General features: G+C 43.0%; 6 protein-coding genes across 7 annotated transcripts; 3 read left to right on the plus strand and 3 right to left on the minus strand.

Moving 5' to 3' along the window:
• Nucleotides 1-21,633: 21,633 nt before the first annotated feature.
• On the plus strand, nt 21,634-59,460 carry exoc2 (exocyst complex component 2). 2 transcript variants are annotated; one of them, XM_079266915.1, is made up of 28 exons: nt 21,634-21,677; nt 30,859-31,016; nt 33,016-33,192; nt 34,540-34,666; nt 36,645-36,758; nt 38,054-38,178; nt 42,837-42,917; nt 44,464-44,609; nt 45,358-45,439; nt 45,557-45,659; nt 46,574-46,692; nt 51,052-51,165; nt 51,525-51,649; nt 52,205-52,273; nt 52,460-52,617; nt 52,771-52,892; nt 53,266-53,327; nt 53,460-53,540; nt 53,897-53,956; nt 54,393-54,448; nt 54,542-54,611; nt 55,556-55,672; nt 56,378-56,519; nt 57,830-57,885; nt 58,014-58,136; nt 58,367-58,428; nt 58,780-58,839; nt 58,935-59,460. In XM_079266915.1, the coding sequence occupies exons 2-28, from the start codon at nt 30,899-30,901 to the stop codon at nt 59,026-59,028; spliced, it is 2,763 nt and encodes a 920-aa protein (XP_079123041.1). In that variant the 5' UTR covers nt 21,634-21,677; nt 30,859-30,898; the 3' UTR covers nt 59,029-59,460. The 2 variants fall into 2 exon arrangements, with proteins under 2 accessions (XP_079123041.1, XP_079123042.1); XM_079266916.1 differs by having other exon boundaries at nt 21,652-21,677; nt 30,853-31,016.
• A 4,420-nt stretch (nt 59,461-63,880) lies between these two features.
• LOC306776276 (interferon regulatory factor 4-like) lies at nt 63,881-69,826 on the minus strand (the record flags this gene model as incomplete). Its single annotated transcript, XM_079266917.1, has 8 exons — nt 63,881-64,045; nt 65,420-65,532; nt 66,713-67,090; nt 67,221-67,322; nt 67,421-67,553; nt 68,279-68,355; nt 68,717-68,903; nt 69,629-69,826. The coding sequence occupies 8 exons, from the start codon at nt 69,824-69,826 to the stop codon at nt 63,881-63,883; spliced, it is 1,353 nt and encodes a 450-aa protein (XP_079123043.1).
• A 2,367-nt stretch (nt 69,827-72,193) lies between these two features.
• On the minus strand, nt 72,194-80,884 carry LOC306776278 (dual specificity protein phosphatase 22-B-like). Its single transcript, XM_079266919.1, has 7 exons — nt 80,721-80,884; nt 80,558-80,591; nt 78,328-78,410; nt 75,901-75,950; nt 75,317-75,391; nt 74,552-74,723; nt 72,194-72,415 (listed from the first exon to the last, which is right to left on the minus strand). The coding sequence occupies exons 1-7, from the start codon at nt 80,739-80,741 to the stop codon at nt 72,266-72,268; spliced, it is 585 nt and encodes a 194-aa protein (XP_079123045.1). The 5' UTR covers nt 80,742-80,884; the 3' UTR covers nt 72,194-72,265.
• Nucleotides 80,885-83,864: 2,980 nt separating this feature from the next.
• On the plus strand, nt 83,865-88,853 carry bphl (biphenyl hydrolase like). The gene is made up of 7 exons (XM_079266918.1): nt 83,865-84,056; nt 85,461-85,564; nt 85,708-85,874; nt 87,646-87,799; nt 87,901-88,032; nt 88,398-88,521; nt 88,645-88,853. Exons 1-7 carry the CDS (start codon nt 83,974-83,976, stop codon nt 88,736-88,738), a joined length of 858 nt encoding a protein of 285 aa, XP_079123044.1. The 5' UTR covers nt 83,865-83,973; the 3' UTR covers nt 88,739-88,853.
• An 8,206-nt stretch (nt 88,854-97,059) lies between these two features.
• On the plus strand, nt 97,060-99,067 carry psmg4 (proteasome (prosome, macropain) assembly chaperone 4). Its single transcript, XM_079266989.1, has 3 exons — nt 97,060-97,328; nt 98,346-98,421; nt 98,715-99,067. The coding sequence occupies exons 1-3, from the start codon at nt 97,152-97,154 to the stop codon at nt 98,834-98,836; spliced, it is 375 nt and encodes a 124-aa protein (XP_079123115.1). The 5' UTR covers nt 97,060-97,151; the 3' UTR covers nt 98,837-99,067.
• Nucleotides 99,068-100,085: 1,018 nt separating this feature from the next.
• On the minus strand, nt 100,086-116,709 carry slc22a23 (solute carrier family 22 member 23). The gene is made up of 10 exons (XM_079266988.1): nt 115,618-116,709; nt 113,831-113,934; nt 112,533-112,687; nt 104,326-104,512; nt 103,922-104,049; nt 102,994-103,096; nt 102,545-102,771; nt 101,962-101,994; nt 101,495-101,618; nt 100,086-100,918 (listed from the first exon to the last, which is right to left on the minus strand). The coding sequence occupies exons 1-10, from the start codon at nt 116,044-116,046 to the stop codon at nt 100,498-100,500; spliced, it is 1,911 nt and encodes a 636-aa protein (XP_079123114.1). The 5' UTR covers nt 116,047-116,709; the 3' UTR covers nt 100,086-100,497.
• Nucleotides 116,710-121,896: the final 5,187 nt, after the last annotated feature.

Genomic DNA, 121,896 nt, shown 5'->3' on the forward strand with positions numbered 1-121,896 from the left:
TATATGACTGTAGAGATATTTCTAACCAAATTTATAGAAACTACATTTCATAGTTGAAAATGGCTCAAAACACCATCGACTGTTTTAAATCGGCCCTAATCTTGCAAGGCCAAATCTGAGATAGAATCAACTGTTTGGGATCTAAATCATAAAATAAAAGAATGTTAACCCCCTTCCTCGCCATTCCCCACAGCGTCTATCATTATTACTTTTTCCATAACCACTGTGTAACATTACAATCACAGCACTGAACAAGCATGTTCTCTTCTTTCTGTGGACTAGAAATGAATTCATCAGCATGAAACTAGCTCTGGTGAATCAGTGTTCATGGAAGCATTGTGCTTTCCTGCGCTGTGTGTGTGGATGAAACATTTAGTTGTTTAATTTTTCTCTTATCGTGGCTAGGTAGTTAGCTCGCTAACGTTAGCTTGCTATTTCCACCACTTTTTAATGCTAACGTTACACTGGTTACAGAAAATGAGCAGAACAGCTGTGTTGAAGCTGCATCCAGGCTTTCCTCATACTGAAGTGCTTTCTTCTCTCAGCCCCTTGCCCCACCTTTTGTTTGCATTTGTTCAGTTACAAATTAACTTCCAATGAAAATGAAAGGGTTCTGGAAAGGGTTGATGTTGTTGAGGTTTTGAAGTATGCGAGCACCAAAAATAAAATTGATTCCCTTGTTTTAGATTGGTGTGGGTGCCGAAATCATCGTGACAGATATTTCAGAACAAATTGCATAGTTAAATACACAAAAAATATATGAGAAATTATGATTTTGTAACATGGATAAACCAACTCTTTGAATCTTATTGATTACCATCCACCAAGGAGGACATCAATAAAAACAGACAAAGATGTATAAGCTTTGAAACAGGAGATTTGAATTATGTGAAATATGCTGCAACTTAATATCAACAAGAAGCTTCTAATATTTGGCACATTCAGAGTGTACACAACTGCAAATAGTAGTTTTTGTTGTTGGAGCACAATGCGCTCAGTCATTATAAGAAGGATGAAACTTTAATGATCCCCATGGGGAAATTGGGGAAATCATGTTGCAAAATGAAAGGATGTTTTTCCGAGTTCATGAGGCTGCATCACGGCAACAACATAAAGAGCAAGTTTCCAGCCTTTGTCATTTTAATATAGCTCGGCGGAGTTTCAGACCAAATTTCACTCCTTGTCATTGCTGTTGTCTGTTTCTCCTCTCGCTGCTCCTTCGCCAGTGACTTCTGTTTATGCAGAAGTGGCTGCTCGACTTCATCTCACCCCACACAAAGGAGAGCAGCTTGTACCGTTCTCTATGTTAATGGCTCTCTTTGTGTGTGCGCTGCACATGCCGATAACTCCCAGCTTTAATCCAAGCCTGTGTCTTGGGAGTAGCACATTCCCGGTGGCGTGTGCGTGCAAGGATTAGACGCAAGGGTCGCTGTAACAGCGTCTAATCTACAGCAGGCCTGTTCTTCAGTGACTCGCTGCTTTGAGTGCCTGTGTATAGCAAACACAATAAAGGTGCTAGACATCCCCGCTCTGCATGTGCACGGCTTTATTACCTCTCACAATGAGAGGCAGGTTTTTGAGTGGCATGTAGCTTGTCGTGCATTCCCAAAACCAGCAGGTATTTGTGTGTCTCTCCCACAGTTAGCTGCATGTGTTCAGGGGCTGTCTGGACTGCTGGGAGTGAGATATCAAATAAGAAGGCTGTTTATCTGCGCAAACAATCCTTTCGTGACTGGATTTGGTGATATCATGCATGAACACTTGCACGTTCTTCCACTAACAACAGCTAAGGTCAGCCCTCTTGTGTTATAGCGGCCCACAGGCCTGAGTAATGACTGCAGATACAGTTCATATAAGCTGTGGGTGTTACCTCCAGCCTTTGTTTGCCGAGTCACTCAAACACTTGCGGGTTAAGTGGAGGTACATGTTGGTTTTTGGTGTCCTGATCTCCCCCCCCCCCCTTCTTGACTGAGCGACCCAGGACTAGAAGTTCATAGCTCGCCTTGTCCTGCAGGTGAACCAGGAGAGCTGCTCTTGTATGAGGGTGTTTTACATTGTAGAGATATTAGGTGTGTCTGAGGGCATGTGGTGCGCGATAACCTCAGACTGACAGACAAAGAAACACAATATGAGAGAACACGTCATACCAACCCTTATTTAGCGCAGTAGTTCAGCAGCTTCTCCCTTTTCCCTGAGGCCCACAGTGTGTGGAAAGTATAGCGACGGAGGTCAAGAAAGGGCAGAGAATGAGAGACAGGAGGATCAGTCGATCGACGGTTTAATTGATCAACAAAACATTTGTGCTTGAATTCTGGTACTTAAGTAAAGGATCTGAAGGATCTCTTTTTCCACCACTGAATACTAGAGTGCATGTATATCAAAATATCTACTGCAAAGTAGACCTATTTATTGTGAAGGAGTAGAGTTTTGCTGTAACTCAAAAAGATTATATTTACAGTTTTGTGGGATTTGTCTCTGTTCAGATCAGCCGATGAAAGAAAGACAGAAACGACATAAGTTAGGGGGAAATAAAGATCGTATCTAATGTTGAATGTAAGACCTGAAAGTAAATCCTTCAGATAAATGGAGTGAGTAAAAGCAGAAAGTTACTCAAAATTGTTCAAAAATGTAACACGATCTTAAATGTGTACTCAAGAACAATATTCAAACAGAACAGATGTGTGTTTTGTCTCTCTCTCTGTGATGGAGGATGAAAATTGAACCGAGGAGGTAAACAGAGAAGCAGAGAAGCTGGAGGGCAGAGATGGAGTACAGTAAAAGCAAGCAAAGAGAGGTTTTCGACACCTCTATAGCAGCTGGCTCTGCCAGACACGCCATCCTGCTTGGGTTCACTGACAGGCATTACTTCACCTGCCCTGTGGTTACCCAGCCAGAGACCAAAAAAAACACACACACACACATACACACACAGTCTCGCTCTTTCCCACGTAATACTGTCACATCTACAATCGCCATGCTGATTAGAATTCCAGGAGATTCACTGGAGCCTAAAGATTCATTGTAAAGATCATGAAAAGTGTTTTTCACAAGACACTGCTTCCCGAAAACTGAATTTTATGTTTGCTCTTCATCAATCCGCCTTCACACCAGTATTTTTGATTTCAAACAGGACTCTGTGGTTGCTGTAGTTTTGATTTTCGGGCAGATTTTCTGACAAATTGAATGGCCTTCTAGGGGTAAAGTCGATTTATTGCTGGTAACATTAAAGGAAGCTTGAAAACACAAATCATGAATAAAGGCATTGACTTTCTTTAAATTCTTTATCATGCATCTAGTTGTGTCATGAAATCATTGCAAACTCATGCGGTTTGTTTATACTTTAAAAAAATCACAATGTTTTTTTGTTGCGGCTGGTAGCTCCCATGAATTTTGCTTTTTTGTCTTCTTGTCTTTACTGGACCACTCATGGTCAGTGAGAGATTGTTTTGACTGCTTTATTTTATTGTAAATCATTGAATACAAACACACTCCTGGATGTAAACTTAAACACATAACATTTTCTTTTTTTGTTTCACGATGCCTGTTGGGTTTGTGGAGAAAGGGCCAAAAATAGAAATGCTTACTTCACAGGCGGAGGCCTTGGGACATGTGGCAGCCATTTACACAATATACAGACACAGACACTCTCAGGAGACATTACAAACAATGGCAGCCTCTGGGAACAAGACGGTTACACAATCCAGCTTCTGAGTGACTACTGGGGCGTGTTTTACGTGTCGCATTGAGCGCGCGGTTAAATAAATTACCCCCATCACGTAACAAAACAACAAATGTGAGATGGGACCATTGTCATCCACATTGCCGTATCAGTAACATACTGACTTACATAAATGAGGATCACCCCACTCAAATGGACTCCCGGGGTAATCAGTGACGTAGCCTGTTCACATTTGCACCACAAACATGTCATTATACTATATGGCTTAGGTATCAGTCATGAAGATCTGCTTACATTTGCATATTAACAGCACAAACTGTGCATAACTTTTTGCTAGGCATGTTTGCATTGGATTCATTGTGCTAGGTTTCTTCATGGTTTAAGGTGGTAGGGGTTAAGTGTTTACAGAAGCACGCTTCTTGGTTTCATGACCTTTCTACCACTCATGCCACCAGATGTTGTGCATGATAGTATAAGCTGTATGACTTTAAGGAGCCTGCTCATTTACATGATATTCATATTCCTCCCTGTGCCCTTAACTTCACTTCCAGTGTGTGTACATATGGGGCATCAAGGTGTAAACCAGTAAATGGGACATGGCTTCAGCAGAAATATCTGATAATGGTTGTGTGGCCTTAGGGTTAGGCGGTGAACTTTATAGAGAGGCACGGCCGTTATTGTGTAGGCTGTCCATGCCTAAATGGTGTTGTGTATACAATGTGAGTGTTTCTGAGTCTGTCCGTGGTAGGCTGGACGCAGCAGAAGGCCCCGCTGGAGTCTGAGCTGGAGCACTTTCTGGTAAAACTATCTGATTTCATCTGATTTCGTCAGAATCTAACCCGTCGGAAGGATGATAAGAATCAAGAACAATTCGATAGAAGTCGCCAATCTTCTCGCTGTTTGTCGTGTTTACTGATGTAGGTCATATTGAGGCATCAGTATTACATTGAGACTGTTTCAAGACCAGTGGAAAACTCCTTGTTGTATTTAATAATAATATGTTACAGACATATTACAGAAATAATGTCATTACAGTCTAATAAAAATGTCAAACTGTAATTTATTCTTAAAAAGTTATTCATTGGTCCTGACCATATATACTGAAAATAAGAGGTGGACGTAGTCATCGTGACATCACCTCTTGGTTTGTGGATTGCTATGTTGCAGCCTCAAGTTCGGCGATTTCACCATCGCCATCTTGGATTACGACCGTCGCCATGTTGGTTTTTTGCAACCAATGAACAGAAGTTACCATATTTGGAACGCGGAGGAGTGACGTAGCGACGCTGTATCTGAATTTTCCTCAAGTTTACAGAAATAAAGACAAATTGAAGGCTATCTGAAACTGAAGAGCGACCGCTGAAGAATGTTATTCAGTGTTTTAGTGGATCGCGTGACTGCAGACTACACAAGTGCTCTGACTGTAAACTGAGGTCATCCCCTGCCTTGAAAGACCTGGGCCGTTCGCCAAGTAGTGGAGAATTCGGCAATACCTGTCGCCAACGGCGCTTGGGGCCATTAGCGCAGGGTGTGTCTGCATATTGTCCAATTTTCTGCTGAGTGTGAATGACTCACATTAACATAAATGAGATGACAGCTTTATGGTTGTTGAATGGAGAGTAAAATGCTGATGCAATGTGGCCAGCAGCTCTCAGGTACAGAGCGTCTGAGGTGAAATGGTCGCGAGGAGACGTTCCAAAGATCACGTTTTTGTTTGCTGTCCTGAAGAACTGAGCAAAGATTGAAGTTCCACAAAGAGTTATATTGCACAAGAGTCTGATACTGAAACTGTATATGTGTTTTGGTGAGGATTTGGTTTGAGATTACTCAAGTTTCCACCAATCTTTGACAGCACAATGCAGTAAAATAGTTTATATGCGACCATAGTTTGAGAGAACAATGACAGCTAAGCTTTGGAGCAGTGTTGTTTCTTGTCTCTAGGTGTGAACATGCCTGCCTATCAACAATCAGAACTGTTTAAACGAGATAAGGCGAGTCCATTACCAGCTCAGGTGTGTAACCATTCAAGATCGAGCCTTTCGAGTCAACATGTGTAACACCTGTACTGATAAGCAGCTCAAGAGTTTGCCCACTGAAATCTTCAGACAAAGACTGAGAGATGAATATGGCATTCTTATCAGCATGTGAAATGACAACCATCTCATGCCAGAGGCAGTTGATACAGTCTTTTCAATACAACCAGCATTCTTTAAACAACCCTGTGACCCTGACTAATTACTGCAGTTTAGTTGTATGGCTTTGTTCCTACTGTATGCTCGCACATTTAAAAGCTATTTACATTCCTTCCATTTTACTTGACGTGTTGGTACATAACAGTGTGTGTGCTATAGATGGATATACAGATTCTTCAAATACAGAATAGGAATTATGTCTGCATATTTGTCTGTTCCCCCAAGACTGAAACAGTTTTAAGTAGCTGTCAGGCCCATAACTAATTACACCCCGTGTGTCATCTCATCAATCAACAGTTGCTTTAACCCTAGCCCTATTGTTAGGCCTCTGCTCGAGAATTGCATACCCATGCTAAAAAGAGTGTATTTCTGCAACTACAAGGTATTTTTGAATAATTATGATGTTTTAATAAAGGTATCACTTGTGAGATTTGTTCAGATGTGTACATATCAGTGTATATGCTACTGGTTAAGAGTAAATGAAGATGGCACACAGCTCAAATTGAAAGGTTTCAGGTTCGCCTGAAAAAAAAACATTGAAAGCTTGATGATCTCTTTGCATCTGAAAGTTTAAACCTCTCCCAAATCATAGCACATGTGAACAGTCTCTCTGCAAATTCTGACTTTGATAAAGTGAAGCAAAACAAAATTAGAGAGGTTTTAGTACAGAGAGGTCAGGCGAGGTCACCAAAATGGTCATTTTGGAACTAGCTGTTCCATTGTAATTTCATACACTATATAACTATATATTTCACTTGATTTATCACTAATAGTGTTCAATACATCCAAATACAGCAGTTTGGCTTCATTTGGGGAGCCTGAATCCTATTTGAGCCCTGTTTTGTGTCTGTGATCTATGGAGCTGTCTCGTCTGACTGCAGTTTCTCTGTGTCTATGGAGAGCTAACTCAGCAGCCCATTGGTCGATTTCAGTCAGTGAACCCTCTTTCGATGTGTCAGAGCCTGTAGAATTGAGCTGGGACAACATGGTATTGATTGATAGAATCGTTAGCTCGTCAGAATCAAAACCGCGCCGTCCCTCACAAAGTGTAAAATCCGATACGCCGAAAGTCAAATCCCTTCCCCCAGCTCCCCTAAGTTAGATTGACCCCCCTTTCTTCAAGGAAACAGTTCAATGACAAACAGGATATACGTCGAACACATATTTGAATGGAAATAACCGGGAATTTATCCGTTCTCTTCACGAAATCAGCTCACGGTGAGAAGCATTTATGATTATTGATAAAGCGGTTTGTGGTTCTGGTGCTCGTTTGCTCATATCTCTGTAATGGTTTCACGGAGATACAATTTGAAGATATCTCTGGAATCTGTGTCGAATTATCTTGCTTTCTGATATATTTGTCCGCGTTAACTTTTATATTTGTGCTGGTAGCTTTGTCCGGAGTGCATAGCTCACGGACTCATGGCGAAAAATACATGATATTGTGGTAAATCTTCTAGTTGATTACATTAGTTGTGTAGAATTGTGTTTGGAGCATGTAAAAATGGCTTACATGATGTTGTTGCCAGACTTTTTTCTTTAACTGGGTATATAACATGTGTGTAACATTCATTGTATTCGTTCCTGAACAGTGCATTCTACAACACTCTCTTCGCTAAACTTTCTCGCTGGAACCCCAAATGGTCCTCGCAAAAGTCTGTTCCGAGGTGAACTTTTCCCGTTGCACTTGGTCGCAGAAAGTGGATGATAACTCATTTGTGTACGATGCACGCAAGCCCACTGTTGTTATTTTATCAGCACGCGACATCTCACCTGTACATTCAAATACATGTGTAACAGCTCATTTCAACATGCAACGGCTATCACCTGCTGTTCAGGAGACCATACGGACCAGACCGCCACTTTTCCTCCATTCCCATAGAGAGACCGGCGTGCGGTTATGTTTTGCGGCGTGAAGAGATGGTTCTGCATGTTCAAAGTGAGGAACAAAGGATTTCTGAAATGTGGACAAATAGCGAGAAAAACAGCGGAAGAGGAACTGTGTGCAGTGAGGAAGAAGGATTCTTTCAGAAGAGAAACGGAAAAAGAAATGCTCGGGATGAGAGTTTGGGACGTGCTGCTCAATGCTGCGGCGGGTTTTCATACATTGTATTGAGAGACAACAGCTTTGTAGAGTGTGCCCGTGCATGCTTGTATGAGCCACTGTATTGGAATGCTGGCCCCGGGCACTCAGCAGCTCACAGCTTTAACTTCTGTAAACAAACTAATAGCAGGAGACTGGAGGACCACACAGCCTCTCTGGTGAAACTCTAACTGCAGCCTGTAGTCCCAAACTGCTGCTGCTGCTGCTGCTGCTGCTGCTGCTGCTGCTGCTGCTGCTGTGGACACGGAGACTGATTTACGTTACTGAAGGAGGCCTTGAGTGCTGGCTTTGACTATTATCTACACTTCAGTTCCATACTCACAATTTAATGTCCATCGTATACACTAAAGGCAGAAAGTAGAATCCCCTCCTTACTTTATGCTCCTGTACGAGCTAATTCATGCATTCTTCTACATTTCAATCATGGATCTTTGTCAGTCACAAAGTAAGACTTTAAACAATATGTATTTATTCTTAAACCCTCGATATACTCTGTGAAAGTACGCTAGTTAAACATACTCACTGTGCTTTTTCATGTCCCTGTACAGATTATAATGTCACTATTGGGTCAATGCTTGTTAGGCACGATTGGTCTGGGAAAAAGTAAACCCAAACCATGCATGTATTGAATCCAGCCTCCTAAGATCGAAGGTTTTCGGCCTTTTTGGCCCGTAGAGCTGGAGCACCATGGTCTTGGCTCTTTTCCTGCTGACTCCCCGCTCAGGTGATCTGCTCTAAAATAATTTACTAACAGCAGAAACTTTTCAATGTTTATTAGACCTAATTTCTCAAATTGTGTTGAGAAAAGTTGATTCATCGTTTTATTGAAGATCATTTTTTAATGATTGTATTTGGGGGGGGGGAAAGTCTTCAGAGCCAGTTGGTGACCTACCGCTCTGACGGTGGCTGTTATGGCAGAATCACCTCACCGTCCGGTTCTGTTCCTGGAGGCTCGAGGTCAGCCTTGTGTTGTTGTTGGGGTTGCTCAAAGTATCTATCATCGATTTATTGTTTCTGTAGTGTATCAACGAGGTGGTTGCAGAGATAGCGTTTATTTACTTTATTCGTCCGTGATTCCTTCCGTGAGTTACTGCGCATGTGCGCTACAAAACCTATAAAAAGACTGTCAACCAAGGTCCAAAAAACATTCGTACTCATTACAACCAACAACAATTATGTGACCAATATACCACAGTTTCATTGATTATGCTAAAACCTTTAAAGGCCATTGCCCACAACTTATTCCCACCAAGTTCATTTTCAGAGGAGACAAAGCCACAAGTGGAAACTGGTACATAGAAAGCACAGCGAATGATTCAGTATATCCCTATTTTGAACCCGTCATCAGTTAAATCTCCTGGGGAAAAAAAAGTATTAAAAAGTATCAATGGAATATGTTCAATCAAATTGAAATGACACAGAAGTTTTGGTTGTTGCCATTCAACAACAAACTCCAAAACGTATACAGTTGGAGGAAACTATTGGATCAAACTAAAGATGATCCTACCAAACAACAACAAACAAAAGAAACATGGAAAATGCATCACAAAAACATTATCGCTACAGCAAGACAAAGAAAATAGAAGGAATGGTCAAAGTGTGCGCAGACTTTCGTGTCGGGTATTTTAGATAACCAATAAAAACCATGTTGAACATTTTTTAAGAGGATTTATGACTGAACTTAATGATGCAGTATTACGTTTTTTTTGTCAATTTTAGAAACAATTTCACGATGATTCTGTATGTCCAAACCATTTGGGATAGAAGGTTATGATTAGATAGGCATATATTGGTACATGCCTGTCAATCACATGTATTTAGGATTGCATGGCTGTTTCTGTTTTACGGCAGACAGTTTGGGTTTGTTGTTGCTCTTTGATGATGTGGTTGACGCCGGGCTGATCCCAGGTCAATGAGCAACCCACTGAGGTGTCAGCCCGTCTCAATCCTGCCTTTGTGTGGCTCCCTGATAACTATCCAACTGCCACCTCATTATGAGCTGAAACAGGTTGGATGACATGTTAAACGTCCAAGAACCCTCCCTGTGCGCTCGCTTTCTGCACTGCAGTCACACGCGATGGGCAACCCTTGGGTGTTGAAAGATCACAACACGGCTCTGCCTCTGCGTCACCGTGTTTGTGTGTGTGTGGGCGTGTGTGTTTGTTTGCGTAAATCAAATGACAGTTACCATGATGCAAATCTGTGGAATTCTCTGTCCCAGTGTCTTTATGCGAATATGTGTGTGTGTGTGTGTGTGTGTGTGTGTGTGTGTGTGTGTGTGTGTGTGTGTGTGTGTGTGTGTGTGTGTGTGTATGTGAGCGTGTGTGTGTGTGTGTGTGTGTGTGTGTGAGAAGCGAGATCATTGTCTGCTGGCTGTATAGACCCATGATGGATGTGCGCTGAAGGAAATCGTTATTCTTCAATGTAACTCTAATTGTTACGCTTATGAAACGCATTACCCAATGTAAATGCCTAATATTCTATTTCCTGTTGCACACAAGTGGGTTAGGAATGTGTTGCGTGGGAGCCGGATGTAATTAACTTTGGAGTGGGAGATTGATTTAGGAGTTTACTACCTTTCCTGTCCCATCCTACGGACACTGAAACAGATGTGAGTTCTCAGGGGTCTTGTTGGGCTCTGCATACATTGCAAGTCAGTAAAGAAGACGAGACTGCAAGTAACTGAGTACATTTACTGAGGGAATATACTTCTACAATCTTGAAGTACTTGTACTTTACTGTAGTAGCAGTTTTATGCTGCTTTGTACTTTGTACTTCTACATTTAAAGTTGGAATATTGTGCTTTTTAGTCCACTATTGGACAGCTATAGTAGTAATCATTATGATACCATTGATTCATATTTTGTCCAAACATAGTGACACATAAAACAGAGAACAAAACTCAACATGCCACAGAGTTGCTTTCTCAAGAGTTAATAGCAACTAATACGTCTAGTAAGATTAACTCTTAGCAAACAAAGCACATGATCAGCATATAATGACACATTGCTGTAGATGTAAATACCTAAACAGTATACATATACTGTAATGTGATTAAAATTGTGTTGTCCACCAGCTCATATGTTACTGCATATAAAATAACTCGAACGGGGCATTTCTGCATCATGAGTACTCTTGATTTTTCAGTACATTTTATTGAAAAACTCTGACTTAAACTTGTGGTACTTTTGCATTGATGTTTTTCTTGTTTAACGTGAATAAAGGACCTTAATATTCCTTACACCAAAGGATAACTTGCGACTTGCATGCACAACATCGCAAACACCTATGAATATCAACCTGTTTGCTGGTAATTTCAAACTTAAGACAACACTAATCCATCAGAGAACAACCTGTACTTCAGTTAATTGAAGAAGGTGCTTGCCTGGCTGCAGAGGAGTTGTCAGGGAAGATTAGTTTAGAGAGCCAGAGAGATCCCCAGCAGTTGGAACATGTCTCATGATGCAATGTCACCGGTGATTCCAGCAAGCTAAGAAACAAGATGGCTGAATGGAAAAAGGGTCATTCTTCAGTTGTTGTTGTGTTTCTCCTCAGGGCACGTCAGCATTTGGGTGTGAGACGTCGACCTGCCTATCAATCAAGGTTGAGTTCAAAATTAGCAACCTGGTAAACAGCTTGCTTTTGTTTGTCATAATTGAATTATTTATGCTAACGTCAGTCATGCATTATGATGGAGGCAAAATTGCATTCTTTGTGTGCAAGTTTCCATGCCGTATGAGAGTCATCCTTACCTGTCATAATTGTATTGTTATATAACCAGGTAATCTAACATCTGTTGTTTACAAAGGTATCTAAGGAGCGCAGACTCTTCTCAAAAGATCTGTCCTAAAATCGTACTGGAGGTCTTCTTTTTAGTCTGTTTGTGATGGATTAACTTCAACTGTACAAACTCTCTTTCCAGATGACTGTTTTCATTGTTTCATCATTTACAAGCCCTACTCTGACAAGAATAAATAAATGAAGAACATACAGGACATTTACCTTCTACTGGTCGAATGTCAAACACAGGAAAGTGGCCGTCTATTAATCCTCTTTGTTCCTGAGCTCTATTGTATTTGAATTTACAGTTCCATCCTGTCATTTATGTTCCTTATGTGTCTGTTCTTTCCATTACGAAGAAACCCTTTGAAGTAGTTCAGCTTCGAAGCAGAAAGGTGACGACAAAGAGAGAACGCCAAATGAGAAATGAGGACAAGCAAAATGAAGATTAGGTGAGAGCTGGACAGTTTGTCACAACTTGGTTCTTATTTTCATCCTGTGACACCCTGTGGAGTTTTTGACCACTAGGAGCACCATGTAGTGATGTTTTTATGAGTTTGTATTGATGCGCGTGCACACAAGAGGAGCCATTGGTTTGACGTTGTTGTTCTGATACAACAGTTCGGTGGCTGTGACGAGACAAAAAGTTTTGCAATGCACTCCAGAAGAAGGTGACGACTGCAAGCTAGCAAACATGGATGTAGAAAGGAGATTATGACTTCTGGTGACTAGTTGTTCTCTCGAAAACCGATGTTGAATACACTTATTGTAAGTCGCTTTGGATAAAAGTGTCTGCTAAATGATTGTAATGTAAACAATGGATGATCTAAAATAACAAAATGATTTGCAGGTGAAACAGAAAGTGATGGCACACAAAAGATAATTTGCTCTTGGGCTCGACCTTTCAGCGCCGATAATTAGCAGCCACGATGGCGACGCTGGTATTGTGTTCAGCCTGTGAGTCTGTGTGTGAGTCATCATGGCACAATGTGCTCGTGGAGACACCTACTGTAGTGGAAAGTACCACAGAGGCCTTTGCCAGGTGTTTGTCACCTTGATTTACAGGTGTGTTGTTTGGATTCAAATGACGGCAGAGTTTAGAAATGGGCCAGGTCTGAGAAAGGGGCATTGAGGTTGGCGTGATCCCACCGCCAGGTGGTCTCTAGTTTCACTCTGATTTTTTGACAGGCTTTTCTCCTCATCCAATGATCATCCTAGTCACCGGACATTGAAACCACTTTACCTGTTTTGTTTCTTTACTGTCATTGCAGTCTATGCCTCAGCTTTGCACCACCACTATTCCAACAAACGTCAAAGTCAAGGCCACGTCTATGGCTCACCAGGGCGATCTGCGATAGGCTGCTATTTAAAGGGCTCAATCCGAATAAACGTGCTATATTGGGGTGATTGCAAAAGCATTTTCATTTTGGTTTACCGTGTGTTGTCTCAGCTGATAGATCTACGGTAAGCCCGGTAGGTCAAAGTTAAAAGTGAGTCTCATTTACCACAGCCATCAAATTGTGATAAATAGTTAGCGTACTTACTCTGTGCTTTCTTTTCCAAATAAGTTCTGCTAAACTTGATTATTGTCACTGTTTCTTGCCATGTTGGTTTTTGTTGCAGTGATGCCCCCATGCTATGTTACAATGTTTTAGTAACTGGTAGAAATGATGCTTAAAACCACATGCATAACACCTAATTTGTAATAAACTGCAATTATCATTCCCAGATTTCCCTTTAAAAAAATAATAGTTCTGCTGCCTGAGTGGCAGCGGCTGCTTTGAACCATGGCATCCGCACTATGTTCACATGCATTTAAGACACGTTCGTGAGACAGTGAGTCAAGTCTAAACACCGTAATCTCATTAAGTCATTATTTTCTGATCACACGCACAGTGATTGGCATGGACTCGGATGCTTTTGCACCAGATTGCCGACACAAGGCCCCACACACACGCACACAGCGGATCGCTCCAGGCTACGGGCTGCCGTCTGACAGGTCGTGGGTGGATCAAAGTTCAGATATTGAATGCACTGTAAAGGAAAACAACAGAGGAGAAGGGAGTCAGAGAAGAATAGATCGAGAGACAAAGCATTGATAAAGCCGATCAGGATTTTTATTAGCAGGAAAAAGGGAGGGGAGGGGATTACAGAAAGGGCAAGGACGAAAGTTAGTCAGGGGAGAGGAGAGACTGATGACAAAAAGAAAGATTATCGATGTAATAGAGGAAACAGTTTGTGCTGCATCAAGCCATATTTGTCAGGTATAAAACTGAGGTCCTCCCCCTGCTCGCCTCCCTTTCCTCCCTCCTTGGCGAGGGAAGCAGGATGTCTTTCATCCAGTTCAGCCGAGGGATCAAAGCTAAAAGGCTACTCGGCTGAAACTGACCTCAATTTGCACTGCTGCGCACTCCGCACCTCTCCAGCATACACAGGCCTATAGTTCTCCTGACATCCCCTGCACCACCTCCCACTGAACTACACACATGCTATTTCCCTTCCTGTATGCCACACTACCTCATCAACTTAACACGGGAAATCTCTCGCCGCCTCCAACCCATTAATAGTACAATTTATAGCCTCCATGACATATTCACTTTAATCTGCACTATTTACACAATATTATACCATATATCACATGTTATCAGAAGTAGATGATCAGATATGTCCCAGAATAACATATAACTTGTGTTTGTGTTGGCTAAATAACCTGCGTACAATAGCATAACCCTGCTCTGTACTTCAAAGAGCAGCCTGTGTTTAGCTTCCTCTCGGTGTCTTCTTTCTCACTGTTTTCACTACAAACAGCCTCTCTGCTTCAACTCCACCACACACACACACACACACACACACACACACACACACACACACACACACACACACACACAGACACTGTAATGTATACACATACAGTATTTGTGTACACACATAAACATACTCTTAACCATGTACATTTAAGATCCCAAAATAAGTCATTAACCCTATGTGTTTTGCTGATTTAAAGGCCCGGGATTGGTTCATCACACCTGTAGTTGGTGTTTGATGTATATTCAGCTCTTTCTAAACGCCGTTTTATTCTTTTCTTCATGGATCCTGAAACCAAATTAAAGGCACCTACCTATCTTTTCCATTACACCACAAGTCACACAATGTATTAATGGAGAAAACAACACTTTTATACAATTGTTTTTTTAATCTATTTTACTTTTAGTTTATTCTTCCTTTGTTAGCCTTTTTCCTGTTTTTAAACTTTATTTTTCCAATTAAAGAAAAGCACTTGAGACACACTCTCCTCTTGATAAGTTCTTTATAAATAACATTATTATTGTTATTATTGTTGTTGTTCTTGTTATTGTAAGGGCAGAATATTAAGGCTCAAGGCTTTTGGTATCCACCAACAAAGATGTCTAATTACGGAAAGCTGTATGTCTGGTCACGCATTTTAATCTTGTTTATTTGTTCTTTCATCAGATAGGTCCTGATTTAAATAAAAATGTTGATGATGTAAGACTGTGTTTTGACAAATTCTAACATTTCAGAACGTTGACTTCTTCGATCAATGGAAAATGAAAAGGTTTAGAACAATATTTCTATATTATATTTCTATAATATCAGTGTAAGGTGTGTTTGGTGTCATGCCAAACTGAAGAATTGCTTCGGCACTAAACATTTCAAACAACTGGTGATTTTTGGGGATGTTTCTGGCGTTGTTATTACCTGCGTTATGCTGTAAGATGTTCCACATATTGTGTTGCCCCCAAGTTAACCCTGCAATCACCAATCTCTCATTCCCTTTGAACGAAAACAAAACCTTCTGTGCGTCTTTAGCTCTCCTCCTCTGCTAACAAGACCTCGGAGGAGAGGCCAAGTTCATAAATGACATTCTTGGGCGCCCCCTTCTGGTCTGAAGCCACAATGGGTTTATTCTCTTGATATGATTGGACTGCACAAAAAGAGGGGAAATCCTGAGGACACAGTGAGGCTTCCCGCCAATAAGGCCTGAATCCTTACTGTCATTGATTTAACAAAGGAAATGAAGACATATTATTAAATCATTTGCGAGCCAATATGCTGCACATTCAGTCCAGTTAATATTCACTGAGGCCAATTGAGTTCCTCCCGAGTGTGTTAAATCCTTACAGGCTGATCCATGGGATAGAAACCCCATGTGTGGCATTAGAGGGCTCATTCAACTTAAGACCCTCTCTTCCTTTCACACAGTGGAAAATTAGATCTAATTCAAGTTTGAGTCATATGCTATTTTGAATCTCTGATGTCTCTTTAATCCCCTCATTTTTGGTCCCCGATATTTTTCCAACTACACTGTACGGTTTACTTTATGTTTCTCATCTCTTCTTAGCGCTTCATAACGTTGTATTAAAAGTCCTTCATACATGTCTTTCTCCCTCTGTCAGCGTTTTATTTGAATTTAACTCAAATAAAAATGTGTTTACAAGGAAATATGCTAATTATCTTTGCAGATAGAATTTACTATAACAACACAATAAGAACATAATAACCTTTTTAAAGCATTTAAGTAAGACAATGGGGTTGGTATGAAATCTCACCTCAAAAAGTAATGTTTTTATTTTTGTGTAATAAGCTATCATTTCATGGTTAAGTGCTGTAGATATGTGGGAATGTTTAAAAATGAAAATATGACCAATATTTATATATCAGGCCAATAAAAAAAATCAAAACATCTGACGGCAGAAAACATAGCCTGAGCGTATAACATCAGCCAGGTGAGAGTATGATTTTATGCTCTCCCCTTGATTGCGATTGGCTCAGGCCCATTCAGCACATAACTAACCCTGAGCTGTAACCAAGTCCACCTGTTTATAAACACAAACAGTTATGAACACACTCCGACCTGTCACATCTCATCAAAGACAGATCACACACTGCAGCATGCATCGACGGCTTCAGCTGGCCCCTGTGGATGAAAGCTGTTTCCTCTCAAAGTTATGTCACTCATGGACATGTAACAGTAAAACAGTAAAATATGAGCCGGTTCTCCACAACGACCTCTTTTGGAAGACAATACGTGTCAGAGGAAATCATTCTGTCTCTACTTTACGTCTTCAGCACCCTTGTGGATTTTTCATTTTACTTTCTAGACTTTTCCCAGAGAGTGCTCGGTTCTCAGGGTTGATCCTGTCTGTGCCTCCCGAGACACAGTAGCCTGTTGTCTGGCCTATGAGGCCAAAGGAGTGGTGTTATGAGAAGGCAAAGAACATGTTATGTTAACCTGGGTGGTAAACGCCTGAACATATTTGGGAAAATGCCCCTTTATACCCTCTCACACCCACTCTTTTTATTCCGATTCTACACTTAACTTGCAGGAATTCTCCAATCTAGCCCGTGTCTTAAAACTTCACCCACAAAACAAGGAAAATTTAAAAAAAAATCTTCCTGTTACTGTGTGGATAGTCCCCAGCAGGGCCATGACAAAGATTTTAGAACTACTGAGGTCATAAAACTGAGTCCAAATTCCCCCAACTTCAACCCCTCCTCCCCAAATAAATGTTTGACTGTTCATTAAAGAGTCATAACTTTGATTTCTTCACATTTTACAAATTAACTGTTGGATCATATTGTCTCTAATGACTAATCTTCCCCACACAATAAATACAGTTTCAGATCCCTAGAAATCCCTAATGGCTGGATATACTGTAATTCAGGCAGAGAAATACAAAAAAATCATTTTAACTTTTTATATGTTTTTTAATTAGTTGAGTTGGTTTGGCGACTTTCAGCCGTGCAACCGGCAATAAACACAAAACTGACACAGTGTAGACATAAAGCAATTCATTTAAAGTCGTGTTTGTGTTCACCTGATGAATTTGGTCTCCACCAGCTTGTGTGGGAAGTATCAGGAGTTAGAAGTATGAAAGTTCCCCATAGTCGCTAACTTTGTCGATACATTTGGTTTATTGAGCTTCCTGTTGCAGCTGCAGATGGTGAGAGGTGATGAGAGCAGTGAGAGCGGTGAGACTTAATGAAAACTTAACGGAAGTTGTGCCCATAAATCCAAAACAATGAGCCAAAACATCCTAAAAAAAACAGTTGAGGGCAACTGTGGAGTCAGGAGATGAGTCTTGCGGGTTTGTCACTAAAAGTGACTCCTTTCACATTACATTAAGTCATTTAAGCCATTGTTGATATGAAAACATTGAGTGGAAAAGCTAAATATTCACCGTGTCCACTGTGCAATTGGAGAGCCCCCAAATTGCCAGGGAAAATACCTTGGACATGTGTCTTGTGTCATCATTGGTAGATGGTTCTGGTCCACAGACCTCACTATAAATATTTTTCATTGGAACTACTTTGAAAATAATGGTAATCTGCTGACAGTCTGTGAATTATCTTGAGGAGGAGCAAGGACACTGTCCAACACAAGTTGTTGTTGCTATTAAGTTTTTAACCAAACTAGTTGCATGGATCAATGCTTGTCTATGTCGACTTCATGGTTCATCCACCACTTTAGCCCAGACTGAAATATATCAGTATCTGTGACTTTGGTGATCCCCAGACTTTTTTTGTTTTTGTAATTTGGTTGAACTAAGCCTTAAGGTCGTGGGAGAGATAACATACGATTAAATAAGATAATCATCAGAGGTATATCAGACCATTTCTCTCCACCTTGTTGTAAAACCATTGCTGTACAACCCCCTTTATCTCTCCATCGCTTTATTAGTTGTTGTTATTCTGCCACTGTGTCCAGCAATGTGTCAGCACTCAGAGTGAAAGGCTCTCTGTTCCCCTTAACTCTCCCTCCTACATTGTGTTCATCTGGATGCTTTTCCAAGCTAAGCCTGGCACAGGCCTGAATTTCCGGAGCCCAAATTGTGAGCCCAGGGAACTGGACTCCTCCGGGAAAGGGGAGCAGCGGGAGATGGAGCGCCACTCGGAAACAAAACAAACCCAAATATCAGGGGTTTATTTAAAATCTCCCTGTCTTATATTAACAGCAGTGCTACAGGCTAGTGATTAGCCACACATGGGTCAGGGGTTGCTAAGCCTCGCTTAATATTCTTTGGAATCCATATTTTGTGTATTTTGTGAGACTGAAAGTATACAGACAGGGATTGGATCCATGCTTAGTCATTAATACGATATTATTGCTCATTTAACATTTACAGCGACTGACTAAAAAGCTGATACAGGATATGTGTGGGTAACATTCTTATAATGTAAAAACATAGAAGTATTCAATGTGTACAGTGCAGTTTTCTTGATAAATTGTAGCTTTGTGATGCACATGGAGCCACATATGAAGATATCATGCAATCTTGTGTTCTTCACAAAGACCTGAGACCTGCCCAGGTTATTGTAATGTCAACACTGAGCATATGATCTCACTGCAGCGGTCTTTGACATTGAGGGATTCATACTTGTTTGATGTCTTACAGTTGAAATGCCCTGTGCAGGAAGGAAGTGCTCACCCACTGGTCGCCTGTTCCATCTTCAGGAGCTCTATGGGAGGGAGGGAGGATTTCAGTGCAATATTTACAGTGACCTTTTCCTCTCACTGGCCAGGGGCCCATGGGAAAAAACTGGAGAGGACAAACAATGAACAATAGGGTTCAGGGATGAGCAATGGTGCCAGCGCAGCATGTGCCATTACGGGATGTAGATTGCGGAGGGTTTGGGGGGTCACAGCAAGGATCAAGGCACCAGCAGTGTCCCTCAGGAGCACACCTGGGACACCTGCTCAGATAGCCTGTGCTATTTAAAAACACAACATGCCTCGCTAGATGAGAATATTGTTAGCCGTGGGTGTTAAATATTAAATATGAGGCTACAGCCATCAGCTGGTTGGCTTATGGGAATAACGACTAGAAACAGGGGGGAAACAACTAATCACTGGCACTTATTAGGAAACTGTGTAGCACATTACCCCGAGTTAAACTCCAACTTGTTTTTACTCTTTGTTTGTTTTTTGGATTCCCCAATTAAAAATTTAAATATATATATAACAACAAATACAATGTGTTTATTTGGGAGATATTGTGACCTTTCGATAAAGGCTGACTGTTTCTGCCTGTTTCCAGTCTTTATGCTCAACTAAACTAACCATCTCCTGACTCCACCTTCACATTTAACGAAGAGATATCACAGTGAAAACTATTGTCTTATCTTACTCTCTTCTCTGCAACAAATAAAATTATGGTAAAACTGTAAAACGGTAGACTTTAAAATGCCAATAACTGGCCTTGGTAGGTAAATATTGATACAAATTGAGATAAACTTGTCTTATCTTAAATATTAATATTTAATATTTTTCATTTAATTTGCATTGCATTCATATTTTGAAACATGACACATATAATGTGCCAAATAACCCACGGATTTGTAAATTCACCAGTTGGTATGCGACTGATGTTCTTATTCGATGGCAAAGGCTGTACCGCTGAGACCAAGATCAAAATCTTCCACCGTCATTGCTGTAAATTGATGTTTACATAGACAAACAGCCCCTGTGTTGCATCAGCATCTGTGCAAACTCCCGAGTCACAGTTTGATCCCTCAATTATCAGATTACCCCGTATAATTGGACACTATTATTTCCCCAGGGATTGGGCCTTGCCTTATCACATAACTTCTTTCTGCCCTGCACAATTTGGTGAGATAAATGTAATGGTATCAGTGTTCTGGTGTGTTACTGGGTGGTCTCTGTTGCATTTCTAATGATGCTGCGCCTTTCCCAGAACAAGTGGAAATACCTCAGTGATGCACCGTGAAAAGAGAGATGAGGAAAAGAAGCAAATCTCCCACTGGGCCTCAGAATTCTCACACAAAGGACATCCAACACTTCAGAGGAGCATGCAGGCTAATAAGGCTGTTTCTGCTGCATTTAATCTTACATCCACTTTGAGCACAAACCAGATGACCCTGAGATCAAACGGCTCATTAGATGTTGTTAAAGAACAACAGTATCTTCATTACTTCCTAAAAAGGGCCTTCAAGACGGAGTTGCAGAACAAACAATCCACCAAAAGAGGTTGTATGATGTCAAAGACAATTAAATTAAATTTAGCCAGATCATGGATCAGTCTGTTCAGGTAGTAAAAGCAGGATGTCTGTAAGACTGTTGTGGTAGAAGTATACAGATCCTTTACTTCAGCAAAAATAGCAATATTACAATGTAAAAACACTGTCACAAGTGAAAGTCAAGCATTCATAATTTTGCCTAGGGAAACGTACAGAAGTATTGACAACAAAATGCACCGTAAGTATCAAAAGTACTCATTCTGAGCGTCCTCGTATATATTATACTATTTGGTTATGTTTGGTGATGCATAGAAGCATTTTAATGTTGTTGCAGTTTGAGGTAGAGCTAATTTGGGTAGTAACGCGTCATCATCAACCATAACTGTTAGATAAATGAAGTAGAGAAAAAAAGTACACTATTTACCACTGAAATGTTTTGGTGTAGAAGTATAAAGCAAAAAATGCAAATATTCAAGTGGAGTGTGACAAATGCCACAAAACTGTACTTTAGTACATAGTTAAGTAAGTGTAATCAGTTACTTTCCACCACTGCTGGGCTTTTTACTGCACCGACTTAAATGTAGAGAATGTGAAAGGGTGGCACATGCAATGTTTGATTTACTTTTTCTTAAATAAATACTGGTATCATAATTTCCACAGAACCTTTTTCTTTCAGAAATTGATTTGAAGTCATAGAGATTTCTAAATCAAAGTGGGACACAATATCTGCAAAAATATAATATAAATGTTTGTATACTATCATAGTATTTTTCAGGAGAAGTAGAATGTGTCTGCATCAATACGAGACAATTTATTTCAATTGACCCTATCGTCGTTTTATTTTGAAGGCGGTGGCTGAGACCGGAGAGCCGGAAGTATTCACAGGATACAGGAAACGATCGCTGCAGCCCAACCTCTGAAAACTGTAAGTTACCATTTTATCTAAGCTATCTATCTCCAAAGTGCTCCAGGTAGAGTCAAACGTAGCTGTGGTAGGAAAGGTGATAATATATGCGGTTTGTAAGATTACGACGAATGCATGTGACAGCCACTGCGAACCCTTCCGGACAACGAAAAGCTCGCGAGCGAACACAGGTTAGCCTAAGCTAACGTTAGATGTCAAAATCGTCAACAAAGCTGACCTCCCTTCTCTAAAATCATTGGTTGTTTAGTATGTTGCACCGTCTATGATAACATGAACAGCTGACAGATGCGGCTGCTGTTGTCATCTTGCACCGTCTTAACGGCAGTATGATTTCCTGAACCATACTCTATTTAAATATCTGCCACTTTAAAGGCGATGTTGTGCTGTGCGCTAACAATAACACGTCTTCAGGCTGTATGATACCCTTTAACGTCTTCTAGTAGATTCGGCGTGTTAGTGCCACATCAAGCGGTACTTATTTAGCCGTGGTCACTGGTTTCAGAACGACTCGATTGTGCAAACCTACTATTGACATATCTCTCTTATTTGTGTCTATATTTTAATGTTCTTATACTCAGTGTAATTGTAAGAACATTGTCTGTGATGCTCATAGACACTTGACTCAGCAGCAATATGAAAAAACGATGTCCCAATTACTGGGACAATGCACAGAGCTTTAACTTTTGGCAATTACTTTTGCAATATAAAGGAAGGCTTTCCCTGCACTGTAGCTACATCTATATAAATATACACAAACAGAACAGTATCCTCCATCCTGTCGTCCAACCAGCACTGGATTCATCTCTCAAGTTCATCAAGTGAAGTAATTACAATAGTGTGATCGTGACAACTTCAAACAGCACAAATCAGTTAAGGAGTGGTGTGTGTGTGTGTGTGTGTGTGACAGAGAACATGCAGTGGTTACTCATTGCCAGGTGGCATGACTTCTATAAACACTGTGCAATCCATTCCAGTGTAAACAGATGAATTAACTGCCTATTAACACAGAAATAATGATTGCCTATAGGGCTGTACAAAAACAAAGAGAATGTATTGGACTTAACACCTTTCTTATAGGTGGAAACACATTCCATGCACAGATCGGGAATGAGCCAAAATAAAGAAATGATCGCACCAAATGATATCATGTGACTCAGAAAGGCAGCCGTCCATTGATTGGAAGACGCTGTGATGAGAATAAACATTAGAGTTCTGTTAATGAGGTGAATGGATCAGCACCTCATCGATTGTAGATGACTAGTTTTTTGGTTTAGAATTAATGCCCAATCTTCTTAATATTTCATAGAGGAACCTTTACTGCAAGTACAACCGTTTTCTACCTTGTCTCACTGCCATACAACGATAAGTCATCTGTACTGAACCAACTATTTGTTGGGTTGCTGCTTCTCTTATATATTTAACAATTATGGAATAGGTATGCAACTAATTATCGATTGACTGTTTTGTCTATAGAATGTCAGACAATACTGAAAAAATATTAATTATAATTAGAAATTAAGTAATTATTGATGATTTCCCCCCAACTCAAGGAGATGTAAGTTGCTTGTTTTATTTGAACAACAGTCTAACACCCAAATATGTTCAGTTTGTTGTCATATATGACAAAAAAAGCAACAAATCTTCACATCAGGCATTGTGGGAACTTTCAGTTACAGCACAGTCCGTCATTTGGTGGTGATAATTGCGAGTAGAAATGTGGTTTAAAACACCCGGTGCTACATCAAACTGTGTCTTCATCAAGTGTGGTGTCTGCTCTTAAAAGAGCATGCATTGCAGTAAGGAGTGATAACTTGAGCTCAGCTTATTTAGTTTTAGAAAAGTCTGATCAAGCCTGTGTTACTCTGAAAACCTCCCTGTCCTCACCGTTGTAATATAGACACTTCTCTCAGCTGAGCCTCATTAAGTGAAATGTTTTCAAACAGAAGAGAGTCTAAGCCGCTGTCATCTCTGCTCTTGTGTACTTTTGTCAAATATTGTTCTAGCATACTTTCTTTAAATGGGCTATTTAAGGGGGGAACCATGTGTGTTTGTGCAACTGATTGATCTTTTGAGACGGCGAGTGAGAGCAATTGATCGACAGGTCGTCACGTCGCAGTAATACGTTGTCATTGAGCTCCTCCATCATTTGCGTTGACATCCGCGCTAACTGGTCCTCAGCCTACAGAGCTCCGTCTATCTCCTTCTCTTCCCCAAAGTCAGCACTGCTTGGCTGGGGGGGCAATGCTACACCGTTCCATTTCCTGCCCCCCCCCCCCCTCCCCCTCTTGGGGCTCTAATTGAAAAATTGGGTGGCCCTGCTTGTTTGTTTTGGTGGAATGTGGTGGGTTGTGTTTTTTTGAGGCTTTTCCTCAGTGCCGCTGCTCCGTAGACCCCGGGGTGAATGGAGCGACGGGGGTCAGACCGAGCCTTGTTTGTGAAGCGGAGCTTCTCTCTCTCTCTCACCCCGGTCTGCTCTCCGCAGTCTGCCCCCACCTGGTAGCCTCCTCCCTGCCGAGGGGCTCGCCGGGCCACTGGTTTTCACAGTGGGGTTTCTGTGACCCAGTCAGACCTGGACAGACAGACAAGAGGAGCTGTGGGCCGAAAACAGGTCAAAGCAGACGGCACCGCTCAGAGACGAGCTCGGTACGAATGGCGCTTATTCAGAGTAGATCCTTGTCTGTTAGAGAGTGGCACCAAATTCATCTATAATTGATAACTTATATTTATTTACCTTTGGTTTACTTCAGTCGTCGGTGCTTTTTGCTGTATTGTGTGACAGTAAACAGAATATTTAGTGATTATATTGTTATTATTATATATTAATAGTTTGTCAGTTTATACATTACATTCTTTCCTACTGCAGCCATTTGAACTATTTTCTTACATTTTATAGAGCAAATGATTATTTGATACTGTTGGTAAAACTACTTGCAGCCCTAATTGATTGTATCATTTAAATTTCCAGAGTAATCAACATTGATTTATGAACATTTACTGGTTCCAACTTCTCACATGTGCTGCGTTTCGTTAGTTTTGTATTGTAAATTGAATACCTTTCTGACTTTTAAGACGTTACCCTTCTTCTAACATTAGGCTACTTTTTCCTTAAATTTTTTACCATTTAATTGAGTACGTTTTCAGAAAATGATTCTGAACTTTGATATTCACTTAATAAATCACGACCAAAAAGTCACAAAATCTATCAAATTTATTTCCTAAACAAATTAAATATTTCTGAACTGTTGGTCAGGCAAAACAAACCTCAGCTTGGGTTCTAGGAAACTGACGGGCATTTGCCAAAATGCTCTGATGCTTAACTGAACGAACAATTTATGAATAATCCACAATGTAACGACAACAGATTATTTGCAGCCATTTGGACAATAAATTAATCAAAAATGTATCGATAATGAAAAAGTAAATTATTTGCGATCCTAAATGAAAGGGTTGATTTGTATTGTAAGCAGCGTTGTTTGTACAGCTCATGGTAGTATGTGACTGTGAAGATGGTTCTCACGCTGGTGTTTTTTTTATGTAAAGCAGCAGTGTTACAGCCCGGCTCATGAAGGTTCACATCTCTCCATGTCACTGGGCAAAGCCGCCTGTCTCCAGTCTCTTAATCCTCTGAAAACATCTTCCTGCATTTGCGGGACTATATTTCACATTTCTGTTTGTTATTCCAGGGCTTTTATGTGGGAAATTTGGGACTCCACTTCGTTTGGCCTGGCTCTGAAAAGCACTTGAGACTGACAAACAAACAAACAGACGGCACTAAAGATAACAAAGCTTGTGGGCAGACGACATGATGGTCGGATAGCGAGCCAGAGGCACACATCCGATCTCTCGCTGTCCTTTTTCCCTCTGTCACGAAAGACTCTCCATGGACGCTGGGGCCGTCTGCATGCACAGGAGATGCTGACTCATGGCGGAAGAATGATGACTGGACAGCGGATCGCAGCGTCTGTTTTACAAACAGAACCGGCACAGTTCACGTCGATGTGATCCATTTATATGACACGCGATACGGTCGACACGTATTATGGTCAATTTGGCCACATTGCCCTCGCAACATCTTAGAGGCACGTGGCGGCCGTGCAGGGTGCGAGCGAACACTGTGGAGGATTGTTCACTGCTTTGACCAGTTCTGTGTGATTAGACCAGTGAACTCAGGCTGGGCCATGTTTAGCCCGCTCTGTCCATTCAGAGGGGTCTGGAGGGGGCTCTTTGATGAGATCTAGTGTTTGTGTAATGTTAGGGAGCACGGAGTGAAATGGTGTGTGTGTGTGTTTGTGGGGTGGGGGAGTGATGATCTGTCTAAATGGGTCCCTTTGTGCCCCTTAAACCCATCACACTCTCTCTCTCACACACACACACACAGAGTTGCCAATCACTGCCATATGTGAGTCACCTTTGAGCTCAAGAGCAGCATATGATGGAAGGCATGAACACCTTATTTATGAGAGTCATGCAGCAGGTAGATAGATGGCTTCCCATGTTTGTGGTGCTGCAGAGTTTGTCGTGTTTTGAAGTTGTCCAAATAAGATTCTTGTTTCTCTTAGGTAGGTACACCGTTCCCTCGTTCACTTTATTTAATAGCACAGAGCGGAGAGAGTCAGGAAAGGGTGAGAGAAAGAAGGGTGTGTGTGAGATGCTACGAAGCTCCCTGAGTTGAACCTGTGACATGGCAATTACATGGCTTGAGTGATCATTTTAGATCTGCAACTAACGACTGTCAGTTTTTCTTTTTAATTAATTAATTAATGGTATATGAAATAGTGAAAAATGTCCATCACAATTTCTCAGATGTCTAAACCCACAGCCTTATCAAACAATGTATAATAATGAATCAACCTATCGTTTTAAATCCAGATAATTGAATGCTGTTCATATACTTTCAGTGGACTCTTACCTTGTTGATTCCAAGCCTGTTGTAGTTAAAACCCAAAATTAATTTGTAGACTTGTCTGTATTTACTAGAACAGCAATCAAAATGATAATATTTCGTACAGGATTTTAATATTAAAAACGTTTTTATAGTGTAATATGGATTTTAATTATTTTGAACGTATAAGTAAATGTTTATTTGTTTTATTTTTAATAGCAGTATATACTGAACAATATTCATCCCAATTTACAACCAATTAAAAAATATTTCCCGCTGTATGGAAAGTTGCCTTGTTTACAGTAAATGCTCTTCCCTGCGGGCCAGTTATTCGTGGTGTGTTTGGAACAAACTCGTGCGATGTGTTTAGACAATTCATCAGTAAATAAGGAACGCTCGATGTGATGCATTGTAGCACCAGCTATAGATAATAATAGTTGTGATTATGAAATGGTTGTCTAGTAACCTTTTCCTTTTGTGTGCTGATTGTCTCAGAAGTAAATGGTTTCATGTGACAAAGAGATTTTTTTTTTTTTAGAGCTTTAATGAAAAGTCTTTCCTATGTGTTTGCGTACTCGAGCACAAGGCAGAGGGAGGGATGCCATATGTAAGCAGCGCTGCAAGAAGATCCCAAAGCCACAGATTAGAGCCAACCCGGCTGTTTGCACGTCAGCCTCCAAGGAAAACAAACGTGCCTTTTTAGCCCTGTGACCAGATCGAGAGTTTGGGGATGGGGCCGGGGGCTAAACGGCATCGTGGTTGGAAGAGAAATCCAGTGAGAGAAAATGGGCTGAATCTGGTTGCGTGTTGTCATTGATTAAATTTAGCCTTCACAGTAAGACGTGACTTGACACATGTTGGAAGAGAGTGGGCTTTATTGTTGTGGGGATCCTCTGATGCCACCTAGGGGTTAATACGTTCATTCTTCTTGTGGAACAAATGCCGCCGACCTCACAAGTTTTCCAGTTGGAGCTTCAGAAACCTTTCCTGTTGTTTTCCTCTTCATGCTTCTTTGAAGAAAGAAAAATTCACTCAGTTTGTCCCCGGTCTGTATAAAGTATGTATTGCCTAGTTTACAGGGTATTTGTGGTGGTGTGTGACGTTCGACTTGTGCAAGAGTCCTCTTAATTTCTGCGCGACTTGTTGTGTGTGTGTGTGTGTGTGTCTCTACACGCTGGCGTTATAGAGAGGGGTCTGGGCAGTGTTCCCGTGTCCATGCACAGCCCCCAGAGTAAAGTAAACACAGCGGCTCTTTTCTCATCCCAGCCGTCAGCAGGCTCTCCCCAGGCCCGCGCCAGAGACCACACACCCAGACCACACACACACACACACACACACATATATACACACACACTGCCCAGACCTCTCCGCAGATCCTTCCACATCCCCGCACATACACACAGACCACACAACACCAGCTCGGGCCCCTCGCACGCAACCTAGCTGAGCTGTCATTCTGCCCAGCTTGTAAGTGTGTGTGGGTGTGTGTGGGCAGGCAGGCTATCTGTGTGTCTGTGCACGTGTATTTCTCAGATGTATCGGGGTGAGGGGTGGGGTTGGCGGGGTAATCTAGAAACACTCCTTGAAGCCGAATCAGAGTTGTACAAAGTAGAGATCCCGGTCCTCTGCCCCTCACCGCTCCGACTCCAAACATATGAGATCGATGAAGGATATTTACACCACGGTCTTGTTTTAGGCCTGGTAACCTCTTATCTTCTTCATGTCAGATCCATAGCCTCTCCATTTCCTCTGACAAGCACAGGGCAGAAGCAACAACATGAGTGAATCCCGTTGGAGCTTTTCTCATTAACTCGTGGATGTCAGGGTGATGGGGGGGGGGGGGGGGGGATTCCTACTCTAGGAGGTTTCTAGGTCAATACATGTGCTGTGGTCTCACTGTAGCTTTTAATGCTTCTGTGTGTTTTTGCTGTGCCATACTTTTCTCCACTTCCCACATTTTCAGAAGTCTTGTGACGTTTACTTAGACAGGCAGATGTTCTACTGAACACTTTATGGGGTAGAACTGAATAAATGCTCCGCTATGACTTCTACCGTTACGACGTTTATAATGATCAGTTTTTGGTGACGTTGTTGAAAATGTGTAAAGTAAATTGCATTTAATTGAACTCGGTGTGTTACTGAGGTCACAGTTAAAGGTGGTGTTGTTCTGGACTGCATTGTATTGAAAGGCCTTTTTGTCCTTTATTTACTTACATCATTTTAGAAACGTATCTGAATATAATGCAGCTATAATTGAATTAACACCTCTATGACCGTGTCAACAAAAAGAGAAACATAAGGGGATTGGTACCATTGGTATATCAATGTGTGTGCAAATGAGTGATTGAGAGGAACATTGTAAACCGCTCTGTTAAGGTAGAACGGTGCTGTATAAATGCAGTCCATTTAATGAGATAGATGTGATTGCATTTGGCGCTGCAGCCTAAAGTCAGTGGACTTCATTATGAATGCAACTTCTTTGAATGCCAAGTTGTTTTAAAGGGCAACCTGTAAAGTAGGGTTGCACCTAACGATTATTTTCATTATCCATTAAGAAATGACTTGACAGATGAATTGTTCATTTGGTCTATAAACTGTCTGAAAATGGTGAAAGATGTCCTCTAGTTCAAAGTGACGTGCTCAAATGTCTTGCTTCTTCCGACTTGCAGCGAAAACCCCCAAAATACTTAAACGATAAAGAAAAGCAGAAACTCCCCACAGATGAGAAACCTGAGCAATGTTCAGCATTCATGACTTAAACTATTGTCAAAATAGTTCCTGATGAATTTTGGATAATTGTTTCAGGTTCATAGCGTTGAAGAGTCGTGCATTGCAACATACAAGTTTTTTTATTTAAAATGTAAATAAAAAACGTAATATGTAAAAATCTGATTTCTTGTAACCGTTTCTGCATATCAGGCATATCCCCCATGAGGTCTCGCTCCCCTTCGAGTAAAGATACAGTACAGACTAATCGTTTAATTTATTAAGCTTTTCCCAGTTTCTCAAATGTGAGGATTATCTCCTTTTCTCTGTTTTATATTATTTACATCAAAATATGTTTGAGTTTCAGACTGCTGGCCTCACCAAACTAGCAATTTAAAGATGAATCCATCTCTTGGAGATCGTGATTTGCATTTCTCACAATTTTTTTTTTACCATTTTATAGAATATGTGATTAATATAACGAAAGAAAAAAGCTGCAGCTGCCCTGGTTTATGGCTCTTGATGCTTGCAGTGGTTGAAACACAGGAAAGTCTCTCCAGCAAGTAGACTAATCAATGTCGTGCTCCGTTGCTTTTGATTTCCTTTGATGTTGGCGCCATTGTTGACACTTGGGAGTCTTCTTACACCTCATTGGTACGCCTACACCTAATTAGTGACCATATAACTGTACAAAGGGTTACCGCCGTGAGCTTGTCTTCAGGTCCGGTCCGTGTGAACTCCTGCATTGTTGGCGGAGGACGTGTTTTGGCTTCGGAGCAGAAGGCCGGAAGACTTGCTCAGACTGAGTCCAGATTGGTCAGCCCCCTTTTGAGACCTGGCAGTAATTTATTTGCAAACATCTGTGCTGCGGAAATGCATCCGTTCAATTTTTCAGTTGGAGTCTTTCCCCTTTTTAGCTCAGCCCCAACATGAACTGATTTGCATGGGTGCTTCTTTGTTGGTACCATAATCTGCACTGTATTGTGTGGGCTTATGCGGAATGATTGGGGAGGCCAGGTTTATTTATCCTTTGCTGTGAGGTTTACATTCTTCCTTTCCTGCCTGCTCTCTGTCTGCTCCTTCATTCTTGGCCCCCTTCTCTATTTTTCCTATTATCTGAGAGATAACTGCTGCAATGCATACATTGTTTGGAGACCGACGGGGCGGGACTGTTGACACTAGCTGCCAGCCAAATGCTCGGATTTTGCTAACAAAAAATCGGAATATTTGTGTTTAAAAAACAATATATATTTTATTTTTACCGTATTTATTATGATGAGGAGAACGTTGTTCAACAGCTAGGGTTGCATGTTGACATAAAGATCTGGTGGGTGTTGTTTACTGCCGATAGTACAGTTGGGTGTAGGTGTTTTGTTTGGTCTGTCCATTTCTACAGCAAAAATTAGCCTATGTTATATATTCATAAGCTTCCAGGGTTCTAACTAATGATTGTATTCACTATGCCTTTATTTATTTATTTTAACACTAAGATGTTGTTCATATGTGTTAGCTGAACTGTCAGTGTGGAGTTTATTTTTGAGTGTTGTGTTACTCTCCGTGTCCTCTTATATACATCTTCTTTTCCAGGTCCAGGTGCTGATCGACCCAGTGTTCCCGTCTGCCTCAGGCCACCATGTCTCGTGCCCGTCAGCCCCCGCTGGTCACTGGCATCTCGCCCAAGGAGGGCGCGGCTTGGACCAAAGTCACCATCCGTGGAGAAAACCTGGGCACGGGCCCAGTCGACCTCATCGGTAATGCATTTATAACAACACGACGAACCACACACGCAGCTCTGTCTGGATAAAATGTTGTAGCTTCTATCTTTGTTTGATTTTTTTTTTAAATGATTTTCTGTTCAGTAATATTGATGTTCTTGGGGACATGAAGACATTCATATTCCTCCTCTACAGTCCTACCCTTTATCTTTTCTTTCGTCTTTCCTAATTAATTATGTATGTAGGTTTATCAACAAATATATCAAGATAAATATACAGTATTTAGATGTTTCTCAGATCAGCACACAGATGTGTAATATTTCAACACATTATGTAATTAACGTTTATTTGTTTTAGCGTAAATGTTAATTCTTTGGTGGTGATTTTCATCGTTTCCATCTCTGTGATTGTCGCTTTTGTTGAAAAAGAGGGACATTGATGTTGAGTGTATATAGCAGCTTTATTTTTGTCATATCCTTGCTTCGTCGAGTATTTTGTAACTTGAGACGTATTAACTGATTTTATTAACTTATCCGTCAACAAACCACAGCGGCCCCTTTTTTAAACAGGCTGGTGTAAAGTTTATTTTTGTTTATATGATACGTAAATGGACAGGACGCCTGATTCTGTTTCCCCTCTGGAAGAAGAATTTCATCACTTTTTCACTATTTAGGTTTCATTTTCATGACAATTTAATAAGTTGAGTACAAAAACGGCTAAACTTGAGTTTAGTTTTGTCGATACAATTGAACTGTTAATTTAAACAGGCTGTGTTCATACATGTTGAAATTTATGTTGCATTATAACACAGTATAAGTATTTTTTTAATCGGAAGTTTGTTCTTTTGTAAAGTTACTAGAATTATCTTGACACAAAGCAAACATTTTTAATCGATTTCACTATTTAATTGTTTATTTATAATTTGAGATACATAATTTGTGGATTTTTTTGGACCATTACAAATATTTAATGTGAGTCTTTAAATAAAACAACGGTCCAGCAACTTTAAAAGAGCAACTGAAAACCTCCAATTTAATATTAAGATATTGCGTTTTAATGGAATTCACTTTTGCTTCTTCTGTGGCAATTCTGCCAACTCTCTCTCTGCAGCAACATGTTTGTTTCTGTAAATATTTAGATACTCTATGCCTAGTTTGAGAAACTCAAGAGATTATCAACATGCATGAATGGGAAAATAGAGCTGTTGGTGTGTCTTTTTTTATTTTATTTTCATGAGCCACACAGATGGATTACCTCCATCTTGTTCTCATTATGTGTTTGAACGTCAACCTTTTTCTCTGCCGATATTTTCCCGAATGTTTGCCAATGAGGTGGGCGGGGGAAGGGGGGGGGGGCAGTCCAGAAAACTCACACACTGCTCCATGCTTGGAAAGCCTTGGTCTGGCCAGTGATACGGGTCTATTTCTGACCATGAATGTCCCTGAGGCCATGGAATTAGACAATTAGATATGCACAAATGTGAGCGAGTGCGTATGGATTCAAACAAAGTGGCCAGTAGAGAACAGAGGCAGGAAATGGGGCTCTAATTGCCATATTATTCACGGTTTTATGGGCTATTTGTTCATCAGCTTTTATCATGTTAGATTTTACACACGTGAAGTTTCTTAATCCCCTCGGCTGGAACTGTCAAAGTAATCCCTGCGTCTGTCCTCTAGTGTCCGCACAGTTTTCGAGAGGGTTTAAAAAGAGGACGACAGATGTAAGGGCAGAGTGCACATTGTGCCAGTAATGGGCCACTTAGCACTGAAGTGACACACGTTAACTTAAGGGAGCTGAGTGAGAGGAAGGAAGGTCACGGCCACCCACACCCATCGTGACCCCAACTTCAACTTTGACCCCCCTGGTGACAGTTTGACGAAACTTGCTGATAGACGGCAAATCTGTCTGAGTGAGCTCCTCTTGTTATAGATTGCCCGTGTGTGTGTCGGTGCTCCATGTTGTTTATTTGTGCTGTCACTCTGTGGCTGTATCTCTCACCTATTTCACCCCCCCCCCCCCTTCTCTTCCGTCTCAGGTCTGTCGATCTGCGGCCATAACTGCCTGCTGACAGCCGAGTGGATGTCAGCCAGCAAGATAGTGTGCCGCGTGGGTCCTGCCAAAGACGACAAGGGAGAGATCATTGTTACTACGAAGTCTGGAGGTCTGGGCACCTCCACCGTCTCCTTCAAACTGATCAGACCAGAGAGGATTGGTAAGACTCGAGACTAAACGTCTGCTTTATTTGCTAGCCTGGAAAACATGAGCAGATAAAAGTTGCAACTAGTGCGGCAGCTAATGACTATTTATAATAGCGATTAAATCTTTTTTTAAATTCTTTGTTATTAGTTGATAATCTGTTATATGTCAGAAAATAATAAAAAGTGCATTTCACAAGTTCCCAGAGCTCATGGTGACGTCTTTATTTTTTCAAACCAACAAATACAACAATCCTCAGATTTAAGCAGCTGTAACCAGTGCTTTGGCTTGAAGCAATGAAGACAAACAATTGTTTGATGATCAAAATAGCTGCTGATAAAGGTTATTATGCCCATATTTGAAGTTTGTTCCAGGGGGCTTTACTTTCTGTTTGACACAGTCTGTTCTTGCAACAACCCTGATAAAGGTTTTGTTTTTTTTCCCAAAATCGTATTAACAGGAAGAGCAACAGCAGAGGGATCCTACTGTGTGCTCAAATGTTCTTAAAAAACATATTGAATTCGACCAAACATGAGCGCATAAAAAAGTATTGTTCAACACTTTGGCAACAAATACTAAATTGATGAAAAACAAGCAAATTGGAAAAACCCATCCGCCAAAAGCAGATGAACACACCTGGTCGTGTGATGGGATTTGCTGAATTCGAATGAGCTAAGAATGTTTATTTAAGGATTAACATGATTCCAATATTATTGAAAATACTCACTATACACAGCATTAGACAGATAGATGGATATATACTTTATTCATCCCCGGGGGGGAATTTGTTTGTAGCAGCAGCAAACAAAGTTACAGAGTAAACCTAAAAATATTAAGTATGAAAGATGCTCAATACAATAAAATAACAGAGCAGAATATAATAAATGTATATGTCTCTGTGTATGACTTGAAGCACTCCTGTATTCACAGGACATTTCTTCATGTGTATGTGTTGTCAAATTGCTTGTTTTATTTATTTCCAGGTTTTCCTGAATGCAATGCGTGTGTTAAAATGAGAAGAGATGTTCTCTTCATTTACTTAATTTTTTTGCTTATTTGCAGTTAGTTTCTAAAGTGCGTTGAGCTTCCTCGGCCCTATAGAGGACCTACAGTACAGACATGTAATAGGTGACGTATGCACAGAGAAGAGTAGACACAATTTGCACTGGTTTAAGTACAATACGGAAAAACAAAGACATTAAATAGATAAAAAACATAGAACATAAGATGTGGTTCTGCATAAATGCGTGTTTGTATGTTTGACAGAGTTTAGTCTGTGTGTGTGTGTGTGTGTGTGTGTGTGTGAGTGCACATCTGTGATGTGGTGTTCGTTAACGTGTGTCTCACCCCTCCTGTCCTGCAGGTATCCTGGACCAGTCTGCCGTGTGGGTGGAAGAGATGAACTTCTACGACATGAGGACCGACCGCAACAAAGGCATCTCCCCCCTCTCCCTGCGACCCAGCAATCCACTGGGCATCGAGATAGACAAGTACAGCCAGAGAGCACGCACACAACACGCAGCACAATCACACCGCCGTAAACACACGCTCTAGTCATTGAGTCATGGTTTACATCCCTAAACAGAAACAAACTCTCCCCATATGCAGGCGTTTGAAATATTATGCCGACACAGCAATGGTTGAACAGCCTCTAACCGCTGCTCACAGGGAGTGGAAACAGAATAATTGTGTATAAAGCAGAGAGTACAGCGATAGAAAAGGGATTTGGAAAGAACTAAGGCAGCGACCCACACACATGTTTCTGTACCGCCTTGGAGCAGGCAGCGTGGGTGCTGCCTCCCACGCGCCGGACAGGGAGTGCAGCAGTTGTAATATATATATATATATATATATATATATATATATATATATATATATATATAAGTGACCGCTCGTGGCCAGAGAGGAGACCCCCATGAACAGGCTGGACCTTTCACTCGTCTCCAGCGTGAAACGCCTTCACAATTCTCCCTGACAGTAACGTGTTGATCTGACACAGAGACAGTTTGAGAACCAAATACTGCTCAACGTATTTAATCCGAGCAGATGTTTGTTTGCTTCGCTCTTGTGCGCATCTTTGTATAGTGATGTCACCGGGTGGTGATTCAGCTGTAGATGTTTTTTTTTGCACCGGCTGTTTGTAACGTCACACTTGGCCTAGATATAATGTAAGTGGTTTATAAGTGGAGATTGAAAAGTCGCTAGATTAAAATCATAAAAACTAGTCTGTACATAGAGCTATGGTGTAGCTAAATATTTCTCACGTGCTCAACTACAAAATATAGGCAATAGTGATCCAAGGTATAGGAGGAGGATAATGTCTGTTAGGTAGTGTAGTTGGATTTTCTTGAACAAACAATATAAGCAAGTAATACTGACCTTTCCAAGTAAGTTTAATATATGGCTTGTTGCAGACAAAGCTGCAGTAACTTCAGTTTATATTGTTGATGATGTGCATCTAGCAACTGATTTACACGTGGGTTTTTAACTGTGTAACCCACTGAAGTAAAACACAGCTTCAAGTCACCGAAAACAGAGTTGAGGACTGAACACATAAATTGAGTGATACATTTTCCATGAGATATCTATATATATATTACCAATCCAGGTCTGGAGAGGAAACTGCTTCATCTGGTCATTTGGTACACATGCCACAGTCTCTGTCAGAGGTGTAATGCTTTAATAATGATTTTGTAGAACCCCTGATGACCCTGAACTTCCAAGCTTTAATAGCAAAAAAAAACTAAGAACCGTTCTACTTTGTGTCTTCAGCAAACTGAACACGTTACACGAGATGCACTCACTTCATTTAGCAATTTACTTGAGCATGAATTTCATCCCACGGAAAATAATGGAAGAGTTTCAATCACTTCCAAAAGATGAACTCTGGTCTGATACAGATCTCTGCCTGCAGTTATATTTTTCATACGTCACCAAGTGTATGTTGTTTTCTTTGTTTCACAGACCGTGGACCATAATACTGTATTGCCCGTGTGATGGTTTTTCTACATGTGTGTTTGTGTGTGTATGTGTAGCAGCACAGTGGGTGGTGGTGGTGGTGGTGTGGGGGGGGGGGGGTTGGTTTGTGTAGGCCACGGGTCATTAGCAGAGATCAAGCTTCCCTAATGAGTGCTGGGTCCTCCAGGGGCACCCAGGCGTCTCACACTGCACTTCCCACGCCAAGCTCTCCCAGCCTGGGTACTTTTTGGCTGCACACTGCCCCCTGCTGGAAGGACTGACTCCAACATCACAGAAAAATATGATCTCACAAATCTACACAATTATATTGCCAATCCCTTCTCACTCACAATTTGTCATTCATATATTTCTACATTTATATTTCTCACGGCATGATTTTATCCTCTGTATTTTCGTTCATACTGTACGTTGTAGATCTTTTAATACAATATAGCTCTTCTTTGTCCTTTTTTTTTCTGTGTTCATCTTTGTTTATCGGTCTTCTTTCAGAGGCAAACTCCCACAGAAAGACAGAGAGCTGACATTTCCAGGAATGAGTGGAGACTTCACCAGTGAGAACTTCTCTGCCACCTGGTACCTCATGGAAAACCACATGGGCTCCAGGTGGGTCCTTTTTTATCACTAATCTTAAGCTGCCATCCCTCATAACTCTTAAAAAGAAAGTGGACAAAAAAGACTCCCTTTTACCGAAGCTCTCCAGAAAGCAACATGCGTTATAATTTACAGCCCAACAACATGTTTTTTCCTAATCTAATCTGTTTCTGTCCTCAACTGAAGTAACGAGACACGATACACAAAAGACAAAAAAATGAGTCATAACTGAGGTGTAGGATTCATTTCCTGTGGCTTAGCGTGGTACAGTAATGAACCACAGTGGGAGTCTGGCACGTCCTGGTCACTGAGCGAGAGATTCCTAATGGTTTGTTCCAGTCAAGCTCCTGGCTGGCAGGTGAGACCAGTGGCAGGAAAATCCTTGTGTTGCCCTCACCAACCTCAACACAGGATTATGGTCCAGTAGAACTGCAGTTAGTCTATTAATTGATGAGTTAATCGACAGGAAATCAATCTGCAACACTTTTGACAGTTTATTAGTTAAACACTCAGGTTCCAGCTTCTCAAATGTAGATGGTTTCTGTGATAGTAAACTGTAAATATTAGTTTTTAGACTGTTGGTCAGACGAAACAAGATATTTGAAGACATCACCTTGGACCAAATGGAGAAAATAATCAGAAGATTTATTGATAATGACAATAATCTTTAGTTGCAGCCCTATGGTACAGACTGTGACAAAACAAAAAGTTAGTTCGACAGAATGCACGGGTGAAAACGTACAGAGAACCTGTCGTGCTTGGGTTTATGACGTTCATTTTGAGGTTAATGTGTCTTGGCTGTGGTTCCACATTTGGTCCTTCAGAGAACAGTTCAGTATGTTGACAAGTCAGCCCGCTGACCTAAAAGCCCCGAGTCTCGTCGACTGTCATGTCAGGGCAGAGGAGAGTTATTTTGGACTCTCCTGGCTTCCTCTCCCCCTGCTTAGCCTTCCAGTAACCCAGACCCCAGGATCCAGCGTGACCAGGGGCCTCTGTTTGGACCTCGCTGGGTGACTGTTTCTTCCTGCGGAGGAAGCCTCACTCGGGACACACACACACACACACACACACACATTCTCACGTTGGCCCAATGTGTGTGATTGCGTTTGAGATATATGAATTTGGTTTTGACTTTTTAAATATGACGATTTGCTGCTTTTCTATGTTTAACATAAAAAATCTGAGCAATTTAAAGATCTTGAACAATTTTTTCAGAATGTTACATTGTAAAGACTAAAATAATTGATTGACTCGACAAATAGTGTCTTAGGCCTTAGTATGACGGCATGATCATTTTGTTTCCTCAGCTTTGAGAATTTGAAGATTGCAGCCAATAATCTGAAGAAGCAGGCTACTAAGAAGAATGAGGGCAGTCTGGCCTATGTGAAAGGAGGCCTCAGTACCTTCTTTGAGGCCCAGGACGCTCTGGCAGGTGAGAGGGATTCACACACTGTTGTGTGCTATGGAATTGCACCAAAAGTCTTGACAACTAATACACAAACTTCCATATCATCACTCTTCATCTCTGCTCAGAAAAGAGCTTTTGATTTTTCGAAAGCGTGCAAGTGTGTGTGTGTGTGTGTGTGTGTGTCAGGATTTTTCCCCCCTTCACATGCGGTTTAGCAGTGGTTGATTAAAGAGGCTCATTTGGACGCTGTGTGAAAACCCTCCACTTCGTATTACAGTTTCACCAGCCAACCACAACACGGCTAATTCACCTTCATCAAAATGAGATCAGCTCTCACCTGTCATACACGGTCTCACTCTCGTCTCCCTAGAGCCTGGAAGTGGACACACACACACACGCACACTTGGCTAAATTAACCTCCAGATGCCAAGACGATTTCAAGGTAGCAGCGACTGACTGACTGCTGTCGCTCTGCCAGGTACTTCAAATCAATTGTTCGCTTCATCATTCATAATTTTGTCTGTTTACGCTCTCCTCCCACCATAGCCGCTCAGTTTCTTCCCCTTACTATTTATACGTACACTTTTTCTGCCTCCATCATTATTATTATTATTGCTTTCCGTGTGTTTGTGCCCCGGTTGGGAGAGAGGCTATGTTTTCATTGTTAGTGGCTGAATCTAAATAAACGGAGCAGCCCAACACAATGCAGGCCAGAGTATTAGGACTGATAGTGCTGATAACAGACCCAATATGACCACTGGGAACAATGCGCAGCCATTCTCACGTTCAGACTGAGCGTGCCTACTGGGTGCCCGCTGCCCCAATGGGACGTGTACAGTCTCTGCAGACGGAGGAAGCAATACACCATGGATGAACTTAAGTGAACTGAGAGGGCACAATGATGCTTTATGACCTGTGTGCCAGGATGGGATTCACTGTATTGGCCTGAATAGAAGATGATTATGAGATGAAACATTTGCAAACACCTGTTTGTTTGGATTATTTATTCATTCATCTCAGAATTAGACTCCTGTTTATTGGCAACTGGGTTTTCACTGACATGTCACTTCTGTAACATGAAAGAAGAAAAGATCGAATATCATACGAAAGATTTATTACAGCACTAAAACATCCTTTCTCGGCCACGATTGGGCTCCCCAGTCATTAAAAGATGAAGTGGTAGGCCAGACTGGATAGCTCAAGTGGAGATATTCTGTATACTAGGTAGGATCAGCCAAGCCGACATCCCAGCCGACATGCTGCTATCCGCCAGCCAGCTCGAGACCGCTCTGCAACAGCTCGCGGCTGGGCCCGGTTTGCACATCTGTCTGAGCAACTGTGAATCCTTTCTGTGTCTCTCTGCGGCGTTTGGCTGGTCTCTGTTGTTCTACGTTGATCCAAATGAACCTCACCTGAGCTGTAGCTGTGAAAATGTAAGAGAAATTAGCTGGATTTCAACAGGGTGCTTGTGTGTTCTCCTGGTTCAGAAGTTGCTGTCGTGCTTCCATGCCCTCTCAATCACCATCAAGACGCTTTGGTCTCCTCTTCTGTTTATTTTCACTTCTGCTCGCATGTGAGATTTTTATTGATGACTTTAATGGAAGTCTGGAGTTACTTTTTAACGCAAGTGTTACTGCTGCCGGCGAGGTGGAAACGAGGAGGGGAAGCCAAATCTGGGGGAAGAAATGAGGCGGATAGAAAATATTTACAGCAAATAGCAGGACTTCAATATGCGTGGGGTTTCTCTCCCTCCCTCTCCTTCTTGTCCCCACTAATTGCTTCTTAATTGCTCTCCAGTATAGCTAATCATCTCCAACAGAAATGGCAAAACAAAATCCCCGGTCTCTTTTTAATGCACTATGAACCTTTAAGCACACAGTTTAGGCTTTTGCATCCGCAATCCACAAATCGTGTTAATGACGGTCCTGTTTGGATTACTTAGCTAATGTTGACTTTTTTTGCAAATGGAGAAACCAGACTGGGCGCTCCAGCCAGCTTTTTATGCTGGGGTTGTATTATTTGAGCTTCCAAAGGACTATTTAGAAGTGTACTATCAAGTTGCATGGCCTCAAAAGATGTGCACGGTATTAGGAAAGAGCTGCTTCTAGATCAGCATCCCTGCATTTAGCAGAAGCGTTTATCCAAATGGCACTATTGGCGCATTAAGGATCCGGTCACAACCACCAGATAGATATGGGGCCCGATACTGACCTTATTAGGCAGATGTGTCATCGACCCGATTGACCAATCCAATGGCAGTGTCATGAATTCCAGGGTTTCTGCTTATTAATAAGGGGAAAATAGTTCAAAATGTCAAGCCCATATCTCATTGTGTAACAGCTTTTAAGCAAACCAAAAATGAATATACAAATATAGGAGGAAAGCGAGAAGAGTAAAAAAGGGATGTTGTTAAAATATGTATTTTAACTTAAATATCACAGTATGTATAAAGGCGGCTGGACAACTCTGAACTAAAATGAAGACAAAGCGTTACCAATGCATCATAATCAGGACTGCGTGTATTTTAAAAGTGGTTTGTATTAGCTGGAATTGAACCCTAAATCCGGGCAGATTAGAGTTCACTACATTATACTGTATATCTGAGGCTTTCAGCCAGAGAAGTAATGCAGCATCACTCACACGGGATCTCAGGTTCAGACAGGGTTCACATGAAGACACGGGTTAGATCTTTAAACTCATTGTACCTCAGATGATGTAGTTACTGGGGGCAGAAAGTATGGAGGTATGTTGTGAGGCCAAATGGGCATTTAATCAAATATATCAAGTTGTTCTTTCTCGATTTCTATGCTGGTTTCAAGAAAAGTTTGTGCGTACCCCATTGGCAGGTTTCTTGTTTGATATCACATTGTAGTTGTTTTGAAGAAAGGATTTTTGGTTTTGCGGTGAAGAAACAAGTGGTCCTGTCAGCGCTCCATGTGAACCACCACAGACTGGTGAACGGTTTTGGCGACTGCGTGATCGTGGCGCCTCAGTGACGAGTTGAGCCGTGCCTCTGGCTGATTGACTGACTGACAGTCTGTCAGGGACTTCGGGGTTGTTTCTACGAAAATGTTGAAATTTGAGATTTTTCATTGTTGTGCGGACAGGAAGTCTCTCCCAGTGATGCAGGAAACAGAACGGCTACCGTGTTCCAAAAATGCCAGTTTCCCAGGGCCTATTCCCCGAGCCCCCAGCCCCGGCAGGAGTCAAAACATCTCCAGCTTTAGAATCCAGGGACACTGTATTTTTAATCTTATTCATTTTCTTTTCCCTCAATGGTTCCAGGAAGTGAAGCGGGAGCGGCTCTTCCTCAGGTCCTGGCTGCGTGATGTTTAGGTTAGCTGTGACGTCATCAGCCCTTCTCTGTGTGACAGATGCAGAGGACACACAGCTGGCAGCAGGGCAAGGGGGAGTGGGGAGACGTGAAGCAGACCTGCAGTGTGTGTGTGTGTGTGTCTTAGTCTTCCTGTGTGTCCAGCCCTATCAATCCTGTGCTCTCCCATATACACGTCCACGTCTGCATGCCTTTGTCCTAACCTCGATCTGGCTGCCTTTGCTGCTGGCCGGGCGAGCAGCGAGAGGTCCATGAGAGGGCCAGCGACGTCCGTACTGATTAGACAACGGCATGTTGGAACAGTGCGTTGTAGGAATACCTCAGTCCGTGCCTTGAGGCTTCTGTCTGTCAGAACGGACCCACATATTTATTTACAGAACTCGCCCCCTTCACTTTGCCTCCCGCTCCCTCCGCTGTCTCCAAGCTCTGCTAACAGCGAGCATTTGTGGTTGTGGGGAGAAGACAGGGAAGTAGAGAGAACAGTCATTCGTTATAGATTTCTTTCATTGTTTCCATGTTTCGGTCTCTTAACTTCATTCTTGAGATGTCTGCCTGTTGCATATTTGAGTCGCTCCCCAAGTATGCATGGGAAGGTCTCCTAAGCCTCCTCTGCCTCTCCTCCTCTCTGTCAACAAACCCACACTGCAGCTCTCAGCACCCAGGTTCCCACTGCTGCACACCATTTATTTATTCACTGGGGTAGCCACACCACTCGCTCTGCCTCTTTTTTCTCCCCTCATTCCCTCTTTTCGAATTCCCTCTCCCGCGTAAAGCTCTTCATGCTAAGTGATGGATACAAGCCATCAGAGCCCCCCCCCCCCTTAGCAGCAGTCATTTTTGGCACCCAGACCTCCAGCTCTGCTCTCCCAAATGTTATTTTTCAGAGAGTTGAGACATTTTAGATTCACATTACCTCCAGGTCAAAGGGCTCCAAATGTCCCAAGACTACAAAAACGGTGCTGTTAATGGCTTTGGTTAGGTGAATTGATCCAGTACAGTTACCGCTGGGGCACGGTCACTGCTGCTGCGTGGGAACAGGCACAAGGAGGGGGGGTAGGTTCAACGGCAGCATCTGTGGGCGGAGAACCGGCGAGGTTATCTCCCATCTATCACTGGGGGTAGGGCCTGATTATTGTTTTACCTTCGGTTCCTGAAATTGGATTGCACACGTTGGTTAATCTGCAGCGTGGAAAACCGTTTTCCGCTCTTTTGATTTTTCCACATTTCTTCCCAACTCAAACATCCATTGCTAATATTTTATATTTCCCTGATTGTTATTTTGGTGGATTTTACAGTGTGTGTTGTCCATCACAGTCCTTTACAATTGATACTGACTGATGTGTTGCAGCGATCCACCAGAGGCTGGAGTCTGATGGCACAGAGAGAGTGGCGGGATCGATGACCCAGCGACTAGAAAACATCCTCAATAGTAAGCATCTATTCATTCAGCCCCAAGAGAAATTACTAATGTGCAGGTTTAGTTTTTGGGACATTTCCCCCAGAACACATCCTCTTAGCACATAAAGGCCCCATTTCATGATCCAGTTAATGCATTGACTGCTGATGTCATGTGTGTTTTATCTCAAGCTGGTTTGAGAAATCAGATTTGAGTTTACCTGCAGTGCAGTGTTCTTTACATTATCATTGAAAAGAACAGATTGAATTTGTCAATAAAAAAGTAACTAAATCTATTGGGACACTTAGCAGAAGTACGTGTTTTTCTTTCTTTACAATCCTTTATCATTCTTTGATTTAGCTTTACTTTTCATTCTGCAAGTTCATTTTCAGCAACCCTTCGAAAAATGTTTCTTCTCCAAAAAAGGTCTTCATACCCGACCCCTTAAAATCATTTTGGCTAAACTTCCTACAATTTTCTTCTTACATAAGATAGAATTCAGAGAGGGAAATCTTCCAGGTCATTGATTCAGTTGACATCACAGATGCACTCAGTGATCAATTTTCAATGTTTTTCAGGGCTTTTGCTTACAAAGGCCCACGCTCAAATCCTATATACATTTTTAAAACACATTTAAAAAAACAACAGCTTCATACTCAGTTTTATCTGTTGTTTGATTGCCTTCTCTCGAATGAGGAGCTCTTTTTGTGTTGTTATTCTCTCCCTTCACATTGCGTTGACTCATTTTTTACGCTCTGTCCTTTGGTTGATTTTAACACATTCAAATTAAAACTCAAAGAGCAAAAAGGTCAAAGTGATTATGAGACGAGACAGTCTTACGCTCCGTGCCGGCAAACTTATCTCACACCGATATGCCGTCCATTAACAGAACACATGTACCCTGTGTGTATGTTCAGTCGCCTTTTTGGATCAGCACCGGTTTAACACGCAGATCTCCATACATGATAATGTGACTCCTCTAATGGAGGGTCAATAAGCAGGTCCTTTTCCCGGAGTCTAGAGTAAACAAACCACCAAGCCGGACGTAGCTTTCATCCCCACAGCCCCCAGACTAGTGGGCCCCGTGGCCCAGTGGGTCCAGGCCACCGCTCACCCCCCAATCAGTCATACGTCAGACACGCAGCGCCAATCAGCCAATCGCAAAATAAGAATGTTTTCATGACAACTCATATTGGCGAGTGAAAAATTAGAATTTGTCCTCTGTTCAGTCCCATGCTGTTTTTCCTTCAAGGATTTAGTTTTGGGGGTGGGGTTTCTGTTTTGATTAGAAGAAGTCGGTTTTTTCTTTCCTATTTGACGAAACATCCGAGGCCACCCACGAAGCCAGTTGGCCGTGCAAAAGTTCCTCTCGGCTGTGTGAATAAGAGATAGCTGTCACTTTCTCCGTAGCGGCTCCGACTGTACTGTGTCCGATAGCATACAGAGCAGGAAGAAAGCCAGAGACCGCCATTAAAGGGGAAATGTGGTATCAACATTTATTTTCATAGTGTCCCAGTTTCTCATTTGCTCCCGCCTCTTTTGCTCTCACTCACACTTTCTCTCCCCGTGTGCCTCGTAGGAGCGAGTGATACTGCAGATACTCTGTTCCAGGAGGTCTTGGGGCGGAAAGACAAAGCTGACTCCACACGCAATGCACTCAACGTCCTGCAACGTTTCAAGTTTCTCTTCAACCTGCCACTCAACATTGAACGCAATATCCAAAAGGTACTATCCGCATAGTACACGCGTGTACAAAATAACAGTGGAAAGAACAGCTGATGTGCCGAAATATATACAGCTTCCCTTTGCCCCGTACACCAGTAAACTTGTAAATGCTCTCATTTGAGCTGTGTGTAGTGAGATATTGGATCATTCATGAAGAGGGGAAAGCCTTCAGCTCTCTGAGTGGAGGAGGAGGTGAAAATCTGTTTTACAGTCTGCACTCCTCAGACCTTAGAATAAACCCGTAGAATAAAGTGTTCAGGTCTGGTTATTTGTGAGGCTATTGTTTAAATCTTGGTGTTGATAAAAACTAATCTTAAGCCAAATGTGAAGATATGTGAACAGAGAATAATGCTTGAGTCCTGTGGCTTAATATTCCTTGGTTCTTATTAGAACCCAGCAGAACAATAGTCATAAAACCTTATGTAACTTCACCTCAAGTCACTTTACTTATTTTTTTTCAAGCTGCTTTGAGAACTCACACAGCCCTAGAAGAAAAAGGATCATTCAACATTATGTGATTATTGTGAAGCTGCTCTTTTGATTACTAATTGTTCCTTCAAAGTTCTTCTTGATTTAGTGTTCCACTGCACTACATCTATCCCCAGTATGTTTGTAGTTTTAAGCCGCAGCTTGGATTGCTGTCATCGAGGGTGGAGCTAGAGAGGCTCAAATAGACAATGTGTGTCACGATTGTTGAGTTTTAAAACACTGAGCTGCGTTATTAACTGAACTGACTTTTCTCTGTCAGGGTGATTATGATGTGGTGATCAATGACTATGAGAAAGCCAAATCTCTCTTTGGCAACACTGAAGTCCCTGTTTTCAAAAAAGGTAAACCCATTTTTTATAATAAATGAATGAAATGAAGTATAAAATCAATCATTTTTTTTGTTTTTCAATTATTCTCTCTATATTGAATACAATGGTTTTGCTGTTACTCTGCTCTAGTGTATGCTGAGGTTGAGATGAGGATCGGAGCTCTGAGGAGTCTCTTATTGGAGAAACTGCTGCAGACCCCGTGGACACTGCACGACCAGAAGAGATACATCAGGTCTCCTTACAACTTTATAATCCTGCGATGGACATTTCATACCATCTGTCTGTATTCCTCCCAGTCGTCAACAACAGGTTTATTATTTACATGTGAAGCAGTATTTTTCTTTTTTAAATATATATTTTTTAATAATTTTTTATTCCTCACACATGTCACACAATCTCTGCGTACAGCAAATATAAATCAAAGACATTTCTGTAATCTGTGTTATCGTTTTACCAGAACTTCCTCCTCCATCCACTTCATTCTGTCTGCCTGTTCACTAATCCGCTCAGCATTTTGTTGTCCCATCATCTTGTTTCTATTTCTATTTTTCCCTCTTCCCTGCCTTTCTTTCCCTCTTTCTTTCCCCTCTAGCCCTCTGCCCATTCGTACTTGTGGTCTCTCCCGATTTATTATTGTTAAGACCGACCTGTCAGGATCACAGAGACCAGTTCTCAACCACACGGCAACATCTTTCATCCTGCTGCATTAGGCACGGCTCTGAACGCCCACTCGGCTCCTGTTTACTCTTGCCGTGCATGGTGGGAGCTCTGTCCATGTGTGCGTTCTGTGCCTGTGAGTCTTGCTCAATCTTTTGAAAGATGCCACCTAATGAGAAACAAATGAGTCTGTAGTTCATAGGACAACAGTAGAGGGAGCCAGGCCACAGCTCAGAGAGTGCGTCATCTTGACAACCCACAGGTCACTGAGTGATACCCAGGAAGTAAACTCCTGGGAGAGTGATGATAGAGAGATAAGTAAGAGGGTGAAGTGGTTGTGTATAGAATTCATAGATTCTGCCGTGATCGGTGTTTTGCTCTGGTCTCCTCTAGTGTCTACTGCACCAGCAAGCCAGCAGAAAAGCTGTGGGGTCTTTTCCTTTTGTTTTTATGTACATTTTTCACACCTGTGTGTTTGTGCACGCGTAGGTACCTGTCTGACCTGCACGCTCCAGGCGACCCAGCATGGCAGTGCATCTATGCTCAGCACAAGTGGATCCTGCAGCTGATGCAAAACTGCAGAGATGAGTTCATCAGCGGCCAGAGAGGTGACTCACACACACACACACGTACGTCTGACATGACTCGCTTTACACATGAAGTGAAAAGCCCCTATTTAGCATTTCCAATCAAGCGGCTGGTGGATGTCATGTGGGTCTGAAGGTAGCTGAGGACAGAGGGAAGGCCAGCTGCCTCTCCGTCGTACCAGCTCTCTCCTTGCATTCCCCTCTCCGTCACCGCCTTCCCCTGCTCTGCTCGAGGCCCGCATGTTTATTGTTTTATGAACGTATGAATAAGATGAAAGTGAGGGAGCATTGGCTTTGAATTTGGGTTTCAGGGCTTGACATGTTACTGCACACACACACACACACACACACGCAAACTCTCTCGCTCACACACACACACACACACACACACACACACACACACGCAGCTTCACGGATGGATTGGAACAATTAACCCCAATTAAGCTGTTCCTCTGTTAAATCAGAAAAAATGTGAATGTGAAACCGTCCGCTCAGGAAGAACAGCGATTTGCCAGCCACGCTTAGACACACATGCACACTTCTACACCCATACTCCCACAAAGACAGCCATACAAATACATTGTGAGTGGGTGGCTGCTTCACATAGTGCAGCTGGAACATAAACATGTCTAATGCTAAGGGTAACAGTGGTTTCCGGGGCTCAGGCTTGATGGATCTGGGGGTTGGTGTGCTCCCTGCCTCTCAACAGTTAAATATCAGCTTGATCATCATGTCAGGGATGGCCCCTTTTCAGTCCACACATGCATTCCACAGCTGAGCACCATGTGGCAGGGAGTGAAACTAAAATTGCATGCAAATCAATTGCAACCCAACTATTCTGAAAATTGCTGCTTTGCAAAGATCTGCGTTTACAGTTTATTTACTTTAATATAACAGTCTGAGACATGAAATAAACTTCAAGAGAAACCTTATATCTAAACACTATTAAATATACAATACAATTCTGACACCGCATAAACAGACACATTTACTGTGAGCAACAAGTCCTCATACCAAAAAAACAACAAGTCAGTTGTCAGCATCTTCCAAAATGACCGACATGACTTTTCCAAACAAGACAAACAAGTGTTTCCTGATCTGCCACATCTATGGTGAAGCTCCGTTTGAGTTTAGGCAACTAAAGCTACTTGGTTAAGTTGAGAGAAAGATCACCTTCATATTAAAAAGAAACCAAACTTGACTGCTTCCTGCAGGCAGGACATAACTTGCAGTCGGCACCGTCGATATCCTCCCCGACCCCGTTGCGCAGAATTTTCTGCAGAGGTATGAAAAACGTCCCGCTGCCTCTGCCACCAAGAGAGGACAGTCTTTATTTGCACAACCACATGGGGCCACTTTTAAGGAAAATGGCAATTTGGGTCATTTTAAAGGTACCCTGGGGCGTTTTCCATAGATAAACACAGTTCTGCACGACTACGGGTCAAAACCTCCACGTGGTACCCAGAATTGTTTAAGCAATTGACCAACACTGTCATTTTTCTGGTGAGGATGGCCTTCATCTAGACAATGATGATAGCAGACGTACATACAGAAAGTTGCGTACAATGCCTCTGTTTTTCTGTCAGCTCTACTCTCGTTGTTTGCCACAGCCAGCTGTCTCCTGTCCCCTCTGCTGTCACACAGGGAGCCCCTCTATCCACACCTCTTCCCCTCTCTCACACACACACACACACACACCTGGTAGCTATTTACCATCCCCGGTCTTCTCTGCTCACCTCTCGCCCAAGTACGAAACCCGTGCCTCTTGAAACATCACTCCACCCAGGCAGCCCTTTAACAGCCACCATCAGAAAACCACATCCACTACACCTCCCTGACCCCCCCCCCCCCTCTCTCTCTCTCTCTCTCTCTCACTCGCTCTCTTTTATGCTATTGTCAGCATCACACGTGGCAGGGATTAGCCTTTTGTGATGGATCAGCCAAGTCTGCAGTAACTGATGTCATATCCATCAATTACACTATAAATTGCCATAGATGTGAAATAGAGCCATCCATCTCTGTTGGAACAAAAGCCTGAAGTTCCAGTTTTCTTGTGAGGAAGCATAGCAGAGCAAGTTGCTTCCGTATGTCTAAACATTCCCATCATGCCCCGGTGCTGCAATCTGACTCTGCCCCATTCAGTTATACACTGCAGTGTTCTTATTTCCTGAACAGCGCTTCTTCTGCCAATATCAATACAATTAGCAGGACATTTTGTTCGTAGGAAAATGGGTTTGTCAGTGAACAATTAGGGGGATTCTACATTTGACTGGGAAACATGCGGTTGTGATTTTAGACTCAGTCAGTACCACTTTAGGGGAAATATGTTAATTATTACACTTCAACTAGCATGTTTACCAAGTGTTTGCATGTGTATCAGTGCAGGGTGGTGTATTATTGAGGGTTGTTTTTTAATGTTTTATTTTATCCCCAAAGAAATCCAGGAATTTATCAGTTTATTTTTTTATTCTTTTGTCTGTTTAATCAGAAAAATCAGTTAAAACGTCGATAAAAACAAGTAAAACAAAGTAAAATCTAAACGTAATGCTGGTAGTTTTACCATTTGCTGCTTTTTTACTGTATGGGAGGGATTCTGGAGCCCACTTTCACTTCATGCCCAATTTTGTCTTTACTTTTAGTCACCAGACGCATCTTCCCAGCTGTCAGCGCCTCAAAAGAATTTTGTTTACTATACATCATGGTGGTCAGTGGTTTACAGCGGGAAGCTGAACACCTTTTGGATCATTTAGTGCAAAGAATGTGGGTAAAAAATCTTTTGACTCCTGAGGCGAAAATAAGTAAAGAGAATGAGTCTTATGTAATCTGTGGCGTGGGAAATAACTTACATTTTAACAGGAGTCAGTAAGGTGTGTGTGGACTGTTGGAGAGAAAGTGTGTGTGTGTGTGTGTGTGTGTGTGTGTGTGTGTGTGTGTGTGTGTGTGTGTGTGTGTGTGTGTGTGTGTGTGTGTGTGTGTGTGTGTGTGTGTGTGTGTGTGTGTGTGTGTGTGTGTGTGTGTGTAGGTGTGTGTGTGTGTGTGTGTGTGTGTGTGTGTGTGTGTGTGTGTGTGTGTGTGTGTGTGTGTGTGTGTGTGTGTGTGTGTGTGTGTGTGTGTGTGTGTGTGTGTGTGGTCAGGGTCCGTGACCCCTTGGGGAACAGGAACTCATCAGACCTGATGAGGAAGTGAGCAGAGCCACATTGTTTCAGCGTCTTCAACACACACAGACAGCGAATCGTAAATTTTAACCTTCAGACTTTTAGCAAGAAACCGCATAATGAATAGTTTGAGCACTTACAGCAGCCCTGCTTACACCTAAACTGTCTCTCTCTCTCTCTCACACACACACACACACACACACACACACACACACTTGTGCATTCTGAGGACGCCGGGGATTCAGCCGACACCTGGATCAACAGTGGCTCTCATCCCCGTAAAAAGAGAGGAAAACATCACAGAGACGGACTGTGCACTCCATATGGGCTGTGTGTCAATGTGGTGTGTGTGTGTGTGTGTGTGTGAGATGTGAGAAAGCCGTGTGTGTGTTTACAGATAATCTGACTCAATCGAGAATTTCCTTACATTTTCTAGATTGGATGGCTGGGTTGTGTGCACTGCCGGCTCGACCGCATTTGCTCCTTTTTGTTGGGGATTTCTCAGTACTCGCTTCAACACTGCATTCAGTCCGTGACTCACCAGTAGACTTTTCTCTGTGTGTGTCAGGCACATGTTTTGGAAATGTGGCCATCTGTCTCCGTTCGTTTAGACAAACTACACGTAGGCGTATTGCAGCGTTGCACGAACTTGTCTTTCATTTTCATTGTAGTAGGTTTTATCCCCTCTCACCACTGCAGTGTTTCTCTTTTATTCCTGATTGTCAACTTTCGCCCCGTCTTCTGTTGTCCTACAGTTATCTCGTAGGTTCCCTGAACTAAATTCATCTCACTAGCCGAGATATGAGTGTGTGTGGTTGCAGAAATACTTTCTCATTTGTCGCTGCTGCAAAGCTCCCTGTTGCCATCTAGTGGAGCTCTGCTCTTGAGGATGAGACGTAAACTGAGCCCAGTGGGGCCGTTGGAAACCCACTTCACCCCGGTGCTCACAAAGCCCACCGCTCTGTTTCCCCACCCTGGAAACAAGGGTACATTCTCCCAGCTGCGGGCCACGGCAGAGATGGATCAGAACACAAATAAAGAAAGGCCGAGAGGGGCGAGGGAGGATTGTTTGGCGTGAAAGCCTGCTGAGCTTATTGAGGAATGTGGAATTATGGAAATGGCTTATTTGATTATTTGATATCTGAAGTATGTGTTTCTTTTCCCTCAGAGTTAATTTCTCATCTCCTCCCCCCCCCCCCCCTCCTCCTTTCGTTTTGTCTGTCAGTGGGTGTCGGAGCTCTGGACCAGGAGGGGGATACCCGTCCGTCGGCCCTCGGCAGGCTTAGCCATACCGCGTCTCTGAAGAGAGGGGGCAGCCTCCGAACACCACGACCCAGCAGTGCGTACCACAGTCATAACTCACCCACGCTCGGTGATTTAGGAGGGGCCTCCCTGTCTGGCTCACTCTGTGAGAGTGTGCCTTTGTTTGTTTGTGTGTGTGTAACACTTTTTGCCCTGTGCAGTGCTTAGGGGAATCACATTAGTGTGACTCCGCACGTCAGACAGTACAGTAAAAGTGCAACAACAGGAGCCTGGTGTGCCTGGAAGTTAAAGAAGATTAGATTCTTTGAATTACACTTTCAAGTTAGGGTGGTTCGCTAGTTCATTCTTTAAGTTTCCCATCAACTCCTAGTATGGCATGGATCGATATTGTAGTGGGTTTGTGTAAAGCGGTGTGTGTGTGGTTCTTTCTTCCAGCCTGGCGCTTTGAAACCCCGCAGCAGGTGCAGTTTGTGGAGAAGCTGTCAGATGTGGTCATCGGTCAGTTGCCCAACTTCTGGAAGCTTTGGATCTCTTATGTTAATGGCAGTCTTTTCAGTGAGGTAAATACCTGAGAAGCTTTTACAGTGACACGAAAGGAAGACACCGTCTGTAACGCACAACGGCTGGGTTCACCCTAATCACAAAAAGATTTCGTCCTGTTTGTGGTAACTAGCCATTCAGATAGTTTGATATCCTTCTCACCCAATCAGGAGAGGCTGAATGCAATGACTGCAGTGGTGTTGAAAACAACAACTCCCATGATCCCACGCTGCTTCCCAATGTCCACAAACTCCGTCTTTAGCGATTGTTTTGATTGAGAAGCCCCGAGCGGCAGAACATTACATATCATATGTTGAACAAAGATCCAACATTTTTCATGTTAAAAAGTCAAAAGTTTTATTGCAATATTCTGTTACCATATGGCCTGGTGGTCAAGTCATTGATCTTCATCCTGGAGGCCTAGTAATTCAGATTAATCTCATATAAGTGCAATTTCCAAGCTTTGCTTCTGGTACCTGTTGTCGTTAAAAAGTTATTGTCAAATGGATGACTTGTTTCAATTTGCAGATGACATTAAACATCAGTGTGTCTTGTTTTTTTTGTTTTTTCTGCAGACTGGAGAGAAATCTGGGCAGGTGGAAAAATCCAAGAAAAATGCCAGACAGAGACAGAATGATTTTAAAGTATGCTTCGTTATTTTGAGATTCTTACTCTCCGCAGTTGTTTTTAAAATATATGCCACCTGACCTTGTGTGTGTGTGTGTGTGTGTGTGTGTGTGTGTGTGTGTGTGTGTGTGTGTGTGTGTGTGTGTGTGTGTGTGTGTGTGTGTGTGTGTGTGTGTGTGTGTGTGTGTGTGTGTGTGTTGTAGAAAATGATCGAGGAGATGATCAATCGGCTGGTGAAGCTCGTTCGGGGGGCTCTTCTCCCCACCACCCTCCCACAGGGGGAGCTGAGCTTTTACGGAGGCTGGGAGAACAAGACGGAGCTCACTGGAGCCTGGCTTACACAAATTATACACATCGTCAGGTTTGGATCTCTGTCTCATTGATCACATGCAGTTCTGACATGCTTGTATGTAGGTATTTAAAACTCCATGCCTGCCATACCATTTAATGACCTCAGTCTCTCTCCCTCTCTCTCTCTCTTCTTACTCTGTTGCCTCTCTCGTCTCTCGTCCAGGGCTTGTCACGAGGCTCTGTCTGCTCTGGAGATCCCAAATGACTTGCAGCAGGTGATCCAGGATCTGCTGCTGGAGCTGAGAGTCCACTGCCTCATGGTGACTCTGCTGCACACTACAGAAGGTGAGGGGAGGACTGCGTGTATCGGTCAGTGTCCTCAACTGTCACTTTTTACCTAGAACGGCTTCCAGGGTAGTAATGTAGAAAGTGTTATGAGACATGCTTGGTTTCACTTGTGGTTGGGCATGGTCATTTTGAGAAGAGTGACTTGTTTTCTCTTAACTTTCCGCCGCACTGTGGTCTCGTCAGAAAGAGTTTGATTTTATATCATGTTGTGGTTTTCCTTCAGAAACCCCTTAATTCTGTTTATATTTTCATTTGTAATGACCCTGTGTGAAAGTGATCACACCACATATGTTTTTTTTTCTGTTTTCTTTGTCTGTGAGATCACACCAGTTGCCCTTTCGATTCATATGTGTGCTTTTTGTACACTCAGATGTCAAGAGCCTCGCTGAGAAGGAGGACTGGGTCGTGGATAATGAGGGCATCACCAGCCTGGTAAGGCAGTAGGTCATATCATAGTGAGACATGATAGACATACTCCAACAAGTGTCAGTCACATGTCAGGTACACACTCAAAGATACGCACCAATATCTGTTGTACTCTCTTCGGCGTGTTTTTTTTTGCAGCCTTCACAGTTTGAACAGTGCATGGTCCTGATGCTGCAGTCAATCAAAGAGCCCCTGGAGATCAAACCTGGAGAAATCAATGTAAGATAATCAGCTGCAATCATCAACGCAAATACACTTAAGTAGCAGAAGTAGTCGTATGATAATCACAACCACAGCTTTAGCCTCCTCAGTTAACTTATTGGCTGCCGATGCGATCTGTTTGGCCAGTCAGAAACGTTTGTTTTTATCACACATCTAACATGCATAACATGGCGTGTAATCAAATCAAATCTCATTCTCTGCAGTCCCAACTGTTGCATCTGTGGTTAAGAACATGTTCACCGCCAATGAACCCCGAGAGTGTTTAGTGATTGCTCACACAAAACCCAGAGTAACACAGCGTCTTGAATAGGATAGTAGGACTTCTCTGATGTGTTTCACTGACTTTTCTTCAGGTGCTGCTGTTAGACCAGGTCCAGGACCAGGCCACCGAGCTCAGTGTGAACATCATGAAGGTAAGGTCTGTCAGCCTGCAGCCAAAATGACAGATGTGGTTCTATCGTGGATGTCTGACCGACACACAAAAAGCCCGGAAAGCAGTATTTAACTCAATCAATTCTGAAAAACGAGATCTCTCAAGATAGACTACGTGCAAACAAGCAAGTAGAAGAACTCGCAAGAGAAGCACTTCATCATTCAGTCTGACACAGATTATAACTGAGATTTTACTTGCACACAGTGTGACATGCAGTGAACTTCCAAGACGTGTCATGTTTTGCAGTGAATTGGCTACTATTGCAATGTATACACTATCCACTGAAGCGCCCTACTTGTCTTCGTGTACCTAAGATCTAGTTCAGTCGTGAGCTGAGCAAGTTCATCGTGAGGAGAGTAAGATATGAGTATGGCATACGTGTTTCACACCGTGCCTGACTACTGTGTTCAACGCAGGTTTTCATAAGCTGCTTGGAGCAGCTGAGCACTAAAAGTGACGTTGATACATCTCAGTAAGTATCTGGATGACTTTTCCATATCTGTGATTATAGTGTGCTTAACTCTGACAACACTTTCTTCATGTGTGTGTGTGTGTGTGTGCGCAGCAACGTTTCAGTGGACCTGTCCTCTCCAGATCGGTTTACTCGAGTTCACGAGGGCTTCAGTCCAACATCTGTAAGCGTGATGTTTTTTTTGTTTTTTTTATTATTTCCTTTCAAGCTGTTTGGGGTTAATACACCTGAAAGCCCACATCTGGCAGCGTCACCAAAGCGTTGGCTCTCTCCTTTACACAACAGTCCAAACGCATGTCTCACTCATTCAAACCACCAAATGTTATCAGGCTGTTTCCTGGTTGTGGACAAGAAGCAGATACGTCCTCATTTCCTGTAACTTGTTTGAGATGTTAGCGAAGGGGGTTAAGCGCAGGGGAGGAGGAGGAGGACGAGGAGGAGGAAGAGCATGGCGTAGAGTGCTTCTTGTAAAGGGAAATGGAGCAAGGTGCGGACGGGGGTTTCCCCAGCCGAGATCTATGCGTAGCCGGGGTTAGGCAGCGAGACTCGATTGAGTGCAGCTGACCAATGTTAAGGCTGGCGACACTCTTGATATGAAATCTAGTTGTTTGGCGGGTTGGCAAACTAGAAAACGCACGAGAACAGTACCTGGCTGCCATTACTAGATCAATATCAGGTTATATCCACCCACTGAAGTCTCATATTTTCAGTTCAGCAGTCTCAAAAATATATAAAAATATAGTGCTGCCAATGACAACATCATTTGTGCTTGTCAAAATGTACGCCAACCATTCCGCCATGACATTTCAGTCTGCTATGGACACATAGAAAAGTGAGGACATTTTTAGAGAGTAAGGAGTGGGGAAGAAGTTTGTACATGGAAATGGAGGACATTTTAGGACAATTCGGACACTTTGTTCGGTCCTTAATACTTCAAAGGGCTGTTTGAGGGTTAGTACTTTGTCTCAGGGTCGATGTCACTCCTAGGTCAAAGTTTGGGGTTAGGCATGTAGTTGTGATGATTAAGGTCAGAGGCTAGGGAATGCATTACGTCTTCGAAAGTCCTCACAAGTATAAAGGTACAAACAAGTATTTTTGTGTGTATAGGAGCAGCGTCTATTGATCATCCTCAGTAACTGCCAATACCTGGAGAGACGCACCTTCCTGAACCTGGCCAATCACTTTGAGAAACACGGCCTCACAGGCACCGAGAAGATCACGCGGGTCAGTTTAACACTCAAGTTATATATGCTGTACGAGTACTCTGCTCTGACTCATATTGCTGATTAGAAGTCTGCTGTGTTTTCATTAAAAACGAAGATGATGAGAGAGATGCTGAAGATATGACTCTTTACTTTAAAAAAAAAAGTAAAGGTCATTGTCTTGGAAGCTCAGTTCCACATGTTCACTCCTTTCTCTTCACACGCTCACAATGACTAATGGCTGATTCACAAAGCAAAGAAGTAGCCGGTTAGCTTTCCACTAGAAACCGGTGAACATCATTTTTCTTTGAAAGATCGATTCACACTTTTCATTTTCCCGTCTCGTTAGTATTTAGAGAGCAAGATAGAAGTGGCAGTTTGTCTAGATTTCAATCTTCAAATATTAGTAAATGACAGAACTTGGGAAAATAACAAACTCACAAGGCTGGGCGATAACTCAATATTATCATTTATCTATTCATCATGTACATGACAAAATTTGGTCCAAATAAATAATGTTAATTAAAGAAATCAAAACAAACGCACATTTGTTTCACACATTTGAGGACCACTACTAAAGAAAAACAACAAAGCTACCCAGTGAGATGGATTATACGTATTTATTGATCGATTTTAAGATTTAGAAGTGACAATAAAAAACATATTGTGTCCTGAATGTGTTTCTCCATTGTGTTGTTGCAACATTACGTGTCCTTTACGTTCCCAGGTGAGTGTGGACGCCGTACGAGAGCTGGATCGAAAACTCTTTGAGGCCTACATCGAGAGACGAGCCGACCCGATCTCGGGCTCTCTGGAGCCCGGCATCTGCGCCGGATACTTTGACTGGAGAGACTGCCAGACACCCACAGGTACCGTACTGCACGGCCTCACCGGGAGCTCAGCGAAAAGTCCTCCGTCTGGATGCTCCCTTTGTGTGTCGCAATGTATGTCTGAGAGCCCGGGGGGGGGGGAATCACCCACAACCAACCACTAACTGACCCCGGTAGTATCAGAAAAGCTTCCTAACAGTCCTGTTGGATGAGAACTCGGCATCTCTGGTCTGATATGTGCCGTTGTGGTTCTCAATGTGTCATGCGTAAAGTACGGCTCTTTGATGGCTTACTGTAAGCACCACTGAGATCCTTCTATCGGTCCCCCTAAAAGTCTGGTGGCCTTTGTGTTTAGCTGTGGGTGTGCAGCGATGTTGTATGCACATGGGTTTAGTTTGACTTTTTGTACGCCAGATGCACCAAACCCAGGTGAAACTTAAATGCGTATATGTGGTTTACCTTAACACAGGATGCGAGGCAACGTTGTCAGAGTGCTTGTTCGAGCTCTGGGTGCATTGTCAGATGGGCAGCAGCTCATTACATGGTTTTAAAAGGCAGCGTTGAGCGAAAGTGGGGCCTTGCTCTGGTTTGTTCCTGTTGCTGTGTTTGGGCTGCATGTGAAAGAGGAACATTTTGGACACTAAACCACAGTTCTAGGATATGATACTTTCACTTGTTGCACTTTTTTCGTGTGGGACTCATGATGGTGTGTGGGTGCTGCAAGGCATTCAAAATCCACTTTCAGTACTTTCAGTCTCCTGTTGTCTCTGGTTCCTTCAGGTTTTACATTATCTATGGTCTCTCCTGTCTATATTTCTCCTCGCAACAGTGTCAAGTGACAAATCATACACCTCCAGCTTCATGTATATTTGCATGATTTTGATCTTTTGTGTGCAGCTTGTTAATATTCTTTTTAGAGACCTCGATGATAAAGGCCAATGAATAATAAAGTCCTCTCGCTGAGTAACATTTCTAGCGCAAATGACGGTGGTTTCCAATATATCATTCATCACGAAAATACCACTAGATTGTACTAGATTGCTTACCAGTTAAAACAATAAAACATGACGACATACCTCTTAAGACCTACAGTATAAAACCGTTGCATTAGTTACCTTCAGTGTGAACTACTTGATCCCTGGATCGAATCTTTCCCACGAATAATCAAAGGCTATGAGCTTCTACTTCATCCAGTGATTTTGACACGGCTATAAAAATGTCCCTTATGCAAATGTTCTCTGCTGGTGCCAACACAACTCCCGAGTTTTGGTATCAATGCCAAAAATGATACTTCCTTTGATGCCTTTTCTTTAGCCATATGATCCATTCATTTTTTTTTTTCCTCTCAGGTGTAAGAAACTACCTGAAGGAAGCGCTCGTCAACATTATCACAGTTCATGCTGAGGTACAAACACCTGCACACTTATTTTCTCACACACCCGGATCTCTTCTCGTCTCTTTATCAAACTCTCTGCATTTATCCGGTGTGTGTGTGTTTTTTTTTTTTGTCAACGCCATCTTTATCTTCATCAGGTCTTCACGGTGTCTAAGGACCTGGTACCTCGGGTGTTGTCTACGATTGTTGAGTCAGTTGCGGAGGAGATGTGCCGTCTTATGCAATGTGTGTCGTCCTTCAGCAAAAATGGAGCGCTGCAGGTAGTCACTGACACGCACGCACACAGTTACAGAGCAGTTAATCACTCATAGTAGGACCCTGACTCATAAGTCGACCCTCACACTCGTTGGGGGATTTACCTGTCGTTTCTGATAATGCCATAATGCAGTTTAAGCTGCCAACTGCTGACGGTTGAAGATGTTCATTTGATTTCATCTGCTCTGTTGCCTATAACCCGCCCCCCTCCACCCCTCCCCTGCATCGTCCTCAGGCTCGTCTTGAACTCTGTGCTCTGACAGACGCCATAGCCCCGTACCTAAACTCTGAAAGCAGGTAAGTGCAGCACACGCATTCACACAGTGGCGCAGACGGGAACTCCCATATGTGCCCAGTGATTTATGGTTGCGAATGTCACAAACATAAATCTTAGCAGTCGCACATCCCTCTCTACAATCCCTATTTATGTTACTTGGTGGGTTCTGGAAAGGAAGTGAAAGTAATCTGGTTCTGCTGTGTGCACGCACTGTGGTGTGCATCTGTGCGCATACATGTATGTGTTCATGTGTGCGTGTCAATGTGCATGCTTCGACTTCTTCTGAACTGTATCTTCTGTTTTCCAGTTTGAATAAATGTGTTTGTTTTTGTTTTTTTAAATAAAGTTTTAACCGAGAGTTTCTTTTGTAGTGCCAGCTTCAAACTGGCTTTGGAGGCCCTTCCACAGCTCCATAGTGGAGCCGATAAGAAGTGAGTTTCAGTCTGGTTACTAAATTCTTTCGGTATTTCCTTCATGCTTTAAACATTAATTTCACACAATTTATGTTTTTTTTTTTCTCTGCCAGGTTGTTGGAAGAGTTGTTGAACAAGTTTAAAAGCAGCATGCAGCTCCAGCTCGCCTGCTTCCAGCCCTGCTGCATCCAGCCTGTTAAGAGATAAACTCAACCCAGTCTATCTACAACTATACTGCGCTCTTTGTTTCTTATCTATGTGCAATCAGCTAATTAACTTTCTCCATGCTTTTCACTTATCACTTCGCTTGTTGTCGGGTTTTTTTTTTCAGTGTTACTTTCGACTTCTGCAATCCCGAGATTGGACATCAACTCTGTTAATCTAATCTCAAAGACACAAAATGGGTTGATTTCATTGTTACTATGTAGGACAGTCCCAGCCATGTTGGTTATGCTAATCACACACACGGCCACTCGTGTGGCTGACAGGCAGTGTTGCAAGTGGCTAACTGCTGTTTCCAGAAAGTTCTGGGTCAGAAGTGGGCTGTAGGCTGTAACTTGACTCCACTGTCCCAGACTGAAATATTTGTCCCAATCAAAGATAAAATTTGGTGTTGATGCTTTGTACTGTGCCATCTCTACTGCCAAATAAAGTAGGAAAACTGACTAACGTCTTTGTTCAGGTGCTTCTGACTGTCTCACACATCAGCTTCGTTTTCATAGAACTGTAAGTGTCGAGTCTTTCCACTGTTCTGAGCACTTTTCAGTTTCACAGTTCGTATTTGAGCAGGACTGCCTGAGACTGCACTGTACAGAAACGGTTGGAGTTTCTTCGACTTTGTATACAGTAGCCCTCTAGCTACGGATGTGTGACAGGCATAATATACTGTATTGTCCCAGAGCAAAGAAATTCGTAGTTAAAGAATCGATTTTTGTAAATCTAAATGATTTGTTGATTTAATATATAGATCTGTAAAACTAAATTTCTCCACAAAGAATCTTGTTTTTGATGTGTGTTCCTACCTACAAGAAACAACTACAACTAAAGAAATGGTAGTCGACTAAAACCAAAGCAACCGATGATTTGACTAATTGACTAAGAGGCGGCGGCCCTAAAATGTATCATGTGTGTATGTTTTAGTAGACAATCGTGAGGATTGGCTGATGGCCGCTATGATTTTGGGAGAGCAACATCCTTTGTAAAGGCATGTTTTGCTTTTGCAAGATGAATGAGTTGAAATATAAAGCTCTTTAAAGAAGGCCACATGGCGGCTCTACCCACTCCAAAAGCAAATCACTTGTTCTTTGAGCCAAACACCAAAGTTTCCTAACATCCTGTCAGTAGTTAATCATCCATATCCTGCTAACTAACTCCTTGGTGGAGATCAACATACTCGGTGACCTCTTTCTTCAGTCTCTCATTGTTCCTGTACATTCTGTTGTCTTTTGGTTGTCATTACAAATTCTACTCTTTTTTTTTTTTTTTCCTTTTTTTTTTTTTTTTTTTTTTTATACTATATCACTGAAGATGGTGCACCACAAATGATTTATGGTATTACAAAATGATTATTGTTCCAGTGCAGTTCAGCAAAAGGTGCATATTGACCTGCATGTTACTCCATGTACAGCATTAATACTCCCTGTATGTACATCTTTGTACAAACAGAGGCGTAGATGACATTGCCAACTCTGTGAAGCATCTGCAAAATGTTCACTCATCTCGTCTTCACACACACACAGATCCATATGTCGCACTCAAGTGAACCATTTTGCATATTGGTGCTATACTTGCAGACAGTTGGTGTGTGTGCGCCACTGTTCAAACCAGCGGGTTTAAGCCATTCATCTGTGGCGCCCCGGCTCACCAGTTCACTCATGCTGTCTGGCATGTCAACGTCTCGCTCTCTGGGAGGAGAGTGAGCACAGGGCGTGTGCAGGGTGGGGGGATGGCAAAGGCCGTTATTCAGGGCAGCAAACGGAACGGAGCAGGCTGTAGTTGGATCCCAGAGGGAGATGGTGACGGCAGACAGTGTGATTATGGTCGTGGGTGTAGCGAGCAGTACGGTTGCGGTATAGGTCTCGTCACTCAGGCAGAGGAGACACACAGCAACACGCCCACAACTCACATGAGAGAGTTTGACAAAGACATGAGGTTATCGTAGGACAAGGTGTGTTGTAGTAGGAGTTGACCCATTCAATCGTTACTTTTTTTATGTACGAGTGCCACCTGTGCATTTGAGTCATCTTTTGGCCACAACTTTCTGTTATTGTCAAAGTCATCATGCCCCGCAGACCTTTTCTGTGTCTTGGTTTCCCATCTCTGTTGAGGGGAAAGCCATGCAGGGCAGACAGGAGTTGTTTTGGTTCTTTGAGTTCTAAACTTAGCTCTGTGCCCTCCCACGGATTCATTCACAAAGTAAGTTCAAAGCCTAAACCCTTATCCGCTCTCTGTTTACAGTAACAGAGGTGAGAAGGGGGAGTTTTTTTATTTATTTCATTTTGTATTCACCAGTACTCTGTTCCATTCAGGAGAATGACGAGACCTGCAAAACACGTTTATACTTTGATCTGACTTTTATTCGCCGTGAGTGAGTGGGTATTTGAAAGGAACGGAGAAATTTGGCACCACAGAGGAAATATATAGGTTGAGCTCACCCTGACTGTATTCATACAATTTGACCTAAAAACACGGCAAGTGAACAAGGTCCACAAGAAACAAACAGAACTCACACTGGAAATGTGTGTCATTTAAAGGGGTTGTCGTTAAATACTTCAGGTGTGCAGACTGGTCACATGCTCCAAATGATGGGGGGCAGCATTTCCCCTCTTCTCCTGGGTCCACACAATCTAAATGTACAGTTGTAAAAATCTAAAAAGTAGCCAACTGCAAGATCACACAAGATTCAACCAAACTGAAACCCTGAGAGCAAAACAAGACAGGACGAGCTGGCTGGTTAGCATGCTCAACTCGGTAGATATCTCTACAACTTAATACACAGACGTCTTTGACACAACGTCAACACTGTCACCTCTTCACATTCTGTTGATCATATTCGCTACATTTTCAAATGATGTAATTCTGGTCGGATCTTACACATTGCAGCTTTATAAGCACTATAGAAACATTTAACAATGCTTATATCACACTATAATGTAGTCATAAACAGATATATCACGTGTTATAATAGTTATAGCTTCTCCTATCAAGACCTTTTAATATTCTTACGGCTGTATTTCACTATTTTTTCATTTGTTATCTGCCTCCACTTGGTTGCCCATAGCAGGAGTTATTGTTAACGTCAATCTTTTTCATAATAGTTTGTTATAAACCATTTATTAAATGTGTATAGAGTGCTAAAGAAATGCAAATGTTCTCTCATGCATTAATTATTAAAAAGATCTTATCAGCATCGTGACATTCAGCAAATGGCTAATATATTGGTACAATATTTCAGACATAATTTCATTTGGAGATTCATGGTAAAATTATTGTAAAAGAATAATTATGACAGCTAATATCTGACTTCCTGTACATTACTTCAAACTGAAGAAACAACCAAAGCAAGCAGAATTCCCCCCCAAAAAACGTGTATTCAGTTCAAGTGTAACGGGTGACGTCCAAGGGTCTTCCTGTAAATAATTTCGTGGCAGTGACACGTGTTTGTGGGTTTTTGTGATTCTTTTCCATGGAAGTGGAAAGCGACTCTAATCTGTGAACTGAAGTCAGGAAGGCTTTCTCTCGAGCGCAGCGCGGAAAGCGTGGCCAACCTCTTCCTCTTCTCTCTCCTCCCCTCCTGAGGTCGTCACATTTGTTTGTGATAACGAAGTGTTTGATTAACCAGCCTCATCCTGCATCTGAACCACACTTCCTGTTCAGAGACAGCACACATAGTACTGACGTTACCCGAGGAGCTCACGCAGTTATGAACACAGGTCCTCTTTGCACTTATTCAGCCATTTATTGTTTTTTTTTTTACAACAGAAATGTGCTCCTTCAAGGCGAAAAAGCTCAAACACTCCAACTCCTTCTCAGATTTGATATATGACACTTCAATTTTTAAAATATATCATGTAATTCATACAAAATTGAGTTGAAAAAGCTTATCTAGAACCAGCTCCCTGAGTTTCTCACACAAACATAGCTGGGCACAAGAATGCATTCATAACTTAAATGGTGGTGATAGTGTCTCCCAGCAACAACAAAAACATATTTAGAAAAATCGATACCACTCAAACATCTGTACTGCAGATATAAAGCAACTGCCAGAAAATAATTAGCTCAGTTTAGCATAAAGACTGCAAATGGGGGAAACAGCTAGCCTGGCAAAAATCAATGCTTCCCATCACCTTCAAAGCTTTTATGTAACATGTTACAGATTAAACAAGTGTAAAAATGAAATAATCTGTCTCATGATCCCCATCAAATGGCAAATTTTATGTTTCCACACCAGTTTTTGTACACCTTAAACAAACAAAATACAACTTGTTAAATTGTGAGCTGTAGACGTGCCTGTATGGGCAGATTTTGTTACTTTTACTCAGAGCCAGGCTAGCAGTTTCCCCCTGTGTCCAGTCTTTGTGCTAAGCTAAGCTAACCGCCTGCTGGCTCCAGCTTCCTGTTTACTATACAGACGGAGGGGTATCAATCTTCTCATCTAACTCAGCAAAAAAAAGTGAATAAGCGTATTTCCCAAAATGTCGATCACCTTAAGGCATTACAATTCACAACACACAGTTTTCTTCTGTACAATCACCTCAGCTGTCAGTTTTTTCTTTGCATAGTAAGTATGGAGCCATAAAAATGGTGCCGCAAAAATATAGTCAGGAGAGAAAGAATTAACACGGCAACTTTTGTTCCAAACACATACACACAAAAACACACACACACAAAAACACACACACAGAACCCTACAGGGCAAACAGTTGCTGTCACTAAGTGTCCATAATCTTCATGTATAACACGGTCCACGTTTGTCCTCTTGTCTCAGTTAAATGGCCTCCTGTGTCAAAGGTCACTGCCGCGTCTTGAAGTTCTCAACAGTCACTTGAACGTACTGAGATCACTCCTGCAGGCTGCTGCTGCTGTGGTGATGCGTGATGGTCCTCTGGTAGTCCTCGGAGGTGTTTATGTGGTCCGTGACTCCCGGGTGCTCGTAGCTGCGGAAGTAGTGGCCGCCCATCTGCTGCGCGTAGTACAGGAGCTGCCTGGCAAACAACGGCTCCACCTGAGAGCAAGGAAAGGACAGACGGGTCAGTTAAACGCTTTAAACTGTCACCGTACAGAGTTTTCTATGAGCTCAGATCACGATCAAAATTGCAAAACGAATACAAATATATATATATATATATATATATATATATATATATATATATATATATAAAAAGTACGTTTTGAAAATTAAAACTGTTGTTTGAGAAGTGAAAAGTAGAATTTGAAACTGTAAAAAAGTCTGTCAGAGAAGTGTTTAAAGACGCAATATGTAAGATCTGACCACAGGCTCCAAACCAATAGGGGGCAGCAGGATTTTCAAGATAAAACAAATCAAATAGTTGAGTTAGTTTTGGGGATATTTTCAAAAATAGCCGTTTAAAATAACATTGCTGTCTCATAATCTTCACATGTGGCGTCTGTTTGTTTTTAACACTTGCCATCTATTAAACGTGGACTGTACTGTCCGTGTCGGTTTCGGTCATTCAATTATTGGAAAATAGATCCAAACTGGCAGAAACGAGACAACGACTCGTACCTGAACCTGAATCTGTTCTGTTTTGAGCTTTGCTAGGGGGAGAACTGAAATGGTAGCTGTTGATGGTAAACATATTGTTTGCTCTAACGTAGCGCAACAATAACAGCCTGAAAAATAGTCCAGGCCCCTGAATAACCAATAATCCACGTCTCAGATTTTTTCATCAGACAGTCAAATTATTTGGTTGTGTGTTGGCTGGTAAAACAACGAAGCCAATCGAACTTTGTAGGCGGGATTAGAAACACTGCTAGGAAATTGCCACAGAAATGACAACAAGCACTGTGTGGTTGTAGTCAGCCCCCTACAGAAATAACTCTTAAATCTGCATGATGATCATTTTGGATTACACTGTTTTTTAAATAGAATTAAGCAAATTCATGAAAAATGCTCATCAAAGTGATGCTAAAGTGATGCTCTACTGTGTTTCTGATCTTACCAGCTTGAAACAGTGGCAGAAATCCCATCATCCAAAATTGAAATTGCAGATTTTTTTCAAAGCGGTGTGTTCAAATTATCCTCATAATTACTGAATTGTTCCTTTATGTTCACTTTGAATCACTGAAAATAGCAATCAAACGTGGGCTGTGATTGGGTGGGTCTGGAACCGGGCTAATGCTGAATCTCTGCTCGACTCGTTCAGAAACTGAATTCACAGTTTTGAAACATTATGACTAAAAAGAGGTTCTTACAGACTTTCAATCCTAGGTTTTAACTTCCAAATCTTACTTTTCAAACCACATTTAAAAGTGAAAAAAAAGACAAATACACAAGTGATCTGAGTGTAGCATGGTGGTGCTATGGGGAGATATGAGGCAGGGCTTGGTAAACAGTACTAATGTGTGGAGCAGTCACCTGGACTGTGAGGGTCCGTCTTTGTCTCTGCAGGTCCAGACACTCGTCTCCAAAGTTCAACTGGACCTGGAAACGAGGCAGCGGCCGACCGTGGAGGCCATAACTCTGGATCTCTGAAAGTCAAGGAAATGGATGAGATCACATCATTATGAGCTTTGACATCTGAAGTACATAAGAACAGGGTCGATTCAAATGAATTCAGGAGAATTTCTCTTGAAGTGGTATGACCTTTGGGGTGATTCGAATGGAAAGTCCTGCTCACACCATGTATGCAAATACAATTAGCTGTCAGACTTTTACACAGCTGGCTTAGCATGTGGGTGGGGTTGATGTGGCTATAAGGAAGTCATGTGACTGCCGCTTCAGTGAAACACTTCTTTAAGGGGTTCGTCTACCTCAGTTGTTGTGGTTGACACACGGTGACATTGACTTTTGGGGGGATTTGTTTGTCTCAAGTTTTGTTCTTACATGGCTTTTATCCAGACGTGACTTACCGTAAATGAGCTGTAGCTTTTCTCAACGACTGATCAGACGAACTTTACGTTTGGCTTACTGTGAGTTTAACTTTAGCTCTGAGTTTGTGCCTCTTATGTGCTGTATGACCATTCCATACAAATCACAGAGCTACGAATCTGATTTTATGGAAAATAAACTTTGAAAGATTCAAAAAGGTTGATAAACAACATTTTCCCTTTTTATGAAGGTATTTCCAGAATCCTCAAAGACTCGTCCAACCATCAAGAAGAACAATGATTCAGTCTGTTGCATCATAAAAAAACATTTGACCTGTTTCTCAAGTTGCAATTCTTTTTACCGACAAAGCCAGAATGGATTATCTCCTTCCTCAATCTGTACAATTTCTTGAAAATTGAATCAGTTGATTTCATTTACATTGGTGTTTCTTTTTCATACAAAATCACATTTCCATATTTTGCTTGTGTAGCCAAAATCATTTGGTGAATAAAGCCTCGTGTACTGGAAGGTTGTACAACATGTGCTCATATTGAAGAAAACGAATCGACAAATTATATATCGATATAAGATATATACGATAAGATATATGCGAATATACTATAATCAGTTGTTTATCATTCATTAAAACCAACGTGCATAACTTTAGCTGGTTCCAGATTCTTAAATGTGAATATTTGATGATTGATATTGTTAAAAATGTATCTATCTTTGGATGTGGACTTTTTGACATTTCACAGACTTGTAGCTCGAATATGAAAAACAAATGTCCCAATTTAATGATTATAAAAAATGAGTTGCAGCCCTTTTCTTCTGTCTCACCTGTCAGGTAGTCCTGTGTGTGGAGGAGCTTACAGGTGACCTCTCTCTCCAGTTTGTTGGGCTTGTCTCCATACTGGGACAGGCCTCCCTGCCAGTACACCCTGCCCTGACACAGCCGCCGCGCGTAGAGTCCGTCTGCGCCCATCCACAGTAACACTCCCCTCTCCAGGGTGGACGGGGGACTCGGGGGACACTCCTCTGTCCTCCTTTGGGCAGACAGACTGTCCACGGGCAGGGGGACCACCTCGGGACCTCCAGGAGGCAGGTAGTGCTTCTCCTCTGGGGAGCAGGGAGTGAGGTGGCAACCCTCTGGACTGGAGGTGGTCACCTCCCTCACCAGAGTGTCCCGGAAATACACAGACACATGCAGGCGGAAGTCTGATCGGAGGAGAAGAGGTCACAGGTACGGGTCATGTTAGCAGTGTGGTGTGTTGTCTGTGTAAATGTATTCGGTGTACTCCATCCCATCCCCCCCTAGAGAGAAAAGAAGTGAACCGACGGTGTTTACCTGAGAGCGCCTCTGCTGATCTGATGCTGGCGTCCAGTGTGAAAGGCGAGGGCTGACTGTCAGCAGGACCATACGAGTAAATGGAGGCTCTGAGTTGATAACCTGCACACATGGAGGAACAGACACGAGCTCAACATAAGCACAGAAAGGAACTGCTTTGGATGCTAATGCTTATAAACTGAGCATTTAGTATACCGTACCATTCTCCATGGACTGGCCCTGCCACGGCAGGCTGCGGGGGGGGCAGTGAGTGAAGGGCAGCTCGGGCAGGGAGGCCTGCTCCTGACAGAAATCTCTCCAGCCGCACTCTGGTGTGGGCACGTACTGTGGCATCTACAGACAAAAACAATTAACGTGCAAAATGAACTTAACCTGACTGTATTGTAGTGGTCACGTGCATGCTTCTGCTTCCACATTTAAGTTGTAGTTATGATAACAATACTTATACTCATTGCTTTAGTTTTATTCATGTTATTCTCGAGACTCTTGCAAATATATATTATATGATAATATAACACACAATATAATAATTTGACTGTATTTTTAGACAAAAGTGTATTAAGTTAAATAAAATAAAGGAATGTATGTACCACTACTGTTCTGGTCAACAACTTTGAACATTTAAAATGTATATATATATAAATATAAAATGTGTTTTTCTTTTTTGGTGACTCGTCAAAATTTTGGACATACTGTCAAACTAATTACAAACACCTGTTATTGACATGGTTTTTAAATGATAAGACACTGTCCTCTTTCTGTGTGATGATTATCTTGTTATTTCAGCATTTCCAGCAGCTCATGCAGTCAGCATCAGTACGACTTTGGGATTGAAACTCAAACCTGAAACGTGGCATCATGGTGCATCCGAGGTCATTCATGCATGCAAGGTATGTGGATACCCGTCCACTGTTTCTGTTGCACATCCAACCCTGCTCACCCCCTCCCCCCCCCCCCCCCCCCCCTCTCTCTCTCTCTCTCTCTCTCTCTCTCTCTCTCTCTCGCTCTCTCTCTCTCTCTCTCTCAAGCCCACTCATTTCCATGTGTATGACAATCACCTGGGTCTGAAGGGCAGGAAAGGGGGAGTGCACCTGATAGCTCATCGGACTCAGAGGACTGTCCTCCTGTCTGGGTCCTGAATGCGAGACACAAGAGATAAAATATGAGAACATACAGAACTCTGCACAGAAAAAAAAGTCCACATCTGCTGACATCATGCAGCGTGACATTCACTGGTGGTTTGGCTTCTTGACTCTTCAAAGATGCATCACTGCACTGAGGAGTCAGTGACCTTTATCAATCGCTCAAGAGAATTTCCAACTTTGTTGAATAAAACCAACAGAAACTAAACGTCATGATTACATTATAACTTACATTTCAAAAAAAGCTTCACCCAGCTTGGTTATCTTAAAGACGATGCATTGTCATCAAACTGGTACTGTGCCAAAAACCAAGCTGTATTGTTTGACATGTGAGGTGTTTGAGGTGGGACTGACTTTTCTTGGCGCCCTCGGGGATGATGCGGTACACTTTGTACGGGTCTGAGATGTCCAGCTGGCTTCTCTCCACGAGCTCCTCAAAGTCGTTGCTCTTGTTGAGCGCGCAGCGGAGGCGAGTCTTCCAGGTCGGCGGGTCCGGCTTGTCGATCCCCTCCCGAAACTTTCCTTTAAACAGCGCCCAGGCCTGCAGACAGATCACCGGGAACACTTTTTTAAAAACTTGCAAAACGTTTGGCCTGAGAGGATGAGACAAACAGTTCTTTAAACTAAACTCCAGCATGTATCTCAGAGCCAGACATCCTCCCAAGAGAAGGGATGTTTATTTATGATTCTTTTTTTTTTAAATGATTTGAAAGAGCTAAAACAATTAGTGGATCAATTGAGTAATCCATCCACGGACATAAGCAACGATTTCTGTGTCCAAATGTGAAGATATCCTGTTTTTCTGTAAACCGATTATCTTTTGGTTTATAATTACTTTTCAGACAAAACGAGCTTTTTAAAAGAAGTCATATATTTGAACATTTTACTCGGCTATTTAATAGATCATTCGATAATGAAAAGAAGCGTTGCAGCCCTAGTTATATTGCACATTTTAAACGCAAAGACATTGCAGAGTGCTTGATATTAAAAACATGAAATGACAGCATAGACCTTTAAAACCGGTATCTTAAATACTTACGATTGCGTTAGCCAATTAGTATCTAATAAATAATACCCCACTTTGTGAAAAGCAGCATAATTATACTATTTAGAATATGATATTCATAACCTACCCTGACATCACTTTGGAGACTTTAAGAGCCTTTGAAGTGATGGCTTTTAGTCAGTTTGCGCACTCGTTACTTTTGTTTTGAAAATCCTGTTTCCATTCTGTCTGAACTGACAGCGGAGGATGCGGGTGTTTACCTTGAAAAGCGCGGCATCCTCATCGCGGTTGTAGTCCTGCTTCCCGGCGTGTTTCCACGGTATCCTGAAGATGCTCTTCTCGTCGTTCTCCCACACCAGACCGGCATATGTGCCGCAGTCCACCTGCTCGATGAGCCAATTGCGCAGCTTTCCGTTCCCGCTGCTCCCGGAGCCTCCGTAATCCACCTCTGCGTTCATCTCCGTCCAAACAGACGCACGCGACAACTCCACCGTGCAGGCTCGATGTTTTGAACAGTAGTGTGAGTTTAGCAGAGAGGGAGATGAGTCTATAGACCAAAACTCACGGACCACCCTGATCTCCCACGCAGACTAACTTGGCCCTTATTGTAGCGTGTCGAGCTGCTCCTACCTGTGAAACTCGAAAGCCGACAAGTTTGTAAATGAATCGTTGTCAGAGAGTTCTCAACACTACGGCGGGCCCGCTTAAATCCTCCAGCCTACAGCGAGCAGCGGGAGGGCGGAGACACAGAGCCGGGGATGCTGAGGAGGACGCACCTGTTCTCTCTCTCTCTCTCTCTCTCTCTCTCTCTCTCTCTCTCTCTCTCTCTCTCTCTCTCTCTCTCTCTCTCTCTCTCTCTCTCTCTCTCTCTCTGTCTCTGTCTCTGTCTCTCGCTCTCTGTCTCCTGCGAAGCTTATCAGCGCGCACACAGCGGCCGATCTCCAGTAAGACACCGGGGGAAACCCTGCCGCCGTCAGTCAAACGTGTCACACGCCCGCACACGTGGAAAATAATCATGGGACGGAGACGAAAACAATTCTTTGAAATGATAAAGCTTTACGAAAAGTAACTATAGAGTTGTCCTGCAGCAGAAGTGATGCGCAACAAAAAAACAAAACATCTGTTTGTTGCCATTGGAAGATGAAATAGAACATGTGTGATGAATGATACCGCTTGTTTACTTACAATTAAAACATATTCATGTCCAGCCTTCCAAAGCTTACAAACGTACAAAAAGCAAATTGAACTCAAAGTTTCAAAAGTAAAAGTATTCATTCTGCTGGATTGGCTACTGTCAGTATTGTAATAAAGGATAGGCTAATACATTATTTGATAATCATAAGTGACACATTAACTTATAAGAAATATTGTAGCTAATATGTCTGTTTAAGGTCGAGCTATATACTATTTCATACCATGTTGGGTAGTTTATATTGAAATCAGCATGGTTTTAATATAAACATCTAAATCTGTAAAGTAATTATATCTGTCAGATGAATGTATTATGGAATACAGAGTAGCCACTGAAAAGTAGTGAAGCATAAAATAGTATAAAGTAGGTTACCATAAAAAAAGAAATATGTAAAGTACCTCAACAATTGTACTTAAGTACAGTATAGTAAAATATTTAGTTACTTTTTTACCACTGCCTCTTGGCTTTTGGCCCCCCACTGGGATTTAACTATAAGTATTCTACATTTACTCAAGTGTACTCAAGAACAGGTTGTTTTTGTTGTAATCACTTCATTTGTAAAGCATGCAAAGATGCAGCCCTGACCTGACAGAATAGAGAACTAAAGTAAATCAAAAACAGACACAAAAGAATAAATGTTTGATAACAATAACCCCAACATTAAGAAAAAATGTAGCATTTTACTGCACCAGATTTATTAAAACAGTGTTGTCCTAGAATGTAAGATTGTTTTCAGATGGAACCACCGAGCACTGCAGTATATCAAATAGTTAAACTTCCACCTTAACTAAACTACTTAACATGCTGCCACATTCATAAATGCATTCGGACCTTGTCTTGTAACAGAGTATTGTTTATATATTATAATATTTTATCAGTGGCCTGCAATTATGCCATGCAAGTATGCCGTTCACAAAACAAATATAAACATATAAACATTTGATGTAGCAGAAATGTTTTAGTTTTTTCTGTCTTCAGTGGGACCTCGCACCCCGATGTCAGCCCCCACTGCTCTACAAAGGCCCCAGATAAAGAAATATCCACTTGATGAATCAAACTTCATGTTCATGATTTTATTCAATAAAATGCAAATTCACATGTGTAAATTATTATAATCTGGAGCAGAAATGTAGTTGTGAATCATTAACTCCACAAACTCTTGCCATCAAAATTAAACTTTGACTGTGAATCCTTGAGAGTCTTATTTAGACCACACGCTTTTTTACAATACAAACAAAAAAACAAAACATTAATTCAGGAATAAAACTGTGATGAGTAAATCCATAAATATTGCGTTCTGATACTGTTTCACTGGAAGACACAGTATTACTCAGCTTGCACACAGAACGTGTTTGACTACTCATATTTCAAGTAGAAGACACAGCATAACGTAACTAACGGGGAGTGAACGCTGCTAAATGTGTGCGTTCACTCTGCGGACTGTATGCACATATTTCCTTTGGTGTCATGCTTGACTGCCCTTGCATGTTGTTTTGACAGTTAGAGGCAAGGACATGACATGACTAGGGGGACTGAGATGACAACATAAAAAAATCCCCCCCCCCCCCTCCATATGCAGTCACATGACTCCTTAGCCATCCTGCAAACACGATATTCAAGTTATCAGAGCATTTATCGACGACGAAGGCAAACAGCTGGTCTGGTCTCAGTGGGTCTAAAGACAAGACTCCCAGAAGACATTTCTTCAGGTGCCCCCTGCACCCAGCGCAGGAGAGATGCTGGTTGTTATGGCATCGCTGCTGCTGCTGTTAGATTTCCCAGTTAAAAGGTTTTCCATCTCCTCATCATCGTTCAACGAGTTCTTCCCGTACCGGTCCTTCCACCAGGCCTGATACTGGATGGGGAGGGCAGACTAACAGTGAGTCACATGACATAACAGCTGAGTCCAGTGATGGAGGGAGGGAAAACTAAGACAGAGAGGGAGGCGAGTGGGAGTTTAGTCCTAGTCAGTGGCGGCTGGTCAATAGAGGGCCATGGGGCATGGCCCCACCATGAGCCACACAAAAAAAAAAAAAAATTATACAAATTGTCAAAATTTGTGTTTTTGAACTATGGAATGTACCCAGTAATGTGTGTAAAATATGATATCTGCGCAAAATATATGCTTTTCCTGCTCTTCCTCTCCGCCTGTGTGCTCTCTGCTCGTGCTCTCTGTCTGTGTGCACGACACTCTGAGAACGCGCAGCTTGGGGGGCCTGATCGTTTTGGCCCAAAAGAGACGGGTCTATGAAGCAGTTTAGCCAATTGCTGATTCAAGATATAAATGAGTGACATACAATTTAGCCAATCAGCGCCCTCAAACTGATTCAGCTATGGGCCAGAACGATCTGGCCCACAGCTGCGTGTTCTCGTCAGGAGAAGTCTCTACAGGCGAGCGCCCGCGCCAGCGCGAGCACTCCTCCTCCAAGACCTGTTTGAGAGGAGAACTTTGAGGAGATTCTGCAGCCAAAGAGCTGATATCAGATCAGCCTGACCTCACAATCAGACAGCAGACTCGCGGGAAAGGGAAGCAGTACATGCAAAGCTTCACTAGCTGTACAGCAGACAGGTTTGGCTAGCTGGATGACGTCATGCTAATCATTTATTTAGCTTTTTAAAACAACGGGGACGGATCCAGCACGGACAGTTACGGGAGTGAGGGATGAGGAGGTAAGGAAACATGAGAACACCAGGACACACATGGAGAACTCTGTCAAGCTACATATCAGACAAAGTGAACATCTTTTCTTCTACATAGCTGTCCTCAGTCTCATCTGCTTAACTTGGTCATGGAGGCATCAACATGTAGAGATGTTAAATTAACAGTGAAAACGCATCATAGCTTAATTTAACATCAGTATTCATAATTACACTTCATGTTTACATGTGAGCATGCCCACTTTACACAGCGATTGACTAGTTTTCCATGAAAGAGTCGAACACAAATCGATGGCTTTGTAGGTATATTCTCCGAAAGTGCGTGCCCTTATTTGAAAGACCATCACGCCTCGTCCCGCTCTATTCTTGGAGTGTGGCCATTCACAACAGGTCCAAAATTTGTGCCAATGCTCACAAGGACACATTTATTGTTCACTAGGGGCAGCGGACACGCCTTCAAGAGCAACTTTACTTAACATGCCCAAAATAAAATCTTGTTTCCCATGGACCTCACCTTGCTGCAGTGATGTAGACGTGTACTACAGGGTGTGTCAGTACACAGTGTACTCACTGTCGGGTGTGGTTATAGGTGCACCAGTGCACACCTCTAACCACAAGTGTGCTCAGAAGTGTGCGGCATGTCACCTGTCAGAAGTGACGCAGGCTGAAGCGCCGCTGTTAGCCAAACGGTTACAGCGCATGCCACATTATACTGCAGCCGCAACGTCCTGAGTCTGATTCTGACCGCGGAGATTTGTAGCATGTTGCACCCCTCTCTGTCCCCCTGCTTCCTGTCTGCGCCTTCCCTGTTAAATAACTGTCAAAAAGGCCAAACTAAAAAAAAAAAAAGAAGTGGCTTGAAGCTCAACCAGAGAAGGCAATGAAAAAGTGCTTTTCAGCCAGGTGTCAAGTTGCTCTTTCAGCAGCTACTCTGTTGGAAATGCAACAAAAGAATACCTGTTTAAAGAGCAACCAAACAAACCAGTGGCCAACAGGCATTCATCATGTCAAATTGTTTTATCAAAGACGACAGTCAATGTCGTCCAACACAGCAATAGTAAAACCATAGTGGGATGTTGTCCACAAACACTGACTTCCACACCAATCCAATGCGTATTTGCATCATTTCCTGTTAATCCCTTGTGCATGAATGCACAATTTGAATCCCACGTATATGAGTGGCAGACTCTGCCAGCAACAGCTCAAACGATTATGTAGAGAGGTAATTAAAGAAATAAATGCAATGGCTGCTGCTGAAAAAGGAATAATCAAAATAGGTGTCTGATATCATGAAACGTTCATGATCTGAAGATCAGCAGGGTATATCACTCACTTCGGTCAGTTCTGTGTTTTCAAACTCCTCCAGCTGCCGGAGGAAGCCCAGGTTGGGCCCCGCACACGGCCGGGCCGCCCTCACCCCCGCCAGAGACGCCACCCAGCCGCGACCCGTCACCGTCATGATGTAAGCCACCACCAGAGTCACACTGCGGGACACGCCTGCCACACTGAGAGCACACGACAACAATCAACACATATTCTGATTCTCTTCTTTAGTCTGCAAAGAAGTGAAACCCCTTTTCCCCCTAAAGCTGTGGTTAAATGCTTGATTTTGTCTTGTTTGATATGAGAAAAGATGAAAGGTGATGACGTTTACAATGAGATCTTTGAACCATAGTTTTTTCCTGTTTAGTGATGTGTTTTGATGTGGTTGAAAATGAAAATTGGGTTACGTTAATATGAAGACATGCAGTTAATAATCATCTTGAGGCAAATAATCATCATTCTAACCACAAAATCAAACTCGATCTGAATATTTGTGCTTCTTCCTTTCAACATCCTCATATGCAAATGAAACCGGTTTCGTATCAATAACGAAATGTAAAGTATAAAATGACAATGATTTTTCAATAAACATATGAATGGAGAGTATGCCTACTATGCAGTAAGTAATGTGCAGTTAAAACAACCCGACATAAGAGGAAGATATTGTTTTCACTAATAAGACTGTAATTCCCTTCAAGTGTTTGATGATTCAAATTGAAGTTTTGTTTTCGCATGTTATATCAAGATGAAGTACATTAATACACAAATCACTCACCAGTGGACGAGGCAGCCCTCTCCTTTCAGTCGGGACTCGTGGATAAACATGATGCTGTCTCTGAAGTACTGAATCCTTGTAGAAATATGAATATGAAATATTATAGGCAGGTATTGGAATGATGATTGAATCAAACCGCTGAGAATTATTCCATCTATTAATCACTTGATTCCACTTTTCTTCCACCATTCTGCAGTTTTTAATCCCTCAAGTATTGACAGCAAGAACCTGCCCTCCAACCGTAAGACGTTGTAAACTGTTGATAGTTTGAATATTTTGGTGTACGGTGCTCAATCATCAATGGTTGTACCTGTGAATCTTTTCAATATGATGTCCTAAATAAGAACACTTTCATATCGATATACTTTCATAGAGATATAAAAATCGTGGGATGTCGAAAAATGTATTTGATACAAAACACCCCCCAAATGTAAAATGAAATTGGACTGTTATTGGACTTTTATTTTCACGCAATTACACTTGCAACAGATCATCAGATGGTAGATACATCAAATCCAATATTGTACAACTTTCAAACATGGTGAACCTCACATTGCTGTATATATTGTATATCCAGTACTCACAGGTTTTGCTTCGAGTGGTCAGCAGCAGATATACACAGGTACGTCATGTCCTAGAGGGTGAAGGGGGGGAGCAGTTTAGACTCAACAACACAATAGAGTATTTTCTGCAGACAAACCCACTGAATTAATGAATGTACATTTCTCAAAAAGGGTTTCTCATCCTGTCAGGTCATCTGTTTGAATACCGGGTCGAACACACTTCCTGTTTCGAATGTATGGTACGGCCCCTGAAACTTTGCCCCTCTGACCCCGCTGGTATGGTAGGTCAAGACATAACGAGATATTCGCGTGTGTGTGTGTGTGTTAATCTGTGAGTTAATGTGTGTGTTTTTGTACTGTGCACCTGGCAGCTGATGGTACATGCAGTGGACAGAAACTACCTTGTCCGTTATGACTGCACCGCTGCAAAAACCCCTGAGCCCTCTGGGACACACCGAGCTCTGGAAGTGCTCCAGACAGGTTAGCTTGCACACACACACACACACACACACCAAACAGAGTCTCATGCAGTAATCATTCACACACACACACACACGCATGCTTAATCACAAACGGACCTGCACATATTGAAGGAGCATGTAAGTCTCATATCGGTGAAATTGTAACTGTTTACAGAAAAAAGTCAGGTACTGCAAAGAGATGCTGAGAAGTCCACTTGTATCTTTGCACCGTCATCAAACCCAAGCAGATCGACAGCACAAATGCACTCTCAAACAATGTGCATGCAGATTGTGGATAAGTGCAGAAATTAATTTCTTCAACTCAGATTTTGTTCAATAAAACTAACCACGTCCGTTTACTTTGCGATATGTTAATTGGAGCCACATACTATACGGGCACGTCCGACCTCTGAGACTTGGTGGTTGCAAATTCTACCTTCCTCTCTCATGAACCACCATGCCGTCTTCCAAGAAATCAATCAGTCAGCAGTTTTTGACTGTTAGGTATGCAAATACACCGTCCCATCTGGTCAAACAGACCTGAGTCATCATGCCACAGAGCTCAAAAAGCTGTGTCATTCATGTGAATGCGAGAGCAATCCAACGATCAAGATCAAAGATTTGTACAGCAGCTGTGATTAAAGAGCAGCTGAACGAAGGGCAGCACAGTTCATCGAGTGAGACGTGACTTCAGGCCCAAAGCCGTGTAAAAGTCTTGGTGGTTGACCAGTTTGGGTAGTGATACTGTCATACAAGTTGCTGTTTCTCTTCAGCGTTCAATGCAAGATACTAGCATGGATGGAGAAAGTGTACAGACATCTCTGAGCACTTTTCATGCTCGCTTTCAACAAGAAAAGATGAAAGTTGTGAAAGCGGACACTGAAGATCAAGATTCTCAAAAACGATTAAAACGCGGACCGAGAGAGAGGAAAAGTTCTTTCAAATTCAAATGGCTCATCCGCTATTGTTCTGAAATGATTTGGTCTCTAAATTCAACTTCATTTCTTCAAGGACAGGTTTTGCAATTGAGATAATATGGTTTTTTTTTACATCTTTTACCAAATTGAGATCAGTGAGAGCAAATTTCTACTTTCAACCAACCAGGTTCTCACAGTAGATCACCTCTCTCTCTCTCTCTCTCTCTCTCTCTCTCTCTCTCTCTCTCTCTCTCTCTCACACACACTCACTCACTTGCTCACGCACACACAAGAAAAACACATTTCTCTCTGCAGCTGTGAAAAGCCAGAAACCTTTTTTTTTTTAATGCAGTTCCACTTTCAAGACTTTATGGACATCAAGCTGCTGAACTAAAAGCACCTTGTGTGAAAAATGTCTCCCAGTTTGATGGCTTGATGGCTGACTGCTGCTTATTTAGTGAAACCTGGTGAATTCCAAGTCATCTGACAGATACATGACAAAAGGACTTTCCATGCAGAATTGAAAATAAGACCATCTGCCTTACACACTAATTGAAGGTCTACTTCAACGGCTTTTGATAAAAAAAAATTGTCTTGAATATGGCCTCATATGATAAATAAATTGTTGAAGATGATGCTTGGATAATAACAAGGGTGCAGTGAAGATTAGAGCTGAAGCGATTTGTTCATTAATCAATTAGTCAATCGTGATAAATGATCAATTGTTTAAGTCAGGTTTCATGCAAAGACATCTGGAAATTAGCTGGTTCCCACTTCTCAAATAAGTGAAGTCACCTCAGGTTTTGGGGAACTTTGATGGACGTTTTTCACTGTTCTTTGCCATTTTCTAGACTAAGAAATGAATCAGTTGATTGGAAAAATCAATAGACAAATGAATCGATAATTAAAAAACACGAAATGTTAGCTGCAGCCCAAATGAATATATGAAGCCAGAAAAAGACAGAGTGGCACCACAGGTCTGCTGCTGTTGTTGTGTATTTTATGATTGGATTCGTGTTGGGGTCACAGGGTCAAAAAGGCCGATATAAGACACAGAGAAGACGGCTCACCTCCAGGATGGGTGCAGCTGTGTCATGGATGGACAGGATGTGGGTGATGTTGTGCTGCGCCAACAGCTCCCTGTCTCGCGCATCTGAGGGTCGCACAGAAAATCAATCACCTCAAATATTCCTTCCATCCAATCAAAGATCACCCCATGTAAGGCCCGACCTAAATTAAGCATTTCTACCCAACAACAACAACCCCCCCCCCCCTGTCTCCCAAACAAATGTGGCCTTAAACGTTTTGTTCTTGTTTTGAACTGAAAGAAAAACCGGAAAACCAATGTTTCTAAAACAGTCCAACAGCTTGGCCCAGAAGCAAGAAACAGTATTTGTTCTAATCAAATTTTGTTCTTTAAAAGGAAGCCAAAGGTTTTCTACCTTGGACAGATGTGTTTTGAGCACATTTTTCTCATGCTTTGCAAGTTTGCAGGATGCTGATGCCACCTATACAAGACACCAAGTCTGAACTGAACCCTCCTGCCAGCCAAATAGATTTCACACATCATGAGAGTTTGTGCAAACTGCAAGACAAAACACAAACTGATACAATATGAATTGGAGTATAAATCCTTAAGATAGTTGCGTATACACAATCTGATGATGTAACTTACACTGTAAGCCAGTGATTTGAAGGTCATGAAATGAGACAAGTCCACAAGTGTGTTCACTCGGTCATGAGGCCTGAATATTTCTATGGAGTGTCACGGTGCCAACAACTGTTCCTCTGCTGAGCCCAGACCAGTGACACTACTATAAACAGCCAAAACATAATCACTACATATTTGTACTACATTGTAATTATTATCACAACATAGAAATGTATAATTTCTCTGAAAACAGCATGTAAAATTAGAAGAAACTACAAAAAAAAGATACAAACAGACTATCTGGTGAGATAACTAAAGCTACAAATGAATGCACTTATTGATATTTCCCTATAACTGATATCTGTATATTTCCATTTTGGTAAACTAACATCTTGGTAATTCAATGTTATTACACATAATGAGACAGTAGCTAAATCCAACCATTATGTAGAATAGAAACCCAGTTAACGCTAAACTACTGCTAACTCTAAAATCCTGCTAAAGCTAACGGAACCAGCTCAGCAGAGTAGCAGGTAACTGCCATCTCAGCTTTACGCAAATTAAATTCGGTCTGGTTAAGATACATCGCACAATTAAATCTTTCAAATCGCTGGTTTAATATATTTTATCCGTTTATTTTATTGACCAGAGAACTTCAAAAGTAGCCTAGAAGAGATAACACATTTTGTTGTACACTTTTCCCTCCAGACCCTGAATTCAGCAAAATCGGAAGTGTGAATTTAACTTGCATAGTGTTAATATTAACACTTAACTCAATTAACCCTTAAGGGTCTCAAGTAAGAATATTAGGCACGTTCTATAATAGTATTTTTTTTTTTGAATCGGCATAGAATTAAGGCATTACCCTGTCTGCCGGCCAGCCTGATATATACCTTTAATTCTTTTTCTCAACTTCACTGCTTCTGTATAGCTGCCTCTGTAGGAGAGGCATGGGGTCTTCTTATTTTATTTTAATAGTTTTACTCTTCTTCGTCATACTCGCTTGCTGTTGTATGAAGACAAAAAAGTTTGAGATGTTAAAATATGCAGCGCAAAAAGGATAAAAGAAGATGAAAGGCCTGGATAATGTGAAAGGCGTTAGATTTCCGTTTTAACAGTGTTTTCCCTCAACATGTCATGTTTACAAAAAATGATCCATATTTTTCTTGTGCGGCCACCATTAAACGTGTGCACAGATTATTCTTTTTTTTTTAAAAGAGCAACCTGTTGATGCATTTGCTGAGGTATGGAAAGAGGTGGAATACACTTCACAGTAGGGACACCCCCACACCGTGGGGCATCCCCTCCCACACCAACCCTCACGCACTCAGCAGCCCTCACACATCATTTATTTCTTCCAGCAGCTGACAGAGAGTTACACATCAACCCCCGCACACACGCACACTCACACACACACACACACACACACACACCGGCAAAAACACAGTGTAATCGTAAATTATTTTTTTTTGCACCAAAATACACTACTTCAATCATTCTGCACTCTGTGACCTCTCCACTCTATAGAAACTGATCTCAGCGTAGCATCTCACCACATGCCCCTCCGTATGAGGAACTGAAACACACTCTACTATTATCCTGAAAATAAATTAATTCTTCACTCAAGTGACAAAGCCAGGACATCTTACCTTTGATATTTCCGAGATACAGATCGGGCAGGATCTAAAGACAGATAGAAAATTGAGTCAAAGGAAGAAAGAAGAGGCTGTGAAAGTACAAGCATGTTCAAGTACGGTCATGAAGGATTGGATGCTTTTTTAATCCTTTTTGCGTAGAGATTTGATACTGTACCTTATTTATCCCATTACCCATGTCAGACAAAGGTGGTGAGAAAATCCCATCAAGGTCAGGACACAATTTGGTTTTTTTTTCACCAGGTTTTTAACGTGTGTCACCTCGTGCTCCAGAATTGTTTAGCTCCGCTGGTCAAGCACTATCAGCTGTTACTGCGTCCCATCGTTTTTCAAACCACTGCCGACCCAGGGTATCATAAAGCCTTCGACGCGTCCACAGCTCACGCTCCCAGTGCTTCTTGATTGAGAATGTGCTGCTTGGGATTACGTAATGTGACCTTAGCAGTGCTGCTGAGATATTTATATTTAGACCAGGAGTTGGGTCATGGGAATGTGGACAGGCACATGCCAGCCAGACAAAGATGGTCGAGGGCCAGAGGGCAGAGGAGAACAGATCCAACAGTGGCCCATCCTATCACTATCTGCTGAGGAGCTACCGTAAAAGGAGCACAGCTGTATGATGCTCAAAATACTTGCCTCTTGCAACAAATCTCAATGTAGATAATGTTCTTAATATGACGAATTCGCCCATTTAGCTTAAATGCCCTTAAAACACTTTTTTAATGGTGTATACATAAACACACAACTTGTTCAAAAAAAGTTCAAACTGTTTATTTCACATAACGTTTTTCAATATTTTTCATTTTGTCTGTGCTCTACTTGCTGGTTTGAACAAAATGGGAAGAGATACACATTTCTGTGCACCAATCAGGATTCAGCAATGCAATGACAGTTAAAGGGATGTTTGCTTATGGCGACAAAATGAGTTTTTCGTGACTACACAAATGATAATTCATAAACAATGCTCTCTGCAGACTTTAACTTTTATATTTGCCTATTTGGCAGTAAACATTTTATTCTGTAGAGATATACTTCTGATTTGAGACCATGTTTTCAGCGGCTCAGACTCATGTGTTGTTTGAAGTTACAAAGTAAACTTGAAGTAGCTACATCTTCGACACACAGGTATTTGTATTCAAATTTTATACCAATCCATGTTGTAGATAAAATAAGCAAGTAAATAAGTGAAAACTTTGAGCCACTCTAGTGGCTCTAGTGGAAACAGTCGGGTCGGAGAAGAACCAGATGTCATGGAAAAACGACCCAATATTTGTCTTGGTATTTCGCTCCAAAACTAAAATGTCAACCTTTTGCTGGTACTAAAGGAAAAGTCAGGGAATTAACCAAGTCAATATAGGATTCATCCTCTGGGGACCAAGAGGCTGTACCAAATTTCGTTGAAATCCATCCAAATAGTTTCTGATTTATTTCAGTCTGGACAAAAGAGGTGAACCGACCAGCCGACATGCTCACATTAATGCTAGCGTGGCTTAAAAACTCTTATATAAATCAGGGAAAAGAAGCAAATCCTCACATGTGTTGTTATCAGCTTGATACTTCAGGACTTTTTCTAATTTCATTCGAATTGCTTATAAACTTTGTTTTTGTTGAAGAAGCAAGAAATCCCTCATTTATTTTTAAATTGTGTTGCTTCTCAGTGGACACATCCACTTGCATTTATTTCATTCGCTTCATTTCCAGTAAATTGTGCTTCATCTTCAACACACCGCTCTGCGGTGATCAAGGTATTTTTAGCCCGGCTCTGTCGTCGCTGTGTTGTGTTCCTGTGTGTGGTTCAGTGTGTGGCACAGCTCAGACGCACTGTGACAGGCAGAGGAGAGTGGAGGCGTTTACAAAAAGCCGCTTGCCTGCCTGCCTCAGAGAATTAGGTCTCAACAGCTCATCTAGCTATAGCAGCGGGTCAAACCCATTCATCAACGTTAGAACGAAATTACAAAGAAACAGCACCAGAGCATCACTGTGTGTGTAGGTGTGTGTGGGAGGACGGGGGGGTGAGTGCTCTGTTGCATTTACACGCAACATAATGTGATATGTTGATGATTATATCAGTCTCTAAAAAGGGAGAGAAAGAGGGAGACATTACTTAGAAGTTACTTTCAAGATTGATGCCAGTTTGTTTGTTACACCCAGGCCAGCAGATAATGCACATGAGGAGCCATGTATGTCTCCAACCACTGTAAAGTCCTTAAAGAGTTATTCAATCATTGCTGCAAAAAACCACTCATTTTCATTGTCAATTCATCTGAGGATTATTTTCTTGATTTGTTTCGAGTAATCGGTTATTTTATTAAAAATAATGAAAAATGCCTTCTGCAATTTACTAGAGGTCAAAGTGATGTATTTGAACTGCCAAACAGTTCAGAACAGTGCTTGATTGTATTGCCTTGAAGCTTGATTCAGACTTTCATGGTGCTCAGAGGATAATCCTGCAGACATTCACCTCCCCTCAGGATAAACTGTTCATATTTTTCAGTTAATTGTACTGGTACAGCAGCTTAAATTATAAAAGTGAAAGAATATCCAACACTTATCAATCAATACTTTGTTTTATGACTAAATACCTGCACAACTAATGACATGCAGTACTTTTTTTTGGTGCTAATCAACAAATGTGTGCATGATAATACGCTAAACTTCCTTGAACCATGTTTTAGGAGTCTGCTTTTGAAAATGATGCATTCAATGTTTGGTGTCTAGACATCATACACTGCAGTATCTCTGGTGTTGATTGTGATATTTATACAGCGGTACCCCTCCAAAATCCCAAAATAAATGTCATAGTTATTTCATAAGAGGTCTCTGGGGTCTAACTGACACCAAGCATATGTCACTATGTAGGATACCATATTGTACTTAACTCTTTGTCTGTGAGTGACATGTTGGCAGACAAAAGGAATATACATTTTTTTCATAGTTTCCTAACCCTCCTCATGACGTTTTCTGGAAAGGACTACTTTTGTATACTAACATTGCCCTGTTGGTACAATTCCAATAAATGACTCTTAATTATAATTAGCTAGAAACGTCACCTGCCTATTTACTGTATCTCGCTGTCTCTACTTTCCCTGTTCCACATAGGTCTATCAAGCTTCTTAGGAACTTGATCTGTAAAATAATGTGTTCCTGAAATATTTCCCAGTGTGTCGAATATAATAAGATTCGCGTGAATGTTTGTCTTTCGGTTCGTTTTCGTACTACTTCGTTATAAATGTTATGTCAATAAAGACGAGGCGGAAAGTGTCAACCTGACTTCCTGTATTCCCTAAAAAAACCTCTGCAGTGCTGGATTACGTCACGTCTTCAATCAGAAAGAGACATAGTTTAACCTTTAACCACCTGAAGAAGAAGACCTGCAGCAGAACGCTTCGGTCTGCGAGGACGTCCGAGGAATGGCGTTGTTTTTACTCCGAGGACGTTTCTTTACATGCAGAACCGTCACGAGGAGAGCCACGAGCGCTGCACAGCTGCACTGGTAACTGTTTGCAATTTGATATTTGAATGTTCATTCGCACATTCAAAGCCTGGACTTTAACCAGGGAGTGCTGCAGTGAAAAAACAAACACACAGCAGGAAATGCCAGCCCTGCTGTTTGCAGCATGTTCGTCCTTCTAGCAGAGATTCTCTGAAGGACTGTTTGATTTGTTGCCACTAGATGGCGCAGTGTGTACAGGTAGTGCACCATATACAGTATGCACGAAATAGCATTGCAGGAATTGTTAGAATTTATAAACGCAGTACACATCCTGCTGTAGTATCTATTGTTAACCAATCTAATCGTATCTATCAGTATTAGCAGTATTATTTTAGTTGCTGATACACGTATTATTATATGGTATATTTTCATTAGCAAGCCTACCATATCAAAGGAAATATTAAATTAAAAGGAATAAAAATGCTTTCTTATAAAAAAAATGAAATCCCATTTTTAAATAGTCAAGTGAAGAAGACTATTGAAACTGAAACCGTATGGCAACATCCCCCTCTCTAATCTACAAAAAACACTGCTTTGTTCTTTTAATAAATGATGAGATGCATAACTCCTCCAAAAAACAACAACATTTCTTAGACAAAATTGAAGACTAATTACTCTTCGACACGTTCTATGAGAATACAATCATGCATGTTATTTATATAAAATGTATGGCTCTTTTCTTCAATATTAAAATTGAATGTAAAAATATTGATTAGAAGTACAACAGATTTCAAATTCAAACTGATTTTACGCCCTCAACCAAATACCAACCCTGTTGATCAGAACTCTGTGTTGAATGAACAGCTTTAGCCGTCTGTGGAAGATGTCCTGCTAAAATCCTACAGGATCTTATCCATGTGGACATTTCGACACAATATCTGCACAAGTCCACAAACTCCTTCTCGACTGCAGCATTTTTTTTTGCAACTTTGTTTCCTAATTCAGTGACGCTTTATCAAAGAATGCGGTCATCTTCAGTGCTGCTTCCCGTTTAAAGTATCGTTGCTGGCATGTTCAGCTCAGAGGGCCATGAGTCATGTTAACAGCAAGTCCCAATGACCTGGAGGTGCAAACGGAGAAACGAGGACAAAACACCGTCACATTTACAGTAACATGGCTGTAATAACACAACAATGTTGTCAAGATTCATTCAAAATGACAAGAATGTTTACAGCTGTCATTGAGGGCTATGGGGAACCAGGATGTTGAGTATGAATCGCAGCCACTGATCGAACACTAATGAAACACAAGAACAACACAGTCATGTTGTCATGGCTGTAGTTTTTGGTTTTGCTGTGACTGCCAAAATGAAAGCCAGTGTTTTTCATCAGACAGAGCTGTTCTGTTCTTACATCCATCACCATGACCATGACTGGCACGGTCTGCTTGTCTGTTCCCCCGCAGCTCTTCGGTGGCCTCAGGCAGGCAGCGTGTTAATGGAGTGGATCTGTACTACGAGCAGACGGGCAGAGGGAAACACGCTGTGCTGTTGCTTCCTGGTGCTCTGGGTAAAAACAACAACAACATACCTCTTCTTAGACCTTCTGGCAAAATTGCTCTCACACATACAGTATCTCTGCCTCATGTCCCAAATGTGTTCATCCCCTAGAGTATGTTGAAAGCCTTTTTTTTGGGGTCTCTTCTACCACAGGGTGCACTCGGACTGATTTTGGACCTCAGCTGAAGTCTCTGAATAAGGAGCGCTATACTGTCGTGGGCTGGGATCCCCGTGGTTACGGACAGTCCCGCCCCCCGGACAGAGACTTCCCCCCTGACTTCTTTGCGAGGGATGCAAAGGACGCAGTGGATCTGATGAAGGTCTTATCCGTCTGTTGATCAGCCACTATACACACTATAACTTCCTTTATGATGCACTTAATATACATTTTTAAAAGTCAGTCAAAGCATGTTTATGTGGCAAGATTACTCTTTATATGTTAAAGCACAAATTACACCTTAAGACAGCGGTTCCCAAACTTTTTAGGCCACGCACCCCCTTCTAAATCCCGACCGGGTTCACGCACCCCCAATCCCCCACACCTTAAAAAAAACAGAGCAACATTTATAGGGCATAGAAATCAGACCAATGAGAGAACAGTTTGCTCGCGCGTGGTGTTTGTTTACAATATTTAGTCCGCTGTTAAATGTTGCAGTGTGAACACAAACCGAACAAAGGGGCAACTGCAACATTGTATCATATTAATCCCTGAATCAGAACAAAGCAAACGAACTGAAGGTGTGAAAACGCCCTGAAACACTGCCACAAAGTTTCAATAACTTTCAGTGACACAAGGCGTCACTTTTAAAGAGCAATCAGGATGGCGAGGACACTCGCACAGACTCAGAGGCAGATTGCATCACATTTAATTCACAATTAACCACACATAGAATGAGACTGCAGTTGTTTTGACTTGCACTGGCATGCTTGGTGTTAGCCAGAACCTCACTGCACACCACGCACTGTGGCTTTGGGCAATCTGTATTAGCAATCCAAGTGAAGCCCAGACCCAGATCATTTTCATCATATTTCCTCTTTTTTTTCCCAGTCTGATGCTCACCCTCGTTTCCTCTTTTTCACCTTGACTCCGCGATGGGCCGATGTGCTCCCGATTTGTCTGTGCAATCCCTTCCTCCTTTTCGGTCTCCTCCGTCTCATCTTTCTCTGGCTCCGGCTCGATTTATTCTCCCGGTCTCTCCCCAACGCACCTCTCCGTTCCCCTCGCCTCCGATTCCTCTCTCTCTCTCTCTCCCTCTCCTCTTTTATGACTGATAGCTTCAGATGTCCCACCTGACAGTTTCCCAGATTTTCAGCCAGTTTATCATATTTGCATGAATGTTGCTGAATGAATGACGTTACCTGTTAGCTGAGGTTAGCTGCACAAACTAGGCTAGCTAGTGTACGTAAAAGACAGTCTGGCGGCAGGAGCTGAAGTGCATTTATTTATTAAATTGTACATTTTTTATTTTTTATTTAAATCTTACAAGGGGAATTTTTATAATGCATGTAACCGAGCGTCTTGGGTTTGTGTATAAGGGCACTTATCATACAGTAATAACTGGAGTCGGGAGATTAGACATCTTGTATCAGCCCACGGCTACTCTCTTTATTATTGTTCTCTCCTTTGGCCAGAGGCGGGGGTTGGGCCTTCGCTACGGCAACCCGCAAGGGACATATCGTCAACACCAGAACGACAAACATGAGACAGTCTGTTACATTCATGCTTTTATTTTGTGAAAATTATATTTAATATTCATTATTACACCATTAGACCACCATTACATTTTTCCTCTCGCGCACCCCCTAGAGGCAGCTCGCGCACCCCCACTGATGATAATCCCGACTGCTAAACCAAGCACGCAGTTTATTAATTCATGCTATCGGTTTAGCAACCCATGCACATACATGTTTAGCAGCTTTTTATAATTTGTATTGCCATATGTAGTTCACCGTCTACTCGTCGAGCAAATATGTGCTTTGATCACCAAACTGTGTGATGAGAAGTATCAAAGCTAATTCAAGTCTGTTTGTTCATTGTTCAGTGTATTTGTTTCACATGAGACAATATGAATAACATCTCTCATTTCACAGGCATTAGGCTTTGGCAAGTTCTCTCTGCTGGGGTGGAGTGACGGCGGAATCACCGCTATGATCGCAGCAGCGAGGCACCCCCACGTGATCAGCAAGATGGTTGTATGGGGAGCCAATGCCTTTGTTTCCCAGCAGGACCTCAAGCTGTACAATGGTAATCTGCCAGTGTAGTCCCAAACAGTGTGCACTGTGCCTGGTGTAATCATTCATAACTTTGTATAATGTGTGCGCACGGGTCTCTGCGGGAACACGCAGCGGTCCGAGACGTCTCCAAATGGAGTGCGAAGATGAGGAAGCCCATGGAGGACGTGTATGGAGCAGAAGCCTTTGCTAAAACCTGGGAGGCCTGGGGGGATGGGGTCGCACAGTATGCAGAAAGACCGGAAGGTACTGAATCCATGTTGTTTCCGATCCATTACACAAGTCAAGTTCAAACTCAAAACCATCAGAAATTATCAAATCAAGAGATCGCGGAGGAATGCTTTGTTGTCATAATGCAATTATGAAGGAAGCTGCTTATTGATGTTTGTAAAGTATTGATAATGTGTAATCACTGTGAGTGTGTAGTAGGAAACACAAAACTGAATTTAGGATGGAGGATATTTATTTTCTGCCACAAGATATCTACTTCTTGTACACACAAGGAACATATAGAGAATACATTTGAGATGCTCCTTAATTTTGGCATGTTCAAATACATTTCAGATGAAAAGATGAAAGCCAAAATGTTAACCTAAATGTCCTCCGGTCAGGGAGTATCTGCCTGGAGCTTCTGCCCCTAATCAGCTGTCCAACCTTCATCATCCATGGAGAGAAAGACCCCATGGTGCCCAGCTTCCACCCACAGTGTCTCCTCAAACACATCAAGGGATCACGGTGAGACCGCCCACACACACACACACGCACACACACACTTAAACATCAACAATGTGATAATTTCCTTAAATTCAGGAAGAAACATGTGACGTGTACAGCCTCTTTTTTCTGTCCTGAATCTAGATTACACCTGATGCCAGAGGGTAAACACAATATCCACCTGAGGTACGCTGATGAATTCAACAAACTGGTGGAAGAATTTCTGGAAGACAATTAATCAATTCATCAATCGATTCATTAAAACTGTGAAATTATGATGATCCTTTTGTGGAGAAGAACCAGAGTGATTGTAAATAATTACGCTAAGAGGCTTCATTTTGATAAATGTCTAAATTCTACTCTGTTTTTTTGAAGCATCAATTGTTGTATATTACTTGAAGATATATATGGCACTAAATAGCACGAGTTAGATATTATTGTAATGTTTCGGACCTTTGCCCGAGGAGATTTTCTCAATCTGGACCTTTTGGAATTTTAGTTGAAGACCCCTGGTGTAGACTGTAAATAAAAATATACATTCATTCAATGTTAAACACAGCTTATACGCGGATATGTGAGTTCTAGTACAAGAAGGTCAAAAACGCCAGGTGGGGCACTCTCGCACTCGCCTGAACAAAGTGGAAATTACTAGAACTCTGAAGGATAGCTTTTGCCCCAGTTAAATGTCACATAGTCTTACAGAGAACCAGTCTCAACTGCCTGCTCCATCTTAGAGATAGAAAGAGGCGCCCTTGCATATCTAGCGCCTAGCTTATCTAGTTGGCCGAACATAACAATATGCGGCTGAATCAACATCTCACACACTGACGTTCCAGAGAAGGCGGATCCCGGACGTGAGCCAGTGTGGGCGGAGATGCTCAGTGCTCCATCGGGCCATTTGAATGCTAGAAACAAATCCGCCTCCTACTATTGCTTTGACCAATAGGCTCCAACAGGAGGACCTAATATATGAACGCATGCGCACTCTGTCTAAGCGCCTTTTAGCTTTTCATTCACTCCTACAGAGTGAACTTTTTAGGTCCGTGCACGTTTAACTGCTGGACATAATACTTCTGTCACAAATAAACCTTATTGCTTGAATTGAGCTAAACGCCTCGACCTAAGTCTGTTCACCTGAGTTTTCTCCTCAACATGAGATTTATTCTCAACATGGTAGCAGCGATGGTTCTTAACGATCAGTAGGAGAGACATCTCGTGACGGACTTTTTCTTCTGTCCACAGACAAAACAACAGGTGTTTTCCCGAGAGGCTGGGGATTCCGGAGGCCTGCCGGAACGATTCTTATCACCTCGGGAACCTGATCAAACAGCGCTGAATCAAAAGGTAAGAGCAGAGCCTATTTAAATGAAATCTGCAGAATTGTATGTAGGAAAAACCAAATTGAATTGATCAGAAGTACCGGGTGTGAGTATGAATTGCTTTGACTAAATTTTTAAAGATAAATTGACGAAGCATTGTGGCAGGATTGTTATGACAGCAGTGGGGGTTTTTAGCATAGAATGTACATGTGTGTGAGTGGATCTAACAGAAATTAAGGATTGTAAGTTCTATAAACTGGCATCGTGTTCACCGTGTAAGTTTTGATAACTGTTCGGAGGTTACACAGCCGTGGCGAAAGCTTCGGTTCGCTGACCAATGACGGTCTGAAAGACTGAATTCCGGGCCACACTGTTGATTTATGCGAAGTTGCAAGCTGAGATTTGGATCAAGTATATAGAAATGTTGTTGGAATACGCTGATGTGACTGTAGTGTGTCTGGAGACTGCAAAACGCCATTTCCTAAAGGGACCAGGTTCATGCAATGTTGTACACTGTAAAACGAAGATCCATCCAGAGAATTTTAATTGAGAAAAATAAATTGATGAGGTCAAATTGAGGTAATTGATGAGGTTTGTGTACCAGTATTGCAGAAGTGGCAGTGTATGGGTTTGCATGCAGCATAGATGATCTCAGGGAGACATCGATTCAATTGTAGCACAAGATATCGCCACTTTCTTAGGAACCGTGCTCGCACAAGGCGTACACTGTAAACAAAAAGGTCAATAGACCTTTCCTGACGAGGTCTGTGTGCGATTATTTGTGGAATCACGGCTGTGTGTGGTCGATTGAGTGCTGGGTAATGTCTCAGGGAGACACAGGTCGGAATTCAGAGAATGCACAAGAATTCGCCATTTCCTTAGGGACCGTGTTCGCACAAGGCGTACACTGTAAACAATAAGGTCAATAGACCTTTCCTGACGAGGTCTGTGTGCGATTATTTGTGGAATCACGGCAGTGTATGGTCGATTGAGTGTTGAGTAATGCCTATTAGGTATCCATCTCCTTCGGGACCGTGCTCGTGAAAACGCTATAAGAGCAGATCTATATGTGATTTGTGCGTATTTCAGTGACGGCAGTGTATGGTGTCAATCTGGTATGGATGTGAGTGACTGTGTGAAGCGTACAGGTGTTAGAGAGTACATGTGTAGTTGTAAAGTTGTAGTGTTTTTCACCAGGTTGGTGTGCTTCTCAGAGATTGACGGTCAGTGGAGCAGAGCACACGCATAAGACACAAACTTTGCACTCAAACACAGAACCACAAAACACTAGAATAGAAGAGGAAAGCTGAGGGTTAATATACGTGTTAGTTTTACTGGTAGAGTTACAAAGATTACAGATTTATTGGAAATTGTGTTCCATAGGAACCGTGAACAGAGTTAGGAGCGAAGACACAGCAGGCAAAGGCACAGAGGCAAGGGAGTGAACATCTTAGATAAGAAAGACAGCTGCAGCCAAAGCAGGGAGAGATAACAATGTACAGAGGGCACAAGAACATTTCACAGGAGCTTTGGCTCCCTCTGTTGGACATTCGGGAGTACAGCACCTAAAACATTTTGAATTGAAAAAAGGATTGGAATTGGGAAAAAAAAAACATTTTGAAAAGAAAAAGAGGATTGGAACTGGAAAAGAGGATTGGAATTGAAAAAGATTGATTGAAGAAAAAAAAAAACTTGAACTGAAAAAGAAAAGAACAACACAAGAAGACATGGCTGGAGCTGTGGCTCCATCTGGTGGCTACTCAGGAGCACTGCGTGCAAAACTGAAAGAAGCTGTAACAGACACAAGAGGCAAGACTGCATGGAAGAGAGACAAGATTCATTGGGATAACTGCATGAAACGATGGACAAAGGAGGGCTGGTGGTGGGCGGCCAGTCCACTACCTCCATCAGCCAACAACCTCCTGCTCGTTACCAACGATTTGACAAAACGAGTGGCTCAAGCACAGACTGCAGAGAGAAATCAAACGACAAATCAAACCAAGCGATGGGGGTTCGCTAACCCACTGAAGCAAGCCCGCAAAGACAGAGAAGAGGAACAGCGAGTGGCAATGATGGCACTAGGAACGGCCATGACGGATCGGATACAGGTGGACATGCCGACCGGAAAAGAACAAACCAGGCCCCATCAGTCACTCGACATCACCCCCCTTGACATTACCCCCCTCGACATCACCCCTACCACTCAAGCCCCGGTAGGTCTGGAAAAGACTGCACAGGAACCGGGCCAGGCATCTCTGGCCTCGGCCCCTCCCCCGCCCTCAACTGGCCTGTCTCCAGCACTTCCTCCGGTTCCTCCCCCCCAGTATCACCTTCGGCCCCATGGCCCGCCCCTCAAAGGAGAAACAGAAGAGATTGATGCCGGTGAATATCCCCTGAGAGCAGCCCCCACTCTCGCGGACCCACTGCGTGATCAATTTGTGCCTTTTGGGTTTGCAGACATGACCAGCATGGTACAACAGCTCCCATCCCTCCACGCGGGAGCCAATCCATGGATTGAGCTCATGGAATCTTTGACTGCTGGCCGCCAGCTGGCAGTGGGCGACCTGAGAGCACTTCTCTCCCGCTGTCTGGACCCAACCCAGTGTACTACCCTACTATACATGGCAGGCGCCGGTGTGGCACCAGATGCCGACCCCTTTGATCGATATCGTACAGCGTTGTGGCAGGAGCTCAGAACTAAGTTCCCCACTCCAGTGAACCAAGGCGCAGTGGCAGCATTCATCTGGGCCCCGGCAGAGCCCCCGCCCCTGTACTTGGCCAGAGCAGAACGGGTGTGGCGCGAGGCCTTCAGAGAGCCACATGATGCAAGCATTACCACAGTGGCACTATGGCGCACAATGGTAAAACGAGGCCTACCTGATGGACCTCGCCAGTGCATGGACGCAGTGGTTGGCCTAGAAGAAATGACACAAGACATGTGGAACGCCCAGCTCCGACATTACCTCTCCAAGCACATTCAAACTGAGGCGGGTAGTGACACAGAAATTAAGGCCCTGCAGAAGGCCCTACTCAAGAAACAACTCAAAGAACAAGACGCGGCTAAGGCAACCAAGAAATCTAAGGCTAAACAGCAACAACAGCTGGTAGTCCAACCTGCACCGGCTCCACCTCCAACGGCACCTACTCCCTCTGTCCCACTGGAGGTCTTGATAGCTATGATGTCAGCAGGCGGTGAACAGTCACGCCCATGGGTCCCTCAGGGCCAATGGGGTGGAAGAAGAGGAGCCAGAAGAAGAGGAGAGCCTGGAGGCAGAGGAGCATCCTATTTCTGCTACAACTGTGGGAAACCGGGACACTTCGCAAGACACTGCAGGTCAGCACGGCAGCAAACACAGAGAGGAAGAGGACAATACTCCAGAGGAGGAGGCGGACATGGCTATGATGGACAAAGACCACAGCAAGGGGCCCATCAGGCTCCTTGGGACGAGGGACATGGTCTCCAAGGCGGGGCCCATGCCACACAGGACGCGATCTGATGACTCGCCTCAATCTGATCATCTGGATGAACCAAGACGGTGTCCATGTCTCGTCCAACCCACCAACTTGTACGTTGTCCATGCCAGTACGCATTCTCTCCCTTGCTCCCGTTACAGAGACAGTGTCCCCCACAGACGAAGAAGTTTTCTGGCTACGCTGTCTTCAAACTGGCCCCCAGACCCCTGCCATCCAATATTGGTTCAACACTCTCAAACCAAAAATCACTCAGCTTTTCCCATACAGAACTCCCCTGGACCACGTCCACTGCACTCATGTCCCCAGACTACTCCCTACCGTTCCACCTTGATGTTTCCGAAAGAGACAGCCTACTCAATGCTGTACTCTTCCAGAAAAAGGGGGGTGAGAGACAGGTACTGATGTATCACACATCAAAACTTGACACTGTGGAAAATCTCATATTGTCATGGGCCATCCACTGGAAGCCAACATCCGCCCTGAGCTCACAATCGAGCACATCAAAGAACATCAAAAGAAAGCGGGACCTTAGGAATGGTCCGAATGGACACGAAAAGGAGCCTCAAAAGACAAAGAAGGTCTGTGGAGAGCCCACGACGGCAGAGTGGTTGCCTCAGCAGAACTGTGTGCAGCACTCCTACCAGGGTCCCACGGACCTACACACGAGGGAAAGAAACTGACATTGGACAATTTGAAACAACTATGGTGGCATCCGCACATGGAAGCGATATCTTTCCTCTTCTGCGATGAATGTCAAATTTGTGGAAATCACAACCCAAGAAAACCATTCAAGACACTGATGGGATCCTATCCCGTGCCCTCTGCCTGCTTCCAAGACATCAGCATAGATTATACAGATATGGGACCAGAGAACAGAGTGCAGGGAAAGAGGTACATCTTGGTAATGGTAGACAGATTTTCAAGATAGGGTGGAAGCAATTCCCACCAAGAGAGAAGACGCGCAGACAGTTGTAAGGTGGCTGCAGACAGAACTGATTCCCCGTTACGGAGTGCCGAGATGCATCCGCTCTGATAACGGATCACACTTTAGCAACACCATGCTCGCACAGGTAGAGCAATTTCTGGGAATCACACACCGATTCGGGTCAGTCTATCACCCGCAATCTCAGGGCCTGGTGGAACGAGCGAATCAGACCCTTAAGGCCAAAATTGCCAAAGTTTGCGCGGGCTCCAAATTAACATGGGTTGAGGCCCTGCCCCTGGCCCTTATGGCCATGAGGTCCGGAAAAGGGGGAGAAACACATCTCTCCCCACACGAGATCATGACTGGCCGGCCGATGCCAGGTCCACCCAGAGATGGAGGTCATATGCCACCTCTGGATGTACAGCAGATTGAAATGTCTGACTATATGAGTGCCCTAACTTCTCTTGCTGAAGCTCTCTCCAAGCAGATCGAGAGGACTCGAGCAGTACCTGAAGCAGCGGCAGCTGGAAAGCAGATACAAGTAGGTGATTGGGTCAGGGTCAAGGTTCACAAGCGCAAGTGGACTGACCCCAGGTGGACTGGGCCGTACGAGGTGAAGGAGGTTACTTCACACTCTGTCCAGGTCAAGGGCAAATCAGGCGCCCCTTGGCACCACCTGACACATTGTGTCCCAGCACCGGTACCAACCAGAACACTAGGAGAAATTCGCACTAATTTGGAAAATGCATCAGGAACTTAGACGCTGTCTAGGGGACCCTTATGCAAACCCCGCCGACCGAGGTCGGCAGCGCTTCACCTGGGAAAGGGTGGGATGTGGGAAGAAAACTATAATGGGGGTGGGAATGGGCATACTAGTTGCCTTACTGATCTGGGGATTAGAAACCAAGTATCAGACACACCAGCACCCATCTCATTCAACTGCCCCTCTTCCCTCTCCATCCCCGAATCAGACACACACCCGAACTAGACATAGCACCCCACCAGTTTCCGATCCAGACGATTCAGATGATAGGGACCTAAACATAGAGTTACAGCCATTGAATGAGTAGTTCCAAAACATAGAAGTTCACACCTAGCAGGTGTGAAAAGGGGGATTTGTAAATAAAAATATACATTCATTCAATGTTAAACACAGCTTATACGCGGATATGTGAGTTCTAGTACAAGAAGGTCAAAAACGCCAGGTGGGGCACTCTCGCACTCGCCTGAACAAAGTGGAAATTACTAGAACTCTGAAGGATAGCTTTTGCCCCAGTTAAATGTCACATAGTCTTACAGAGAACCAGTCTCAACTGCCTGCTCCATCTTAGAGATAGAAAGAGGCGCCCTTGCATATCTAGCGCCTAGCTTATCTAGTTGGCCGAACATAACAATATGCGGCTGAATCAACATCTCACACACTGACGTTCCAGAGAAGGCGGATCCCGGACGTGAGCCAGTGTGGGCGGAGATGCTCAGTGCTCCATCGGGCCATTTGAATGCTAGAAACAAATCCGCCTCCTACTATTGCTTTGACCAATAGGCTCCAACAGGAGGACCTAATATATGAACGCATGCGCACTCTGTCTAAGCGCCTTTTAGCTTTTCATTCACTCCTACAGAGTGAACTTTTTAGGTCCGTGCACGTTTAACTGCTGGACATAATACTTCTGTCACAAATAAACCTTATTGCTTGAATTGAGCTAAACGCCTCGACCTAAGTCTGTTCACCTGAGTTTTCTCCTCAACATGAGATTTATTCTCAACAAGACTCTCGGAATATTCTGGAGTCGTGGACGGAGCCCGGCCACTTGGCGACAACATGTGTTATGAGGCAGGTGGAGTCACAGATCATCTAAGATGAATTGCGGTCAAGTCATGGGTATTGTACAGTACATGGGTAGCCTACAGCAGGCAATTGCAAGGTCCATGACCCCTATTGTCAAAGACACATGATTGTTTTTATAGCAATGTAATTTGAGGAAAATGATGTCATAAGTACCTGCACATTAATGCTGTGAACGCCTTTTCGATTGACAAAATCTGCCTCGTTTGGGCCAGAGGGCGATTTGATGGGGATCTGCGTGCAGTCCACTGCGCCAATGACGTTGGGAAACTCTGCATAATGAGAAGCTCCGTAATGAATAGTGATAGGAATGCATTTTCATGAAATGGTGAAACATTGAATAACTCAATTACCTGCAATTCCATAAAAGCCCTCTTTGATTGAATTCACTCGCACGTGGCCAGGGAATGTAATGAACACATTCATAAGTTTCTTAAGCGCCAAATAAACTTTACGAACAGCGTGTGGTGTTCGCAATGTATGGCTCGAGAAGGTCTTGTAAATAAATGATTCCTTGTCGGCAGAATCGATGACGCTCGTACAGGAAGTCATCATGATGGGATAACGGATCTTGGCGATCTCGAAGAACTCTCTCCCTATAAAACGCTAATCTAACTAATATCGCTCCTTGATCAATGGGATCTCTGAGGAAGGGAGCTGCCATTTTTTTCCACGCTTATCCAGCTACCTTAAGTTAGCCTGCGCCGGAGCAGGTTCAAGCTCAGTTAGCCAGGTACGAGGAACGGGGCCCTGGCGTTGCCTTGGATGTAATAATAATACGTTTTAGTTGTATATGCGCTTAAACATGTACTCAAAGGCAATTCATATGATAAAAACGGAAACAATGAAAGCAATAACAACATAAACAAGGCAGGGAGATGACATAACAGTAACAAACAAAAAGCTGAAGTGAGTTGTACGTGTTCACATCTGCGCATTGACGATCGATTGCTTCGGGCTGCCACTGTTCTTTAACCAGGAAGTAGCTGGCTGTTTCTGTTTGTAGCTAGCACGAGCTCGAGTTGTTGCTAGTCACAGGCTTCTCTGTGTACATGCATGGCTGCAGGTAGATAATAGTTACAGAAAAATGAACGACGCACGAAACGGAGAGGTGGTTGAGGCCATTACGGTGCACAATTTTTCGGAGAGGATTTTGGAGCAGGTCATACACTTTCACGTGATGAAGCTCAGCGGAGGGTTCTTCCTGTGGGTCGGCTCCAGTCCGGTTCTGTCCAACCTGGCGGTCTCGATGAGCAGCAGATATGTGAGTACACAAGTACTCTGTTTAAGTACAACGTGTTTTACTAGAGTATTTTCTTTGCATGCTTCTTCATACTTCTGCACTACATCTGAGAGGGAAATGTTCTTACCATAGACTGTAGGTCTCAACTCGCTTTTTTACTGCACTTGGACCAATATTATATGTGTGGACTCTGTAGACAGTCATGTTGAGGCTGGTTAAAGGCCTCAATCGTCAGTTCACCCAAATCATAATAGTGACAACAATAAACTTGTATAGCGTCTTTCATACACACGAAGCAGATCTATGTGCTTTTCATTTACCTGCATTAAACATGTACAAATGTTGCAAAACAAACTTATTTCCAACAGGTTAGAAAATAAAACATTTTAGTAAGATTCAATAAAATGGCCAATAAATTAAAGACATGTTATGTTTATTGTTCATCGCTTCTTTAGTGTTCATACTGTACTTATCCCGTTACAGTGCAGTATATCTCCAAAGCTTGGAGGCCATTGTGGGCAGTATCGTAACAAGAAGTAGGACTGATGTTTTGTAGTAATGGATTTAAATACATTTTGCACCAGTGTAATGATGATTATCCAAGATTATCCAAAATAGACATTCCTCTTTGATTATTGTTTCCATTAAGACTTTGGCTAATAGATATTGTGTTGTGTTATAGTGCTTATCTCTGGCATCTATGGCTAAGTACCACAAGAGAAACGTGGTTGTGATCTGGATGTGTTGATCCTTAGGAGGAAGATGTTGTCCCGATGACTCGGTATTATTAGGGTCCTTAGTAGGCAAAATATAATGCATCTGCTCCCCAAAGTACAGTACATCCTCTGACTGTACCACAAACCACAGAGACAACTGAACTGTCCTCAGTTTACGATCTATTGCCTTCAGTTGGAAATCATTTAGGTTGACGACAGATATTAAGAAAGTCAAACATTATTTTGGGTGTGAGAGAGCGAATGATTTACGTCCTTACAAACAGACTAACTGCTGTTCTGCTCATGGTTTTTTCGTCTGCAGGATTCCATGCCTTCATCTACATTAGTCATGGGGGACCCATCCAATACCGCTCCAAATTCCATGGCACAGAGACTAGGTAATGATGCATGAATTTATGTTTTATTATTGCTGATAATGTAAAAAGTTATGGAGTGCTGTTTTCAGATGTTATGCGGTTATATTTTGATTATATTTAAGATATTTTTGTATGTTAAGTTATAATAAACCTAACTGCTTGCATATCTCCAAATCCTGCTTAGATATTTTGCAGCCATTGGCCTATATTAATTTCAGTACTTAAAAATTCTTCCTTTTGGATCGCCACAGCCTCCAAGACTGATGACTTCAGTGTAATTGTGTACTATAACAAATAATCTGTCTGTTTTGCAGCGAAGAAGACCAAAAAGCAGGTGTATGTGAGTTACAGTCTTCCAATGACAAACTCCAACATCAGTCTCTTGGTGGAGAGCAGGATCAAAAAGGAGGTGGAGCTTCACCCGGAACACTTTTGAACACATTTGATTGTTTATTGAACTTTGTGTAGAACTGACGACATGGAGGAAGACGGGCAACATAAAAGCTCCTTCTCCTTCTATGTGGACTTCCATACTCCTGCAGATACTCCGACACAATAACCACAAGCTGTCACATCAAGTGTTCTTTTATTGACATAATAAATTAAGTGGTTTATTATCAAAACATGTAGGCCTATGGCTTTTTGTACAAATGCGTCGTATTAAAAAAAATACCACTTAGAAAACAGCATTTAGTGGTTGAGTTTTTTTTTTTTTTTTTCTCCGAGTGTTTAACTGTTGAAAACGTACAAACTAGTAAACCGTACAGGGTGCTCAAAATACGTGCTGTGTACTAAATATGGTCTACAGGGATGAAAAATGGTTTATCTATTCAATGACCGTGTCTCCTATGAAAGTAAGGTTGATGGTCCATACATTATGAATGAATGGTACATGTATACGTACCGTACATTTTTATGCAGTCCTAAGGGATACTTGCGTAGTAAAGTGTATTAATGTACACCAATCACAACTAGGCCATGTCTGTGCAGACTGCACTGCTCTATTCTAATCTACACAAACGTTTATTTTAAAAACAACCTGTAAAATATTGTGCTTTCTGGCTATAGTTACATATCCTAGCAACAGGATTACAACATTACCACAGTACAGGAGAACAAGGAGTGAGAGTGGAAATATCTGCTAAGGAGGTATTTCAAGCAACAAAATTGCCCTTGGCAGCGTGACAAAATAAATACTGGTTTTCTTGAATTGCAATTCTCTGTTTTGTTTAAAAAAAAGAACAGAGTCATCACGATAAAGCCATTGAAATGCTGAGAAGCGTCATAGGACATACAGTATAGTACACTGACTGGTCACTCTTCGGTCCGTTCAACTCTCAGATTTGTTCAGCGTTATTCTCTCCACACATACGAGTCTGCCAAGGTCTCCGGCTGTTCGTCACATCAGACAACCATCATACACCCGCACCAGTAGCAGTAATGCTTTCTTTAAAAATCAGTGTCTAAACATGACCTCGTCTCCGAGGATAAAGTGCCACATTGGACTTCTAGTAGAGGGACCACAAATATATATACGAGAAAAAACATGTAAAACCATTTGTGCCCTTTCATGCAAAAAGAGTGGTAGTGGTTTAGCCAATCCCCAAACAAGTTGGCTGAAAATCACAAACACTTGATTGTGTCTCTGACATTTAGTGCAAAAATAACGTGTAAAGAATTATAAGATGCAGTGGAATCCTCTCTCAGCGAGTCAAAACTCGCAGAGCGCGCGTTATTCAAAGCTGGTTTGTCTCCTCACTTCTCTGCATCTTTGACCTGTAAATCATTCTCATCGGAGCGGACGTCTGTGCAAGAACATCACCAACGCCACTCAAGACTTTCATATTATTCAACACACACGGACTTCAGATAGACTTGGTCCAGTACAATATTTTTTTTTTGGCAACTCCTGAATGAATCATAGTCACTACAAACTACACAAATGTATTCTCGTCACCGTTGAAGAGTTCATCTGGTTCATCCGAAAGATTCTTTATTTTCCCTTAAAAGTTTGTTTTTTTTTCTTTCACAAATTCAATGACCATTCAGTTCAGATTAATGCTCAAGCAATACCTTAGTAGACTATTGCTAGGATGCTCACACCCCGTTGGCTATGGCGCAATTTCCAATCACCTCCCCGCCAGTGGCCAGGGCGTATGAGGCAGGCACCGCTGCCAGAGCGGTTGCTGCTGCCACCGTAGCGCCCCCGGTGGTCGTGAGGTGTAAGGGCGTGTCGTGGACGCGGGCGTACTCCCCGTCCATCTTGGCCAGTAGGAGATGCTGCTCTCCTGGATGGACCAGCGTCTGTCGGGTGAAGGTCTCTCCGTCGGCCAGGCTCTCCGGCAGGGGCTGGCCCCGCGGCTCGGGCAGCAGCAGCAGGCAGATGATGCACAGCAGGGTGCAGCAGGCGAAGATCACGTGATGCAGGAAGTAGCCCTTCTGGTTGTGGAGCTCCATGATGGGCGCGGTGAGCATGCCGAAGCCGGCGCTGGCCAGCACCAAACCCAGTCCTCCACCCCTGCAGAGAGAGCGAGAGAGAGAGAGAGCGAGAGAGAGGAGGTGTGGCGGATTCCTTAGTTCGTTCGAAGCATACTGAACTCTTTGCAAGTACTTTCAGGCTCACCAGTCACATCACCTGTCAGTCAAAACTGCACCACAAGATGGAGCTAATAAGCAACACGAGAACAAAGGCTTTGTCCAAAGATTCCCAGTATGGACTACAGTAATTGGCATAGTATACTGTTTTTTGCAGTTCGTACACAATAAATCAATGTACTTCACCATTTTGCACGAACAGGAAAATATTCTTTCACATGTGCTGACAGAGAGACATGGATCACACTATCAATTAAATGTAACAAATCAAGTTATTCACTTTTCCTTTCATAATAAATATTCATTTTTCTATTAATGAAATGTGGCCATTTTTGTGGAGAGTGTTTAGTCCACGTATTCAATCAACTAAAATGGCCCACAGTAGATGGTTCACTGTCGGTAACAAATAAGAAATGCGTTTGAGTGCAGCCTGGAGCTCGCCCCCTGCAGAAGGCTCCCCAAAGTGTTGTATTTTGTGTTTATGACCATCCAGGCTCACCTGATGACAGTCGGGGTGATTTCAGCACAAAAGAATATGCTGAGTGTGCTGACCGCGTGAGAGGAGAACATGCCGATGATGGAGAAGGCCACCGAGAATTTCCTGTTCAGAGTGTCTCGCAGAACTGTCCAGACGAGGGCAAGAAAACGTAAGTACACCAGAAACACCCGACATGAAAATGACCGTCTCGCTATACATTATCACAAATTATTTTATTGATTTAAAAAAATATATTTTATTGCTTCCGATAAATAAAAATACAGTCCTCTCGCTGTGTATGGAGATTAGAACTGCGTCCATAGCAATGGTCTGTTGTTCATAGCAGAGCTCTGCTATTAAGAAATAACTGACCATATGCCACAACTGACCAATCAGAATCGAGTATTCAACAAAGCCAAAGGCGTTATTGCACAGGGACCTTAAAACGAGACTAAAATACATCCCAAATCAACAAACTGTAGTTGTACCTGTGTCATGGCGAAGGCTGTACTTGCCAATCACTGGATTCCATGAGCGAGCGTCGGAGAGAGGAGAACATGCCGTTAGTAAGCACGAAGGGCAGCACAGTGCTGACTCATAAACAAGCAGAATGGGGGGGAAAAAAGCTTTCAGGACAACTCTGAACAGTTTACCACTGAGGTCTGAAATAATGACTTCTGTACTGCACATAGGTCAAAAAAAGGGAGAACTGCAGTCTGCACCGTTTTAATGACACAGGGATGCAAAATGTCCAACTCACTTTACCGTCAAATTTCAACTTTCTGTTTTGCAATCACTTTCATAACTTTCTGAACTGATTTTTCTGTCTTGGACTTTTGCAATACAACAATTCACATACTTTACGTTATTTAGCAAGCTAGCTACAGCTGATGAAAGACGCCATCAACCAAAGCTGGTTTTGTTCACTTGTCCGAAATCAAACACTTGTTTTTCCAAAAATGACCGTACATCTACGTTTTATCATTATAACCTGCACAGGTGCAACCCTTGAATGCAAAGCGTATACAGGTGTCGCAGTGAGCGTTGCAGGACTTGTGTGTGAGTACTCACAGTTGAGTAAACCCAGCTGTAGTAGGGAGGCCAGGGCTGTAATGATCATGAAGGTGAGCAGCCCTCCACGCCGACCCATCAACCCCACCGCGGGGCAAACCGCCAGGCAGGTCGCCACAGCGATGCCAGCCATCGTGTAATAGTCCGCGTGGCACAAAGCGGTGGGCTGAGCCTCCGGGTCCATCATACTGCGGGCGAAGCAGTGGTGGATCCCGTAACCCGTCAGCCTGCACAAACAACACAGAGGCACAATTGGAAGGCGGACAGGGAGGTGGTACCTGAGACATGCGTCTGCCGCGGGGCCAGTCAGGTTTTACTCTCACATACATGTCCTCATGGCTCTCTGGAGGATGAGCCCATGTGTAATTCATGCTCTCTCAACACAACGGATGTCGTTTTTTTTCAATTAACAAAAAGGAACCGTACCAGCCCGGCCACAACACACTTACGAGTTCACACACAGCACCACAATGTTTTTCCACAGGTTCCTGGTGCTCATCATCTTGACAATACAGGTCGGCTGGGGTTTCTTGTGCAGCTCCTGCTCCAGCTCTGATAGGAAACATGAAACGCACACCTTGAGACCTTTCCCTGCAGAAGGTAATGAGAGGCCGGCCGCTAAGGGGCCTTTAGCTCAGAGAAGCTAATGTACTCTGGGACCTTAAGATGGATAGCACATCCCTTTACACACACACACTCATCGTCTGCCTGTCGGTCTGCTTGGCCACTGGGAGAGGCATGAACACTGAATGTATCACCAGGGCAGGGGAGGAGGAGAAGTCGGTGAGAAAGGGGAGAGGTCTAAGGTAAATCCTTTAATTCATCCTCCATTCATCCAGTCATTTATCAAGAACAAAAAAAATCCCTCAAACTGACTTGCGCTTTCGCAAATGTGATAATTTACTGCCCAGTGATATTGTGTCTTTAATATCTTTGGGTTTTGTTCTGCTGATCCGACAAAACAAGCGAGACATGACATTGGGCTCTAAGAACTTGTGATGGGCAGTTTTCACTATTTCCTGGCATCTATAATGAAATATTGAATCGCAAAACAGATTAAACTCAAATGAAAATGGTCATTATGGCAGTCTCGGACAGAAATCAGACTTTGTTGATCTTCATTGATTTATCATGTATGTGTGTGTGCGATTGCAAATGCATTTCATCAGAAACTACAGCCTGGTTGCACATGTGAAAAGGGGATCTTTGAGACTTTGCATGTGAATCGGTGTCTTTGTGCTCGTTGCGTGTTCATTTCATCACACGCCAAGAAGCGGCTGCAACACAACACAGATGACAATGTGAAATCATTTGCACTATGAAGTGAATAAAGCAGAACGATTCACAGGATCTTTCATCTTGTGTAATGCCCCTCACCCAACAGAACTCCATGCGGCTCGGTTGTCATGTTAACCTGGTTCTTCTTGGCGATACGCAGCATCATGACTTTGGACCGCCTGTAGTGCTGGGTGGCCAGCAACCAGCGCAACGACTCTGGAAGAAGCCTGGTGAGTGAGCGAGAGAGAGAGGAGTGGGAAGGACATGGAAGAGAAGAGAAGGGTGGGAACAGATGTGTAAGAGCAAGAGGAGGAAACAGACAGAAACGGGGGGGAAGAAGGGAAACAATGGAAGAAAGAGAGTATTGTTTGTAAGTTCAAGCAGAGGCTGCGCAGTACTGTGAGGTGCAGTGTGTACTGTACAAGCCATCGCCTGGCTCAGTGAGAGAAGAATCTGCCCCCCCCCCCCCCCTGCTGTGGATGTCCTCAGAGGGCGGGACTCACCAGACGTAGGACAGCATCAGAACAAAAGGGCTGATAATGACAATCTGCAGGACCTGCCAGTCATCGCGGTCCGGCCAATTGCGGCACAGAGCGGCCACCCCTGGCATCAGTAGCTGCCCGCCCACCATCAGAAAACTGGCCACCATGGTCATGGAGAAACGCCAGGCTGGCAAACAAAGCTCGATCCCTACAATGAAAAAGACGGAGAGAAAGAGAACGATTTGGTTTCACAGAAAACACAATATACTTGGCGTGTTGTTGCACATGTGGAGTAAATTATATAAGCTGCATGTGTGTGGATGCGATTACCATCATAAACTAAGCAGCAGCCTCAATGGCCTGGACCGGTGTGATGCATGTGTTTGTTTCATGGTGGGGCCAGTCTTGAATTTCCTCTCTGAATTATTGAGGACTCCCATCACTGATCCTTCCCATGAGAACACACTTGTTTAACACCAGGCTGCTTTATAAACTTAGGATGGACTGTACTCGTCAAGGCTGTCAAGAGGGTTCAGCTGCTCGGTGAGCGTTTCACTGTAACCGTCCCTTAATATCTCCACCGACGAGGCTCTCATCCCCTCCCCTACCGACTGTAACATGGTACAGTCCAGATGGCCCGGCCCATATGGCAAGGTCTTTTTGAAGGTGACCATTGTGGGAGGATGTGTGAGCGAGGGAGACTCAATAACCTCATGCACCGTCCCTTGTTATTGTGAGGAAAAAGAAAAAGAGGGGGACGAAAGGGAAGGGAGAAAGTAGGAAGACAGGAGCAGAATACAAATTACCCCCCCCCCCCAAAGGACAAGCAAAAGTCCCTCCATTCATCAGTTGAATGACCAGAGGAATGATAATAAAGACCAGCAAGAGGGAGGCAGAGAGACAGATTTAAAGCACATAGAGAGAGGCGGAGGGAAAGAAAAACAAAGAAATGGAAAGATGACACAGATTTTCAGATAAGAGAAAGAGAGGAAAACCATTCAGTTAGAACACAAGGTAGGAGGAGCGAGACAAAGGTATTACTGGGAATCCAGTTTTATTCAGCCCCAGACAGACTGTTTTAGAGTTAATATCTCCAAAAAGCCTCCCTGCAGGAACCAAAGCAGATGAAGGAAATTACACTGACCCATAATCCTTAACCTGCCTTGTATCTCTTGGTCCTGTCTTTATGCATCAAAGGAGAAGTGTAGAGTACAAACATATATCGACATTTTCCCCAAGTCTCACACTCCTTTTTTTTTTGTTTTAACTGAAAGGAGAATTCTGGTTTGTTGTGATCCAATAGTGGCACCAGGTTACCGAAACCACTGAAGAAACAGTTCCACTTTGCTTTCCCTTCAAATACCCAGTTGTAATTTAAGGATTCAAGGTTTTATTCTTGTGCAATACTGGATTGCACAAAGAAATGCAGTTGTAGCCCCCTCCCCGCCATACACACAGAAAATGTTTTAACAGATATTCAAAAATATTTAAATAAGAATAGAATATAACAACATAAAATGAGCAATGAAACGCAGTGTCAATCAGAAGCTGTAATTTGAGAAAAATCTCAGCCGCCACACCGAAAGCAGTCGAGCCAAAGCCAAGCACCGCCCACTGACCGCAGCAAACCTTCTCATTTTACAGCTAAACCGTTCACTAAAATAGGCAGTACAGGAACAGGGTCTTGAACGTGTATTTTTTCACAGATTATCTGTCTCCTGTACTACTGTCAGGATACAGTGATGTTTAATAAAAATAACTTTTTATCACACTTGCTTAAAGTCTGATTAATGTATTGGAGTAAAATGTTCAACATCGCCCTCCGAAATGTAGTGTCAAGAATGAAGTATAGCATAAAATGAAAGTGCAGTAGTACAACTGAAGTACCTCAAGATCATACTAAAGTACAATGCTTGTTTCCATGTAGTGTATTTCTACCACTGCTGTCTGCTCTGACAAGCAACACAGGCTGTGGCTCTTTGGTACCGCTTTCCACAGCAGTCAATAGGCATGGATCAGACACAGACACACACACGCACACACACACACACACACACACACACACACACACACACACACACACACACACACACACACACACACACACACGCACGCACGCACGCACGCACGCACGCACACACACACACACACACACACACACACAGACACAGACTAGACATAAACTGTACCTTGGCAAAGGCAATGCATCTCCAAACCTACCGCGCAAAACACAAAACCACTCCCCAACTCTCTGGGGAGGTTTCTGATCCTGCTGACTCTACTGGGATATCGACACACACACACACACACACACACACACACACACACACGCACGCACGCACGCACGTACACACACACGCACACACACACACACACACACACACACACGCACATACACACACACACACCCTTTCAGGGAGCTTTTGTTCCTGCTGAGTTGGAGAATGGTTCTCCTTGTGCTGATTATCTCACTGCCCCCCCCCCCGTGGGCTGATCCTCCCTCACCCCCCCTCCTGCCCACTCTTCCCTCTTGCTCATCAGGACTGAAGTGGCTCCCTCACCCTTTGTAAAGCCACCATCCCCCACTTCTACCCTCCTTACCCCCCTCCTCCCCCTCCTCCTTCCACTGAGCAGTTCTCCACCTTCCTCGCATCTGAACAGTTGCAAACAAAAGAACTACAATGGAAGGAAGGGGAGGCTAAAAAAACAAAGAGAAGGCAACAAAAAGCAGCTGGTCTAATGGCCAAACTAATCTTGGATGACAAATGGCTGACAACGCCACCACACGCACACTTTGTGTTGTCTGCTGCTCCCTCGCTAACCTTGCCTGGGGCCTGAGAACAGGGCACGGAGACGATTGGCTTCCTAACAGCACGAGTTCAGAGCGAGGACCACAGTCTGTGTGATGTGGATGTGTAGGGAGGGTGCAGGTGGTGATGTGCACTTTAGATTTCGGGAGAGGTAGAAATGTAGTAATGGACAATGCATCAATAAGTCGACCCGCAGAAAATGAATTATTGACAGTCTGATAGTAATTGTAGTCTTTTATAGTCTTTGTCACGAGGACAAATATCCCATTGTGTTGACAAACATTGCCAGCCTTTGAGATTTGGACCGATTGTCGGACAAAAGCAATTTGAAGGCATCGCCTTTGGTTTCCGGGACGTTATACACGAAACGAAACGTATACGAATGGAAAGAGTCCTCTGCTGCTGCCTGAGGTGGATGACTTCACCGAGAGGCAGGGGTGGGAAACAGATAGCTGGTTCGACAAGGGCACGGCGTGACAGGACTGTACGTCTCCCCAGCTGAGTCAGCAGTAGTCGTCCCTGGAGCTCATAACAATACACACACACACACACACACACATATATACTGCATGTCTCTGTCATTAGCTACATGTCTCAGAGACAGAGACAAAGATATGAACCTTATCTCACTGCTGTAAAAGTAAATGCGCAGTAATTCCTTTGGGTCCATGCAAACCTCACTCAGTGAAATCCTCTCTTTGAGTAGCACATGCCTACGTCCCTGTAGGCCTTGAAAAGTGGCTCTGAAATGTTTTGCAGCTTGCTACAGCAGCTCCTGTCAGCCGGGATTCACAGGGCGCACGCTGCTTAATTCAAATGTCGACAATTTTGTGAGAAAAACAAACCAAAACCTAAATAGAAACTCTTTTTAAATGACTCCTGCAGCACGATCTGCCGTTGTCTGTGCAGACCCAGAACTCAGATGTCAGTCCTTGAGGGGAATTCCAAATATTTATGCGATAATGATTTTGCATAACTCAAGTCTGTCGGCAGTCAAGTCTCACTAAGGTCTGAGTTCATTTGAACGAGGCCAGTCCATCTGCCAACGCAGAGGGCTCTGAGGGTGGAAAAAAAAAAGAATGTTCTTTTTAACCTACCTTAACTGTCACCGGAACATCATACAAACATCATCCAGCAAGGCTGCCAGTCAAATATGTACTCAGATACAGATTGATAAAACGATAGCTGTCGTAATAACTTCCTCATCACGTTTTAAACTGTTGCAGCGTGTTTTTTGCTGTCTGAGAAACCTTCAAACTCAGGAATCGAATACATCAACTGGACTCTCTGAATCATATTTCACTGTCTCACTGGTCTCACTTTTATTGAGCCCTCGTTTCAAATCTATGGCTCTGCTCCAACACACTTCTAGTTTCTCCACAGCAAAGTCCAACACAGTCTTTCTGCGTCGCACTGTGAGCTCTGAAGTGTATGGATCAAGGACAGAGAAGTGGGTTATGCTGCAGCAGCGGTTTGATAAGTTTCTACGGACGTTTGATGCTTTTTGAATCCATCATAACTGCCGGCTGTGAAGGAGCAGCTTTAAAAAACCAACAGAGGGTGATATTTAACACTCAAAAGATAGATTTTCAGCAGAGTATTCCTTAAGGGTTTGTCTTTAAACACTGTCTTGACCAAACAGCAATTGTATTAATGATGATATTGTTTTCCAGATGAGTTTGGATAACGGGTACGAGGCGACGGAAAGCTCTTTCCTCACGCCTCCCAGGGGACGATCCAGCGGTACGTGCTAAATTACAAAATAAATCAACCCTGGATGCAGAATTGGTGCAACAACCAGATATGCAAACAACACACAAATCACCACATTTACATGAGCAGCGCAAACTAAAGCTGCTGCTGGCAGCTCCAATGGAGTTTATTATTCTCTGCCATGTTGCAGAGAGATAACCGAACGATGAGAGATTTCAAATGAGCCTCGAGAAAATGAGAAAGTGAGAGTGATGAAATGGTAGTGAGAGAGAGGAGGAGGAGGAGGAGGATGGGAGGATGGGGCAGAGGAGAGTCGAGGGAAGCATAGAGTGAAAATGGGAAAGGCCGGAGAGCTGCTGGATTTAGAAATAGAAATTCAGCGCTGCGTTTACAGTGAGGGGGAGAGGAGGCAGACAGAAAGAGTATTTGCACGATAAGATGGAGCAGTGCAACCAAAGCACAAAAACATACGATCATCCATAATACGGTCGATGTGTGTGCTACACGCACATTTTTGTGTCTCTCTATCTGATCTACTTCGCTCAGCATTCTCCCCGACTCTGATGTTAAAGCGCTGGCTTTCATTTGAGGGTTTTTACATCCATAATGGGTGTCAGCATCTGTCCTTTTGTCAGCACAACGCAGCAGGATAATGATACTTAACACGCAGACGAGGCAACAAAGGATTTTCTTTAAGGACGAACGGTGACATGTTTCTGACTGGCCAAGTCAGCCACGCGACCGCACTGATTACGTGTTTCACCTGCCGGAGACCAGACGCAGGGCAGAAAACCTCGCGCCTTGAAAATCCCTCGTTGCACAAGAAAACTGTGTGTGAGCATCCAGCCATGCTGTACAGTGGATCAACGCTGAACAAGGAGGTTTTATGTATTATTCCACTACTTCCACCTTTTTGACAGCTTTACAGTATATACTTTACAGATTAATATAATAAGTCGTTAAAATGTGTTTCACCAGCTGTAACAAAATATTTTTCCAGAACTGTATTGCTACTTTTACTAGTACTTCATTGGACGACTGCTTGTTTGTCTGTTTAGGATCACTAAACGTTCATCCAACATGGATGTGAAGAAGCTTCAAATGAAATCCTAAAGTCACTTCAACCTCACAGCTATCCTATCATCTCAAATCCAATGTACTGGACCGCAGAGGCAACACAACAAAACAATGTGTCACTGCCAAAACACTGATGGACTGCACTGTGTCCGCCCTGCAGGGTGACTGATGCACCCCTCTTGGCAAACAATAAAAGCAGAAACGCGGTCCAGTGATGAGAAGCTTCATATTCCACTTTGCATCTGTGTTGTTTTACTTTGAAATACTGAAAACAATTGCAAAGTGGGTTGCATTGCCCCACAGCTCATGTGTTCGTACAGTATGTATTCAGCCTTTGAGAATGTGTTTGTTGGAGGCTTCAAATATGTGTGCTGTTATTCTACACGTCTTTATTTTACTGCTAATGGGACGGCAGCGTCTGTTGTCTGTGAGTTTAGTTCAAAGCGACTCGTTCTGTTCCTCCTACTGTATTCCTCAACAAACACCTCACACAACCTGTTCTCTCACACAAACAGCAGAGACACTCAACACACACACACACACTTATCCCATCATTGTCAACACTGAGCACGCAAACAAGTGACACATAGAAAAATTGCCTCCCATTACAGATGTTGTTGTTTGGCAAACAAACTGAAATAACCGGAGGACAATGAGTGAAGTGTCTGTGAGTGTGAACGAGCAGAGACGGATACAGAGGACGAAGAGGACACGCAAACCGGTTTCAAACAGTAGCAAATTAAGTCACGAGCTCTTGCAAATGAATATCTTAATGCGTAATACTTTTAATAATGCACAGCAGCAGAAGGCTTTCCTCAGCGTTTCTGAGGCATTTGTGGGCGTAACTTCCCTCAAACAGCAGCCGGGACCCTGCTGGTGATTACCAACCAGCTGATGCAGATCATCAGAGACTCTTTATCCCAAACCAGATACCAGTCAGAACAACAGTAGCAAGAACATGTCATAAGATGAAACATATCATATTCTGTTCTGTTCAGCTCTTAAATGAATGCAAGAATCACCGTTAGTTATTTTCCTCAACTCGTTCAGCCCGTAGCAGTGTTCATTTCAAACCCATCATATATCAATCCCAGTCCACTCTCAGATTCTCATCTGGCCGTGACGTTGACTCAAAGGTCCACAAAACACAATATTATTCGTCTTTCACTCGCCTTTGTATACATCTCAGATAAAATTAGATTCTCGGGAGTCTCTCGGCAGGCGGCTCGGAGGCGTCCATTTGTTTTTAGAAGCAGTTCTGCAGATATTTGTCAGGATCCCCTGCTGAGAGGAACTAAACCAGCCCCACCGCCCGAGCACAAAGTCTGCCCTCGCTTCACGCATTATGATCTACGAATCTCCTACTGGCCCGACAGAGGAGGCCTACAGAGGGTGGGAAAAAAAAATAGGGGGGGGGCAGCAGGGAGAGGGGACAGTGGGGAGTGCAGTGTGTGGGGGGGGGGGCATTCTCGGGAGAAATGAAAATGCTATCAGCCAGTTCGGTGTCACCTTGGCCATTGGCTGCAATGCAGAGCCACAGAAAGGACGTCCTGTAGAGGGAAATATTTAAGATGTGGCCAGAAAACATCAGGCCTTCTAATCTGCACCACAAACCTTAAGCATTGAAGCAATTAATCGTTGAGCTGGCTTGAAGGTACTGTAATTCGGTGTGTCATCAACATAATTGGAATCCCTAAAGGGTCGATGCATCTTCCATTGGTATCCATCTCACTATCTATGTTCCCTGTTAAACAAATGAGTTTCTACAAGTTTCTATTGCGGTAACTTTTCAAAGTCATATGTGTTCAACAAAGTTAAGTACATACAAAAAAATACAGCTCCCAAAGCATTTCATCAGCATATAGCACTGCGTGAAATACATAATCGGAACTGTTGGTTTCTCCCTTATTCCTGATATCCAACACTGTATTCCCGTGTCATCTGTCCAGATGTTGAGCTGTAATGTGTGCTGGCCCTGGGTGTTCTGCTTCGGTTACCAACCAGAAACATTGGACTGTCCTTAATGTTGAAGGAATGTACTATCTCTGTCTACACATACATGTCCTAACAATGTAGTACACATAGATACTACAACATGCGTTGTTATATAAGGTGTAGAGGAGCTGTGCGAGGATACAGTACATGTCAGGGGAGATATGGTGCCAACAACCATCAAAGAATAACTGGACAGTGGACATTTCAGTCTGAAAATCTATTGCACCAGATACAGTTAAAAGCTCATTTACATCTGTAGTTTTTACAGTCCACCTACCTTAAAAGGCAGAAGTAGAAAGCAGGTATAGCCACAGTTTGATGACAAAAACATTGAATATGTGAAGATTTAGTTTTGGGGATTTCTGGTCAGTTTACAGGGCTTGTTGTTGCTAATGGCAGGAAATATGTTTCAAAAGTTATGCAAGAGAACGCAAAAGAAGGTCTTTCATGATTTCATCAATTGTTTTCCTTATATACGTCCCTTCCCAGGGATCCATACTGTACCATTCGGGCAACAATGAGTCAATTGAATAAGCACAATCAATGACAGAGCACGAATGAGGAAATACAGGAGCAGGGGAAAGCAGAAACAAACAAGCAGACGAGCACGAGGAGGCGACAGCGTGTACTTACTGAGCACGTAGAGGGAGAGAGCGAGGCCCGCCAAGCAGAATCCCTCAAAGAAGCGCAAGGTGCTGAACATGGTGACGTTCACAGAGAAGGCAACACTCAGACCAAACACCAGCATGAAAAGCACCGAGAGAATCAACACCGGGTGTCGACCAAACCTTTAGAAACAGAGAGAAGCAAGAAAGAGAAAGACGTAGCAAAGTGTTTAACAGCTGTCGCAAACTGAGGAAAAGGAGCTTTTGCTTTGAAACTGATCCAGTCATTGTTTGCTTTCGACTTTGTGGACTTCCCGGTTGAAGGGGGGTAAGGGGTCAATGGGTCAGGTCAGAGCTGAGGCCAGGACATTTCTTTACATTGTATCCATGGTTACTGATTCCAAACACAATGTGGGCACTTTTTTCCCACGAGGCAGCTCAAGGGGTTCACAGGCTGCAGACACGGCCACAGTGAATTTAATTGACAATAGCGTGCCACCCAATTACAAATAAACATATTTTCCCACGTCGCCATGCAGCTAGGTTTAGTTTGTGGTGCTCACGACTATTAAAAAAACATTTCAATAATTTAGTAGCACTTCTGTCCGAAAACAATCTCCTGGTAACTCCTGGAACTTTTCATGAGAACAAGATGTGTGGGTTAGCCAGACTGATCGAGACAGTGGAAAAAAGTTACGACGAGTTGTTAGCCACACGAGGAGTGTAGCTTTAAGGATGGCAATGTCGGTAATCCAATGGATCCAGACTGAAATATGTCAACAGATATCAGATGGATTGCCATTTAAATTTGGTTCAGATATATTACCCCAAGAGAGACTCTTAAAGGTTTAGATTATCCCGAACCATTTCTTCTTGTGCCATTAGCAGGTCAAGGTTTTTACTTATCCAGTTATATAGATAGATATTTATATATATATCTATATATATATATATATATGTATATGTATATATATCCACATCTATGAGATGTGTTGGCACACAACTTTTGATTCAGATTGAAATTTCTCTGCACAGGATGAATCTTGTAATTCTTTGGTTTACGACCTAATACTTGCAAAACTGACAACTGATGATTGAAAGTTTTAAGCACATAAACAAAACTCCATCCACCTCAATTGTTTTGTGGTGTAGGCATAAGTATTAAAGGAAATCTACACAAATCAAACCAAAACTAACTTCGCAGTTCGATTTGAGTAGATTTAAGTGAGAAAATATATTTTTTGTACCTTAGATGAATCGATATTTTAGGGTGTACGAACAGAAGCGGTAAAGGAGCACAAAAGAGACATAAAAGATGCAGCTTACCAGTCAGCCATGACACCCATCACTAGGTAGCCAAATATGGAGCCCACCAGCAAAGAGAACTTGGCAATGTGCACCTTCCAGGCTGAGTCACACACCAGGTTCCACTGAAACGAGAGACAAAACACAGAGAGAGGAATATTAGTCAGCTTTTCAGAGACAACCACCCACAACAAGATAAGAAGGAATCAAACATCAGCAGCTGAGAAGTTTGAATCTGAAAGCTGCACAGAAACACAAAGAAATGTGTGTTTTCCTCATCGGAAGTCTGTCAACCTCTCTGACTTACTGTTTTATGAGTTAAAACGAATGTATTTCATCACAGCAGAGCCAATCTGGAGACAAAGAAAACCTGTAGCCCAAATAATTCATGAAGGTTGACGAGTGTGCAAACATGCTGCAAACGCTTTTGAAATATTGAAACGTGCATCTCGGAAGGAAAAAACGAGAAAGCGTGTGAGAGAATGTGGGCGCGTGTCTATAATAACAGAAATCAATAGCTTTCCACTCTTTCCACCGAAGCCCATGGGTCAATGCACACACCGCCGCAGCCCTCAGCATCTGAAACTCCGCCAAGGACACATGTGGAAGCACGATGTGTACTCATATATGTGCACGACCCTGAAAGGATCTGCAGGAGCGCAGCGGAGCGATTCAGCCGTGTGAGGAAGCGTCGGTGTTTAACAATGATTTACAGAACTCCATGCTGAGCCTCCGACTGTGCCGAGGAGCCGAGAAGGGGATGATTATTGGTTATGGCTGATGATTTTGGTTGTGAAATGGCCGGTGGTGATGCGGTGAACTCAGTCAGTGTGGCTTTATTGCGAACGGGCCATTAGCACCAGCGTTATCTGAGAAAACAGATATCAGTCATGCACAGAGGCCAGAGCCGGGTGGAAACTCGGCGTTGCTGTTTATCGACTTTCAGTGGAATGGCACCTTGATGATTTGGCCGTCCAGTTTTTATCATATTACAAAATGCTGTTGTCGAAATTATTCAAAGCAAAGCTCAGTTATTAAAGTTGGTTTTACACAAGTGCATGGCAGGATTAACTTGCTCGGGGTCCCAGGGGCCCCGTTTCATCCGGTCTCTCTACAACATGTAGGCTACAGGTTTTTTTTGGCCCCAGATTGGCTCTGCTGTAATGTGATTAAATACATTTGTTTTAACTCGTAACATATAGGCAAAAATATTAAAGGTTTTGAAGCTGGATTTTGACTTCTTCAAAACAGGGTTTCAATATTCCCAAATAAATGCACAATTCAATTAACACAAACCAGCACACGGTAAATCTGGAGCTCTGGGCGTTATTAAGCAGATTGGTATATTGGCAACATTAAATACAGTTCCTTCTTTAATGACGTTATTAATGTCAATGTCTCCATTACTCGCTGTATTCACTAAGTCAAGGCAGCCTAGAGGGAAAGGGGTGCATCGGTGCAGCCCCTGGTTCTCTGGCTCTGGGACAGTTTCCCCACTCTGTGTGATGTAACGCATACCAGTGCAGCACTGAACTTTGATTTGGTATCAATTGGCCATATTGTGATTGTCTTATTAATAACACGACACTGACTTCAACCATAATTCTGAAAAACCAAGCTACAGCATAGTCATCAGCTGCTGTCTCTGACACACGTCCTCTCATATTGAGGTCAGTGGGTAACTGGTGTATCAGCCTCTGCTCTGCTCTGGCAGTGATGATGAAGATGGTGGTGAGGATGAGGAGGATGATGGTGAACAGAGAGCTCTGTCAGAGATAACTATGGTCTATCTGGCGCTCAGTCGCTACCTTGGTAACCACATTCTGACTCAGTCCCGTCTGCAGCTCCAGCCTCAACTCCTTGCAGTCGCACGGCATACCGCCGCTGTCGCCGTATGCGCCCTCGGTTCCGTTGCCTGTGAGCTGCAGCGCGGGCGCGCCGCCGGCGACGGTGACCGGCGGGAATGCCGTGGTCCAGTTACTGTCGTTCGCGAGGGGTTGCATGCACGTGCCATTGGGCTGAGCCAGGAGGAAATAATCCGAAAACTGACTAAAGCCGATGAACAATGCCGGTATCCAGGTCAGGACCACGAGCTGCTTCTGATGTTTCCCAAACCCCCCCAGAGATGGCAGGACCGTGCCGTCGATGTGCGGGAGTAGCCGTGGCACCGGGTGTTCCAGCGGGGTGAAACCGTTCTCGGGCGGGTGGCCCCGCGCCTCCGGGCGGCCGGCTGCCATCACGGCCCGGTCACAAAGAGAGAAGCTGGGCGCAACAGCGGTCGAAGCAAAAAGCCCCCGCTCTGTTGCCGTCCGCGCACTGTGCGTTAAGCCCTTTGACACAAAGGAAGCCCACAGCGCAGATAAATCCTGTGTGTAGCCAACAAAAGCCCGATCCAAAAATAGGGGGTCTTTGGTCCGTGCAGGCGTGCAGAGGCACCAAAATCACCGAGCAGTCGTCTTCATGGCGAGGGGGGCTTGAAGCGACCAGGGGATGTCCAAGTGGAGAAGCGGTGTCAGGAGGAGAGGGCTCTGAAGAGGCTCCCGGGGAGGAGTGGACGCGGACAGGCAGGCATGCTCACCAGCACGGGCTTTGTATTCCATGAGTACAGCTCCGACAGTGAGATACATCCATGTGAAGCTGAAGTGGGCCAGGCCTGCTGGTGATGTAGAAGTAGAATATGGGGCTACATCCACACTGGGGTCCTCTACACGGGGGCGACCGTGGCTCACTGGGTTAACCGTCTGGTAACCGCAGGGTCAATGGTTCGATCCTTGACTGGGACGTGTCACGTGTCGAAGTGTACCTAAGCAAGACACTGAACCCCCGGCTCCCCACGCGCCTATCATTGGCAGCCCACTGCTCCCGATATACAGGGATGGGTCAAATGCAGAAGTCAAATTTCGTGTATGTGTAAATGTATATGACAATAAAAAGGGTTTCTTCTTATTCCTTCGCTAGACATCTCCTGGTCCTTCATCGACGAGCGCCACAGGTCTCATACCTGCCCAAACGGTGACCTCCTGGAGATGCGCATTAGCTCTTCTCAAGTCCAGAATATCCGAGCGCCGGGTCATCAGCGGTCCACTTTGACGGCGTGGAGTTCAGAGACGTGGTGGAACACGCTGTTCGGTTTTGTCGCCGTCCAGTCAATGGGACACGGTGCTGAAGTGGCGCTGGGAGTGGAGATGGGGGGAGACCAAGCCCCGCCCTCCCTCGGTCGCGCTATGCGCTGCGATTGGAGAGCCTTCAAAGGGGCGACTGCACCACTGATGGGCATCTGCAAGCCACAATGATTCCCTTTGTGCAGCCTCTGCCCTTTCCACCAAATATGAAGCTTGTTATGAATCAATCATCCACTTTTCCCGTCGACACAAGATGATTTACGATGAAATGATGAAGCGGTGATATTGCTGCAGTTCTTTTTTTTATGAAGGCGGATTGTGGTGGTGCGTTTACTGAACGTCCCATGGAGGTTTTACGTTATGCGTTTTTCTTTTTTTCTTTTTGACAATAGGCAGTATTAGTTCCTGGTTTTAGGAGACAATAGGAGGATGTCAGTGTTTTTGGGTGGCGTGCTGCCTGTCAGCCGCGAGGGGGAGTCAAACGATCAAAATACCCGCCCTCACATCGGTTTGTCTCAATTAATCAGACTATCAGCATGATAACGAGACAGAACATAGGTTATACGACATGCAATGAAGCGAGGAAGTGAGATTTAAATGTCTCCTGACGGATATCAATGGAGAGCGTGTTAATGTGGCTGCAGCTGCTCCCAAAGGACTGAGTGCGAGTGACAGATTTTCCCTCTGCAGCAGAAAGGCCTGTAGTCAAGCGCGTGCGTGTATCAACCTAATGGCAAACCTGATGCCCCTGAATGACATGGGGCTGGTATTCAGGGTGCGGCTGACAGTGTGGCAGAGAGAAAAAACTTGTACTCAGCTCTCACTCATCTCTCACCTTCTTCCTCACCCCACCCGCGCGCGCGCGCGCGCGCGCGTGTGTGTGTGTGTGTGTGTGTGTGTGTGTGTGTGTGTGTGTGTGTGTGTGTCATCTGTTACAGTCTGCCAACCACACCCATTTTATAGCACATACCAGACCTGGCTCAGGCATTCTTTGGTTCCCATACAGAATGTGACCCCCCTCCACACAAAAACTAATTACATTTTTGTAAGTCAAATTAAAGCAAGCTAAATTGAATTAAATGTCACTGTTCCCAAAATTAGTTCATGATACTTTCACGAATATATCAATATGAACATGGTGATATTTTATTGGTGTTCAGTTGCTACACGTATAGCTGCTCTAACTGTTCAGCATTTTTGGAAATGTGCTTATTGGCTTTCTTTCCAAGAGTTAAGAAAGTTGATATCAATCGCAATCAATGTGTGCAGTCAGTGTTAGAGCTGAGAGGCAATTAGCCTAGCTTAGCATAAAGACTGGAAGCAAGGGGAAACAATTAGCCTGGCTTTGTCCAAAGTAAAAAAAAAGAAGAAAACACTCACTAGCCCCTTTAAAGCTCATTAATTAACACATCAGATCTTATTTGTTACACAAACAGATATGTAAAAAATAAATTTTCTGGGTTTTACAGTGAATTGCATTGCTGTAAATTCGGCCAGCATTTGTTGAGTTGGGTTGTGTTTCAGTACTTGCTGGATGTCTTTAATTCGGCTGCAATCAATTAAGACTAATTGTTCGTTCTGTGTTAAGAAGCTTCTCCCACTGCTGTTCTTGTCCTCTCTTTCTGTTTGTGTGTGCAGCTAACTGTAAGTAAAATGGTATTCTGTAGAACACTCGCAGGAGAAACACGAACACATGCCACAACTATTTCTTGGCGAACACGGCTCGGTGCAGGAAAAACCTTTTTGTCTCTCCGAGGTTGCCAGGCAACCAGCAGAGACACAGCAGTAGAAGCACCAGCAGGCAGATGGACAAACGGTTGTCCAACAAGAAACACATCTAAACTTATTTATTTATTTTATTTGTGAAACCATCCCTTTGAATTTAAAGGATAATATCACTCTTCTTTTTTGCACATTTTGTTTAGCTGCTTTATTATAAGTAATATATTTGTTACATTACTGCTGGTGTATTTTTTAGATTTTTGAACATGTTTTACATCGAATTTAAGTTTGCCACAATGTGTTTTATTTATACATACACTCCTACTTATTTAAGCTGATATCTGGTTATTATTATCGATATCTAATTTACTTGTTTGCACATTTGAAACAAGCTTAAGATACCAATCCATCATGTTGGCTTTTATATTTGTCAGTTTGGGAAGTGTGTGCGCGTTCTTTCCAAGAGCTTGATGATAAAACCGATACTAATCGTGTGTGTATGGAGATATTTGACAGCTGACAAGGATTGTCATATAGGGAAATGAGTGGAAATCGATGGAAGGCTGGTAAGACACATCTGAACCACTACATCATGCTTTGGAAAAACATACATGTAACATGATTAGTAATGACACCGCCATGAAAGAATTAAAAGTGTTGATGGGTAGGCCTAATGATGATAATTGCTGGTGTTCAGGGTGTGGCTGCTTGTCTAGCATTGTTCTCCTAATAAAGTCAAGTCTTCCTAATAAAGTTACATCAGAGGTGATCTGTACTCTACTGACAGGCCTGGAGTGGAATAATTCATCTTCATGAGACCAGTGACCCAGATTGGTTCAGGTGTCATGTGACGGCTCCCAGACGGCCCCTCCCTCCCATTCACCCCCTCCCCGGCTCTGTCTCCATACCCCCAAGAGGCATATCCATGTCACCCTGCTGCACAGGTACACCTCTGTTACAGGATCAGTGAGCTGCAGTAGCCTCCTGTGCTACTGCCGTCAAGCCAGACAGCACTACACACAGTGGACGTTCTTATTTGTGTCATTTCCGATAGATATGCACTACCTTTAGATACCGTTGAGGTGCAATATCAGCATAATATCTAAGAAAACATGGGATATGGGCAGCCATGCTTAGCTCATCTCAGTTCTCACCGATTCCCTGCACAGTCATGTCTTTCACCTTTGATGCGAAGTCCCTCAGGCGATGAATGCGGCTTGTCTTTCCCTTACCCTCCCTTCTGCTCATTCTCTTTCTCACACACACCTGCACAGGTGCAAACACACAACTTATACTTCTCTTCTTCCTCACTCCCTATGATTCATATCAAACGCTCGAGAATGAAAGTCCTGTCTCTTCCCTTATATAACTATCTGCACGTGTTTCTGTGTGTGTGTGTGTGTGTGTGTGTGTGTGTGTGTGGTTTCTGGTTTCTGGTTGCTACATACTCAGCCCCACCCTTACCTCCACCGCAGAGTCAGTATCAGAACATTTCAAGTTTGTGCAAATAGTGTCTGTGAATACAACACAAATGCAAATGACACAGGCAAAATCCATTTCAATAAGTAAAAAAAAAACATAATCAATGAGTCACATCTTAAAAAGGACACTGATGCAGTTGCAAGGCAAGGCAAGGCAAGTTTATTTGTATAGCACATTTCAACAACAAGGTAATTCAAAGTGCTTCACATAAAACCATTAAAAGCATCAAAACATAAGGCAAAAGAAAAGGAGATTTAAAAACAATTAAAGAAACAGTGTAAGAAATAAAATTCAGTCGTAAAAAGTAAAGGAGATTTAAAACATACATTGAAACAATAATCGATGTCTCCCTGAGACATTACGCTGCACGCAATCAATCATACACTGCCGCAATTCTGCAATTACTCGCACACAAACCACGTCTGGAAAAGATCTCTGCCGATCTGCGTTTTATAGTGTACGCCTTGCACGAACTCGGTCCCGGAGGAAATGGCGACTTGGAAATGGAGGAAACGGAGGAAATGGAGTTGCAGCATCTGCCATTTTGTGCGAGTGGAAGGTATCACGTCTCTTTGTAGCTGCAAGGGCTATTTGTCTTTTTATGTGTTTTCTTCTTCATCACATGTGAAGCAAACTGGGAATTTGTTTCACATCCATTTCTGGCTCAGCCTCCCCTATTCTGGTTCCAATAGCCGTTTGGATTTTGGATCCAGTTCCAGGCCGATAAAAATACCCAAACTCATTTACCTCAGAGTCTAATTAATCGTTTATCTTCTCACTCATCTCTTTTTGTTTGTACTAGCACTGAGTAATACACAACACATTAGCACATAGCCATTCAGACAGATAGTAAATATAAGTAGCACTTTTTGCTAAACATTTAGATATTTCTTTAAATTTGCTCATTGCCACTCCTTATTTAGGGACAAAATTACTTTTGAATTGACATTTGCTCTTTCGGCACCACCTGGTTACACAAGTGCAGGCATGAACGTTACCTCGACATGCCACTATAGCCCTGAGGGTGCTGAGCAGAGAAGACACTGCAGGGCCGCGCCCTGGCATCGTTTGCATAGCCGACTCTGCTCTTAGTTCATGATGCGGATCTCAACCACGTAGAAATATCGTTTGGCTTAAGAGTGTGAACTACAATGGCGTCTGCAGACCCAAACATTAACTTTGAGAGAGCTCTGAGCTCAATTTGGTGACTTTTAACATCATATAGAAGAAACTGTATTTCAATGTGAAACAGATCAATGAAATCAAACCATAAAGATGTTTTTTCTTCGTGTTCCTGATTTCCTGTAATATCTGAGAACAATGCTAGACAAGCAGCCACACCCTGAACACCATCAATTATCATCATTAGGCCTACCCATCAACACTTTTAATCCATTCACTTGACTGAAAAAACTTTCCCTCGACACACACACACACACACACACGCATTGACATGCAGACTGAGGAAGATTTGAGACAACCCCCCGCACAGAACAATTAAAACGCTCCTCTTATGAAGGTTAAAAGGGAGAAGAGCTGTCTGTACATGCAGTGATGCCATCTGAGTCAGCATGTGTTTGTGTGTGTCTGTGACCTGCTACGGGGTTTCATTTGAGGATTAATATAAAATCACTCCTCCCTGCTTCCCGCCAGTCATGGGTGTGTTCATGGGTGTGGAGCCTGTATTTGCCCAGGAGTTTCCCTCGGTTTTCCCGTTTGACAGTTGGAGGTGATCGCAGGGCGTTTTAATATTTCAATATC

The sequence above is a fragment of the Melanostigma gelatinosum genome, assembly GCF_949748355.1.
Source record: "Melanostigma gelatinosum genome assembly, chromosome: 4".
NCBI classification, from domain to species: Eukaryota; Metazoa; Chordata; class Actinopteri; order Perciformes; family Zoarcidae; genus Melanostigma; species Melanostigma gelatinosum.

Bases quoted from the DNA above. Each gene is read 5' to 3' on its own strand.
- exoc2 (XM_079266915.1), top strand. From the start codon at position 30,899: ATGTCTCGTGCCCGTCAGCCCCCGCTGGTCACTGGCATCTCGCCCAAG. The intron at 31,017-33,015 runs GTAATGCATTTA...CTTCCGTCTCAG, and splicing joins GGGCCCAGTCGACCTCATCG to GTCTGTCGATCTGCGGCCAT. The intron at 52,618-52,770 runs GTTTGGATCTCT...TCTCTCGTCCAG, and splicing joins CAAATTATACACATCGTCAG to GGCTTGTCACGAGGCTCTGT.
- LOC306776278 (XM_079266919.1), bottom strand. From the start codon at position 80,741: ATGGGTAATGGGATAAATAAG. The intron at 80,592-80,720 runs GTACAGTATCAA...ATCTGTCTTTAG, and splicing joins TGGGTAATGGGATAAATAAG to ATCCTGCCCGATCTGTATCT. The intron at 75,951-78,327 runs GTGAGCCGTCTT...TTCACCCTCTAG, and splicing joins CAGCTGCACCCATCCTGGAG to GACATGACGTACCTGTGTAT.
- bphl (XM_079266918.1), top strand. From the start codon at position 83,974: ATGGCGTTGTTTTTACTCCGAGGACGTTTCTTTACATGCAGAACCGTC. The intron at 84,057-85,460 runs GTAACTGTTTGC...GTTCCCCCGCAG, and splicing joins AGCGCTGCACAGCTGCACTG to CTCTTCGGTGGCCTCAGGCA. The intron at 88,033-88,397 runs GTACTGAATCCA...TCCTCCGGTCAG, and splicing joins GTATGCAGAAAGACCGGAAG to GGAGTATCTGCCTGGAGCTT.
- psmg4 (XM_079266989.1), top strand. From the start codon at position 97,152: ATGAACGACGCACGAAACGGAGAGGTGGTTGAGGCCATTACGGTGCAC. The intron at 97,329-98,345 runs GTGAGTACACAA...TTTCGTCTGCAG, and splicing joins TCTCGATGAGCAGCAGATAT to GATTCCATGCCTTCATCTAC. The intron at 98,422-98,714 runs GTAATGATGCAT...TCTGTTTTGCAG, and splicing joins TTCCATGGCACAGAGACTAG to CGAAGAAGACCAAAAAGCAG.
- slc22a23 (XM_079266988.1), bottom strand. From the start codon at position 116,046: ATGGCAGCCGGCCGCCCGGAGGCGCGGGGCCACCCGCCCGAGAACGGT. The intron at 104,050-104,325 runs GTGAGTCCCGCC...CTCACTCACCAG, and splicing joins CTGATGCTGTCCTACGTCTG to GCTTCTTCCAGAGTCGTTGC. The intron at 100,919-101,494 runs GTGAGCCTGGAT...CTCTCTCTGCAG, and splicing joins ATCACCCCGACTGTCATCAG to GGGTGGAGGACTGGGTTTGG.